This window comes from Bubalus kerabau, chromosome 13 (genome assembly GCF_029407905.1).
Source record: "Bubalus kerabau isolate K-KA32 ecotype Philippines breed swamp buffalo chromosome 13, PCC_UOA_SB_1v2, whole genome shotgun sequence".
Taxonomy (NCBI): Eukaryota; Metazoa; Chordata; class Mammalia; order Artiodactyla; family Bovidae; genus Bubalus; species Bubalus kerabau.
Window position 1 is genome coordinate 24,542,764 of NC_073636.1, and position 144,179 is coordinate 24,686,942.

The 144,179-nt window shown below is 41.9% G+C and overlaps 2 protein-coding genes across 2 annotated transcripts; one reads left to right on the forward strand and one right to left on the reverse strand.

Annotated features, from left to right (window-relative positions):
• The first annotated feature begins 424 nt into the window (after positions 1 to 424).
• Positions 425 to 2,171, forward strand: PTF1A (pancreas associated transcription factor 1a). Its single transcript, XM_055543793.1, has 2 exons — positions 425 to 1,202; positions 1,619 to 2,171. Exons 1-2 carry the CDS (start codon positions 425 to 427, stop codon positions 1,819 to 1,821), a joined length of 981 nt encoding a protein of 326 aa, XP_055399768.1. The 3' UTR covers positions 1,822 to 2,171.
• A 10,024-nt stretch (positions 2,172 to 12,195) lies between these two features.
• On the reverse strand, positions 12,196 to 113,527 carry C13H10orf67 (chromosome 13 C10orf67 homolog). Its single transcript, XM_055545370.1, has 16 exons — positions 113,361 to 113,527; positions 99,080 to 99,200; positions 95,750 to 95,893; positions 92,251 to 92,325; positions 76,931 to 77,086; positions 69,056 to 69,203; positions 67,884 to 67,942; positions 58,430 to 58,495; positions 49,875 to 49,934; positions 49,029 to 49,199; positions 39,700 to 39,782; positions 39,554 to 39,619; positions 36,236 to 36,323; positions 33,302 to 33,385; positions 33,155 to 33,215; positions 12,196 to 12,284 (listed from the first exon to the last, which is right to left on the reverse strand). Exons 1-16 carry the CDS (start codon positions 113,525 to 113,527, stop codon positions 12,196 to 12,198), a joined length of 1,638 nt encoding a protein of 545 aa, XP_055401345.1.
• Between the last annotated feature and the right edge of the window lie 30,652 nt (positions 113,528 to 144,179).

The following is a 144,179-nucleotide window of genomic DNA, read 5'->3' on the forward strand; positions in this document are numbered from 1 at the left end:
GTGAGGAGCCCCGGGCCGCGCGGCCCCGCCTCCCCTTCACCCCGGGAGCTCCCTTAGGGAGGAAAGCCTCCCCGGCCCCAGCCGGCCTCCCGGCCCCCTCCCCGCCGGCACCCCGCACTTGGTGATTGGCTGGCGCCGCGGGTCCCTGGCACGCGCCTGTGGATGTAGTTATAAGAATCCTCGCGTGCCGGCCCTCAGCTTCAGCCGGTCGCCACAGCCCTCCCCAACGCCGCGCGGGCGCCGTCCAGAGCGCAGCGGCCGCGGGCACTCCAGGGAGGCCGGGGCGGGGGGGCGGTCCTCGTTGCCTCCCGCGCCGGACCGGGAGGGCGGGGGCTGCCCGACGAGCACGAACTGCAGCCGCAAACTTTCAGAGAACACCCCTACCCTAGGCCAGCAGTCCCCCGGGCCCTCGGCGGCGCAGAGCATGGACGCAGTGCTGCTAGAGCACTTCCCCGGGGGCCTGGACGCCTTCCCGTCCTCTTACTTTGACGAGGAGGACTTCTTCACCGACCAGTCTTCTCGGGACCCTCTGGAGGACGGCGATGAGCTACTGGCCGACGAGCAGGCCGAGGTGGAGTTCCTCAGCCACCAGCTGCACGAGTACTGCTACCGCGACGAGGCGTGCCTGCTGCTGCAGTCCGCGCCTCCGGCGGCCCCCCACGCACTCGCCCCGCTGCCCCCGGGGGGCCCGGGAGAGCAGGAGGACAGCGGCGGCGGCGGCTACTGCTGCGAGGCGGGGGCGCCCCCCGGCGGTTTCCCCTACTCGCCCGGCTCTCCGCCCTCGTGCCTGGCCTACCGGTGCGCCGGGGCGGCCGCACTGTCCCCCAGGGCGCGGCTGCGTGGCTTGAGCGGCGCGGCGGCTGCGCGGCGGCGGCGGCGGGTGCGTTCCGAGGCGGAGCTGCAGCAGCTGCGGCAGGCTGCCAACGTGCGCGAGCGGCGGCGCATGCAGTCCATCAACGACGCCTTCGAGGGCCTGCGCTCGCACATCCCCACGCTGCCCTACGAAAAGCGCCTCTCCAAGGTGGACACGCTGCGCCTGGCCATCGGCTACATCAACTTCCTCAGCGAGCTGGTGCAGGCCGACCTGCCCCTGCGCGGCGGCGGCGCGGGCGGCGGCAGGGGGCCCGGCGGCGGAGGGCGCCTGGGCGCGGACAGCCCAAGCAGCCAGGCCCAGAAGGTCATCATCTGCCACCGGGGTACTCGTAAGTGCGTCCGCCTCTCAGCTCGTGGGGGGGGGGGGGGGGAGGGGACGGGAACGGGAAGGTCCCGGGGCGGGGGCTGGGTGAACGGACCGACCAGCTGACTGACGGACAGACAGACGGGCGGGCTGTGGGTACCCTCCACCTTGAACCGGAGTTGGCGTTTCTGAGGTTTTTCCGCCACCCTGACGGCGGCCCTGAGGGTGCGCGTCCCGGATAGATTTGCAACTTCTGGGACTGCGGGTTGAGGGCGCTGGGGGCTCGCGGGGTGGAGAAAAAGTGTTGTTCAGAGTAACCAAAGACGCCTGTCTGTCAAAGCGCCCAAAAGGGGATCTCAGAGGACCGGAGGGGCAGTGCTGGGAGCAGAGTTGGACATTCACAATCTGGCTTTTTTTTTTTCCTTCTTCTCACCTCCTCAGGGTCCCCCTCCCCCAGCGACCCGGATTATGGCCTCCCTCCCCTTGCGGGACACTCTCTCTCTTGGACTGATGAAAAACAACTCAAAGAACAAAATATTATCCGAACAGCCAAAGTGTGGACCCCAGAGGACCCCAGAAAACTCAACAGCAAGCCTTCCTTCAACAACATAGAAAACGAACCGCCCTTTGAGTTTGTGTCCTGAGAAAAAGACCTGCCTGAGGACGGGATTCCGTCTGTGTGCATATTGTACATGTAAATATCTATAATGTAAATGTAACTTAAGAATCACATTTTTCTAATGGCAATCAACTGTTTGTTATTTATCTATTTATTATCCTGTCGAGTTAATGAAATAGATGATCTCTTTTTAAATATATAACTTATATAATTTATCCTGATTTTCTTAAAATATGCAATAGTCTATGATCTTCCCCAGCACCTTTGGCAGAACTCTGCATTAGTGGAAGAACTCTGACCAGAAAACGTCATGCTAATTTATTGCCAGATACGATTTATTCCTAAGCAATGTTAATAAATGCTATTCATACCGTTTTCTAAAAGTTCTTTTATACTTGATGGGTGTAGCTGTATCTTTAAAGATCAATTAACCTACTTTGTAAAAAGAAAAAAAAAAAAAAAAAAACTGAACCAGAGACCCCAAACGGAGCTATACTGTAAGAGCCACCTTTTAGATTTAGCTTAAAGGGAGTGGGTTAGAGGATTAGGCCTCATTTCTCTGGGAGAGCCCTTCATCTTCATCCCAGTCCTAACACCCTAGGAAGCAAATGGGTCATGGAATATTTGTTGCTCTCATTCTTTCAGATGGGAAAGCTAAGGCTGGGAGACATTTGACTTAACCAAGGTCATGGGCACCCTGCGTAATCATAGTGTATAAAGTGGACACTGTGGGTCCGGTGGCGACAGTGGGCTAATTTCTGGGCTAGCAAAGGGAAGACACCTTTCTGCTTCCAAGGGCTGGGGAGAAGGGGTTGCTGTTAAGCTGCCCTGTGACCCATGCCTTCTGCAGTTACAGCATCAGGTACATGGAACTCAAATATACTCAAAGGAAATGAGAAAAGCCACCAGGTTGAGGCCGGAGACCCCTCTAGGATGTTTCCCAACAAAACCCAGGGTTTTGGGGATAAGACAAGAAAGGAGCACGCCCTCTCTGCCGCTTCTGCAACTGGGTAATTTCTGAAATTGACTCGGTTTTGCCTCCAGCAGAATCCAGTCCTTTGAGGCAAGCAGCCTGGGGTGAAGGCGAGGCTCCGGCGGAGAGCTGCCCCCTAGCGAAGGGGAGAGCCGCGAGGGCGCAGCGAGGAGCTCCCAGGAAGCTAGGGTTTGGACTAATCTCCGAGGCCGCTACGAGCACCTCCCTGGCCCTCAGGGAGCGCTCGGCTGCGAGCTGGAGTCGGGGCGCCCGGCTCAGAGTGCGGGACCCTGCGCGCGCTCGGAACGCCCGGGGGCGGAGCGGGAGGCGCGGAGCAAGGTCTCGCGCGTCCGGCGCGCTCTTCCTGGCTGATCCACAACGCCGGCGCCCCGCAGGCCCTGGGGAACCGAGATGCCACTCCCCGGCCCGCAGCCGCCTGGTCGGCCAAGGCACGATGGCGCATCTTCCTTGGTACCCAAGGCCCTGCCGAGGGACAATATGTCGGCAGCATGCTAATTGCTTTAACCTAGTTTCAGACCCACTGAGGGGTTCCCCGCGCGCCGCGGGTGCCATGGACGTCATCCAAGAGCAATTAAAGCGAGGCCGCGAGCCCGACCCGCAGCGCGGCCTGGCCAGACGCGCGGAGATTCTGGGTCGCCAAGCTCCCAGGAGGCCCTTGACCATGGACACTCTCACCCCTTCCAGCCCCACCCGTCCCTCCCCCTAAAAGATGGACATTTCACACTGGAGGAAGAATTTGGAAACGAGAGAAAATAATTCGATTTTGTCCTGTATTAGGGCCTCATTAAACACGAAAGTTGCTTTTGCACAAGTGCTTCTATCAGGCATGTAATCTCATTACACTCATTAGAAAGTCAAATGGTAGGCAGACTTCAACTTAATTATAAGTTATGTAAGTTCTGTACCGTTTACTTCTGCTGCGTAGACCTGCGTTTCAATTGGATTAGGGGATATGGCACTCTGCCCTTCAAACACTACCATCATTGTGATGTGGCACCTTTTATTTTGCGTGCCACTTTTTTTGTGATTCAATGCTTCAACGACACCCTTTAGTGCGGTGCAGATGAAGCGGAAGAGCCAGGCTGAGCATGTAAAACACCAGAGTCTCTATCTTGTCACTCTTCTGTCCTGACTTGGCAAGTCCCTTTAAACACAACCTTCAAAGAGACTGACAGCTTCTTTTTATTTACTCATAATCCATTCATCCTAGTGTAGCAATTCTTTAAAAAAAAAAAAAAAGCAGCAGTAGCAGCAGAACAAACATATCATTTCAGAGTCTCCTTTGGCGTCGGAGAGGCCGAGCTGCGCCCTGCTTGGTGCAGGAACAGCTCTCCCGGTGGCAGCGCCAGGCTGGAGAGCCTCTGGCCTGGGGCAGCTCTGGCCAGTAAATCCAGCCTGGCACTGGAAGGATTGTTGTGGGGGCAGCTTGAGTGGCAGGTATTCAGCGGTTCTTCTAAGTCCAGACTTTTCTTCCAACTTAAACAAAAATGCATATGAAAATAACCCAGTAAGCCAAGCTTCTGGATGGCTGTGGAGACCCTTTGCTTGGCCTTCCTATTCTGAATACTCACCAGCCCCTGCCCTGAAACCCAGCCTGGGACCACCAGGAGAAAGAGTTTAAAGTCCTTCCTGGCTGCCCTTGTCCATTTAGCATAATAAAGAAGCTGCAAACCTCGAAGGGAGGCCTTTTCTGATCTCCACTGGCAAGCTGGCTGAATCATTCCCTAGTGGCCCAGACTCCATTGCAAGCAGTCATGGGGTGGGGATGAGGGTGGGGGTGGCATACAAAAGAGGGTTTGGTAAAGCCAAAGACTGGAGTTTGAGTAGGGGCTCCTTTCTCCCCATATCTTAGCACCTCCCACCAGACACACATCCTTAATTCCAGTCCATTCATCCTCCTGGTCTCCAACCCAGGTTCTCAGCCATTCTGCCTTGGTGTCAGAGTGCCTAGGGTTCTAGTCCATAAAAGCCCTTCCTCCCATCCCTCTCTCCCCCCTACATTTCTGGTGAGTGTGGAGGTCAGGGTCTCCTTAGTGTGGGCCTTAAAAGATATTACATGTCACAAAAGGGCAGCTTTCCATTTTCAGAAGCTGGGAGCCAAGGCAGCAAACCTCTGCATTGTTTTTCCATCAGGAGGTTCTCGTGTTGGAGGTGAGGTGAAATAGGGTGGCTCCTGAGTGGGGGAGGAGGATGGGGACAAGAAGAGCGGAGCCCTCTTCCTCATCCTGAGCTGGCTGGCCTCTACGATGGAGACCCTTGTGAAGCCTCTCCCTTCCCAGAAAGGGCACACGATGGATTAATTAAAAGCCCTCATAAAGAAGTTGAATTCTGGAGCCCATCGGTCAAGTAAGGTAGAAAAAAAGTAGGTGGGAAAGAGGGTGAGCTCCCCGCCCCTCCCCAGGCTGGGAGCAGGGCGCACAAAGAGCCGTGTGGGAACTCCTGTGAAATCGGCTGAGGGTGATTCCCAGGACTGCTCATCTGCCAGGACCAGGATTAACGCCCCTCTGTGGAGAGGGTGTGAAGCCTCTTAAATCCATAAACTCATCCTATTTCCATTAATGGGCCTTTGCGGTGGCACCGAATACCAGCTGCGGGGTTGAACAAACACCAGTTGAGCACTCCCTGGCGAGAACCTCTCTGGGAAGCGCCCTTGCCCTCCCTCTCTCCCTCGCCCTCCCCTCCCATCGCCTCCCAAAGCCTTCTGCAGCCTGTGGGAATGGTCCTAAATAATTCCACAACCAATTGCGTTTTTTGAGATCTGGAACCACCGGGAGGAAGCGATTCCCACGACGGGGATGTGGGGTCTGGCCAACAGGTGTTCGGATTTGGCCCAGGGAGATGGGGAAACCCAGGGAGGGAGACTGGGGCTGCCAGAATGCAGGCCGCTCAGGGCCTCCCGGCTTTACAGGCCGTGGAAGCCGCAGACAATTGCAATGATATCTTTATTGCTAGGTTCATGTCCTGGGCTATAACATATCAATCCCTGTCGTGGTTCTCCAGGGTGCACCTGGTATTTCAAACTTGTTCTTTTTGTGCTTCTGGGTCCTGGGCTGCAGCTGCCTAAAACAAGCAAAGAGAGAGGCCCTTACAATGTCTCCAAGACGTGTTGGCATGGTTTGCCTGTCTTTAATGTACCATTAACTATTGTCTTTAGACAATATGGGAACTGTAAAGCATGACATGTGTTATAATAAAACACATTTTCAATGATACACTTGGACTTGAGGCTGGGGTGCAGAAAACAAACAGGCCCAAATCTTGTTTTGTCTCCCTTGCTAAGCCTATTGGCAATTAAACTTAAGACCACTGTTTCCCCCCCTCCTGATCAGCCAATTAAATTTTATGTCTCCTAATTTTTCACATAGAAAAAAAGTCTCCGTGCTGGCCCCTAAAGACATTGATTTTCTTGCTATCACCTGGCGCTCAGACCTTAGTTCCATTTATCAAGAAGGGAAACGTCAGGCGTTACATAAAGTGACTCTGTTACCATAAGGCTCTCACCATCCTGGCCTATTGTTTTCCCTTGTTAATAACTCATTACCAGGATTTAACAAATCAACCATTACATATGTTTTGTGTCTCCATATTTTGATCCGTACGATTAAGCAGATGTTACGATTGAAAATTGAAAAGTCCAAGGCTACTCTAGTCTGAAAGAAAGAGGGCAGCCTCAAACAACGAGCTAACAATGAGATTCAGAAGATCTTCAGAAAAACATTTACCACCAATAAACAGACTCCAACCTGCTCCATTTCAACCATTGTGTGCTTTGGGGGAATAATTAAGTTTAATAGGAATAGGTCTGGAGGGTTTTCAATGCCAAGACCACAGGTGCGGGGTGGCATGATGAATGATTTGCCTGATTTTTGCCAAGCTCAAGGGCTCTTCTCTTGGACTTTCAAGCAGATAGAAAATATTGTCATTTCTTTTAATTCACAGCATTACTTTCAAGCCGAACAAAGGCCGGGGCCGGGGGGAGGCGGGGGAAGGGCTCGGCTGTAATGAAGCGCCTCGGAGGCGGAGGTGCAGCGGCGGAGGCTGAGGCGGCGGCGGAGCGCGCTGCTGCGTTTGTGCGCAAGCGACTCTCCTGTGCCACACACAAAAGGCCTCCCTTTCCCCACCTTCTGCCGCCTTTCAGCCCTCAGGCCCCCGCCGAGCCGGCTCCCGGGACTCCGGGGGCCTCCTGGTCCCATCCTCAGGGCAACTCGGCCTTTGGGACATCCGCCGCTGCCAAGGAAAACCTCGCCAAACTTTCCCCAAACTCGGCGGGCTGGGGAGGGACCCTAGCCGGAGGCGCGCATGCGCCCCGCCCGCTGCTCTGCGTTCCCAGGGTTCCGGAGAGCTGGGGTGGAGTCGGACCAGAATCCCCCGAGGCCCGCCTAGCCCGTGCTCCCGGGGCAGTCGGGGCTCGGGGGCTGTCTGTCTTCCCTCGAGGCTGAAAGTGGCTGTCCGGCACCGGGCTCTCCGCAGCCCTGCAATCTTTGCGCATGGAAGTCTCCAAGAGGGGCTCCAGGAAGCGGCGAGCAGAGAGGGAGCCGAACGGCCTGAAGGAGGGCAGGAGATGGGACCCAAGGCTTCCTTTGGGGAAACCCGGGGTAACAACGCCCCCTGGCCGGGCGGGAAGCCCTCGGACGGCCGCCTGCAGAGGGTCCCGTGGCCCGGGGCGCAGGCTGCGGCGAGCTGGTTTTGCCTCTGGGCCGAGGCGCCAGCTCCAACAGCGGCAGCGGTCGGGGCGCGGGTTTCTAGCCCGCCCCTACTTTCGGAGACCTGGGAATCCCCTCTTGCTCCACTGGGGGGTCTTGGGTTTTGTCAGACCCCCGCCGCTTCACGTCAACGCTTTCCCTGTTGGGGGGGCGGGGGTCGGCACCTGTTCCAAACAAGCTGTTGCGCTGACGTCGCTTTGGAGAGGCGCCGGCGCGTTGCTCGTTGCTTGGTGGTGGCGGGCTGTGCAGAAGCCCCCAAGCACCAGGGAATAATTTAGGGTCCCTGCTAGTGAGAGGCACCCTTTCCCTGCCTCTCGTGGCACGCGATGTGCTTCACCCCTGCCTTTGTCCCGGGAAACCAAGGCGTCCCGGGCACTTCTGCATTTGGCCACTCTGGGGACTTCTGTATCTCTTTCTACTTTGAGTGGAAGGACTAGACAAAGGTCTGGATTAGGAACACACCACGGACTCATTGAACCCTCCCTTGTTTCCTTCTCGTCCCCCAGCCCATTGCCGCCAGAGAGGACTCTTTAGTCCCCCACCCCACTCCCAAGTGCTCCTAGAGAACGGTAGTTTCTTTCCCACTCCTATCATGGAGGAGCTGGCGCATGAAACATTCTCACCCTGAGAGTGAATTTTCCTGAATTATTTCTGGTTTTACCGATTTCTTTTCAGCAATTGCACAGGATCCCCTTTAGCTCCTCTCTTGTTTGGGCCACAGAATGTCCCCCAAATAGCTAGGTAGTCACCTATCTTTGGAGTGCCAGCCTATGGAATTGGCTTCCTGGGAGAAGGCTAGCTAGTGGATGTTTCTAGAAGGAGTTTTATTATGAAACCCAGTTGGGCAAGCGTTGTGAAATGGATAGCAACAGTGTGTTGGCATTTGGATTTTCAAAAAGTAATGTGGACTCGAATTGGGACAGTCCTGGGGGGTAAAAAATTATCTCCTGACCTTGGTCAGTGACATGCTAACTCTGAGTAAAATTTGTAAAAGAACCAGTTCTCAAGGAAGGACTCTGGGCTGCACCCCCCCTCCCCCCCCACCCCAACACACACCTAACACTGGTGCATAAATCTAAATATTGGGGTTCAACAGCATGTGTGGAAATAACAAATGTGAGATGCCTTTAAGCAATTATTTGGAAGTTTTTCCATACTTTTGAAAACATCCTTGATGCCTTGTTTCTTTGATGGCTGCTCAATAGACACCACGAGGGGCTGGCTGAGCTGTCTCCTCCCCAGCCTTCCTCTTGCGTGCAGTGCTTTCATCCAGCGCTTGAATTGTGTTGTCAAAATTTAGTAGAGGAAAGAGGAGGGGGGCATGAGAACTGGGGAGGGGTTCCTTGAAAAGTCTTGGAAATCGGTATTTTTGCAGGTGTAGAATGTGCCTAATAACCATAGCTAGTGCGTGCTCCCCAATGGCGAGGGTGTGACAGGGACAGCTGGCTCAGTCTTCAGCGTGAAAACACCCCCTCGGTGGACCAAACACAACGACACTGACCTTTCTGCAGGGGGAGCGGAGATGTGCCTTTGACTGAATTGGCCATAAAGACGTCTTGCTATGACTTTTGTTCCCCACGAAAGCAAAGAAATATTGCGTTTAATATGAGAAGTACTGTTCACAGCTTTTCTGTGCCGCTTAAGAAATATTACAGTGCTGATTTACTGGCCTTCTTCCTCTGAGTTGGCCTCAAGGCTGGAGGGTGGAGGGGTAGGGTTGGGGGTGGGGGTGAGGACCAAGGAGGAGGCTGCAGAGGGAGTGCGGTAAATTGCCTATTGCCTGTTTCCAAAGTTCTCCCTTCGCAGCAGCAAATTTATCAATCTTTTCATCTGACAATACTTTGAAATATATCATTGTCATCCACAGTTGTTTGATAGATTATCTGCAGGCACACAGCCTTTTTCAAGGTCAAGTTGAAGATTCTTGTTTGCTGTTTAACTGGGTTGTTTAAAAACTCAGAACAATGCCTGCCTGTTAAATTTTCACTTGTTCTCATGGGGCATTCCAAAGCAAGTTTTCCTATTGACCGGATGTCGGGATATTTCATCTCTTTGAGCTTCTAAATTCAGCAACCAGGGCTTGGCAATGAAATCAACAGGAGAAGAAATAGAATTTGCAGACACCAAGGAGATTGAACCATCTTTCACATCTCCTCAAAGTGTGTACTAATTTTGCTCTGCATGTTGCAGGCTGGTTATAGCCACACATCTATTCAACTTTCTGCCTTTATTCCAGTGGAAGCTGCACATACACTCCCCTAAAGTAGAAGCACAAAGAAATGGCGGCCACTCTGTCAGCACATAACCTGTTGCTCTAAGGACATTTTATAATAAAATCAGCCTCTAAATCATCATGTTTCATGGACATATTTATTTATGCTTTTAATGGAGACAGGCTTCACAGTTTCCACTATATCTGCGATGATTGATTTTTTTTATTCAGCCAACTTTTATTTACCTTGCAAAAATGTTCTGGACCAATGTGATAAATTACAGATATGCAAATTTCTTTGAATGGTGTTGTAAGTGTGTCTAGCTGGAGCTGAATAACGCCTTGCAAGTCAGTCTGTGCGCGCTCAGGACCCCAGGGAGCTGATCAAAGCACCCATTCTCTTTCATCCCCGGTATTCTCCTCCAAACTATTTCGATACAATATGTTTCCATGATGCACTTAATGTGCTAGGGACATAGAACTCATTACAACCTAGCTAGTTCTGCCGACCTCTTTGTTCTGAGGCAGAAAGTCAAAGAAAAAAGGAAAAGCGCTGCCAGTTGCCAGCTTTCTGAAATGCTAAAGCATGCGTCATTTTTCACCAGGTCTCGTCTTAATATCCTCAAAAGACAAACTATGAAACCGGCCTCAGCCCTTTCTGGCATTAATTACACTGCTGTCCAGCCGATCTGTTTTTCCTATTATATGCATTTCTCAGCAGGGATTTTTTTTTTTTTTTTTGCAAGAGTAATGCAGCTGCAAGTTAAACTATGAATGCATTTTTATCACTGTGGAAAAAATAAGTGAAAAGGCTGCAGAACACACAATTGAAGTTTGTAAAAAGTTTCTGGTAGATAAGATTTAGGGTGGAACTTGGGAGGTTTGCACAACTTCTGTAAAACCTGAAATTGACCAAGAGCCTCACAAGCATTTACAATGTGCCCTCAGTGTTCTGTAGAGTCACTCATTGTGCCATGTGAAATTCCTCTTTGGTATCCAGATAAATCTTGAAGGTGAAATCTTTCGAGGTTTCTCTGAAAATTCTAAAAGGAAATAGTCCATCCTACACCCAACTAGGAGGCTGCTTCCAAGGAATTTCCGTCCAGGAGAACAGCCCAGAGAATATAAATTCTATTTCACTTCCTCCGCTTCTTGTAGGGTTGATTGGTTGGTGGAAATGGCTGGCAGCCAGTTCTGGGAAAGCTTCCAGACCTGACTCCGATTAACCCTCTCTGGTGAAACTCTGCTGGAAACCAACTCACCAGCAATTGCCATTAATCTACTTACTAATTAAGCCAATTCATTTCTAAAGGAGAAAAATTCCTTTCTTTAGCCAAAGTGATGGGAGGAAATTTGAAAGAAGCGCCAAACTGTGTAACTGTAATTCAGCCAAGGACTGCTAAAACAAGGTGTTGATATATAGCAGCAGATTAAAACAAGTTTCTAGGGCAACACTCCTTTGGAGACGGTGGCATATAGTGCATAGTAGATGAAGCTCGAATAATGCTTCAGGGCGCTATGCCACCCTGTGTCCTCGCGTTGAAAATACCACGTCTCTCTCCAATTAAATCTGGTGCCTTTTACGCACAAACAAATCGCCTCTGTAGCTTTCTTTTGCACCAGAGTACATCAGCTTTATGTGATAGCCACCACAAATATATTTCTTGAGATTTAATAAACGTCTTTATAAATCTGTAAGCCAGAGCTTAGGATCTTAAAACTGGGCTGCAGACCGGGCCTGACTTGTAGACAAGGGAACCGAAAGGGCTGGTTTGACCATTACGCACGGATGAAAAGCAAACCAGTCTTTAAGAAAATGGTGCCTGACATTCGGAAAGAAGAGATGCGTGAATTTTCATCTTGATACTTACCAGGAAACACAACCCCAAAGAGTTTCCACAATTACTAAAGAATTGTTTACAGCGTTTAAGATATGTCTGGAAGCCCCGCGCCTATGTAAGAGTGGACCTCCTTGGAAGACATTTAAAATCTCCTTCGAGGTTTTCTGGTACGCCTTTATGGATCAGTTGGTGGATGAGTAGACAGCAAATCAGTTTGACTTAGCGTTACAGGGATTCCAGGTAGATTAGAGAGGGAATGACACAGGGTTAGTGCCTCAAGCTTTTAAGTTTTAATTGAAGTTCGTTCCTTCCCACCCTAAGGCGCTGGGGCGACCCGCTGAGCCCAGGGAGTGCCCGGATGGATGTGGCAGCGGCTCAGGGTCTGTGCGCCCCGCTCACCACGCACGAGCCAGCGGTTTCTTGAAGCGTTTGGAAAGGTGCGCACAAAGCGCGCACAGAGAGCGCACTTCGCGTTCTTTTCAAGTGCGATGCGCCAATGAGTATGCGGCATCTGAAGACGGTACAGTTAGGTTAGAAACGCCTTGAAGACAGTGTCCCTCGTCAGGGAGGCAGGCCTTACGCCAGGGTGGTAAGGGCCCTCTTTCTGCCCCACCAGATCCCTCTCTGAGCAGCGCAGTGTTCTTTGCCGCTACTTGGGAGCAGCCGTGTCACTCTCTGTGGTGTTCTGGGGCGTCGACTGCTTCTTCTGAGATTCTTCCTCCAGATTTTCTGACCTCACTAAACAGAAGGAGAGATGAAGAGAGGTGTAATTTGCTTTACTTACTGTATGTACGTAAACCACTCCCCACACACTTTCACTCTTTGCCTCACTTTTAGTGGGTTCTCCAAGGCCTGGCCCCGGCTGGGGGGCCTCCTCAGTAAATTGGAGGGGAGGGTGGGGCAGGTCAGTCTGGCGGTCAGCTCCTCCAAGGCCTTTAAAGGAGCGGGTGCCGGTGAAGTCTCCCCTGAGATAGTGTTCCTGCTGTCCCAGACTGAAGAAACGGTCTGAGGTGCCTGTGACCAGGGCCAGTAAATGATCTTCCCGGAGTTACCGCCCTAGAATTAGGAGCCGTTGTAAGAGAATAAAACAAGGCAGGAGTGGACTTGTGTTTGGGTTCAAGGACCTAGCTCAGGTTTACATTTCCATTTGTGTTTTCAATCTTTCCTCCTTATGAAATAGAAAATTTTGAGTAAGAAGGAAAGAAAATCAACTTTGGGGTGGGGGATGGTTCTAAAGTTGGGGATGGGGAGGTTTTGCCCTCCCCACCCCTCACCCCAGGCTGGGCTCTCTGCTCCCTAGGGAGGGACATTTACCTGGTGTGTAAATTGTGAGGAAAGCGTTGGGGGTCTGAGACAGGAAAGCCACAACATGGGATGTGATGTTCCAGCTTTGAAGGGGAACAAAGGCCCTGAGCTAATCCCAGTGAAAGCCAGGAGCGTGGAGAAGGCAACAAAGACTTGCAGCCTGCGGTCACCGGTAGGTGTCAATGTGGACACTTATGGCCGGCGGGGCAGTGGGAGAGGGGAACACAGAGCCGGGCTGTCATTCCAAGGCTTAACATGAACAAAGATAAAAACGTGACAAGCTCAGCTTTCAATGGTTGGGAGGTTCAAAGTGGAGTGCTAGGGAGTGTATCTGGGTCAAGTCTTTTCTGAAGCAGGGCTCCTCTTTCTCTCCTCCCATTATCAGCCAGGGAAGTTCTGAGGCCTTTTTCCTGATAACTTTTCTTACTGATAGAATTCTTCAAAATAATGTCCGATTCTACCCACTGCCTAAGGTGAAGAGATGGAGTTTTCAAGACTTCCAGACCTCAGAAACCCAAGTGGCTGTATTAAGACATATGAACTTGAACATCCTACCTTAACTTTCAGGATAAAGTTCATGGACTCTTGTATGCATTTCATGAAAAGAAATAACATTTTCTTTTGTGAAACTGTTCATACATGTAGATGAATCGACAGGTAACATAATTTAGAAAGTATTCATCCAACGAAGAAGTTTCATTAGTAAACCATTGAAGGGATAATGGAGACCTGGGAGAATTAAATATGCCTGCGGTTTCAGATTCCCTATTAGAAATCCAGCAGATAAGACATCAACCAGCAAATGAATCTCCTCTAGAATCTGGGAAAGATAATTGGGAATCCTCCACTAATGCAACTGATTAGCAAAGATCATCTTACAGAATGAATAAGTGGAAATGACAACAAATTATGTTTATCCTAAGAACATGGACACATTGTGTTCCTTAAATTCTGGTACTAGAACCAAAACGCAAGCTTAAAAAAATGATTATATAATAAAATTCTGATTTTCCTTAGTTGAAGTAAGCCTCCTAAATAATAATTTTAAAAAAGGATGTAAATATCCTTAAAAGACTAATGACATTTCACAGGTAATGCAATTTAGAAAGAAACACTTCCATGTTTTCTTTTCCAACAATGTGCATTTTTGTAAACTGCTATAAATTGCAATTCAAAAGCACTGCTCTCACCATCCCCAATCATTTTTTATACTGATCAAATGAATGCAGATACTCCCATTTGGGAGGGGCGACATGACATTTCACTTGGCAGTTCTAAACAGGTCACAGACCTTTCACAGACCCTAAGGCAGTGGGAGGGAGTGCTTTACTAAACCGTGTAACCAAATCAAACCAATGGTTACCCCTTTTCAAAACCATTGGAATGGTCTGCACAATGCTATTCACATAGCAGCACAGAAACTGAAAGGATGGTCATCCAATGGAAATTTCTTTCCTTTTGTTTACACTTACAGAGCTCAAAAAAGTATACTAGGAGGAAAACAATTACATTTGCTATGATAAAAGTCATAAACACTTAACATGCGTTCTGGCTGGTGTAACCGACATAGATACGGCCATCCATTGGTATGTATATATATGCACATGTATGTATGTATATGCATGTGTATTTATTGGAGATGTCCCTTTGTTTGAAACCTTAGGCACAAAGACACAACATGGCTGCCCTCAAGATGACCTATTGCTTTCAAGTTGCTTGAACACATCAGAATTTCCATTGTTAAGGTTGATTAATTGAAACTGATAAGTTACCATGAATAAAGATTGTTTTTCTGTTTAATGTGGTGGGCCTGATTTGGTAAATGCCTCATTCATGTAGCTTTGCAGTGCAGCATATGGGCAAGAGTCATTCAGTATCACAAACATATACAATTTATTATGCTTGTATGGGCACAACCAAAAGGCCTTCCTATTTTAATGACAAAGTTTCAATGAAAAATTCCATTTAAAGAGTCACTAGGAACATGATGTGGGATTTTGTCATTTATTCTTAAGAGTTTACATCTCTGAGTTTCTCTGAGTAGTTTTAAAACTATAGTATTTAAATACAGTTTTTAAAAAGGATGCAAATGTCCAAATTATACCTTAGCACTGGTCATTGGGAATACAGCAGAATTTATGTTAAATGTTAACAGACATACGAAGAGAAAGCACCTTTTCATCTGACACTGGCTTGTGTGCTATGTAATTGATAAAGTGATCTTAAATGTTTCATTGAGGTGCCATCAACAGAAGTTTCCAAGTTTACAAAGAAAATGTGAAGGGTGTTAGCTTCCTAAAGTCTTTTTTCCCTTTAATAAATCAGAAGACAACATTTAAAAATAATTAGGGACTATCACATGAAAATACAGTGGATTTATTAATTTGTCCACAATTTCATTACTGTTAGCATCCTTTCCTTGAAAGTTGATGTCACTTTTCAGACTACATTAAAAACTGTCATGAGTATTTACCAATAAAGGTAAGTTTTAAAATTTTTTCTAGTGATGTTGTACAGAAACATTCATTTTTCATTTCAGCTGCTCACATAATCACCTGAAGAATAATAACAACAAAAATCTACGAGAGACTTGCTAATGAAATAAAGAAATGACTGTATCAAACCATCAAAGAGAGAGTTACCATATTCAGCCTTTAATGTCTTATCAAATAAATTCTCTGGTCATTCATGTCCATGAAACAGTTCAAGTTCACCCAACATTTCTCAATTAAATTAGATGGGTAATCTCAGTTCAGCTCTTCGGGAGAGTAATAAACCACATTGGTCACAGTTGACCACAGCTAGTATGCGATTCATAAAGGACTGGATGTCCATTGGAAAGCTAATCAGTGCACCGTCACTTGTAAAATTCCCTCCTGCATTTTGAAGCGATAATCTGTATCTAATTTTTAAAGAAAAATTTACTCTCCTTTCACTCTTCTGAGGCCAATTTCTTTTCTGGACCTGAATAGAGATTATTGGTGAACAGTACCAAATAGCTTTGGTATGTGTACAACAAAAACCCACCTCTTTGTAGAACATAACAAATTATGCAATGTTCACAGATGTGCTTTGCATTGTGCCTTTTGTGAGAAAATGAAGGCCCAAGTCAATTCCCACCCTCCTCTTTATGAAAGCCTGGGCTCCCCATGCAATCTGTCCTAATCCTGGGGAAAAAAATCATTATACCTAATATGGAAGCTTCAGATAGTTATCTGAAAAGGGATTTTTTTTTTCATTTGCACTTTTGGTCTCTGTAATTTGCAGAAGTATGAGTTTGAAGTTGCAAGCAAATTTGTTTCTAGAAACAAGCAGGGAAGATTAAAATGTTAACTGCTCCTCTAACCCACATCTGATATGTTTAGAGGAAATGCTGTATTCACATGCTCTCATGCTTGAATTTATAGGCCACCAAAGAAATAGTGTCATTTTTCAATTACAGTTTGAAAAAATGTACACACTGAAAATATTTTAAATCTTGTTTCTGTATTTTTGCTTTTATGATTTTTATCAAGGAAGAGGTTAATCCTATTATCATGAGGTAGCCATTGCTGCAGGAATGGTGACAAATGCAGAGGGGCATTCTCAAGTCCACCCTGCTTCATGGGACCTCTGTAAATACAGGTGTTACTTTTACTGAATGTGCTGGTCTTTGGGAGTCAGTCTTTCAAGCACTGAGGAGATTTTCTGCATCCTCAGTACCTAGCCCAAGGCTTTGTTTATAGTACATGCTCACAGTTACTCTATGATCCAGCAATTCCACTCCCTGGCATATATCTGGACAAAATAACAATTCAAAAAGATACATGCACCCCAATGTTCATAGTAGCACTATTCACAATTAGCCAAGACATGGAAGTAACCTCAGTGTCCATCAGTAGATGAGTGGATACAGAAGATGTGGCATATATATACAATGGAATATTATTCAGCTATAAAAAAAGAATGAAATAATGCCATTTGCAGCAACATAGAAGGACCTAGAGACTATCATACTAAGTCAGTCAGACAAAGAAAGACAAATACCTATGATATCACTCATATGTGGAATCCAAAATACGAATTTACTTAAAAGACAGAAACAGACTCACAGGCATAGAGTGGTTACCAGAGGGGAAAGGGGGTGGAGGAGGGATAAATAGGAGTTTGGGATTAGCAGATACAAACTACTATATATTGGGTTGGCCAAAAATTCAAACTCAAACAAACCTTTTGGCCAACATAATATAAAACAGATAAACAATAAGGTCCTACTGTATAGCGCAGGGAACTATATTCAATTTCCTGTAATAAACCATAATGGAAAAGAATATACATATATATGTATACACACATATACCTATATATATCTGAATTACTTTGCTATACACGAGAAACTAACACAACACTGTAAATCAACAATACTTCAATTAAAAAAATATAGTAGGTGCTCATAAAGTCTAGGGAAGGAATGAATAAATGAATGTATTAACAAAAAGAAGGTGAAACCTAGAAGGTTAAGTAGTGTGGGCGGCCCTTGGCATCCACGGCCTTTCCCGTTGCCTCCCACGTTGACTGGTCTTGGTCACAAGACTTGCTCTAATGGAGCAAATGTGCCATCAGATTCAACAGACCTGTGTGTGCATTGGCACTTGCTCTTTTTTGCTGCTCCTGAGAACCCTGACACCACCATGAAAGCAAGACTAGGTTTGTCTAATCAATATGAGAAATATAAGGTATGATTGCCTCTGTCATCTCAGCAGACACCCAGCCTGATGGCCAGCTAACTGTGGGATATGAGCGAGCCCCAGCTAGAGCAGGCAGAAGACCTATGACCTAGATGCAGGCATGTATAAAGTCACAGAAGCGTAGAAGAGCATGGAATAGCAGGGAACAGCTATTCCAAACAAACAGTTGGTGGTTTGTTATGACTAGATTAGGCAGCTCATGTAGGAGAAAGGCAGGGATTATGCATGGTTTTATAAGCTAAACTGAAGAATTTAGTTCTATCCTAAAAACCACAGACATCTATTGACAGATTAAGCAGAGGAATAACAAAAGTGAATCAAAGAATGAAATCCTCAGTGACTCCAACACTCACTACTCAGAGCTGGTGGCAGAACTGAGTAATCAGGAGAGACTAGAAGGATGCTCTGATAAGTAGGGGAGAACAAGAACAGGTTGGTGTCTTGGAGTAATGAGGAGAGCATTTCACGAGTTAAGTGAGGCTCGGGGACTTCCCCGGTGGTCCAAGTGGCTAAGACTCCATACTCCCAATGCAGGGGGCCTGGATTCAATCGAATAACAACAAATGGTGGATAAATTGACAACAGACTTCAATGACCCTGAGCAGAGGCTCAAAGGCAAAGGCATAGTAACAACATGTGGAGGAAAAAATAACTGCTAACCCTGAACATCATAGCTTGCTAAACTACCCTCAAAAGGGAGATAAAATTAAGACAAACAGAATTTACCAAATTACTGAAGTAATGATACTTTTTAGCATGCACATACCCTAAAATGTACACATGCTGCTGCTAAGTCATTTCAGTCATGTCCAACTCTGTGCGACCCCATAGACAGCAGCCCACCAGACTCCCCCGTCCCTGGGATTCTCCAGGCAAGAACACTGGAGTGGGTTGCCATTTCCTTCTCCAATGCAGGAAAGTGAAAAGTGAAAGTGAAGTCACTCAGTCGTATCCGATTCGTATCCGATTCTTAGCGATCCCATGGACTGCAGTACACCAGGCTCCTCCGTCCATGGGATTTTCCAGGCAAGACTACTGGAGTGGGGTGCCATTGCCTTCTCCGAAATGTACACATACACAGGGGGTATTCAGCTTGTAATTCTCTGTTGTCTGAATATTATAAATATTTCATAGAAAAAAAGTTTCTAAATTAAATAAGCCTATAAGCCTTCCCTCAATGCATTCTTACTAATACGAGAACACAAGTAATAAGATTACTTTATAATTTTTTTGTCACTCTAGTTTACATTTGTGTAGAATGCAATAGTACAAAACTTACTTCTTCCTATGACCTATTTTTTTTTTCATTTGATTTTTTCATTCAAGATGAAGAACATGCATTAAAGATGCTGAACCAGCCAGGAATGGGACAGGCTGAGGACTAGAATCCTGTGATACTTCTTTACACTGACTTACAAATATCTGCTTTTGGTTCTCAGTTTATTCCCTCAAACTCCAAACCTGGAGTTCCTCCTGCTGAAAAGAATATTCATATGGTATCTTTCACATGGTATGGACCTAACAGAAGCAGAAGATATTAAGAAGACATGGCAAGAATACACAGAAGAACTGTACAAAAAAGAGCTTCACGACCCAGATAATCATGATGGTGTGATCACTGACCTAGAGCCAGACATCCTGGAATGTGAAGTCAAGTGGGCCTTAGAAAGCATCACTACGAACAAAGCTAGTGGAGGTGATAGAATTTCAGTAGAGCTATTCCAAATCCTGAAAGATGATGCTGTGAAAGTGCTGCACTCAATATGCCAGCAAATTTGGAAAACTCAGCAGTGGCCACAGGACTGGAAAAGGTCAGTTTTCATTCCAATCCCAAAGAAAAGCAATGCCAAAGAATGCTCAAACTACCGCACAAATGCACTCATCTCACACGCTAGTAAAGTAATGCTCAAAATTCTCCAAGCCAGGCTTCAGCAATATGTGAACCGTGAACTTCCAGATGTTCAAGCTGGTTTTAGAAAAGGCAGAGGAACCAGAAACCAAATTGCCAACATCTGCTGGATCCTGGAAAAAGCAAGAGAGTTCCAGAAAAACATCTATTTCTGCTTTATTGACTATGCCAAAGCCTTTGACTGTGTGGATCACAATAAACTGTGGAAAATTCTGAAAGAGATGGGAATACCAGACCACCTGACCTGCCTCTTGAGAAATTTGTATGCAGGTCAGGAAGCAACAGTTAGAACTGGACATGGAACAACAGACTGGTTCCAAATAGGAAAAGGAGTACATCAAGGCTGTATATTGTCACCCTGCTTATTTAACTTATATGCAGAGTACATCATGAGAAACGCTGGACTGGAAGAAACACAAGCTGCAATCAAGATTACCGGGAGAAATATCAATAACCTCAGATATGCAGATGACACCACCCTTATGGCAGAAAGTGAAGAGGAACTCAAAAGCCTCTTGATGAAAGTGAAAGAGGAGAGTGAAAAAGTTGGCTTAAAGCTCAACATTCAGAAAACGAAGATCATGGCATCCGGTCCCATCACGTCATGGGAAATAGATGGGGAAACAGTGGAAACAGTGTCAGACTTTATTTTTGGGGGCTCCAAAATCACTGCAGATGGGTATTGCAGCCATGAAATTAAAAGACGCTTCCTCCTTGGAAGGAAAGTTATGACCAACCTAGATAGCATATTCAAAAGCAGAGACATTACTTTGCCAACAAAGGTTCGTCTAGTCAAGGCTATGGTTTTTCCTGTGGTCATGTATGGATGTGAGAGTTGGACTGTGAAGAAGGCTGAGCACCAAAGAATTGATGCTTTTGAACTGTGGTGTTGGAGAAGACTCTTGAGAGTCCCTTGGACTGCAAGGAGATCCAGCCAGTCCATTCTGAAGGAGATCAGGCCTGGGATTTCTTTGGAAGGAATGATGCTAAAGCTGAAACTCCAGTACTTTGGCCACCTCATGCGAAGAGTTGACTCATTGGAAAAGACTCTGATGCTGGGAGGGATTGGGGGCAAGAGGAGAAGGGGACGACAGAGGATGAGATGGCTGGATGGCATCACCGACTCGATGGACATGAGTTTGAATGAACTCCAGGAGTTGGTGATAGACAGGGAGGCCTGGCGTGCTGCAATTCATGGGGTCGCAAAGAGTCGGACACGACTGAGCGACTGATCTGATCTGATCTGATCTTTCACATACAAATGAGAGAGTCATTTCCTAGGCAGGTTGATAAAAAGTCTAGGGGTCCCCAAGGACAGAGGGCTCTGGAATTCTCAAGGAGGAAGAAAGGACAAACTTTTTCCTCTACATTCCTTAGGATTATATAACAATAATGTATCCTGCCTGAGGACAGTCTCTGGATTAAACCTTCTGGCTAATCCTGTTATCTTCAGTTCAGTTCAGTTCAGTGGCTCAGTCATGTCCAACTCTTGCGATCCCATGAATCACAGCACACCAGGCCTCCCTGTCCATCACCAACTCCTGGAGTTCAACCAAACTCATGTCCATTGAGTCGGTGATGCCATCCAGCCATCTCATCCTCTGTCATCCCCTTCTCCTCCTGCCCCCAATCCCTCCCAGCATCAGAGTCTTTTCCAATGAGTCAACTCTTCACATGAGGTGGCCAAAGTATTGGAGTTTCAGCTTCAGCATCAGTCCTTCCAATGAACACCCAGGACTGATATCCTTTAATATGGACTGGTTGGATCTCCTTGCAGTCCAAGGGACTCTCAAGAGTCTTCTCCAACACCACAGTTCAAAAGCATCAATTCTTTGGTGCTCAGCTTTCTTCACAGTCCAACTCTCACATCCATACATGACCACTGGAAAAACCATAGCCTTGAGTAGACAGACCTTTGTTGGCAAAGTAATGTCTCTGCTTTTCAATATACTATCTAGGTTGGTCATAACTTTCCTTCCAAGGAGGAAGCGTCTTTTAATTTCATGGCTGCAATACCCATCTGCACTGATTTTGGAGCCCCCAAAAATAAAGTCTGACACTGTTTCCACTGTTTCCCCATCTATTTCCCATGAAGTGACGGGACCAGAAGCCCTGATCTTCGTTTTCTGAATGTTGAGCTTTAAGCCAACTTTTTCACTCTCCTCTTTCACTTTCATCAAGAGGCTCTTTAGTTCCTCTTCACTTTCTGCCATAAGGGTGGTGTCATCTGCATATCTGAGGTTATTGATATTTCTCCCATCAATCTTGATTTCAGCTTGTGTTTCTTCCAGCCCAGCGTTTCTCATGATGCACTCTGCATATAAGTTAAATCTTAAAATGCAAATTATGGTAGTAGGTCTGCTGAGGTCTTTACAAACTCCAGACATTCTTTTGATTCATTGTAATGACTAATTGGAGTATATAACTCCATTGCTAACAGTAGCAAGGGGGTACTCTTTCTGCCCCCTTCTGATGCCTAAGTCAGAAGCTTTCTATATCTCCTTTATACTTTAATCAAACTTTATTACACAAAAGCTCTGAGCGATCAAGCCTTGTCTCTGGCCTCGGATTGAATTCTTCTCCTCCGGAGGCCAAGAATCCTGGCGTCTTTTCGTGGTTCAGCAACAACCTTTCACAAAGATGGCACTCCCAGTTCACTTAAGAGTGTACTTGATGTGTCCATGAATTTGTGTGAATCCATACATAATATCTTGCAAAATTTTGCCATTTCTCTAACAGAAACATTACTAAATTTAAAAATTAATACCCACTCTATACTACCTAAAACCTTTCTCAATATTTTTTAACCACCATAAAAGGCTTATATGGTTTATAATGACTTTTAAGTAGCTGGGCAGCAATGAGTCTCTTGGGTTTGGGATGAACTCAGTAGCCACAGGATCCAGAAAGGCAGCTGGAATCCAATTCGTGGCCCAATAAATGAATAACACACCAGAAAGTATTCTTGCCTTATGCTTTATGTTTTGGAGACCTCTGAGTACCAGTTTGGGGCATAATTAGGTATATGCTTTGTGGCATTTATTCAATGAAATTCTGCCTGTGCTTACGCACTCAGTCGTGTCTGACTCTGTGACCCCTTGGACTGTAGCCCACCAGGCACCTCTGTCCATGGGGATTCTCCAGGCAAGAATACTGAAGTGGGTTGCCATGCCATCCTTCAGGGGATCTTCCCAACCCAGGGATCGAGCCCAGTCTCCTGCATTGCAGGCAGATTCTTTACTGTCTGAGGAAATTCTATTTATATATACTTAAAAGCAGGCTTCCCAGGTGATGCAGTGGTAAAGAATTAGCCTGCCAATACAGGTACACACCAGAGACTTGGGTTTGATCCTTGGGTTGGGAAGATACCCTGGAGGAGGAAATGGCGATCCACTCTAGTATTCTTGCCTGGACAGTTCCATGGACAGGGGAGCCTGGTGGGCTATAGTCCATACTGTTGCAGAGTTGCATACAACTGAGTGAGCACACATGTTCCCTTGATATCTCCAATTTTCTTGAAGAGATATCTAGACTTTCCCATTCTATAGTTTTCCTCTATTTCTTTGCATTTTTCATGTAAGAAGGCTTATCTGTCCTTGCTATTCTTTGAAACTCTGCATTCAGATGGATATATCTTTCCCTTTCTTCTTTGCCTTTTGCTTTCAAAGCATGGATTATCCATTTTAATTTTTCACATGTTGCAATCCCCTATTTGATCAATCGACAAAGCTTCAGTTAGAAAGAAAACTTTGGATTTTTGTGATTAATTCTCAAATCCAATTAGTCATCTTGACTTTTCCCTATGCCATTGAAAATTCCCTGTATTTGGAAAGGTTTGTTAAAAGACACACTGTTGGTCTTCCAGACTTTAATTTGTCATTCAACATCTTAAATCTCATGCCTCAAATAGAAAGTATCAAAAAGAACAAAGGCATAAAGAGCAAGGAAAATTCCCAGGAAAAGGTAGTGAAGAGTCAGCCCAAATCTGAAAGACAAGGATGACATATATAACCTAGAAATAGAACATCTGAATTATAAGTAATTGGTGACAATAAGGGAAGTAGTAGAAAAGTTGGTGGCAGTGACATCATAAACATTAATAGATACCTTAATACATTATATTTAGTAAATCAGGTTAGTCCCTTTTTAACATTTTTAATAGCCATCAGTTACATGTGAAGTGATGTTACATACCATCAGCTATGTATATTGCTTGTGTACAAATATACACATGTAGCAATGTTATAAAATATGCATTTGAATATGAATACCTTACTAAATTATATTAATTATAGCTGAAGTCTAGAAAGAATATGTAAAACAATGCTAACACTTATGCCTAAAATGCTTTCCTTTTTATCTTTTAAGTTACTTCTCTTGTGTGATTTTTAAAATTATTTTTGTGTTTAAAACAAAAACGGGGGAACTGAACTCCACTTTTGGTGCATACTACAATTACTTAAGAATGAAACACTTTTCAGGTCTAAAGTTTCAAAGGGTGAAAAGAAAGATTTAAAAAACCTATCCAATGTACTACAATTGTTCTACCATTCTTTAAAAACCTTTAAGATCATCTCTTCCATGTTTCTTCGCTAAAAGTCTCAGAGAATTAACAATACAATGTAATCTAGGTTTAAATTTGGGTTTCTCCTGCGTTTCAGATATTTATGTTTGAGGTTTCTCTTACCGACAAGCCACTTAAAGGGTCACTGTTACTTTGAGGTTTTATCAATGAGATTCGTGTCTTTGGGGCCCATTAGGAACATTTTCGAAGATTACAATGTCAATAGCACCTAATTACTGGACTGTGAGAAAGGTCTTCTTAAGTACATAAAATCTGTGGCAGTACACAGTACACAATGGGCTGCTCAGATCCCAAAATTTATCACAGCTAAGTAGCAAACAAATTAATAATGTTACCTGGGATCTCCTGGCTGGGATAATTACTACTGTGTAAAAAAGACTGCTTTGAAATTCTGCCAATAGTATCATACCTCATTTTTAAAATTTTCTTTATATTCATGAGGATTTCTTTATCTCTTAAATTTTCTTTCTTGCAAGAGCAACTCTCTGCTTCACACTAGAATTTTTTGGAGTAAAGCTTGCAACGTAACAAAGAGTAAATTTCAATTTGCTTGGGAAGCATATATGCTCTGATGCGATTTTAAGTTATGTTTTATGTTTTATTTTGCCCTTTTCAAAATATCTACAGTATGATCTGATACTAATGACAAACTTTATTCTTTCTTATGCATGGTGGACATAAGAATTAAAGGAGACACCAGTTCTTTTAAATCACTAGCCTACTTCTGAGAACACTGTAATTCTCATGTAATGGGTTAAAAAGCAGGTTTGCCAGACTTTATTTTCAGAACCCAGGGATTATATTATCCATAGGTCAGGAGGAAAGGTAGGGATGGGGTTAGCTAGGCACGTCACCTCATTTAATCTTCATAACAAAGCTAGGAGTTAAGAGTCACCATCTCCATTTTACATAGCAGAAGGAGCTGAGATGAAGTCACCCAGGTAGTAAGTGGCTGGAATGAGATGGGAACCAAAGCCTGTCCACCTGCAAAGCCTTTCTGCTACATCACATGTTTTCCCATTGTGTGTTGTTGAAAATGGGACCACACATTGTCACGCATGTGTCTTGGAGTAAATCAGTATAATTGACTGGTGACAAACCTGGCCCCTGGGGCCACATTGTCTGAGTCTGAACCCAGCCTTTTTTGTAGAAATAATAATCTATTTATTTGCAGTCATAACCTTGGCAGCCTACCAGGCCCCTCTGTATTCAACTGTCTCCTTTATAGACTTGAGAAGGCAAGAGTGCTGACCTTATAGGGTTTTTGTGAGGGTTAGAGCTAAAACCTGAAAAGCATTAGAATAGTTGGTTGTTGTTTAGTCGCTAAGTCATGTTGAACTCTTCCCTACCCCACTGACTATAGCCCACCAGGCTCCTCTGTCCATGGGATTTCCCAGGCAAGAATGCTAGAGTGGGTCGCCATTTCCTTCTCCAGGGGATCTTTCTAATCCAGAAATCAAACCTGTGTCTCCTGCATTGGCAGGTGGATTCTTTACCACTGAGCCACAGGGGAAGCTCATTAGAATAGTACCTACACCCATTAAATGTTAGTTATCCATAATTTTCAGAAGTATCTCATTGTGTAAATATACAATATAAAAACCTCTATCTTTAAAGCAACACTGAGGATTCTGGTAACAGGGAGGATAAATATTCCGTAGGGTATTTAAAATATTAATATTCCATTTACATAATTTAAAATACAGACCTCAATAACACAGTGACTTTAAAGGGTTCAGTTTGGCTTCTGTCACCAGATAGGTTACAGTCACCCTCATGTTATAGAAAGTAATGATTTGTCTATTGGTTCACATGAGTCATGTAGCTAAACACCTCCTTGAAAATGAATTTGTGAATTAGTGCTTGAAAACACTGATAATGTACTGAACTATTTCCTAGGAGCCTGGAGGGGTTTTTCCACCTTCTGAAGCACCTGAGAAGCTTGGAGTGACTTGTTTTGTGAAGACTCTTTGGCCTTTTGACAACTAGTGTGCATATTGTTCCATCCCCATAACCATGAAAGACAACTTTCCAATGAAAAAAAATTCATTTACTTTTAGAATTAGTAAATTTGTAATTCAATTTACTCCTGGCATTTATGTGTTGGCTTTTTGGAGCACTCAATATCACAGTAGTCCAAGCCTATGCCCCAAACAGTAACGCTTAAGAAGCTGAAGTTAAACGGTTCTATGAAGACCTACAAGACCTTTTAGAACTAACACCCAAAGAAGATGTCCTTTTCATTATAGGGGACTGGAATGCAAAAGTAGGAAGTCAAGAAACACCTGGAGTAACAGGCAAATTTGGCCTTGGAATATGGAATGAAGCAGGGCAAAGACTAATAGAGTTTTGCCAAGAGAATGCACTGGTCATAGCAAACACCCTCTTCCAACAACACAAGAGAAGACTCTACACATGGACATCACCAGATGGTCAACACCGAAATCAGATTGATTATGTTCTTTGCAGCCAAAGATGGAGAAGCTCTAGACAGTCAACAAAAACAAGACCGGGAGCTGACTGTTGTTGAGATCATGAACTCCTTATTACCAAATTCAGACTTAAATTGAAGAAAGTAGGGAAAACCACTAGACCATTCAGATATGACCTAAATCAAATCCCTTATGATTATACAGTGGAAGTGAGAAATAGATTTAAGGGCCTAGATCTGATAGATAGAGTGCCTGATGAACTATGGAATGAGGTTCGTGACATTGTACAGGAGACAGGGATCAAGACTATCCCCATGGAAAAGAAATGCAAAAAAGCAAAATGGCTGTCTGGGGAGGCCTTAAAAATAGCTGTGAAAAGAAGAGAAGCCAAAAGCAAAGGAGAAAAGGAAAGAGATAAGCATCTGAATGCAGAGTTCCAAATAATAGCAAGAAGAGATAAGAAAGCCTTCCTCAGTGATCAATGCAAAGAAATAGAGAAAAACAACAGAATGGGAAAGACTAGGGATCTCTTCAAGAAGATTAGAGATACCAAGGGAACATTTCATGCAAAGATAGGCTCGATAAAGGACAGAAATGGTATGGACCTAACAGAAGCAGAAGATATTAAGAAGAGGTCGCAAGAATATACAGAAGAACTGTACAAAAAAGATCTTCATGACCAAGATAATCACGATGATGTGATCACTGACCTAGAGCCAGACATCCTGGAATGTGAAGTCAAGTGGGCCTTAGGAAGCATCACTAAGAACAAAGCTAGTGGAAGTGATGGAATTCCACCTGAGCTATTTCAAATCCTAAAAGATGATGCTGTGAAAGTGCTCCACTCAATATGCCAGCAAAGTTGGAAAACTCAGCAATGGCCACAGGACTGGAAAAGGTCAGTTTGCATTCCAATCCCAAAGAAAGGCAATGCCAAAGAATGCTCAAACTACTGCACAATTGCACTTATCTCACATGCTAGTAAAGTAATGCTCAAAATTCTCCAAGCCAGGCTTCAGCAATACGTGAACCATGAACTTCCTGATGTTCAACCTGGTTTGAACCAGGCCAAACCAGACAGTTTGGCCTTTTGAACATCTACTGTGCATACTGTTCCATCCCCATAACCATGAAAGACAGCTTTCCAATGAAAAAAAATTCATTTACTTTTAGAATTAGTAAATTTGTAATTCAATTTCCTCCTGGCATTTATGTACTGGCTTTTTGGGGCACTCAATATCACAGCAGTCCAAGTCTATGCCCCAACCAGTAATGCTGAAGAAGCTGAAGTTGAACGGTTCTATGAAGACCTACAAGACCTTTTAGAACTAACACCCAAAAAAGATGTCCTTTTCATTATAGGGGACTGGAATGCAAAAGTAGGAAGTCAAGAAACACCTGGAGTAACAGGCAAATTTGGCCTTGGAATACGGGATGAAGCAGGGCAAAGACTAATAGAGTTTTGCCAAGAGAATGCACTGGTCATAGCAAACACCCTCTTCCAACAACACAAGAGAAGACTCCACATATGGACATCACCAGGTGGTCAACACTGAAATCAGATTGATTATGTTCTTTGCAGCCAAAGATGGAGAAGCTCTATACAGTCAGCAAAAACAAGACCAAAATGCATGGCCTGGTTCAACCAGTCCATTCTGAAGGAGATCAGGCCTGGGATTTCTTTGGAAGGAATGATGCTAAAGCTGAAACTCCAGTACTTTGGCCACCTCATGCGAAGAGTTGACTCATTGGAAAAGACTCTGATGCTGGGAGGGATTGGGGGCAGGAGGAGAAGGGGACGACAGAGGATGAGATGGCTGGATGGCATCACTGACTCGATGGACGTGAGTCTGAGTGAACTCCGGGAGTTGGTGATGGACAGGGAGGCCTGGCGTGCTGTGATTCATAGGGTCGCAAAGAGTCGGACATGACTGAGCCACTGAACTGAACTGAACTGAACAAGTAGAAAATTTATTTCTAGTTGATGTGGGGTTAACTGGAACCTAATAAACCAGAAACTTTTGTTAACTGAATGATTTCACCACACTGTCTTCAGAGGGGAGAATGTGATACGGTAAAGTTAAATCAGAGATTTTGTAGAAAGAAATGTCAGGGTTATCCCCGAGACTTTCTGTGTGACACTCTCACCCACTCCTTCTCTGCAGCTCAGAGTCATATTCAGTATGATGTGCTTGTGGCATCCTGCAAAATTATGGATCATAATATAGCATTTACTTTCAATTTTATTAGTAAGCCTGAAAAAGGGGGCTAATGAATTTTAGGAGGGTTTTCAGTAGACAGGGTGGAAATAACTCTACACTTTGCATTTTCAGAATAGAAGAAAGGGAATGCCAGTGTTTGTTTTGGCTGAGGCTCCCTCATGGCCCAGGTAGCCATCAAAGTTGGTTTGTATGACTACAAATGTACCTTCAGAAAATGGTTTGCTTGGCTCAGAAAAATAATTTTTGGATGTAAAATTCTCAACTGGATTTTTTGCTGTTAATTAAGGCTCTAATATCAATAACCTCAGATATGCAGATGACACCACCCTTATGGCAGAAAGTGAAGAGGAACTCAAAAGCCTCTTGATGAAAGTGAAAGAGGAGAGTGAAAAAGTTGGCTTAAAACTCAACATTCAGAAAACGAAGATCAGGGCTTCTGGTCCCATCACTTCATGGGAAATAGATGGGGAAACAGTGGAAACAGTGTCAGACTTTATTTTTGGGGGCTCCAAAATCACTGCAGATGGTGATTGCAGCCATGAAATTAAAAGACGCTTACTCCTTGGAAGAAAAGTTATGACCAACCTAGATAGCATATTCAAAAGCAGAGACATTACTTTGCCAACAAAGGTCCGTCAAGTCAAGGCTATGGTTTTTCCAGTGGTCATGTATAGATGTGAGAGTTGGACTGTGAAGAGAGCTCAGTGCCAAAGAATTGATGCTTTTGAACTGTGGTGTTGGAGAAGACTCTTGAGAGTCCCTTGGACTGCAAGGAGATCCAACCAGTCCATCCTAAAGGAGATCAGCCCTGGGTGTTCATTGGAAGGAATGATGCTAAAGCTGAAACTCCAGTACTCTGGCTACCTCATATGAAGAGTTTACTCATTGGAAAAGACCCTGATGCTGGGAGGGATTGGGGGCAGGAGGAGAAGGGGATGACAGAGGATGAGATGGCTGGATGGCATCACCGACTCGATGGACATGAGTTTGAGTGAACTCCGGGAGTTGGTGATGGACAGGGAGGCCTGGCGTGCTGCGATTCATGGGGTCGCAAAGAGTCGGACACGACTGAGCGACTGAACTGAACTGAACTGAAGGCTCTAATTAAAATGTCAGGTAGAACAAAGATTGCAAACGTAACAATTTACATTTTAATGATAAATCATGAAAGTCTCTCTTCCCCAGGCTTCCCTGTCCTTCACCATCTCTTGGAGCTTGCTCAAACTCATGTCCATTGAGTCGGTAATGCCATCCAACCATCTCATCCTCTGTTGTTCCCTTCTCCTCCTGCGTTGAATCTTTCCCAGCATCAGGGTCTTTTCCAATGAGTCAGCTCTTTGCATCAGGTGGCCAAAGTATGGGAGCTTCCGCTTCAGATCAGTCTTTCCAGTGAATATTCAGGGCTGATTTCCTTCAAGATTGACTGGTTTGATCTCTTTGCAGTCCAAGGGACTCTCAAGAGTCTTCTCCAGCCCCACAGTTTGAAAGTATCAGTTCTTCCATGCTCAGCCTTTGGTGCTCAGTCCATATGATCACATGGACCCAAACCTTGCCTAACTCAATGAAACTATGAACCATGCTGTGTAGGGCCACCCAAGATGGATGGGTCATGGTGGAGAGTTCTGACAAATCGTGGTCCACTGGAGAAGGAAATGGCAAACCACTTCAGCATTCTTGCCTTGAGAACCCCATGAACAGTATGAACAGGCAAAAAGATATGACACTGAAAGATGACCTCCCCCCCAGGTTGGTAGGTGCCCAATATGCTACTGGAGAAGAGTGGAGAAATAGCTCCAGAAGGAATGAAGAGGCTGAGCAAAAGCAGAAACAATGCCCACTTGTGGATGTGACTGGTGATGGAAGTAAAGTCTGATTCTGTAAAGAACAATAGTGCATAGGAACCTGGAAAGTTAGGTCCATGAATCAAGGTAAATCAGAAGTGGTCAAGCAGGAGATGGCAAGAGTGAACATCAACATTTTAGAAGGCAGTGAATTAAAATGGACAGGAATGGGTGAATTTAACTCAGATGACCATTATATCTACTACTGTGGGCAAGAATCCTTTAGAAGAAATGGAGTAGTCCCATAGTCAACAAAAGAGCCTGAATTGCAGTACTTGGGTGTAGTCTCAAAAACAATAGAATGATCTCGGTTCGTTTCCAAGGAAAACCATTCAATATCACAGTAATTCAAGTCTGCCCCAACCACTAATGCTGAAAAAGCTGAAGTTGAACAGTTCTGTGAAGATCTACAAGACCTTCTAGAACTAACATAAAAAAAAGATGTCCTTTTCATCATAGGGGACTGGAATGCAAAAGTAGGAAATCAAGAGATACCTGGAGTAACAGGCAAGTTTGGCCTTAAAGTACAAAATGAAGCAGGGCAAAGGCTAACAGAATTTTGCCAAGAGACTGCCCTGGTCATAGAAAACACCCTCTTCCAACAACACAAGAGATGACCTTACACATGGACATCACCAGATGGTCAATACCAAAATCAGATTGAGTATATTCTTTCTTCCCCTAATACATTATGATATTTTAGAAATAACTTACTGTAGGGATTGGAATTTTCAACAGTCTACAGATCTAGCCCTTTACTTAAATGCTGACATCTTTAGTGACTTCTCCGGTGGTCCAGTGGTTAGGACTCTGTGTTTCCACAGCAGGGACCTGGGTCTGATCCCTGGTGAGGGAACTAAGATCCCCAAGCTCTATGGTGTGGCCAAAAAAAAAAAAAAAAAAAAAATGCTGATATCTTTAAAAGGTTGCCATGCTTTAGGCTAGCAGCCACTATAGAATCCAGTCTGGGTGTTATTGTTCAGTCAGTCATGTCCAACTCTGCAACCCCATGGACTGCAGTATGCCAGGCTTCCCTGTCCTTCACCATTTCCCAGAGTTTGCTCAAACTTATGTGCATTGAGTCAATGATGCCATCCGACCATTTTACCCTCTGTCGCCCCCTTCTCCTCCTTCCCTCAATCTTTTCCAGCATCTTTTCCAGTGAGTTGGTTCTTTACATCTGGTGGCCAAAGTATTGGAACTTCAGCTTTAGCATCAGTCCTTCCAATGAATATTTAGGGCTGATTTCCTTTAGGATTGACTGGTTGGATCTCCTTGCAGTCCAAGGGACTCTCCATAGTCTTCTCCAGCACCACAGTTCGAAAGCATCAATTCTTTAGCGCTCAGCCTTATTTATGGTCCAACTCTCACATCCATACATGACTACTGGAAAACCCATAGCTTTCACTATATGGACTTTTGTCAGCAAAGTGATGTCTCTGCTTTTGAATAAACTGTCTAGGTCTGTCATAACTTTTCTTCTAAGGAGCAAGTGCCTTTTAATTTCATAGTTGCAGTTACTGTCTGTAGTGATTTTGGAGCTCAAGAAAATAGAAACTGTCACTGTTTTCATTTTTTCCCCCCTATCTATTTGCCATGAAGTGATGGGACTGGATACCATGATCTTAGTTTTTTGAATGTTGAGTTTTAAGCCAGCTTTTTCACTCTCCTCTTTTACCTGCATCAAGATGCTCTTTAGGTTCTCTTTACCTTCTGCTATTAGGGTGGTGTCATATGCATATCTGGGTGTTACTATGATCAAAAATGTCAGTCCAGGAAGCAGAGAGGACTGTGGCTGCCAAAAGATTCCCAGCAACCAGGCAGGCACCTCTGGAAAAGATACTACCTACACCTGTAAACACTACAGAAAAAGTCTCTCCATTGCGTGGAGCCCAGGAGAGGGGTTCCTTTCTCAATCTCGTTTTCCAAAAGTAGATGATTTTAAAATTAGGGTCTAGGATTTAAACTCATTTCACACACTTCCTCCCTGTATAAATATTCATGATAAAACTTTACTTTTAAAGATTCCAAGAAATGAAATTCAGAAATTACTGACACCCCTTGATTACTATCTATAATTTAAATGAAGAACATTGCATTTTGTTAATACATGTTCATTAGAGAAAAGCAAGCCTCCTAAAGACGTATAGAAACTTGTGAACAAAATGTACCTCCACCTCCCAAACGGTCCAATTTGAGGCCCTGCAAGGACTGATGGGAGATAAAAGAATGCTAGAAATGGTCAGATTTTTCTTCTATTATTAAACTGGAAACTAAGAATTTAACAGGAGCCTCAGGTTTGTTGGCAGTTTAAAAAAAAAAAGAAACAGGATTCCAACCGAGCCAGTTTCTAGTTTTGATGTATGACTCTCATTTTCAATGAACAGAGATCAATATTCAGAAATACATATTAACATTCTTTTATTCATCATATCAATGCATTAGTCTTATAAAGTGGCTGGGGGAAAAAGCCATGCATTCACCCAGAAACCAAACATCTCAGTACAACAAAGAAAAGTGCTACTAATCTGGATTCATTACCCATCCTGTGTGTGTGCCCTGTTTCTCCAACAATGAGGATTCTTACCTTGTGGTGAAAGTGGGAGGGAAATCTGATTGCTGCCTACATCTTCATACTTGATGTCTACCTGTAGGTAAAATGAGATGTTTAATTACTGACGCTGAATAATACTGACTGATTAAATGTTAAATAGGAAAAAAGTAATCTACCTACCGAAGGTGAATGATCACCACTTGTAGCAGATGTCATCACTGTTGCCAAGTTCGTTCTGGATTGCACAAATAAAGGTTTAACTTTCTGAAAGACACAAAGGGTACGTAGCATTGTTATACAGGGGGAATAAAGATCAACTCAAATGGAGATAGAATGCTCTTCAGTCCTTAGTTAACTGAGATATGAAAATTATGCTTCTAACTTAATTTCTCAAATATCACTGGGGAAATAATTTCCTTTAAACCCAAGGAATGTCAGACTCTTTGTGACCCTATGGACTGATGCCTTCCAGGCTCCTCTGTCCATGGGATTTCCCAGGCAAGAATACTGGAGAGGGTTGCCATTTCCTCCTCCAGGAGATCTTCCCAATCCAGGGATCGAACCTGAGTCTCCTGCAACTCCTGCATTGCAGGTGGATTATTTCCCCACTGAACCACAAGGAATGGATCCCTTCCTAATTCAGGCTACTTTGTGAGAAAATTCAAGCAAAAATGTTTTCCTCAATGTCTCTTCTGACTCTACTTTCTTTTGATTCTCCCTAAGCCATTTGGGATTCACTCCTTGTAACTGGCCAGCTATCACAAGGTCATCCCCAGCACCACTCAGTTCCTGGAAGCTACACAGTAGTGGCCCTGGTTCCCAGGAACTAAAGAATGAAAACACAAAAGCATCTCTTCTAGGAGTTCAGAAGCAGCAGCACAGAGGCACAACGGCCACCAACATCATATACTGCACAGTAAATCACGACACTAAAAATATGCTGGTGAAAATGACCAAAAGCACACCAGGCATTATTATAAAAAAGAGGTCTGAGGTCTGTGGGTGCACCTGGGAATTTAAGTGACGTTTTCCCTATTCAAGGCTTCTCTCTTGTTGGTTTGTATGGATGCATACACATTTGCATGCATTTTTCTATCCCCCTACAGCCTGCTCCCACTCCCTTTTTGTTCCCCTCGACAAATAAACCATTTAAACATTTATGTGAGGACTCCCTTGGTGGCCCAGTGGTTAAGACTCTGAGCTCTCAATGCAGGAGGCCTGGGTTCGATCCCTGGTCAGGGAACTGGATCCCATATGTTGCAACTAAAGATCCTGCATGCTGCAACTAAGACCCAGCACAGCCAAATAAATAAATAAAAAGAAATATCTTTAAAATTGTAATCTTTGGTTGAGAAGAGAAAAAAACAGGAGAAGAGACTACCGTATATATAGACCAGTTTTGGAACACTTTGGGGGAGTCAATTATTAAAAATCCTTAGCAAGTTTCTCACATGTGTGCATGCTAAGTCGCTTCAGTCATGTATGACTCTTTGTGACCCCATGGACTATAGCCCATTAGGCTCCTCTGTCCATGGGATTCTTGAGGCAAGAATACTGGACTGGGTTGCCATGCCCTCCTCCAGGAGATTTTCCCAACCCAGGCATCAAACCCATGTCTCTTATGTCTCCTGTACTGGCAGGCAGTTTTGTTTTTTTGTTTTTTTTTTACTACTAGCGCTACTTGTGAAGCACAGCAAGGTTCGTTTTGCTAAAAATTAGAAATAATATCATCTTGCCAATGTTCTTAAGTTCTTTGATGTCTTGCAGCAACTTGGATTTTAAAAATCATCCTAAAGTGAAAATTGTGGAAAAAAATTTAAAAAGAAAGTGATTTTGGATTGTAAGCCTTTTGAAGCAAGAAACCAAAATTTATATTTCTTGTGAAATATCTTTAAATATCTTTCTCACAAACCTTATTTGTCCCCAAAACACTTAGCATCACAGCAGTTTCTAAATGACATTTATATTATGTTGTTTATTTTGTCTATGATATCACTTATACATAGAATCTTAAAAAATGATACAAATGAACTTATTTACAAAACAGATATAGACTCAGACATAGAAAACAAACATGATTACTAAAGAGGAGAGGCGGGGAGAGATAAATTAGAAGTTTGGGATTAAACAGATACTCACTAGCACATGTAAAATAAACTATAAAGACCTACTTATATTACAGGGAACAACTATACTTAATATCTTGTAATAACTTATAATGGAAAAGAACCTGAAAAAGAACAATACATATACACTGTGTATATGTTCAGTTATATATATGTGTGTGTATATACATATATATATATACACACGTGTATATACATATACATGTGTGTGTGTGTGCTCAGTCGCAAGTCATGTCCATCTCTTTGCAACCCCATGGACTGTAGCCTGCCAGGCTCCTTTGTCCATGGGATTTGCCAGGCAAGAATACTGAAGTGGGTTGTCATGCCCTCCTCCAGGGCATCTTCCCCACCCAGGGACAGAACTTGAGTCTCCTATGTCTCCTGCATTGACAGGTGGATTCTTTACCACTGAGTCACCTGGGAAGCCGCCCCCGCCACCAACACATATGTATATAAATAATAACTGAATCACTTTGCTGTACACCAGAAATTAACACAACATTGTAAATCAACTATACTTCAATTTTAAAAAAAGTCTATTTTAGAATTGGACTTTGTCTATAGGTTACTTCTAGTGTGAAAATGAATGACCTGGTACTAGGAACAGATTCTTTAACCTCCTTTTTCCATTTGGAAGTGACTAGATACTTGGATCTTCAGCTGTGATTGTTCCTATGTTCCATCCATGCCCACAGTGGTCAGGTTAATAGATTCCTCCCAGGAGGAATGAGTCACCCTCCTCTAAAGTTTTCACTTGCCTCCACTGTAGCTCAACCATGTCGCATGGGAGCCATCTGTTTACACATCTATTTCTCATACTACATTGAGCTCTTTGGGTTCAAACACTGTCTTAAGCTATCAGCATCTAGCAGAGTGCCTCCTGTACTATCTCCCGGGCTAAGAGCAGGGATTCTAAAAAAGCTAAGTTCAAAAAGGCATGTTACAGCTGCATCAGAGACAAAGTGCATCTACCCCAATATGTACTTACAACATAATTGAAGGATGTATCAGCCAGCACTGCAAACTGTCGAAATAATGTGTGCCTAGTAAACATTTCATTCTTAAGGGCATGAAAGCTGAAATAAAACATACAATGGAATTAATGAGCAGAAATCATAGGAAAGAGCAAATTGGTATTATGTTCCTGTGATGAGAAACTAGAATTTTCAATATAAGAGCAAAGAAATGCAAGTAAAAAATTTTAAATATTAATATAAACTTATCACTCTTTGGTTTCTAAAATTATATATTTTCCAGCTGTGAAAAGCAAATAAGGAGGAATAGCCTTATTAATACTAGATATTAACATATATCACAAAATAATAGTATAATAATATCCTGGAAAGGAAAAATAAATGGAATAGAATAGGAACACTGAAACAGATTCAGGAATATACTAGAACATAGTATGTGACCAAAGTGGCATCACAACCCACTCCAGAAAGAACTGGAATAAAGACCTAAATATGAGAGGTAAGTCAAGAAGGCTTGTTTATAAAAGTGGGAGAATATTTTAGTGAAGATGGAGAAAGATTTTCTAAATACATCTAAGGAAAAAATATTGATGGATAAAGATTAAGAATTTCTGTACAATAAAGGGCAACATACACAAAGTTCATAGACTGGGAAAAGGTATTTGTAACATTTAAAATTTATAAGGAATTTAAAATAAGAATACACAAACAAATGTCACAAGCTGAGAAGAAAGCAAAAAGATGAAAAGAGTTCACAAAAGAGGGACATCCTTTAAAGGGAAAACATCAGATCAATACAAGCTTTTGAAAGTCAGATACCACCAGATATTAGAACTCAATCCTTGTATCTCTCCATTTTTCTCCAACACTTATTCTTAGCTAATCTCATTTAATCCCATGACTTTAAATACCATCTATACTAATGCACCCCAAATGCATGTCCCCAGCCTCAACTTTCTTCTGAGTTCCAGACTCATATATTCATCTGCACCTAGACATTTACCCTTAGGTTACTAAGAGGCATCTTGAATTTTGCATATCAAAACTGATTTCCTGACAAAATGCACTTGCTTGTTTGAAGTTGAAGGCAACTTCATCTTTCCTGTTGTAAAACATCTTTGCAATCAAACGACTTCTTTCTTCCCCCCCTTACTGCCAATCTTTCAATATCTCCTACTTTCAAAACATGCTGCTGCTGCTGCTAAGTCACTTCAGTCGTGTCCAACTGTGTGCGACCCCATAGATGACTTTCAAAACATATCCCACATTTAATCATTTCTCAACACCTCCATGTCTCCCATCCCAGTCAAATCACCATCATGTTTTGCCTAAAAGAGGCTTATTCTTTCTGGAGCTCCTAACTTTTCTCCCTGCCTTTCCTTTGGTTTCCCTATGGCCTTGTATCAATACAGAAGTCAGAATTATCCTTTCAAGACATCAGATCATTTGGGTCTTTCCTTAGTTCAAGACTCTCCAATGAGGTTTCAGGGTACCAACTCATTATTCTGAATATTGATAAATAAAGAGGATCAAGCATTTATCTTGCCTCATCTCATCTGAAACTATATTTCAGGGTAACCAGTTGAGGGGAATGTTTTTCTTTGATAGCACTTAGCTAAGAAATGCAGAAGGAAAGATAAAATGGAAGTATTAACAATTTGCCATCCTAATGAAATCTTGACTCATGGTTTGTGATTATTAATGGATGTTAAGATTATTTGGAGAAAGGTCAATTGGTAAACCTTGAAATTCATGAATCAGGCTGATTAACATGATAAATAACAAAGTCAGACACTAAAGTGCCCTATGATGGGATGTGTACGAATTACCTAGTAGTTCGTGTGAAGAAGTCTTGCCAAAATATTGAATCGGAATCTAATCAACTCCCTGGATTTAAGATCAGTTTGTAGGATGTACAGACTGAAGAACATGCTAAAAGGCACCACACACGCATACACACATGCATGTAAACAATTAGCCAAATCCAGAATGGGGGACATTCTACATAAGAAATGAACACATTTCTCTAGCAAATCAATGGATTGGAAAGAAAGGGGCTTATGTAGGATCATTATAGAAAAAGAAAGATTTAAAGGATGTAACACCCAAATGCAGTGGTCTACTTATTCTGGATCCTGATTTAAACAAACAACTATAAAAGATTCCCTTGAGATAATCAAGAAATTTGAATATGACTTGGTTAATAAGAAATACTAAAGGATTTATACTGCTAGGTTTTAAGTGTGGTAATGACCTAGTAGGCATGTAAAAGAGACTTTCTTATCAGTTAAAACCAAGAGCTCCTGGGTCGGGGAGGTATGAGGAGAGCAGCATTGCCCAGGAGCAGGAGTTGTGAGAGCCCTCCCACAAACTTTGCCCTGTGTATCTCTTCCATGTGGCTGTTCCTGAGTTATATCCTTTTAAAATAAACTGGTAATATGAAGTCCAGAGTGGACTTCCCTCAAGGCCGGAATGTTGGAGAAATTTATTCCGGGGATGTGGGTTCGATCCTTGGTCCGGGAAGATTCCACATGCCATGGGGCAACTAACCCTGTGTGCCACAACTACTGAGCCCGTGTGCTGCAACTGCTGAAGCCCGGGTATCTAGAACCCATGTTCTGCAACAAGAGCAGCTCACGGCACACCGCAACTAAGGAGTGGCCCTTGCTTGCCTCAACTAGAGAAAGCCGGTGCACAGCAACGAAGACCCAGCACGGGGGAAAAAACACAAACGAAAAACGAAGCCTCTAGTGATTTCCCATTGAGCAAAACCTCAAATGTTCTTCTCTGAGCTCTTCTACCACTTGCCCCTGCTCACATCATTCCAGCCATCTAGTGTCCTCACTGTTCTTGAACACATGAGCCAACGCTCATCCCAGCACTTCTGCATGTGAGGCTTCTTTGGGGGGAGGCGGGGAGTCTCTTCTAAGCAACCAGACAGCACACCCCCCTCACTCACTCAGATCTCTATATCTGAAGATAACTATTATTGTGTGCAAATAAGCAAGAAAACGTTTTAATAGGCCTATGGGGGAAGATAACTGTGTGGGTCTGATTAAACCAGTTATCAAGAGAGTCTGTCCATCCTGTCGATTATTTACATTTAAACACTGAGATCAGGAATAAAACAGAGTTTGGAATTTAGTTTTTATTTGAAGTGACTTTGACTATTCTTCTACTTTAGGTCAGTTATTTTGCATTTCTTATTTGAAGCATGTGATGGCATTTTATATTACTTAATACACAAGAAAAATGCTAGGCTCCCAATTTCCTTAAAAGATGATTAGTCACCTTTTTTACAAATAGACATTGTATATATCACCACACTATACCTGTTTCTGAGAATTAAGAATTTCTTTTCCCAGTTTTTGCTGATATGTTCTGATTCCTTTTTAATCCTGTAATAAATTTATAGATGGTTATATATATAGTATGTATTAGCTGCAAATGAACAATTATGAATTATTATTACCAGTACCTTTCTGACTTCTTTTTCTCTTTCTCTAACTTAGACTTTAATACTTGTATTTGCTCTTCCAAAACACGTTTCTCTTCTTCAATCTTTCAATAGAAAATACATCACAAAGTTAATGATATGAATCCTGTTTGTACTGTTTTATCCATAAATCTGAAATGTTATTTCTATTGAATAGCATACCATCAAAAATAATTTGAGAGAACAATGAGTTACATTTACTTGCAAATTCCCATAAATTGGAAGAATGTAAGATCCCATGCCTCCATTTCCCGTAAATGATTCACTTCAAAGCAGCCACTGTGAGACAACATTACGAAGCAACCAAAATTCTTCCTCATCACCCCTCCCCTGCTAGGTATCGCGTTTTCTAATCTCTTCATTATAGCGGCAGCTGCCCCAGTTACTGCATTTCCTCTATCGAAACTATCCTCAGGAAAGGATCTGACCAACTCCATCACATTAGAGCTATATGTTATTTCTCAGTATTGTCTATATTTTACAAGGGGATGAAATTTTGGCAAAGGAATGAATCTATCACGGTGGAGTTATAGGCATGGCATGAAGATTTCTTTGGATGTGGCAGGGAGATACCCCAGAATTATACTATAGAGGCAATCAGGTGCTCTGTCTCTTCATTCCATTGATTCTTGGTGTAGCTTTCGAAGTCACTGCTACTTTCTCAGAAGAGTCAGCATCCATATGACCAACATTTAGGTTAATAAGAATGGCCACATTGGCCATTACTATACCTTAGCCACTGATAGTTGCATCTTTTCCCCATGCATCACAGCAGGTCCTGCATGTGTAGCCTGGAGAGAAAATAAACTAAGGTAAATTTAACATTTCAAATCAAGGCATAAAGATGTGGTTTTTCTGTAGTGTAGAGAAAGGCAAATGAGAAGCATTATGCCAACACTAGTTCCACAGGGGTCTTGACTGCCGCAATTCATTTACAGGACTCAGGGTTTACACGCTGCATTTGCAATTGGACAGTTATAACTGATTAAAACCAATGTTCCCACTATTGCTTTTCCAAATTTGTTTTTTTAATGCATTACTCTGAAATTGCATATGGGTCAAATTGTACCACTATGTATATATTTTTAAATAAGCAGGCAGTTATCACCCAGTGAAGTCACAAGCTTTAAAAAAAATTATATTCCTCAACTATCTTTTGGATTACATCAAACGAATCCCAGTTATAGATATAAAAATGCTGCATTTCAAAATACTTAAGTAAATCACTTGTACTTTTTTGGTTTTTTTAGACTGTAATGCATTATTTGCTCATTTATTTACTACTAAATAAACTTTATTTTTAAATTTATTTACTTATTTGGCTATGCCAGATCTTTTGATCTATTGCCTGTCTTGAGGGGGTCAGTTCAGCCAAGCAGGGTCTGAAGCCAGGTCTGCTGAATAAAGTGAAAGGAATCCAGCACTCCCCTGAGCAATGAGAAGAGCTAGAAAAGGAAAGGATGGCCAGGCAGGACTCTGAGGCAAGAGGCGCTAGTGCGTGGGGAAGGCACAAGGTGACCTGTGCCCAGGGGTGATGCCCAACATTCAATGTGAAACGGTATCTGGGTGATGCAAACTGTCCCTGTCACTCACCTTCGGCAACCTTGTCCATCTAAAAGGTGTCCTGTGAGTGGGTGGTTTTAGTAGCAATTGAAGAATTGGGTTGAGTTCAGAATCTGATTCAACAAAATGTGAACTGGGATGACACAGAGTGCCATGAAACTCAGGAACTGACTTGTTTCAGTAGGAGAAGGAGCCTAAACACAGCAGTAGCCATGAGAAGATGCCATGGGCGTCAGTGGAAACCAGTGGACACCCTTCTGTCTCCCATAAAGCGAAGAATGTAGGCTTGAGCCAACTTTACTTACATTTGAAGGGACAGTGAGAATGCAGCTGACATTAGTTGCCACATATAAAAAATGACAAAATTTGTAATTAACAGTCATAAAAGTTATAATTTTTTGACTGTCTACTATGTGCCAGGTATGTCACACATATTGCCATTTATTCTACATACTAACATTAATTTCATCATCCCTGTTACTTTAGATATTTAACGATGGAGAAAGCATGCACATTTAAAAAATATAAACAGCAGATAGTATATATGAACATAAACTCTCACTTCCCAGAAGCCAAAGGTTTTGTTTTCAGTTTTTCTCATTGTTATAATGATAAATAAATAGTGGCCTTTATTGCTTTGGGCTCTCCATAAATAAAGATTAAGATTTAGAGCATTTATTTACTATATAGCACAGGGAACTATATTCACTATCTTGAAATAACCTGCAATGGAAGAATAATCTGAAAAAATACAGCTGAATCATTTTGCCATACACCTGAAACTAACACAATACTGTAGTGTTATACTTTAATTTTATCAATTTTACTTTACAAATATTATTTTATTTTACAATTTTACTTTTAATCAATCATACTTTAATTTTAAAAAGTAAATAAAAATAAAACCAATAGAAAAAAATTTTAATTAAAAAAAAATTTAGAGCATTCGAATCACCTGCTGGCTTCTCTCTTTCCTCACACGCTCTATTTTTTATTTGCAAATGTTTAGCTCTTACTGTGGTTGCCTTTATTATGATTTCAATATATGAACGTCTATATCATGATCTATGAACCCTCTGCTAATTTCTGATTATCCCCTGGCTGACAGGTGAATTCTCAGCAGGACTTAATCCTGAACTTGACCCTAACCCTCTGCTCTTACCTTAGTTCACTAAACTCTAACTCCTATTCCATCAGTCCCCAAAGTCCTGCAGAGCTTTCTGGTGGCCCTAGAACTACCCAAATTATTGTTCCCTTGGTTGTCTCCACACCTTCCTGGAGAAAACTACCACCTATCATCACCAGCATAGTGACTCAGTCTCCCCAAGGCCCATGTGGCAGGAAAGGAACCAAAAACAAAACCGGAGGCACAGCAACACTAATTAACCAAACAGTGAAAGTCTTCATTCTCATCAGCTTTCCTTGGCTTCCAATATGTGGGAATCACTCAAGTTATGGGAGGCATGCACTTTGGGGGCTCCCTCCACCTATCTGTTCTCAAAGAGCACAATCCACTTGAAACGCCTCTCTGACCACGGCATAAGGAGTACACACTGCGTTCACTGCCATCGGTTAACAGGGGACTGAAGAAACCGTAGGAATAAGAGCCCCAAGCTTTGGAGGGGCTGTATGCAAATGGATCTGCCTGCCACTGCAGGAGACACAGGTTGGATCTCTGGTCCAGGAAGATTCCACATGCCACAGGGCAATTAAGCCCTTGTGCCACAACTACTGAGCCCATGAGCTTTAGAACCTGCGCTCACCAACAAGAGAAGCCACCGCAATGAGAAGCCCAAAACTATCAGGTAGCCCCCACTTGCCGCAACTAGCGACAGCCCACGCACAGTAGCAAAGACCCAGTGTGGCCAATAGTAAAAATAACTGAATAAATAATTAAGTGAAATAAAAAGAATCCACAGAAAGTTAGGAAAACAAACTGGCAAAGCAAAATAAGTTTCCACTGAGAAGGACATTTCTATTTATTTCACTCTATCTGAAGTCGTATCAGTAGTTGAAAGTTTATTTTAAAAATTGATTCTGTGTTTAAATTCGTGTACAGTAAAAATTAGTTCCAATTTTCAAGGCTCCCTTTTCCTGACTCTCATATAATGATCAACTCTGTAATAACTAGAGATAAAACCCTGCTAAAGCATATCTTATGTAAAGCAAATAATTATTCACTCTCTCCCAAAGACAATACTCTTAGCATCACAAAGATAGCTTCTCTTTTCATTAAAAAAAAAAAAAAATACTGCATGTAGACTAGCGTGTTTGCTCTCCAGTTTGAGCTGAACTTTCAGCTCTGCTGTAGCACGTTATACTGAATCCTGACTCTGTCCACATTAAACTGTCATTTTGTTTTGCCAGCTGCTGGCATTCCACTTTCACTGGAATACATGTGCTGGTCTTTATGTGGTTACTTCATTGACAGGTGCAAACACCGGACTGCTAAACAATAGATAGAGGTGAAAATGAGTGGTAATAGAAAGTAGATAACTTCCTAAGTAGGAAAATGTATATTAAATTATTACAAGGAAAACCAAACACTGTGACTAGAAATAACTTATTAAAAATATTTCTCATATTCTCTTGAATTTACTTCAGGAGATTCTTTACCATCTGAGTCACCAGGGCTCTCTCTCTCTCTCTCTATATATATATATATAAAAATATATATCTCTCTCTCTCCAGGGGATCATCCCAACCCAGGGATCAAACCTGGGTCTCCCACATTGGAGGCAGACACTTTAACCTCTGAGCCACAGGGAAGCCCCTGATATATATATAAAACTAAAATCCATAAAATTAAGAAATAAGTTTTATTCATAACAGAAATCATGATTCTTAAATGTTTCCCACATTTAAGCATTTACAACAGGTTAAAAACCAACATTCAATAAATATAATCTAAATCTGGAATCAGTAGCCAAGGTTTCTATTAATAAGAACAGAAACACAATTATGTTTATGAGCTGTCATAAGATCAACCACATTCCTTATCATACCCCCTTTCTCTTTTTGTTCTCAAAGAGTCATTACATTCTTTAATTTCTCCCAATTTCCACAAACATCCCTCCTCTTAAACTTGGGCCATTCATTCTGGATTTAATACCGCCTTGAATCTTGCCTTTAAACCATCAAATATATTATCATCAAAACGATGTTTCTAACTCAGGAAGAAAGATGATCTTCTGTCTCTAAAATTTCATTAATCTTGACTTTCATATTATCATTTCTTTCTAGTTATCTTCTAAGCAAGCTACTATTTTTGAACACTAGGAATGTGCCTGTGTGTGGTGGGTAGCGCAGTGGGGGCGGAGGGGCATGGAAGGGAGAATGACACAAGCATAGGAAGAGAAGAGGAACAGCCTCTGAATAGAAACAGCACGTCAAATGTTCAGGGGGTGAGACCCAAGTCTGGACAGCGTCAGGACTCTGACCAAATGACCTAGTGTTCGAGACTGGCCCCGACTTCCAGGGAGAACTGAGGAGAAACCCACAGCTAAAACCCAGGAAAGTGGAATAAAGCAACAAGATGTAGTGAGGAGTCAGAAGACTGCCCAGGGAGCTCCTGAGTGACATTTCCTGTTATTACCAGGTGATATTATTAATTAATATTATTAATAGTTAATATTATTAATACATGTCAGGACCTAGTGTCTGCCCCATGGTTCAGAGTGTCTACAGAAGAATAAAAATTGATACAAATCTCTTTTTCCCCTGGTTTCCATAGCAATATCTTAGGGCTTTAAATTAAATTACACTAAGATATCATAAATTTTACAAGTAAAATGTTATCATTGTTCCCTAACGAAAATAAACAAGAAGCAAAGCGTAAAACATTTCAAGTGATTTTTTAACAAAAAATTTTTTCATTTGTGCAAGAGACGTTGGAGATTATTTTCACCAAAATATTTTCAGTTCCAAATATACTATAAGTACTTAATTATCATCAAGCTACTTAGAATAATATAACACAAAAGTCAAAGCCACCTTTCGGCTGAACTTTAAATATGATATTTCTCCAATTTTTCCATTTTGGTCTCTGACAGCTGAATCTAAAGATGCATTCACTTTAGTGGCAAATGACAAATTTGATTTTAAAATAAAAATAATTGTAGTGTATGATTTCAGTTATCTCTGCATTTTAAAGTTATTTCTATTTGGGACTTCCCTGGTGGTCCAGTGGTCAGGACTTGGCACTTTCACTGCCATGACCCCCAGGTTCAGTCCCTGGTGGGGGAATTAAGATCCTGCAAGCCTCTTGGCATGGCCAGAAAAAAAAGTTATTCCTATTAGGAAACAAAGATTCAGTATGATTAGGAAAAATTTTGTTGTGTCAACATAATCAATGGGCTTCCCAGGTGGCTCCAGTGGTAAAGAACCTGCCTGACAAGGCAGGAGACATAAGAGACACTGGCTCGATCCCTGGGTTGGGAAGATTCTCTGGAGGAGGGCATGGCAACCCACTGCATTCTTGCCTGGAGAATCCCATGGACAGAGGAGTCTTGTGGGCTACAGTCTATAGGTTTGCAAAGAGTCAGACACGACTAAAGCGACTTAACATGTAATCTATCAAAATACAGTATGTTCCCTCTGACAGCCTCTGAAGACTGTATACATGTTCAGGACAGTCCCAGCTCTGTATTACTCCACCACCTTGCGGAGGGGTGGGGGTACAGATCAACAAGGAGCAAAAATGCCGGCTTTTTCACATAGCTCTGCAGAACTATGAACTGCCTGCTTTATCAAGCCAAGCCCAGAGGAAAAAAAAAACAAAATAATGAAACAATGAACAGATTGTGTGATTTTCTTCTCTGATGGAGTTTATTTTCCACTTCACATTCAATTCAATCCAGAAAAAGGAATGTATAGGAGAAGAATAGGGAAAGATCTTCCTCTTATCCACCTTACCTAGAATACCCTATACCCATAATAATTCCATATCCCATAATCATAATAATTTTTAAAAATTACTAGCTTGCAGGATGACTATGCTCATACTTATAAAACTATTGCAAAGTACTTCACCGTGCAGTTCTTGAATTGTTTAAAGAATAGTGTTCCAGAGTTTTTATGGAAGTTTTTTTATGCTGTCCAAATTGCTTTGTATCTAGTGAAGTTTACGGATGGCAACACGACTGACGGTCCCCTGTCCCACTTCCCACACAGAAAGGTCCTGATGCTTTCTGCAGATCCAAGCACACGCCATATGTTCCATCAGCACAGACAGGTGACCCCGTGGAAGCTCAGAAGTCTTCCAAAGAAGCATTTACTGGGCGCAGCCTTAACTCACTAATTACCCTGGAGCAGGGCTGAGGGGGGGAAGCGAGGAACCCAGTTTTAACCTTGTTCTGTGAAACCTCAGTATTTGAAATGTTTTACAGCTATCAAAAAATAAACTTTACACAAAAACGCTGTCCAAACACAAATTTCACGTTGTGAAATCTTTCATAAATGGAAATCAGACAGCAATGTTCCTATCACACTTTTCAGACTGGCTAAATACTCCGTTTATCACCGTGTGCGCCGCGGGCTGAAGCACGTGTGCTGTTCCCACAGAATGACACAGATTTCAAAAAATAAGTATGATTAATTAGATAAGGTAAATGACTGATGTAAAATGTTCCTGCAGCAAGCCCTCCGTTCGGTCATCTACACATGGTCAAGACGATAAAACCCTTTAGAGGCAATTTTTAAGAAGTCCAACTACTTCGGTATTGACAAAATATTCAAGAGTTCTGAGAAACAGGAAAATGATAACCAGAGTACATATATGGAGAATTCATCTACAATGAAGAATATACTGCATGGGGAGGTGATGGAAGGGAACGCTCACTATAATAGGATTATCATTAACAAAAGTGTATATGAAAGTAATAACAGTGTGCTAGAAAAATATATTTCACATTAAAAATCAAGTCAATTCCTAGGAAAATGTTAAGTCCAGCTTACGTCATCTCTCCCCTCCCCCAGTCCAATTTTTACTTACTGTTACACATTAACTTCTGAGTCTCTGCAGCTGACAAAATGTACTGTTAAGCTTCAGAAACATCTAGATAACAATCATTACGGTCAGAAGGGAAGCCTGGGACACTTAAGAGAAAATCCTCATGACACTTTCTCAGATATCCTTTCTCCTTATCGTGGTGTATTTTTTTTTTTTTGTCTCCCCTTCATGATACATTCTCCCTGGGGAAGAACGGGCAGTATTTTTGCCCCTTGTAGCTGGGACTTTGGAAGCTCAGTTTTGATCTGTAAACTGGGGACACTGGAGTGTCTAGTCTAGTGTCTAATGCTAGGATTGAGTTAGAGCCCTGGGCTTGCTGCAGGGACCAGGCTGCTCTGTCTGGGTTTCTGACCCTGCTCTGCAATTCTCCCACCATCATCTCAGAGCCTCAGACCACAGAGCCCTGGCATGCATCCCTATTTCATGGCAGCTCAGAGGTTTCTGGAACAGGCTCCCTACATCTCAGGCTTGAACTAGAGCCCCTCACCCAGTAAGGCTGGGCCCCCACCCAGGTTAGCAGGCAGCACCGCAAACTCAAGCCCAGCACTTGCTTTTTGCCTTTCTGTTTTTTTTTGTTTTTCTTGTGTGTGTGGGCTTCCCCCTATCCTGCTTCCCTCAACCCCCACTGCCCAAAAATACGTCCCAGACCTGGATTCCAAAAAATCTTACTTCTGGAACCTAGTCGCTGGTCAGGCATGCGCCATATTCTCTAAGTGTCATTCTCCTCATTGGGAAATTACATTGGTTTCCGGTTGTTGATACTTCCTCTCTGCAGAGTGGAAGTGCTTGTAGAGGAGAGTGTTTTTTCTCAGCTCCTGGGCTTTCCTTCCAAGCGGAGCGACTCCCCACTAAGCATCACACCTGCCTCCCTCCACCTCTGCTCCACTGCCCTCGTTCCCCTCCGCTGGGTTCAAGGGGTGAGCCTCCTGCCTGTGAGTGATGGAGAGAGGTTGATGCCTTTTCCTGCCCTGTCTGGAGCCAGAATGACACAGTGAGCAAGATTCTACTCTGTCCTCCTGCCCTGAGTGTTGGAGCAGTAGACTCTGCCTTCTGTGAGAGAAGGAGGAAGAATGTGGGGACACAGAGCAACAAGAGTCTGGGAAACCAAAATGTGCTAGTGGACAGACTATCTCCAGGAAATGCTGTACCTTGCAAGTACGTGTCACCAGTCAGCATCTAAGCTTCCAAATGGTGTGGAAAAGGAGTTATGACCGGGTGCACGATTCACAGTGCCCACAGGATAGATCAGTTGCTCAGAGAAATGCAACTATTCCCATAACTAGGGGAGTACCCTGGCAATCCAGTGGTTAGGATTCTGCACTTTCACTGCTGAGGATGTGGGTTCAATCCCTGGTTGGGAAACTAAGATCCTGCAAGCCTCTGATAGATACTGGGCAGTCATGAGTCAGAGATTTTACACCTTGAAAGTGCTTGTAAGGTGGCTTCTCTTACTAATTTAACAGAGATCCACGAAGGCTTGGTGACTAAGCCAAATAAACCACCAAGCTAAGCACAGAGGTGGCGTCCTCCTGGGTAAGGTAGGGGGCCTGATGAGGACACGCTGGTGTGGAAAGAGCAGCCAGAGCCTCCTGTCCAGACGCCCACAGAGGAGACAAGGAGAATCAAGTGTTGGAGACACTGGCCTTGCTGCTGGACCAGAGGAGCAACGCTGAGGTTGCAGCGGTGCTAACAGCGCCCTCTGCAGGTGAGGGTGTCACGGGTTGTGAACCAGTCTCACCGTGGGTGGCTCCTCCTTTAAAGTCTTCTTTGAACTCTTGACCCTCTTGATCTTAGAAGGCGATGAACCGACGGAGGAAGAACGTGGCCTCAGAGTACTTACACCTGCACTCTTAATCTGTGAGGGCCACTGGGATGAAGGGATTTCTTTCCCCTTGGTGCTTCTGGGGCTCTGGCACAGAAGAAGAACCATTCTGTTATTAACCATAATGTCATTCTCATTATTCGTGTTTCAGATTCACCTCCCTCTCTTTTGCTCCCTTGCCCTCGTCTCTTGAGCTAGAACCAAAGGGTGGAAGTCTTCAGTCCCAAGGGGCCTAGATCTATTTTTGTTCCCAGTGCCACCATCCCTTATCCCCCAAGCCCAAACCCTGCCTGATTTAGTCTGCGGGTGGGGCCTGTTTTTCCATCCCTCCCACTGATGCTCAAGTACTGAGACAAACATACCAATAGACCATTGATTTCTGAAAGTTCCTGGGGAGGTGGGATCTTTGTGGGGTGGGATGAGACGGTAGCTTGAGGAGTGTTTCATATTCCTAAGAAGGCAGTGGGGGCAGGGCTGGCAGGTGGAAGACATGGGACAGGCGTCGGAAGGGCCAGGGCACCAAGCCTGGGGGTCGGGACGCCAGTGATGCCTCCCGCTCTCACTCTGCCCTTACTGCTCTAACCCCACAGGTCCTCATCTCCCACTCACATGCCTTGCCTCACTTTTAAGCATTTTCTCCTTCAAACTCAGATGCGAGAAAGTGAAAAGCCTCTGGATGGTGTGTATAGGTTCTTCAACTCAGATGCCCAAATATGAGATGAACAGAATAAAAGGAAAGAAATAAAGAACTTAAATGCCAACCTTGGCAACTATGGCATCATACTTTCTTCTCATTTCAAGTTCCTCTTTCTGCTTATTAACCTGTGAAATTAAAGACCCGTGTCATTTGTTATCACTGGCAAAGATGAAAAAAGAGAATTTGCGGTAAACCTTCCTTAAGCAATGAAAGAGTAGCATTTTAAACCATTTCGCTGCCCAAACTATTATGGGAATATAAGTCACCATATTGAATATAAATAAATTAGGAGAGAAAATAAATTCACTCCCAGAAGAAAAAGTACTTTGTAATAGAGCTTATAGGAAAACATGTAATTGTTTGCTTATGTGTTTTTATTAACATTACTGTGTACCAGGCACTGCACTGTGTTGCTACTCAGCCACACTGTATTAGGCTCTTAGAACAAATAATACAGAGGAGGCTTGCTGGCTACAGTCCAGGTGATTCTCAAAGAGTCAGACACAAATGAAGTGACTTAGCATACACACAAACCTTGCCTTCAAGCATTTAGGTTCTAGCAGGAAATGAGTTTCTAAAATGCTTCAATTAAAAAAATTATATATACCAAAAATGTATGCAGTGCAGATAGAAGTAAAATTAATATGACCATCTGACTTGAGAAAGAGAACAACAGCCATAGTCTTAAAGCTCCCTGTATAACTGTCACGATCCTATAACCAACTCCAAACCAGGAAACCATTTTTCTGAATTTTGTGCTTAGAATTCCCTTTTATTTTCTTGATTAATTTTTTGTCAGGTTTATAGACTTACCACTTCATCCCATTGGTATCCTTAAACAATATACACATTTAGTTTTGCTTACTTTTCAACTTTTTTTAAAAAATCATAATTTATGTGTTCTCCCTTAATGTGTTCACTTCATAGTTTCTGAGATTAATCCATGTTGATACTGGAAGCAGTTCATTCATATTCACTGCTGTATACTATTCAAGAATATGAGGACAGCATAATGTATTTATCCATTCCCTGTCAATGAACATTTGGGAAATCTCAGGTTTCTTCTTTTCTATATAATATGGCTTTAAATATTCTTGAGCCTGTTCCCCCAGGCACGTGTGCTAGGATCTCCTTGGTGATGTTATATGCCTAGGAACAGAACTTTCAGGCATATTTTAAGAGAATGATCAGCTTTAGCAGATAACTCAAATTTGTTTTCCAAAGTTTCTGTAACAACATACATATTCCGCAGCAGTTTATGAGAATTCTTTACTCTACATACTTAACAACACTTGGTACTGTTATATCATTCATGAAGCCAAGCACATTTTCAGTCAATGTTCATTGGTCACTGGGTTTCTTCTTTGGTGAAGGGCCTGTTAAAAACTTCAGCCCAGATTTCTATTGGGTGGTCTTTTCCTTATTGATTTAAAGCAGTTATTCACATGTCTGTTGAAGGAGATTGTCCGTTTTTCTTGAAAACAGCTTTGTGAATACATAAATGGTGTGAATATTTTTGCAAATTTGTGGCTAGATCTTTAAATTTTCTTTGAGACGTCTTCTGATGAAAAGGGGCCCTTAATTTTCATGGGGTTGATTTTTTTAAATCAATTTATTTGGCTGCACCAGGTCTTAATAGGGGCACATGAGATCTTTAGTTGTGGCATGTAGGGTCTAGTTCCCTGATTAGGGGTTGAACTCGGGTCCCTGCATTGGAAGTGTGGAGTCCTAGCCACTGGACCACCAGGGAAGTCCCTGAAACTTTAAATTTTCCATTTACACCTTATTTATTTTGTGCCTTGTTTAGGCAATAATTTCTACTTTGAGCTTACACAATTTTCCTCTAAAATTAAAAGAAAATTTCCCTTTATATTTGAATCCTTAATTCATACAAAATGGATATGCATGGTATGAGGTAGGGAGCCAATTTTATTTTAGGCAACTGTTTAATCAATTGTCAAGCATCTTTAGTGAAAATTCAACCCTATTTGCATTGATCTGTGGTACTGACAGATACTGAGTATTTACGTATGTCTGGTTCTGCTACTGGTTTCTCAATTTCCTCCTAAAGCTCTGTCCATGTCCCAGGACCATGATGTCTTAATTACCTTAAATTTATATTAATAACTCACAGAAGTCTCTCCCTACTCCATCATGTCATTATTTCACCTTGTTTCTTAGCTATTCTTGACCCTTGTTCTTCCATATTAATTTCATTTTTTAAAATTGTATTTATTATTTATTTTTGGCTATGCTAGGTCTTCATTGCTTCTTGAGGGCTTTCTCTAGTTGCGGCAAGCAGGAGCTAGCTGCAGTGCGTGGGTTTCTCCTGTGGTGGCTTCTCTCGTTGCAGAGTTCCGGCTCAAGGTGTGCAGGCTTCAGCAGTTGCAGCTCCTGGGCTCTCGAGTTGTGGTGCATGGGCTTGGTTGCTACATGGCATGTGGGATCTTCCTGGACCAGAGATTGAACCTATGTCCCCTGCATTGGCAGGTCAGGGAAGTCCCTTCCATACTAATTTTAAAATAGGCCTGTCAATTCCATGAAAAGCCTTATAGTAATTTTGGCTGGAATTTTATTGCATATAGAGATCAGTTTGGCGAAAACTATTGCTAAGATAATCCAACTCTGTAGCTCATCTTTTCTGTTTTCTTTCAATATTTGGAAGAGCAAAAATTTTTAATTTTGATAAAATGCAGCTTACAGTATTTAAAGAAATCTCTGCCAAATTTGATATCACTAAGATCCCTACTTGGCCTTGTTCTATTAATTTGTGGCTTTAACTATTACATTTATGCTCATGAATCATCTCAAGTAAATTTTTATATGAGATGTGAAGTAAGCATTAAGATTCATTTTTTGCCTAGAACTATCCAATTATACTGGCATCACTTGTTGAAAAGACTATCCTTTCCTGCTTGAGTTGTCTTGGTACTTTTGTTAGATATCAGTTCATCATATAGGACCCAAAGAGTCTATTTCTTGGCTTTCTATTCTATTCCATCAATCTATATGTTTATCCATATACTAGTAGTATGTTATCTTGACTAGTGTGTCTTTACAGTAAGTCTTAAAATCAGGTTATGGGAGTTCTTTCTCTAGCTGTGCTCTTTTTCAAAATCATTTTAGCTAACCAAGGTCCATGAATTTCCACATACATTTTTCGGGAGACTGTTGATTTAAAAAAAAAAAAGGCCAACTGAGATTTTGATTAGGCTTGTATATACAAACCAATTCAGAGATAACAGTTAAACAACATGGATCTTCTGAATCATGAACATGGTATGTTTCTCCATCTATTTAAGTCTTTAACTTCAGTATTTCATATGATTTTGTACATAATCAATCAAATTTATCCATAACTATTTCATATTTTTATGCTGTTGTAAATCAAGTTTTTTAAAGTTTCAGTTTTTGATTGTTCATTGCTAGTGTATAGAAACACATTATTTTGATCTTTGCATTCTTGCTAAATTTACTTTATAATTTTAGTAGGTTTTTGTAGATTCCTTAGGACTTCCTATATAAATTATTGTGGTTATCTGGGAATAAAAACAGTTATACTTTTTCCTTTCCAATCTGTATGCCATTTATTTATTTTTCTTGAATATTGTACTAGCTAGGACCTAAATAACAATGTCTAATGGAAGTTATAAGAACAGTCTTGTCTCATTTCTCACCTTAGACTTAAAACATTGCCTTTCATGAAATATACTAACAGTTATGTTTCATAGGTATTCATGATCAACTTTAGAAGGTTTCCTTCTATTCCCAGTTTGCTGAGAGCTTTTATCATAAATGTATATTGGACTTTCTCAAATGCTTTATATATATAAATTTGCCCTCTGGCTCCAACATTTTCCATTTTTACCATATGCAAAATACATTCATCCTCATTCAAGGCCTCAAAAAATCTCATCCTCTGAGAGCATCTGCTTGAGGTCAAGATCTCATTAAATAAATTAGGTTCAAGTGCAGATGAAGCTCCTTGAGTAACTTTATCTTGATCGGGAGACCCAGCAATTAAAGAGACAAGTTATCTGACCCCACAATCAACATACCATGGTGGGACATAAGATAACCACTAAAGATCCTCCCCTTGGGTCAAGGACTCATCTATTTCCATTGGAAATCTGTGATGGCTCCTAGGCACAGAAAATCAAACATGTATTTTATGAGTAAATGATTGGGTTACCAAAATATGACTTTTCCAGCTAAATGGCCAAACACTGGCATGTTACATGTAACAGACAGATTTGAAGCGTGTCTCAGAGGGAACCTGGGCAACAAGGAACCGAGTATGAGATCAAGGCCACTGCAGAGATAAGTCAGTGCTGTGCCCTAACATCATAATTCCTTTCTATCTGAAGTCTGGATTGTTTCCTAGAAATAAGGTGCACTGAGATGAAACAGATGGAAAATTAGTTAAGGGTAAGAGTTCAATTATGGTAGTTTTCTGATAGGGACCTTCTTTTTGTTAGCTTCAGGATAAATGACAGTTCAATATACAAAATCTACATATAAAAATCAGTAGCATTTCTATTCATGAACAACGAATTATCTGTGAGAGTAAAAAGAAAGGCATCTCATTTATAATATCACCAAAGGCAGTAAAATATTTAGGAATAAATGTAACCAAGAGAGTGAAAGCTACAAGACATTGATGAAAGAAATCAAAGAGCATACAAGTAAAGGGAAAAAAACTTCATGTTCATGGACTGTAAGAATTGATGTTGTTAAAATGCCCATACTACTCAAAGCCATCTACATATTCAATATAATCTCTATTAAGATTTCAATGGCACTTTTTACATAAATGTAAAGAACAATCATAAAATTTATATGGAGCCACAAAGTACCCCCCAAATCAAAGCAATCCTAAGAAAGAAGAGCAAATCTAGAGGAATCATACCTCCTGATTTCAAACTATATTATAAAGCTATAGAGTCAAAACAGTATGGTAGTAGGATTAAAAACAGAGACAGAATGGAACAGAATCAAGAATATGGTCAACTAATACTTGATGAGGCAGCCAAGAAATTCCATGGAGAAAAGGCAATCTCTTCAATAAATGGTGCTGGGAAAACTGAATAGTCACATATAAAAGGAGAGAACTAGAAGTCTATCTTATACCACTCACAAAATTAACCCAGAATGGATGAAGACTTAAATGTAAGACAGGAAAACATAAAACTAGAAGAAAATATAGGGGAAAAGCTTCTTGCCATAGCTCTTGGCAATGGTGTTTTTTAAAATATGACTTCTAAAGTACAAGTGAAAAAATAAGCAATTTGGGACTACATTAAACTAAAAAACTTTGGCGCAGCAAAAGAAACAACCAACAAAATGAAAAGGCAAACTACAGAATGGGAGAAAATATATCAAATCATATATGTGACAAGAGGTTAATATTCACCATACAAAATGATCTCATACAACTCAATAGCAAAACCCCAAATAATCTAATTTAAAAATGGGCAGATGATCTGGGTAGATATTTTTCCAAAGAAGATATTCAAATAGTCAACAGATACATGAAAAGGTGCTCAGCATCACTAATCATCAAGAAAATACGAATTGAAACCACAATGAGAGATCATCTCCCTCTTGTTAGAATGGTTGTCACCAAAAAGACAAGAGATAACAAGTGTTGGCAAGGATGTGGAGAAAAGGGAACTCTTGTGCACTTGTTGGTGGAATGTAAATTACTGCAGCTGCTATGTGAAACAATACAGAGGTGTTTCTCAAAAAAATTAAAAATAGAACTACCATATGATCCAGCATTTCCACTTCTGTATATTTATCCAGAGGAATCAAAACACTATCTTAAAAAGATATATGCAGTCCACGTTCACTGTTATTTACAGTAGCCAAGACACAGAAGCAACCTAAGAGTCTGTCAATGGATGAACAGATAAAGAAGATATGGTATATTTACATAACAGAATATTATGCTGCCATAAAAAGAAAGCAATCTTGCCATTTGAGACACTATGGCTGGACCTGGAGGGGATTTTGCTGAGTGAAATAAATCAGAGAGAGAAAGACAAATACTGCATGATCTCACTTATATGTAGAACCTTAAAAAACATAGATAATAACAACAAAAAAAAGCCAAACTCATAGAGAGAACAGATTGGTGGTTGCCTGAGGTGGAGGAAAAAATGAGTGAGGGAGTTCAAAAGGTACAAACTTCCAGTTATAAGATAAATAAATCCTGGGGATGTAATGTACAGCATGGTGATTCTAGTTAATAATACTATGTTGTATATTTGAAAGTTGCTAAGAGAATAAATTAAGTTCTCACCACAAGAAAAAAACTGGTATAAGTTTATGTGATGATGGATATTAACTAAATAGACTTCTGGTGCTGATGATTTTACAATATATGCATATATCAAATCATTATGCTGTATTCCTGAAACCAATATTATGTTAAATGGCAATTATATCTCTATTGGAACAAAACAAGGATAAATAAAAACCACAGAGCACAGGAATCATAGAAAGATTCAAAACTATTTCATATTCTTCTTCTAAAGCTAATACAAGGGTATATCATCCATACTTTATTGCTTACCTATACTTACCGATCCTGCCTTTTTACTGCAAGCTCCTTGACTTTTAAACTAGGCTCTTAAAAGGTCAGAACATAAACTGTATTGAAAACAGTAACAGACCAGGGAGGGTGAAAGTCTTTTAATTTTTGCAAAGCGACTCTGGTCAACTCTACCTTCTCCCACTCCTCCATCTGGCCCCCATTGCAAATCTCCATTTCTGGGGGAGGTGGGCAGGGGAAGCATGGTAGCAACAAAGTTCAGATAGCCACAAAGCCGGTCTCCCTCCAAGCGAATAACAGAATCCCTTGGTGCGGGGGAGGGAGTATCAAATAGTGACCTTGTTGGGCCCAAAGGTACGCCATGGAAACCCGATCATGAGAAGTGCACTCACTCTACTGAAAAAAATGACCCTCCAGACCAGTTCTGAACATACTGGAGGTTCTTGTGCTGTCATGAGGTTTGCAATGCAAAATCTTGCTGCTTGGCAACAAGCATGGTGCTCAATTTCTAAACTTCTAAACAACAAAATAAAACAGTTGGTTCCCCCGAGGGCAATATAATGGCACTGGTTAACCACTTACAGTTCAAATAAAGAGGCCAAGTAATTCACAAACTGTTGGGTCTGTTCCTAGCATAGGCCCGAACTCACTGATGAAGTAGTTCAGTTTCTTCTCTACTTCTGCTAACAGACTGACAGTTTAACATTTGCTTCCCATTTTCCATTTTAATGACAATGTACACATTCAGTTGGTTGTTTTCAGAAGCAACTCTGGGACTTGGGGTGGGGCGAATGACAGAAGAAGAAGAGGGTGAGGCAGAAATTGACCAAGTATATTCAATTCATGGAGATGATTTTTATATACCAGGTATTTAAAAGCAAAGAGTTCACACATCTATATTTAAAATGGATAAGCAACAAGGACCTACTGTAGAGCACATGGAATGCTCAATGTTATGTGGCAGCCTGGATGGAAGGAGGTTTCGGGGGAGAAAGGATACAGGTATATGTAGGGCTGAGCCCCTTTGCTGTTCTCCTGAAACTATCACAGCATTATTTGTTAATCGGCTATACCCCAAAACAAAATAAAAATTTTAGAAAAACAGTAAAGAGTTCAAACCAACACACTTGTTAACACATGGTTTCTGTAGATTACTAGCCATAATTATTTTTTTCCTTGCCTGCATTCCCAAGTTGGTTTCATAGAAGGCTTTATTGTAATCCCAGAGCATTGTTTCGCATTAATTTCTATGACAAGGCACCCAAAACACATGGTGCTGAGAGCAACAAAACCGAGTTAGGGAAACAGTCATGACTTGGCACAAAGTGTGACAAGCTGTAGAAAAGGGAATGTTTCAATATCTGAAGTGGCGCTGATTTCCTAGGAACAACCTTTTCTCTTCTAAACAGTATCATATTCTTTTCAAGCACATTTAGAACGCAAGTCAAGCTGTGTTTTATTTCTGATTATAATAAACACAGGCAGTGTACTGTAACAAAGACATAGTAGTGGTGATCAGTTTGAAAGCCAAAGTTAAGACACCATAGGCTGGGTGGGGGGTGAGGTGGGGGAGCCTGGGGGTGGGGGTGGGTAGTCAACGGATAAAATAAAAGACCAGCCGTCTGGAAAGTTCTCTTAAAAGAACATAAAAAGGCAGTGTTTTCTTATGAGACAAACACAGAATGCCAAAATATCTGGCTAGGCTGTTTTCTGTTGTCGCTTATGGCAATTTGTAACTAAAAATAGCAAATCCTTCAAAATATTGGGCTCTCATATTTGTTTAATCCCTAAAATAAAATACAAAAATTCTGTACACTGCTTTAAATTGTAATACTGTTTCTTGTATAAGACTCTTCTACATAGTAAGCATATTTATTATAATACTATTCCAATTGTTTTCTACAAAACAATCATTAAAAATGTTTATAACTATGCATGCATTTAGACTGTTGATAAAAGCGAAATAAAAAGTTCACAGCAAACAGTTAAAAATAAAGTTTATAAAACTTTCATGATCAAATTCCTGGATTCAAATTTATTAAGAAATAATGTAAATCCCCTTACCATATCTTGAACTAATGATTTTTCAAGCTCAAGCTCACTTATTAATCTGTCTCTGCCATCAATTAGCTGAAAGAGAAGAATATTACATTCTAATTAAAGATAACAAAACATCTGAGATTCCCCTTTCAAATTTAGTGAAAGATCTTGATTCCAAATGTGAGAAAAATGGATCCCAATATGATCAAAGCAAAAATTAAATGGCCACAGATTACCATGTAATAATAACATACTATTATATAATTATTTCTTAACTATATAAGCAGGCAAAACACAGACAGAGAATGCCAGTTTATTTATTTACAACCTTTCTCACCCTACTCCCCCCCCAAAATGTGACATTAATATATAATAAAGTAAGTCTGTCTATCAAAAAGAACAATTTTGCTTTACCCTTTATATGAACCATTTCTCTTATTTTAGGTTTTGGTGTTGTATTTATATACATATCAAGCCATATTCATATCAATTGAAAACAACTGTCAAAGTATATACTGTAGGGCCTTTGGACCAACTTGACTTGCCTCAGTATTTTAAATGATAGTGTGTGTGCGCTATATAACACTGACAAAATTCAACCCTTCATTCTGACATCCATTCAATTCAATTAATTCATATATTCACTAATCTAATAAACATGTATGGAACACCTTTGAGATGCCAGACATTTTGTTAGGCTGTGGAGGTACAGAGTGAAGTAGAACAATTCCCTTCCCTAAAGTACCTACAGTATGCTAGGAGAATGATGTGAAAAAATGACTGTAATATGTAAGAAAAAAGTTAATACATAAACTCTTCAGAATCAAAAAGCCTAAACATCCACATAACTTGGTAATCCTGTAATTATAAACAGATAAGTTCTCCCTGGTGTTAATGGCACAGAAGGGCTATTTGACAAAGGTCTTGAAGGATCTGTAGAAGTTCAACAAGTTGGAGAAAGAAAAAGGCCAAGAAAATGGTAATAAAGACAGCAAAGTAACCACAGCGAAGCCTGAAGTAATGTAGGAACCAGAGAAGGTTTGGTGTTTGTGGACCCAGGGTGCATATAGACAAGAATGGCAGGAAATGAAGGGAGACAGAAATTCAGGGTGATATTACGAGGGGCCTTGCTCACCTCGACTGGGAGGGGCGGGCAGACTGGTGTAACGTACAGAATGAGAGTTGGTTCAAAAGAGAGCTCTGCTGCTTACACGGTGTGGGTAAAGTAATTCTATGCTTCAGGTCTGTTTTCTTGCTTTTATGTAATTTTATGCTTCAAGTCTGTTTTCTCATCTAAAAATTAGGATAATAACACCTACTTAGAAGAGCTCTTCTGGAAAGAATTTGAGACAGCAAATGTGAAAGGGCCTAGTGGCTTCCAGCACATCAAAATCATGTAGAACATTTTGAGACAGTCTGATGTTATGTTGAAGACAATAGGAAAGCAAGCACTGAAGGTTGTAGCAGGTGAGACTGGGGTGTTAGACAACCATGGCGGCAGTGGGGTGTTAGACAACCATGGCGGCAGTGTGGAAGCTAGACTTGAAGGAGAAGAGAGTGGAGATAGGAAAATGAAGTAGGAGTCTATACAGATGGGCAAACGATGGGGTTGCAACCAACCCTGTGACAACGCTGTTGTGGAGAAAAGGGACAAGAGGCAAATTTTGGGAAGAAAGTCTCTAGACCTAGTGACCAACCAGATTTAAGGTACAAAGGACAGAGTGGATGGAAATTACCTGGCAGTCCAATGGTTAAGACTTGGCCCTCGGGTTCAAACCCTGGTCAGGAAAGTAGGATCCCTCCCACAAGTCGCACAGAGCAGCAAAAAAAAAAAAAAAAAAAAAAGAAGAAGAAAGCAGAAAAGGACCCTTGATCTGTCAGTGGGTCCTCTGGGACAGATGTCAATGTCATTCATTTAAGTGGGAAGCACAGCTGAGTCCAGATTTGAGGAGTAAGGAGATCAAGTTTTGACACTGACTTAGAGGAACATGTAAGGATTATTTTTTTCCAGCAGACATTTTTGAGGGCTCATATAAAAGTAATAAAGGATAAGACATAGTTCTTGACCTCACGGATTGAGGGCAAGATGAATCTCACTGTGAACTTATCAACAGCAGCAGTGTGAAGAAGAGGCCAGTTGATACCTAGACAAGTTTACTTTAGTTGACATTTGAAGAGTGAATGGTAATGGCTTCAGGGGTGAACAGAGTCAAGGAATACCACCCAGAATGATGGCTTGGCTGTGTATATAGGCTAGTGGGGGATGCTTAAAGGCATGAGAGAGGGAGAAAGAGAGAGAGTTTGACCGACGAAGAAAGGTCTCAGAAGAGAAGGAAGGAGAAGATGGAGTCAGGCAAGTAAGTGGAAGGATGGGTCAGGGCAAAGAGGAAGGTCCCCTCTTCCGATGAGAAGGAAAAGAGGTTAGGCTAAGTGACAGGGTGAGCAAGAGAGTGCAGAGGTGAAAAAGTCCACATGTCTACTGTTTCTCTGTGAATTAGAGAATAGCACAGACGAATGGAACTGGGGAAAGTAGCAATGATGGGAAGAGAGGCACTGGGTGGTTAGAAAGGGCGCTGGTTACAGATATGAATGACTATATATAAAATGGATAGATAACTAGGTCCTACTGAATAGCATGGGAAACTATATTCCATATCCTGCAATAAACCACAATGGAAAAGAATATGAAAAAGAATACATATATGTATAGATGAATCACTTTGCTGTAGAGCAGAAACTAACATAACATTGCAATCCAACTGTACTTGAATAAATTAAGAAAATGTGTTTTTGTCAAAGAGTGCTAATTAGATCCAAGTAAAAGGAAGAGTAGAAGGAGGGAGCAGTGAGTTAAAAATCTGAGTTAAAAATCCCATAACCATCGTGCAATGTCACCTAAAAGCAAGGATCTGTTTGTCTCCAATGGCAGGGTTGGGGAAAGTTGGGTCTGGGTACATGAGAGCCTCAGAAGGGGAGGTGGTGCTGGTGTTGAAGATGTGAAAGGCTGAACAGCAGGTTTAGAGAAAGTAAAGGAATGAGAAATGGAAGGAAAGGAAAAGATTTTTTGTTGAGTCATTATACCTTGGTCTGAAAAGAAGTGTCATTAAGTTTCCAACAGGCGTCAATTACTGGCAAACACCAAAGCCACTGGCCCCAAGCCTTCCTGCCTCCTTGGGTCTCTTATCAGTGATCTCTTCTCTCTATTGTATTTTTACCCACTCATTCTTCTTTCCACTGATGTCATTTAAAAATGCTCTAGCTTCATCTTTAAAAAAATTCCTTCCTTAACCCTACATCCCCCTCCAACCACTCTCTGACCTCTCTTTGGCCATCCACAATCAAACTTCTAGAAAGGTGCCCATGCACACTGTCTCCACGTCTGCATTCACTCCATTCCTCAGTTACTACCATGTTCCAGTAAAATGACCTCATTAATTACCAGGGTAACTGGAAAGGACACTGATGCTGGGAAAGATTTAAGGCAGGAGAAGGGGACGACAGAGAATGAGATGGTTGGATGGCATCACTGACTCAATGGACGTGAGTTTGAGCAAACTCTGGGAGTTGATGATGGACACGGAGGCCTGGCGTGCTGTAGTCCGTGGAGTTGTAAAGAGTTGGACACAACTGAGTGACTGAACGGAACTGAATTACCAGGGTCGTTTTAATTGCCAAAGCTAATTGTCCAATCCTTCATTTCTAGTCTTTTGCACACCTGGCCTCTGGGAAGTGCTGGAATGGATCCTCTCTTCTTGAGCCTTTTGCTTTGTTGTTGTTGTTCAGTCGCTAAGTTGTGTCCGGCTCTTTGCAACCCCCATGGACTGCAGCAGGCCAGGCTTCCCTGTCCTTCACTATCTTCCAGAGTTTACTTCGTTTGCTCAAATTCATGTCCACCAACTCCAACCATCTCATCCTCTGCCACTCTCTTCTCCTCCTGCCCTCAATCTTTCCCATCATCAGAATCTTTTCCAATGAGTTGGCTCTTCGCATCAGGTGGCCAAAGTATTGGCACTTTAACTTCAGCATCAGTCCTTGCAATGAATATTCAGAGTTGATTTCCTTTAGGATTGACTGGTTGGATCTCCTTGCAGCCCAAGGGACTCTCAAGCCTCTTGCTTGGTTTCTGTGAAATCCACTCTCTGCTGCTCTACCACTGTACTGATTTTCGTCTGAGTGTCAGCCGTCCACTTCTCTTCCTTTATCTCTCCCACTTTCAATCTTATCAAAGACCATGGCTTTTATTACCTAATCATCTCTTGAATTCATCTACCCCCTTCTTCATCCCCGTGTCACTGTCTTCTTCCTGTTTCAGGACTTTCTATTAAGTTATCCCGGTTTATATAAGAAATCTTTTAATTGGTGTCTCTCTGGCCCTGGGTTTTCCTTTCTTCCATTTGTCCTTTCTCTGAAACACGAATCCCATCCTGCCCGAGTGTCCAAGATGGCCCTTTCACTCAGGAGGCAACTCACACTCCCCACGAAATGCATAACAATCCTCAGCCACGTGCCCTGCTTCTAGCCACCCCTGTTCCCACACATCCTCCCGCCGTAATCAGTCATGTACCCTTCCCATATACATGTTCTGGCTCTTCCCACTTCTCTCCTTTTCATCCTTTCCTGGCAAACTCTAACCTTTCTTCCGAGGGCCAGTTCGATGCCCTTCCTCTGAACTTCCCTGATCTCTTATGATCCAGGCTGGCTGTGCCCCCAACTATCCCCATAGCAACCAACACTGCCCTGTATCCTGACACTGCCACACCTGGGATATAATCTCTGACTGCTGGTCTGTCCCCCCTCAGAAGGAAATTCATCTTGTAGCCACAGCTGAAACAGATCCAGCTGTCATTCAACTACTAAAATTTAAACATAAAAGCTGCTGAATCTTAACAGTGTTTCAGTCCCATTTTCAACTCATTTTAAATTGTATCCAGGGATGAAAGGCTTCCCGGGTAGCTCAGTGGTAAAAGAATCTGCCTGCCAAGCAGGAGGCACAGGAGATGCCAGTTTGATCCTTGGGTTGGGAAGATTTCCTGGAGGAGGAAATGGCAATCCACTCTAGTATTCTTGCCTGGAAAACCCCATGGACATAGGAGCTTGGTGGGCTACAGTCCATGGAGTCACAAAGAGTCAGACACGCCTGTAAGCAGAGAGAGGGCTGCATAGGCGAACATCTAGCTTATCCAAAGCCTTCCGAGCTGCTCCTTTACACTCTTCTGGTTTCTGTTTACTCCTTCCTCACACCCCAGACACCCCCCTCTTCCTGTACTTACACAAATCTCACCACATGGTCTCACTAGATCCCACCTCCTGCTCCAGCCACACCAGAGTTCCACGGGGGTAACTTACACTTTACACATTCATAATCTGTATGCAGCCTTCCACCCTCCTACATGTATGCATGCTAAATTACTTCAGTCGTGTCCAACTCTTTGCAACCCCATGGACTGTAGCCTGTCAGGCTCCTCTGTCCATGGGATTCTCCAGGCAAGATTACTGGAGTGAGTAGCCATTCTCTTCTCCAGGGGATCTTCCTGACTCAGGGATCAAACCCAGGTCTCCTGCATTGCGGGCAGATTCTTTACCGTGTGAACCACCAGGGAAACCCTAAACACCTGGAATCAGTTCGAGAGAAAGAGTAGGAGATAGGTCTGGAAAAATTTGTAAAGTATTTCTAGAACCTTCCAGGTCAATTTTCAGTTCAGTCACTCAGGCATGTCCAACTCTTAGGGATCTCATGGACTGCAGCATGCCAGGCTTCCCTGTCCATTACCAACTCCCAGAGCATGCTCAAACTCATGTCCATTGAGTCGGTGATGCCATCCAACCATCTCATCCTCTCATCCCCTTCTCCTCCCGCCTTCAATCTTTCCCAGCATCAGGGTCTTTTCCAATGAGTCAGTTCTTTGCATCATGTGGCCAAAGTATTGGAGTTTTAGCTTCAGCTTCAGTCCTTCCAATGAATATTCAGGACTGATTTCCTTTAGGATTGACTGGTTGGATCTCCTTGCAGTCCAAGGGACTCTCAAGAGTCTTCTCCAACACCACAGTTCAAAAGCATCAATTCTTTGATGCTCACCTATCTTTATTGTCCAACTCTCACATTCATACAAGACTCTTCCCTGGTGGCTCAGACAGTAAAGCATCTGCCTACAATGCGGGAAACCCAGGTTCGATCCCGGGGTCAGGAAGATCCTCTGGAGAAGGAAATGGCAACCCGCTCCAATACTCTTGCCTGGAAAATCCCATGGCCGGAGAGCGTGGTAGGCTACAGTCCATGGGGTCACAAAGAGTCGGACACAACTGAGTGACCGCACTTTCTTTCTTTCTTTCACATTCATACATGACTACTGGAAAAACCACAGCTTTGACTAGATGGACCTTTGTCGGCAAAATAATGTCTCTGCTTTTTAATATGCTGTCTAGGTTGGTCATAGCTTTTCTTTCAAGGAGCAAGCTTCTTTCAATTTCATGGTTGCAGTCACCATCTGCAGTGATTTTGGAGCCCAAGAAAATACAGCTTCTCAGTTTTCATTGTTTCCCTATGTACATATGTCTATTACAGCACCATCACACTCCCTATGGTTATCGTCTCTCTCTAGACTTGATCTCTTTCACAACAAGCCCGTGTGTGTGTGTTTGTGTGTGTGTGTATATGTGTGTGTATGTGTGTATGTGTATGTGTGTATAAAATTTCTGCATCTCAGCAGTGCCTGGCACTAAAAGGCATCTAATGAACACTGCTGAATCAATTGATTTGATGAAGGATATTGGAAACAAACCAGTAAATATTAGCTCTCATTTCGGTCAACAACTCCTGGTCTGCTTTCCAATTGACAAAGCCTTTTGATGTACATTATCTCATTCTATCCACACAGTAAGTCTGTGAGACTCAGGAAGAAGGAGAATGAGAAACTGGCCCAAGTAACTACAGTGTCAGAAATGGAACAGAGACCCAAGGGTCTAGATTTTTCCTGCTCAAAACCAAATCATATAATATCATATATGAAATGAATCGCCAGTCCAGGTTCGATGCATAATACAGGATGCTTGGGGCTGGTACACTGGGATGACCCAGAGAGATGATACGGGGAGGGAGGTGGGAAGGGGGTTCAAGATGGGGAACACGTGTATACCCGTGGCGGATTCATGTTGATGTATGGCAAAACCAATACGATATTGTAAAGTAATTACCCTCCGATTAAAATAAATAAATTTATAATAAAAAAAAACAAATCATGTCTACATTCAACATCTGTGTGGAGGCCTAGTGTATGTAAAGAAAAAAAAGAAGAGAGACAGGAAAAAAAATATGATCAAACACACTACAGATTTGCTATATTTGTTTAGAACAAAATTGTCAAATAAAAATATGTGTCATATATATAACTGAATTTTAAACAGCTTTCTTAAAAAGGTAAAAAAAGGTGATATTAACTTTAATAATATATTTTATTTATACCAATAGCTATGCAAAATAGCTTAAATATATAATAATCAATATTAAAAATCATTAGCAAAATATTTCACATTCCTTACAGCACCTAAGTCTTTGAAATCCAGTGTGTATTTTTCACTTAGAGCACATCTCAATTTGAAGGCTAAAATTTTATGGCAGATACTTGATCTGCATTTAGATTTCATAAAATTTACAAATAGAAATGTACATTCACATGCTCAGATTATTCAAAATATACATAAAAGTTTTTCACTAACTGAAACAAATATCAGTATTTTATATTGAAATTTAAAAATTAAAAGTAAACCTAATTTAAAATTCATTTTCTCAGTTGCACTAGACATAGGCTTTCAATAGCCACACGTGGCTAACGCTGGGCAGTGCAGCTCTAGAGAATGAAGGCAGCGTTTAATATGACCAGCCACTCAGTGAAGGTGTTTCTTTCTAATTGATGCCTCAACAGTGAGACTTTTTTTTAATTTCCTTGAACTTTTCCCAGAGAAGAGTAGGCTTGTCTGACTCATCTTTACCAGTGACAGCACAGACTGAGAAACTGGAGAAATGTTTACATAAACTGAGATGATGCCCTTGGAGGTTATTAAGTAAAACTAGAAAGCTGAGATTTCATTTTTAGCCTTAAAAGTTGATGCCAAGAAGGCTGAACTGGTCTCTTATACTCTCATTATCTCTGTAAGAATGGCACTTGTACCCTCACCATTGAAAACAGGCTCAAGCACCAGAAAATGACTTTATGTTGTGAAAACCTGTGATGGATTCAGTGATCATAGGAAACATCTCCCAACTCTGACCCATCACGGTGTGCATTTCTTTAGAAAATAGTTCTTGGGACTTCCCTGGCAGCCCAGTGATTAAGACTCCACACTGCCAATCCAGGGAGCTCAAATTCGAACCCTGGTAGGGGAACTAAGATATCTCATGCCGTGCGGCCAAAAAATAAAAATCAGTTCTTGGAAGCAATTTTATCTGAAACCAAAGAATAGGACTTCCCTAGTGGTTGAGTGGTTAAGACTCCACCCTTACCCTGCAGGGGTGTGAGTTTAATCCTTGGTCTGAGGACTATGATCCTGTATGTGCACAGCACCACCGAAAGTAAAAAAGTTTTTTTAATGAAAAATAAAACCTAAGAATACCAGAAGTGCAAAATCTAGGTTGAAATCTGAATCTTAAGTTTTATGAGCTCTGGATATGAGGCCATCATGACTGAGGAACTCAATTTTTAATTTTATCTAACTTTAATTTTCATTTAAAAATTGATACTCGATTCAGTTTGTGGAAAACTTTATTTGGAATAATTTGAGGATGTAAATTCACATTTTTATCTGTAAATTTTATGAACTCTATCTAGAGATACATTCTTATTCTATGAAATCACTCAAAGAATATTTTTAAGTGTACCAGTGCTCAGCACTGGGAAAAGATCAGACACCAGCGCTGTCTTTGGGTTATAGGGCCTTTGGCAGTGCAAACTGACCATCACAGAAGAGGGTTTTGAGAGCTGAGAAAGCTGAAAGCAGGAGCCCCTGACCTGGGTGTGGAGGGCAGGAATTGCCGTGGTTCTGTGACATCGGATGCCCCAGGAAATCTTGATCTTTATGATATCAAAAGCATTCCCTGCTCTAAATACAGATTTTCTGCAAAATACAAACCCAGTTCATTCACATACAGAGAAATGGAGATAAAACAACATCTGATATGAAAATAGGCTGCCCATTCCTAATATCATTTTTCCACAAGCATATCTTTGGACTCCCTGTGTCATATGATTTCTCAATTCCTTACAGTCAACAAGGTAGACACTCGGTTACGCCAAATAAAAGAAAACATGAGTTCATTTTCAAGATGGAATCCTTTCTCATTACTAGAGAAATCATCCCAAACAACACTAAATACAGGAATCGACTTTTCTCGACATCACAAGGCGGGGGCATAGTGTTATTTCATTAATTATGCTGATATTTCCATTGAAAAGAGTCATTCATCAATGTAAAAAAGTTACAGTACCTTTTGAATAGTTTTATGATCCTTTTCTGCCATCTCTTTCAGACTTATAATTTCATCTTCTGTAAACAAAAGGAGAGAGAGGCCAACCATGAAATTACAAGCTTATGGCCCTGTATTCAATCTGCCTGCTTCAGGGCAGGCTATACACTGCTGGCAGGCATGGTGGACGCAAGTCCTAGCAGGACTATGACCTTCACAACTGCCCTTGACATTCACAGCCTTCTTCCTGCTGTTCAGACGGCTGGTCAGATAGGGATTAGAACTAAGTTCAAGATCCAAGTGTGGTTGAAGGCTGAAAGCTTTTCATCGAGTCTAGCAAGGGACATTTTTGCTGTTAGTCGCAGCCAATACAAACTGCTTTAGCAGGTGGCACTTTATGGACTGGGTAAGAACTACCAAAACCTGAAGACGCATTATTACACCACATCAGGAGAGAAATGAAGCTACGCTGGCATGGTATAACTTATATCCAAGAAACACTGCCCCATATCTGATTTTATTAATGTTTCGCTACAAACTTTATATTGTCTACTCAAAGGGCAAAACTTATCAATGTTTCGCTACAAACTTTATATTGCCTACTCAAGGGCAACCATAAATACAATAATAGCAGTGCCTGTAAATGCTTTAAAGCAATCCAACTTCAATGATTTAAATGCAATGTTTACCAATGTTTATGGTATGTAAGAAGGGGGTATAGGGTCAACAAATGGAAATTTATACTTAAAATTTGTGCCAAAAATTGAAGATAAAGTAGTAAGTAGGAGCATATTTTCCTGAAGGGCCAATTCTGTTTCTTCACAAAGCACACTTCAGTATATATGCTCAAATATGAAAATGTTATAAATTTTAGGTTTTAGATCAAGCACATGAAATTTGTTTAATATTTATAATATTTCTAAGTGATATTGAGCACTGATGAGCACATTTTTCAAAGGCCAATGCTTGGATTTAAAAACAGCCACCCTGAGTTAAAAAGGCATGGCTAGGGGAGTATGACCAATTTCTGTCCCAAGAAAAGAATGAAAATTAGAAGTGGCTAACAAGCTGATATTTTAAATGTAAATATGGTTTGGTAACAAACACATGTTTGAAAAAGACAAGCGTGGCCATGAATTTTATAAACGTGCCCAATGTATAGAGTTTTCTCAAAAACGACTCTAAAATGTTACCTAATACTGAATTTTCTTTTACATTGAGCTGGATTTCTTCTTCGAGTTCTGAAATGACTTGAAGCAGTCTCTCATTTTCCGTTTTGAACTCCAAATTTTCCTTTTCTAGAGTTGTTCTCAGAGGGCTGCTCTCTTTGGTAAAAGAATCCTAAAAGAGGGAGAATTCCATATTTCTAAGCAGGGAGCCAAGGATTTAAATATGCAAGACGAGACAATACAGATACAGAAGAGCTATCATATAATTTTCTGAATTCTATTACACACTTATAATATGAATAGTAAAAAGGGAAGGAGAGTAAAATAGAGCTTGCTGGAAGAAAGGCTGCAGTACCTTCTGTACAAAGACCACAGCACATGGGGACAGTTTATTGACAGGAATAATGCATATCATACTGTTTGTGTGCCCTCATCATTCAGGTCAATTCATCATGGAGGCTGCGTCCGGGGAGGCAGCTGGGGCCCCTCCACCCACACTTCCCTCTGTGTGCGTCTGAAGTGCGGCCGTAACCAGGCAGGCTGGGGAGCCCGCGGACCGGCAGCAGCGCCGGGGAGAGGGGGTGCGGGCGGGGGCGGGGGGCAGAGTGCACGGCTAAGGAGGGGGGCTTGTTGCCTTTGTGGCATTTCCCAGTGTCAGCGCTGCCAGTGTCAAGAGGAGCACACCGCATGTCAAAGTGGTGACGTTTCCAGGCTGGGAGCCGCATGGAGCCCATCAGGCACACGGATATCCACACAGTTGGGTTTTCTGCTTGGTGGAGGAGCCACCCAGAGGCAATTCATATTCTGAACATTAACGTGGCTTTGCATGCCTGTCACACTGGGACTGTGCAGGCGTTGAATGCTATTGAAGACTTCGGTTTAAATCTCTATGCAAACAGTGATTACCTTGTAAGAAGGTTTCAGGATAACTTACAACAAAAGACTTTAAAGTTATAGTTTTGGTAAAGCAAACTCATTTACATTTTTATTATGTGCGTCTTTTGTTTAAATCTTGCCATGTCCATTACGGAGACGCTTTTTCTTACGCAATAGAAGCTTATTGGGACAGCGACTCTTCTTTTCTTCTTCTCGTCTGTTTTCAAAGCTATTGAAAACATCTGACTATACTTGCTTATGGCTGTCTAGATTTTACTTGCCTCACTTCTTTTTAAAATTAAGATGTAATGAGTTGGAGAAGCTGATGCAGAACTTTATATTTCATGATGGTAAAATATTAAACTGATTATGTAATCTCAAACTAGTAAAGAACATGCTTGAAAGTCATTGTATTATTACATTAAAAGAGACAGAAGTATTTATATGCCTTTGTTCAAAATCAATATGGACACTAGAAATACTTTTAAACTTTAACTTTCAGATGAATTATAAGCTACTCTTTTAGTAGCAATCCCATGATTGCAAATACATAAGAATAAAATCTTCTCTTAAAAACAAAATCATTCCTCCCCAAAAGTCATTCCTCCCAATATAACTAGTGTCCTTTTGAAAGTACACTTTTATTTAACTTTAGAGATAACTGAAAGTAAATTATTAAAAAAAAAAGTTTTCCTCTGTGGCCATTATAATGGTTCAAAAGAAAAATATGTAGCTATTATGTTTTATAGTACATGAATAAACTCTTGAAAAACAACAAGGGACTTTTTAATGAAGTCAGTTATACCAGACTTAATATTTATAATGATGATGTTAAATTTTTCACTAAGCCCATTTGTGAATCTTCATGATTTTGATTCACCATTCCACTTAAATTATTTAAGCCCAATTCATTCTTAACTCATGAGCACTAACAAATTTAATAACTAATAACAGTATTTTCTTAATAAGAAAGAATCCCAGTCATTATTTTCTTGTCCCACATGGTTCAACTTGAGAACATCAACCAATGAATTTCTAGACTGAAAAAGCTTTTTAAAAAGCAAACAGCGTTTGCCTTAATTGGCTTAAATGTACATTTCCTAACAGTGGCAGAAAATGAACATCCATTGTGGATTACATGAGCATCCATTATAATAAACTAAACAAAATCTATTTGAATAATCAGATGAAGTGTAAAATTTACAAGAGGTGGCAGCTAGCACCTAAATGGGTTTTCTAAAAATCTCCTAGAAAAGCAGGAAACAAGGCAACACTTCCAGCTCAAGGGTTTCCCCCCTCCCACAAATCCATGGACAGCCCCAGTTCCTGAGAGGTCAACCTTTAGCTCTGTCCCCACCATCTGTCAGCTGCAGGAACTGCAAGTAATTAACTATTCAGATTCCCACAGCAACGAGGACACTCATTAGCAAAATGAACAAAGGGATAGTTCTGGGCGGCTGCGGTCATCTGTTACACTCTGAGTGGCAGGTTTTGTGGTGGTGTTTCTCCTACCATCTGCCCACACCACTGGCTTGGGCTCACTGAAACCACGAGACTTCTTTAAAACAAGCTGTGTTAATAAACCGAAGTTAAGAAGGATGGAGATCATTAAAAGGTGGTTAACTAGTTAAAGCTATTTAAAGCTACATTATTGCCCAAGACAGCCTGCAGTGCGATCCACGGTTACTCTGGGATTTAAAATTTATAAAGGAACTTGTCAAATTAGAGTTCTTCTATCATGCAGTGGACGCTAGGACTTCCAAGTGCCGGCTTACATGCTATTTCTCTTGTGAACAGCCACAGGATGTGCAGTATTCCTGTCCGAGGCCTCAGAATCCCAAACAGTAGTGCAAGAACCATTTCTGGAAATGGGTGTTCTCCAGAGCCTCACTACTCCAAACGTGGTCCAAGGACCAGGAGCCTCGGCATCACCTGGGAGCTTTTTGAAAACGCAGAATCTCCGGCCCCAACTCAGACCTGTCTGAATCTATATCTTAACAGGAGCTGCAGGTGACCCATACACACACAAAGTCAATAAAGGCTGAGAAGCACTGTTTGGGGCACTGCAGGTGCCTTCCCAGCAGTCTCCCTTTTGCCACACTGGCGTCTCAATCCTGCAGGCTCCGCGTACAGTGCTTGGACATCTCAATTTGATGCTGGGGGTGGGGGGTCGGGGTTTCTGCTGCATGCCCATGCTGTGTGACAGTCACAGAGACGAGCAGGTGCTTTCCCAGTGAGTGACAGCCAAGAAAGTGGCCCACTGGGGCAGTGCAGCCCTGCAGAGCTGCCGCTCTTGAATGACGGCTCTGTTTCAAAACCGTCAGCAGCAAACAGTCACGTTTACGTGTTGGTGGTGGCGGGGGTGGGTGGGCATGATGGTTGCATAGCTCATGCATGTTGGGGTAAGAAAGAAAATGAAGTCTTTTCGAAACAACTCTAACTGCAGTTGAAGCACACAGGCGTGTGCATGGGTACACAGACACACTACCCTGGCCAGCTAGCTCCTTCAGCAATTCTTGAGTGGATTTATCAGCATATAGCACGGCAAGCTGAAAACTATAGCAGAGTACCATTAACTCATTGAGGGGGTTCACAGAGCCTGAAAAGACACTCAGCCCTTGAATGTGTTTGTGTGTGCTAGTCACTCAGGCATGTCCGACTCTTTTCGGCCCCGTGGACTGTGGCCTGCCAGGCTCCTCCATCCATGGTATTTTCCAGGCAAGAATACTGGAGTGGATTGCGATTTCCTTCTCCAGGGGATCTTCCCAACCCAGAGACTGAATGTGGGTTTCCCGCATTGCAGGCAGACTCTTTATCATCTGAGACACCAAGTGAATCCCTCTTGGGGAAAACTCAACATTAAGGATGTTCTGACCTGGAGAGATGAGGCTTCTGTAACTTGACGAGATTCCTTTTTCTGATTTCCATCTTGTCATAAATATAAGCTAAGCTAGATGTTTACTAAACCTTCCTTTCCCTGTCATTCTTAGATTTTACTCTAAAACAATCTGGAGAGAGATTATGAGACTAGTAACGATGAAGTAATTTATGTGATCAGACTATGAGGAAGAACAAACTAGAGTGTTCCCTTATTGTCTATTCAATTTTCTTATTTCAAGTTGTTTTTGTGAGTTATTTCAACTGCTGCTTTGAGAATTTCTAACTGTTTCTCCAAATTTGGTTTTCCAAATATAATTTCAGCTACTTGCTGTATTGAGCTTTTTATACCGCTAGAGGGAGCAGTCGTATTAGATGAAATTTCAAATTTAGGGCTTCTCTGGTAGCTCAGCAGAGAAGGCAATGGCACCCCACTCCAGTACTCTTGCCTGGAAAATCCCATGGACTGGAGCCTACCAGGCTCCTCCGTCCATGGGGTCGCTAAGAGTCGGGCACGACTGAGCGACTTCACTTTCACTTTTCACTTTCATGCATTGGAGAAGGAAATGGCAACCCACTCCAGTGTTCTTGCCTGGAGAATCCCAGGGACAGAGGAGCCTAGTGGGCTGCCGTCTATGGGGTCGCACAGAGTCGGACACGATTGAAGCGACTTAGCAGCAGCAGTAGCAACTGGTGGCTCAGACGGTAAAGAATCCACCTGCAGTGCAGGAGACCCAGTCAGATCCCTGGGTCAGGAAGATCCCTTGGAGAAGGAAATGGCAACCCACTCTAGTATTCTTGCCTGAAAAATCCCATGGATGGAGGATCCTGGCAGGCTACAGTCTGTGGGGTCACAAAGAGTTGGCCATGACTGAATGACTTCACTTCACCTAGAACTTGAGTGGCATGGAGTTCTAGGAAAGCTAGCTCTTAGAAGATTTTTTAAGAGAAATTTCAGATTTTTTTTTTATAACCTGCTTTTGCAGTGTTCATTTCCATCCTATCGAAAGGTACACTAGCCCTGCTCTGCGTTGCCCTAGCATGGGTACTGCTGCTGCATGCCCTAGAATGGTGCCCTAGGATTGCACTAGGGTCCTCTGGTGCTGGGGAAAATGTATACATTTAGTTAATCAGGAGTCTCACCTTCCTCAGTTCTTAAGTTGTTTACAGCAATACTGATGTGGTGTCCATGGAGACAAATTACAGTGAAACAACCAAGGTCTTCTGCTGGAGAAGACTCTTGAGAGTCCCTTGGACGGCAGAGAGATCAAACCAGTCAATCTTAAAGGAAATCAACCCTGAATATTCAATGGAAGGACTGATGCTGAAGGTGAAGCCCCAATACTTTGGCCATGTGATACAAAATGCTGACTTACTGGAAAAGACCCTGATGCTGGTAAAGACTGAGGGCAGAGGAGAAGGGGGTGATGGAGGATGAGATAGTTGGATGGCATCACTGACTCAATGAACATGAGTCTGAGTAAACTCTGGGAGACAGTGAAGGATAGGCGTGCTGCAGTCCATGGGGTCACAAAGAGTTGGACACGACTGAGCGACTGAACAACCACCACCACCAAGGTCTTCAGAATGTTACCAGATGCAGAGAATACCTGCTTATACAACAGCAGGGGTGGACCCTCCCACTTCTTGTGGTCCTCACCAAGCCCCGCCCACCTCATCTTTTCTTTACCCAGGATGTCCAGGCAGACCAGTTAACAGGCTGAGGACAATCGGAAGTGTAAACACACCAAGAAAGACCTTGTGTTAGAAGCTCAATTACAAAACTGGGATATTTTCCAACAGTGCATTTCTTGGAATGTAAACCAGATGGTAGTAAGGACTTGTGTATTTCCCCATCATGATAACTAGAATTTATATGCATGCCTTTCTTCAAAGAACTCACAGTGATTCACATTCACAACAAATCCCCCTCATAACACTGTTGGCTAGGCAGAGATCACTTTTCATTTCACAAGTGGGAAATAATTGGATCAAAATTATCTTGCTAATCAATGCTGGATATCGTTAGTCAAGGGCAGGAAAAAAAGCCAAAACTATTACAACTTTTCTATTAAATTTTCTACTAATAATTCTATTAAATTATTTTCTCCAAAAAACTAAGAGTAAATGTAGACACAAGATAAGAAAAGTAAATGCAAAAATTGGATGTGTCTCTTCCTCCAAGGCGATCAGAATATGTAAAAAGAAATAATATTCAATTATATTAGATCTATGATAAGAACACTTAATACTAAATTGCTTAGAAGATGCTCTTTTTTTAAAAACATAGAGAATTCTATTTTTTTTTTTTTTGTAGAACATAGAGAATTCTAATAGATTAAACAAAGTATTCTTTCCCCAGTTAGTAAACAAAGTCCTTAGAATGGTGCAAGTTCAATTCCTTATCTTTTCTAACTTTGGGGGTTTTAAGTAAGAATACTAGTGTGGAACTTAGATAAACCAAAGACTGCACTTAAATAGCCCAGCAACCTGGAACCTGGAAGTGTTTCTTCCTAGCATTCACATTTTGATGTGTTACTTCTCAGAGTTTTCCCGTATATATATATACATACACACACACACACACACACACACGAGTCAATATTTATGTGTATCTACACAGGGATCACTATACACTTAGTGATGTACACTTAGTGACCAGGGCATCCCTGATAGCTCAGGTAAAGAATTTGCCTGTAATGCAGGAGAACCTGGTTCGATTCCTGGGTCAGGAAGATCCTCTGGAGAAGGGATGGGCTACCCACTCCAGTATTCTTGGGCTTCCTTCGTGGCTCAGCTGGTAAAGAATCTGCCTGTAATGCGGGAGACCTAGGTTCGACCCCTGGGTTGGGAAGATCCCCTGGAGAAGGGCAAAGCTACCCATTCCAGTATTCTGGCCTAGAGAATTCCATGGACTATATAGTCCAAGGGGTTGCAAAGAGTCACACACGACTGAGCAACTTTCACTTTCATACACAGGGATCACTATACACTTAATTATAATTATAATAATTATGTATGTTATATTTATATATATACACTATAATACCATAATCCATATAATAATATAATGTACATATAAGAAATATATGTTATATAAGAATGTATATATTGGGTTGGCCAAAATGTTAATTTGGGTTTTCCATAACATTCTATGGAAAAACCCCAACTTTTTTTGACCAACCCTATATATATATATATATGTGTGTGTGTGTGTGTGTATACGTATATATATATGTATATTGCAACCTTTAATTCTTACTCTATACAGAGGAGAAAGCTACACCTCCTCATGTGGGACTCTGGATTCAGATGGACCTTGGTTTTCATGCCTTGTCAGCATTTACCAGCTGTGTGTTATGGGTAAGTCTCTGCTTCCTCATTGGTAAACTGAGCTCTGAGGTAAGGAAGTACCCCTGCCAACTGACACTCAGCAGGTTGTGATTCTCTGGCTTCTCTGGTCACCTCTCCTACTCAAACAATCTACTTCTTGCTCTTAGAACCTAATATGAAAACCCCTCTATGGCTATTTGAGTTGATTTGAGATTAAAACAAACTTGTGTTCAGGGTCCACAATTTCAAGATCCTTCTCATTTATCTCCTCAACAGGTAGCTAAGCTCTCCTTTCTGCTTTCTCTCTCTCCCCACTTTTGTTCTCTTCAGTCCTTGGAGCAGTAAAGCAGCTCCTGGCTCCCACTACAACAGGGAGAACAGGGCGAAACTCCTCTGAGAACTTTCCTTCTTGACATTTCTATGGAAGGTCATCCTATTACAAGCTGGATTCTTGAAAGCCTCTGACTTGAGATTGTTTTGTGTCTTTCAGATTAACTGGACTGAAAAAAAAAGGGTGGGACTTTTCTGTATTAAAACAAAAATGTATTTACATGCTTTTCTAGGGTGGGAGATAGGTTATTTTATTTCCCTTACAAATAAAAATTGAGAACAATTATACTGCTCCTATTTATAATTATTATGGGTTTTCTAGACTATGTTATTGAGCAAAAAAAGGGTTGAACTGTCTTATTTGGTGAAGAAGACACCCAAGATACATCCACTGTAGTCCCTTTATTCCAAACCCAAGCTTTCAGACAGCTGTAACTTCATTTACATATATTAACATAAATTATTCTTTGCTGTGAAACTTACAACTCTTTGAAATCCATATTCTTCATATTGGTCTAGTTCTTCTCTTAATTCCTTAATGACTTCTTCTTTCTCCCTCAGTCTTTTTAACAAAATGTTCATTTTGACAGTCATTGCGTCATGCAGGGATGTCTTCTCTTCTTCTACCTCAAAGTATTGCTGGGGGGAGAAAGATACTAGTCAGATACTATGCTAGCGCCAGCAGAAAGCATTTCATGTTTTATTTAAGCTCCTGTCTTGTAAAGTTGTTGTAGTTTTGCAACTTGCATGCAAGCTTTAGTAAATTATGATATTTATATTGACCAATACACTAAAAGTGTCAATGGCGTTACAGCACACTATTATCCTGTAAGAGACGAAGCACAGTGTCTTACCCTGACTGTATCTGTCTGCCAATAATAAAAATAGTAAGCCTTAGCAGTAAATCTACATCATGACTGTGAATGTCCTACTTTGATCTTCCTCTAGAAAGGAAGAAATAGAATAGAAAGAAAGAAAAAGAATAGAAAGAAAGAATTGTGTCACAAAATCAAAGCAAGGAAAATGCTATAAAATGGATGCTGCTATTTACTTCCAACATATAAAAATCTCATTTTCAACACAGACATGCAAAAGCATTTTGTCCATTTTGGACTCTTTTGGGAATTATAGAAGAATTTTTTATTTTCATTATCTGTTACTAATATATTTGGACACATGGACTTACAATAAACATAGTAAAACTTAATCATATCTGCTAATATACATAATATTGTATTTAAAAGAGTTAAATTTAAAAACTAAAATTGTTTTAATATTATATGATGAATACTGGCAGACTGAGAAGAATAATATTATGTCCGGGTAGCATTTAAGAGTCAAGCTAGGGCATCCCTAGTGGCTCAGTGATAAAGAATCTGCCTGTCAATGCAGGAGACACGGTTCCATCTCTGGTCTGGGACAATCCCACATGCTGCGGAGCAACTGAGCTGGGTTCTAGAGTCCAGGAGTCACAACAACTGAGCCCATGTGCCACAACTAATGAAGCCCACACACCCAAGAGCCCATGTTGCACAACAGGAGAAGGCATTGCTGTGAGAAGCCCGCACAGCACTAGAGTAGCCCCTGCTTGCCAAACCGGAGAAAAGCCTACACAGCACACCCCAAAATAACTGACAGTCTATACCATACTAATGAAAAAATCAGTAAATGAACATGCGGTAGAGTTTGAAAGAGTGAAAATAGAACAACCATATGACAATATTCGGTTTTTAATTGGGTGATTCTAGAGAACAGTATCAGAGAAGGCAATGGCAACCCACTCCAGTACTCTAAATCCCATGGACAGAGGAGCCTGGTAGGCTGCAGTCTGTGGGGTCGCGAAGGTCGGACACGACTGAGCGACTTCACTTTCACTTTTCACTTTCATGCATTGGAGAAGGAAATGGCAACCCACTCCAGGGTTCTTGCCTGGAGAATCCCAGGGACGGTGGAGCCTGGTGGGCTGCCATCTATGGAGTCACACAGAGTCGGACATGACTGAAGCGACTTAGCAGCAGCAGCAGCAGAGAACAGTATTGAGTATGTAGGTCTGTTCTACTCTGTTTTATGTCTCCAGCTTAAATGCTCTGCAGAGGTTAAGACACTTACCCCACTGGTGCCCTGAGTGTAAGTTCCTGGGCGTCTCAAATTCAACAGGTCCAAACAGAGGTTCCCATCTTCACTCTCCTCCTCTTTGCCTCTCCCATTAACATCAGCCCAAGCCAGAAACCCATTTTCTGTCATTTTAAGCACCTTCTATTCCCTCACTAACTCACCAAATCTGTTCAATGCACTTCTAAATCACTCCTGAACCTACCCTCTCCTTCTCTGATCCACCACCTTGATGTTACCACCAAAATTTGGGCCTGCCAATCTACTGACATCAGGCTTCCCTGGTGGCTCAAATGGTAAAGAATCTGCCTGCAATTCTTTAGGAGACCTGGGTCTGATCACTGGTCAGGAAGATCCCCTGGAGGAGGGCATGGCAACCCACTCCAGTATTCTTGCCTGGAGAATCCCATGGACAGAGGAGCCTGGAGGGCTACACTCCAGGGGGTTGCAAAGAGTCGGACATGACTGAGCGACTTAGCACACCCAATCTGCTGACACCAGGTTGCGGTAAAGGAAGATTCAGTGTTTATTACTAAGTGCCAAGCAAGGAGTCCAGCACAGTTAATGCTCAAAAGCCTGAACTCCCCCAATGGGTTTTGACAGTTTTTTTAAAAATGTATTTATTTGTTTGACAATGCTGTGTACAGTTTGTGGGCTCTTACTTCCCCAACCTGGGACTGAACCCTGACCCCTAGCAGTGAAAGCAGACAGCCCTAACCACTGGACTGCCAGGGAATTCCCCAGCAAAGTATTTTTAAAGGCCAGGTGAGGGAGGGGAGCCCCAGGGTGTGCGATCAGCTTGTGCAAAATTCTCAGATTGGTTGATGGTGAGGCAACTGGGAGGTGTCACAGGGGTAAATATTATTATTCCTTAGGATCCAGGAGGCCGGCAGGCTGTGTGCTCATGGTCATTAAGTAGTTAACAGGTCCCATTTGGTGAAGGTTTCAGCATCTGTTTAACAGCTCAGGAAGTGTGCATCAGATACTGTTATCTGGGTGCTTCAGAGATGAGGCGCAGCAGAGGACATGGGGGAGGGGTCTGTTCCAGAAAGGCCCCAGAGGGTCCCGTTCGGTTACAGTTGGGCTCTGTCTTGTTCACTTGCACTGTTGCACTAGCTCTTAACTCACTTCCTTCTTCTTTTTTTTTTTAAATACCTCATTTTTAAAAATTAATTTTTATTGGAGAGTAGTTGCTTTACAATGTTGTGTTAGTTTCTGCTGTACAGCAAAGTGAATTAGCTATACAAATACATATATCCCCTCTTTTTTTGGATTTCCTTCTCACTTAGGTCACCATGGGCTTCCCTTGTGGCTCAGCGGGTAAAAATCCGCCTGCAATGTGGGAGACTTGGGTTCAATCCCTGGGTTGCGAAGAGCCCCTGGAGAAGGGAAAGGCTACCCACTCCAGTATTCTGGCCTGGAGAATCCCACTCACTGTATAGTCCATGGGGTTGCAAAGAGTCAGACATGACTGAGTGACTTTCACTTAGGTTACCACAGAGCACTGAGATGAATTGGGAGATTGGGATTAGACATATATACACTAGTGATATATGCACAAAATAGGTAACTAATGAGAATCTGACTCTTCTTTTGTCCTCTCCAACCAATCTGCACCCTGTGGCTGAACTGATCTTTCTAAAATGCAGTCCTCCTTGTCCTCACAGGCTTAAGTCTAACTCCCTTAGCACGATGGACAAAATAGCATCCCTGACTTTTGCTGGCCTTCTCTCCCCTTCCCTCACCAGACTGGGAATTTTATCAGTGCTGATACTCAGCACGCAATTTCTCAGAAGTACTGTGGGACCACAGGTCTCCATGTATTTGGAATTTCTAGGCCGCCTATTAAGCTCTTACTTATCAATCTCCTGAGTGCCATTAGAATAGGTTGGCTTGATCTGCAGATGAATCTGACACTTAGTAGTAGCTCTGTTGCCTTGAACAAGTTTCTTAAGTTCCCTGTGTTTGTTTTATCATCTGTAAAATGGGAAATGTTGAATTTGATTTACTAGTAATTTGTTGAGGATTTTTGCATCTCAATCAGGCAACAATATGCCTGTTCATCAGGCATATTCACCTCTGTGTGTGTGTGTGTGTGTGTGTGGGTGTGTGTGAGTGCACATGTGCTCAGTTGCTTCAGATGTGTCCCACTCTTTGTCACCCATGGACTATAGCTCCTCTGTCCATGGGATTCTCCAGACAAGAATACTGGAATGGGTTGCCAAGCCCTCCTCCAGGGAATCTCTCAAACCCACGGATCAAACCCAACCGCATTGAAGGCAGATTCTTTACCATCTGAGCCACCAGGGCGTGTGATGTGACTGTGAATTATAGTGCTTCCTAGAGCATGTGTGCATGCATGCTCAGCCGTGTCCGACTCTTTGAGACCCCATGTACTATGGCCCACCAGGCTCCGCCTCTGTCCATGGAATTTTCCAGGCAAGAATACTGGAATGGGTTGCTATTTCCCTCTCCAGGGTATCTTCCCGACTCAGGGATCAAACCCACATCTCTTGGGTCTCTTGCACTGGCAGGCGAGTTCTTTACCACTGTGCCACCTGGGAAGCCCTAACAAAGATGCTTTTGATAAACTGGCTGAGTCATCTCCTTGATAACATGACAAGAACCACTGGGAGCTCATTTAAAATCCCACCATGGTACTTCCCTGGTGGTCCAGTGGTGATGAATCTGCCTTGCAATGTAGGAGATATGGGTTCAATCCCTGGTTGGGGAATGAAGGTTCCATATGCCTTGGGGCAACTGAGCCTGCGTGCTACAACTACCAAAGCCCACGTGCTCTGCAGCCCAGGAGCAGCAAATGGAGCCCATGTGCACCAAAACTAAAGATTCCAATGTGCTGCAAAGAAAGATTCTGCAAGCCAGAACAAAAACCAGACACAGCCAAATAAATAAAGATTAAAAAAAAAATTCCCACCAGGGGGCTTCCCTATGGCTGGGCTTTCCCAGTGGTTCAGTGGTAGGGAGTCCACCTGCCAATGCAGAACACATGGGTTCAATCTCTGATCCAGGAATATCCCACGTGTCGAGGGGCAACTAAGCCCATGCACCACAACTACTGAAGCCTGCGCTCCACACAAGAAACCACCTCAACGAGAGGCCTGTGTATCACAACTAGAGAGTAGCTCCTGCTTGCCCAAACTAAAGTCTGAGCAGCAACAAAGACCCAGTACAACCAAAAATAAAAATAAATAAGAACATTTAAAAAATCCCACCAGAAACTGTGCTGTGATGCTGTACACACTTGGCATCACTGGGGCCAGCCTGCCTTTAGGATGTGCTCAGCCCCTCCAGACTTTAGGGTGGGGGTGGGGGTGGGGTGAAGGGAGGGAGGGCACAGTTCTTTAAAAGAACAGAAAGTTTCACTTTTTGACATTTCATAAAGTAATTGTAAGGCCCAAACACACTGGATTCATTTCTCTTCATCTCCAGGAATGTTTCTGATGTATTATGAGTACTGAGTGAGCTGGGCTCAAGAGGAGGTAAGCAGAAAGCAGTTTTTTTTTTTTCATCACCCCTTCAAATCTGATATCCTGTCTCATGTTTCAGCCTCTTAGAAGAACTCTCAGGAAAGTGCCATGGCTTTTTTTTTTTTTTCTTAAACTCTTAGATAGCAATAACCATGTTGAATAAAAGAAAGAAAGGAATGAAGAAAGGAAAGAAGGGCAAGCCAAAAAAACACCCTCAAAGTCCCAAATCCCTATCCAGCCTACTCTTACACATCAAATCTGAACTTTCCCAGCTCTGGCCTCCCTTAGACTTGCAGCCCAAAAGGGAGGAGAGGGGTTGAGCCTGGGTCCCTTTTCTAGTATCCACAGATTTAGTCAAACATCAGCCTAGATATTGCTGTGAGGGTATTTTTCCTATGAGATTAATATTTACATCATTAGACTTTGAGTAAAGCAGATTACCCTCCATATGGTGGGTGGGCCTCATCCAATCAGTTGAAGACCCTGGGAGAAAGATGAGATTCCCAGGGAAGACGGAATTCTCAGAGTGTCTTCAGACTCGAGCTGTAACATCAGTTCTTCTCCAGCCTGTCAGTCTACTTTTCAGATTTCAGATTTGCCAGCCTCTACAACCACAGGAGTCAATTTCTTAAATCTCCATCTCTTTCTCTTCATACATCCTATTGGTTCTCTATCTCTTAATACAATTTCTCCTAATTAATTTCTCCTAATACAATATCTACATCTAAACAACATTCATTCACACCAATACCTTCCTCTCCAGTCCAACACCACAGCACTGATGATGGCTTGTCGCCTTCCCATAGTACAGCCCTTCCTCTGGCAGTAAGAAAGCCTGCGGTGCTCGATGCGCTGACATCCGCTCCACCCTCCCCTCATGTCACCCACTTCCTGACCACAATGCGCCCTGAGAACTTGGCTCTGATGCAGGGAACAGCGAAGGGGAAGGATGCAGGGGTGTGTCTTTGGTATTTTAATTCACAGTGGCAAGAAAATTCTATTTTGGACTTTCATTCTTTTGGTCTTACAAGAAAATTTAATATTTTTCCTTTGGCAGTTGAAAGTAAGGAGTTCATATTCAAATTTGGGACATAACTGTTGGCTGTTTTATTATTAGAATAATTTTATGATGTTATTTGACCTCACAGGCACAACCTCTTGACAGATAATATTGGTCAACACAGCTGGATATAATCTGGGGTGAGAAACAGACCAGGAGGTAATTCTCAGTATGGGGAGCAAAGCGACCTTGGAGTTTAATGTAAATGAGGCACTCTTCTAACCCAATGCTGAGTCTTCCAGGGCACCAGTGGTCTCAGGATGCCCAGAGGAGCGGGGGATGGTACTGAGGGGTCTGCATCATGAAGGTGGGAGCAGGGCTTTCCTCCCCCATCCCCCAAGGCTCAGACACATGCCTAGTTGATCACAGGCTAAGTGGTTAAGTTCAATGTGTTAAGAGAAGAAAAAAAACCTAAGGAATGATGTTTCCTTCCACGTGGAGTGACGCCTCCATTTATCTGATTAAAACCTGAGCAGAAGGAACATGGTCACATCTTGGCAGTCTCCTGCCCCCTGCCTTTCTCTTTGAGGAGCCGATGCTCTGCCCTGGCAGACAGAGACCGCCCCAGCCCAATTCTGCCTGTGAGGGGAGTTAATCTGCCAGACTCTGGGTTTTGGTACCATGTAGTCTGTTTTATCAGTGAAGCAGATGACCTCCGTCTGCTGGCTCCCTGACTTTATTTCACCACGTCCAGAACCTGAGGGGGGAGGACAAGTATTATTTATCAAGTCCCACAGATACTCCAGAAACAGTTATCTTTCAGGTTTGCAAATCTAAAGCAGGTCATGAAAGCTGCTTGTGGAGCAGAGAGGAGGAATAAACAAGGAGATTGGGGTTGACATATACACACACACATAAAATACATAGTATATATAAAATAGATAACTAGTAAGAATCTACTGTATAGCACAGGGAACTCTACTCAATACTCTGTAATGGCCTGTATGAGTAAAGAATCCAAAAAGGAGTGGATATATGTATATGTACAATATAACAGATTCACTTTGCTGTACAGCAGAAAGTAACACAACACTCTAAATCATCTATACTCCAGTAAAAATTAATTCACAAAAAAAAGCTGCTTAGAATTCTATGATGATTATTTGATGTCTTTGAGATAAAATATAAGTTCCATGGACTTCCCTGGATGTCCAGTGGCTAAAACTTTGCCTTCCAATGCAGGGGCTGTGGGTTTGATCCCTGGTTGGGGAGCTGAGATCCCACATGCCTCACAGCCAAAAAACCAAAACACAAAACAAAAGCAATATTGTGTCACAAATTCAATAAAGACTTAAAAAAAAATTCCATGGGTTCCCTTTCCTATATCCGCTCTCACCACTTCCTCAGCCCTCTTATACCAAAGGACTGGGAGTTCCCTGGCTGTGCCCTGAAGCTTAATTGCCTCTGTGATGTCAAGTGGGCCACTTCCTTGTCTTTTCCCAATTTTCCCTACGCTTGTCAAAATTTCATCATCCTTTGTTGGGGGCCCAGTGTAACCCGCCCTAAAATGTGCCTCCATGGCATATTGATTATTTCGAATTAAAGTTACTTAAGAAATGTTCAATGCAAGAGGGATACTCTGACCCTCCTTTCTGTCTCCCTGAAAGCAGAAAATCAACCTCGCATAAGAAAGGTGCTCTCCCAGCATCTGGAGGTAGAAGGACACCCTAATCACAAGGGTGCCCACATCCTGCTGCTCGCACTCAGGGACGCAAGGGGGTGATCACTCAGGAGAAAGGGCAGAGTTAAGGGGGAGGATGCTTTGTACAGCTTGTGTCATAGTGAGTATGGGATGACCTATTTTGCAACTCTTTTCTTTATAGTCTTTATTTTCTTGTCATTTCATCTAAGCAGTTTTCTCTCTCGCTGTCTTTTCAACAAAAGCCTCACTCAGGCCATTGCATTACTGGCGATCCAAGAGGATGCGCCCTGCCCTTAGCAGAAGCCCATCTTGGTTTCATAAATCAAAGTCTGGAAAATTTCATCCCCTCCAAACACTAAAATATTGGTATCTTATTGCATTACGAATTTTTTAAAAAAAATCTGAAATAAAAATTATTTAACACCTGGATAGTATTTGCTGCATCAAAATTTGGAATCTAAAGTTAGTGCTCTCATTAGAATGGGATCTTCTATACCTCTGCGATCCTCCAAAAATGGAAGACAATGACAACACAGCAAGGCTTCTATTGTAAGAATACATACTATCTCCCTTCAGACACTTTTAATTATAATTTTACTATTTCACCATTTTAACAGACTCATGTTTAACATAATAGCCTTGAAATGGATTTGGGTAATTCTTCCTTGAACCTTCATCCATATTTCAGGAAGTATGGAAGAAGACAAACCTGAAACGCTGTCCCTGAAATAAGCACTGCTACTTGCTATCCATAGGAGCATTGTAGTCCTGAAAAGTGAACTAAGAGTTGTTTGCAACGATCTCTTCAAAGGTACCAAAACAGATGTGATTATTTGATAAGGAAGATATCATGGGAGAATATTTGAAGTCAACTTATAATGATTTTCATTCCAGGAGATGGCAGCTTAGCCAGAGGGGAGAAGACACGAGATATTAGGGTCTTATCCAAATATTCGAGTGAGGACACGTGGAAGAGGAGGGTTAGTTCATCCACCTTTCCTTCTGAACGCTGATCACAGTCACACCAAAAAGGAAGGCACTGCGATAAAAACTTAGGTATTAAAATTTACATTTTCCTGCAATCCATTTGAGCCTAACGAGTCTTTTTTGTCTTTCAGCAGAAATATAAAAGCACATGAAGCACTTTGTATAGTGCCTGGGCCATAGTAAATAAGTCACTGAGTGATAGCTGCTTTCACTGTTATTAATTATCTGCCCTGGGAAAAGGAGGAAGTTTCCCCAAGCATTGCCACTCACAGTTCAGCTCCATCACCAGTGCCGCCTATGACAAAGAACTGCAGCCCCAACCATGTCAGATTCAAAGAGATCAGGTCTGTGCAGAACAACACATGTAGGTTACGCAGGGCTCCCTCTGCTCCTCTGTGTCCTTCTCCAAAGTCCCCTCAATACTCAGTTCCCTAAGGCTCTCTATCTAGCCCGAATTTTCCTCCAGAAGAAAAAATTCCCAATAAGGAAGTAGTGACTTCATCCCTTAGCCCTTTGTATACAACCCCATAACTTATTTATTTTTGCTCAAACTCTTAAAAATTTAATATGCCTCAGTTTATCATTTTACATGAGGAAAACATCAAAAACCAATAGAAAAGGCAGAGATATTCAATAAATGATGTTGGAAAAATTGCTTATTGATTTGAAAGCTAGTGGCAGTCTCCCAAGCTTTTATTCCTCCAGTCTCTCTAAAGGGTTTTATTTGCTTCTAAATCCCTCAGTGTCTGAGGGACCTAAAGTAATTTGTTTTCCTATTTGATTCAGAGCTGATACATTTCCAGGACCAAAAGAAGCTAAATAAAGTGCAAGTTTTAACAAAACATTTTCTTTTATCTGAAAATAAGGTACTATAATAGCACACAAGAACTTGTTTTTTTTTTGTTTTTTAAATTTTATTTTATTTTTAAACTTTACATAACTGTATTAGTTTTAATAGTTAAATAGATTTAAAACCTTATTCCACAGCTGAAAAAGCACTTGGACCTGTATCCTGAACTGGTCTCCAGAGGGCAGCAGAGAGTCATTCACATTAGCAAAAGTTCCCTCTTAACCACAAGTGAGTGTATCCAGGCTGTTTTTTCAACTCTTCTTTCTTATGACTAAGCCTTAACAAACTGGGTGGCCAGGATTTGGAAAGCTGTCTGAGGTCATGGATCAAAGTGATGCCAACAAGCCAAAGCAAAGATTCAAAGAATCACTTTCGTATCTTTAAAATAATTCTTTAATTAGATAAACCAACGAACCACAATTAATACACTGTTGACTAAGCATATTTAACCAGCACATGTTTATTAAACACTGATGCCTATAAAGCATCTAATCCTTTCAGGGCTTTCTACTCCTAGACATACAAAAGGTATATAGAAAAGAGTAATAGTCACTTATTTTGCCATATATTTTTTGAGCATTGATGCACACTAAAAATTTATTCAGTTCAGTTCAGTCCCTCAGTTGTGTCCGACTCTTTGTGAACCCATGAATCGCAGCACGCCAGGCCTCCCTGTCCATCACAACTCCTGGAGTTCACTCAGACTCACATCCATCGAGTCAGTGATGCCATCCAGCAATCTCATCCTCTGTCATCCCCTTCTCCTCCTGCCCCCAATCCCTCCCAGCGTCAGAGTCTTTTCCAATGAGTCAACTCTTCGCATGAGGTGGCCAAAGTACTGGAGTTTCAGCTTTAGCATCATTCCTTCCAAAGAAATCCCAGGGCTGATCTCCTTTAGAATGGACTGGTTGGATCTCCTTGCAGTCCAAGGGACTCTCAAGAGTCTTCTCCAACACCACAGTTCAAAAGCATCAATTCTTCGGCACTCAGCTTTCTTCACAGTCCAACTCTCACATCCATACATGACCACTGGAAAAACCATAGCTTTGACTAGATGGAACTTTGTTGGCAAAGTAATGTCTCTGCTTTTGAATATGCTATCTAGGTTGGTCAAAAGTTTTCTTCCAAGGAGTAAGCATCTTTTAATTTCATGGCTGCAGTCACCATCTGCAGTGATTTTGGAGCCCCCAAAAAATAAAGTCTGACACTGTTTCCACTGTTTCCCCATCTATTTCCCATGAAGTGATGGGACCAGATGCCATGATCTTTGTTTTCTGAATGTTGAGCTTTAAGCCAACTTTTTCACTCTCCACTTTCACTTTCATCAAGAGGCTTTTTAGTTCCTCTTCACTTTCTGCCATAAGGGTGGTGTCATCTGCATATCTGAGGTTATTGATATTTCTTCCAGCAATCTTGATTCCAGCTTGTGCTTCTTCCAGCCCAGCATTTCTCATGATGTACTCTGCATATAAGTTAAATAAGCAGGGTGACAATATACAGCCTTGACGGACTCCTTTTCCTATCTGGAACCAGTCTGTTGTTCCATGTCCAGTTCTAACTGTTGCTTCCTGACCTGCATATAGGTTTCTCAAGAGGCAGGTCAGGTGGTCTGGTATTCCCATCTCTTTCAGAATTTTCCACAGTTTATTGTGATCCACACAGTCAAAGGCTTTGGCGTAGTCAATAAAGCAGAAATAGATGTTTTTCTGGAACTAAAAGTTTATTAGTGACCCAGAAATTGTTAAAGACACAAAGACTTATAAAAGCACGTTTCTGGAGAAGGAAATGGCAACCCACTCCAGTATTCTTGCCTGGGAATTCCCATGGACAGAGGACCCTGGTGGGCTATAGTCCATGGGATCACAAAGAGTCCTACACGACTTAGTGACTGAGCATGCACGCATATATACATGTATATATAACTGAATCACTTTTTTGTATACCAGACCGTAACACAACACTGTATAGCAGCTATACTTTAATAAATATAAACAAGTAAATAATCTGGAAAAAAATAAAAGCATGTTTCAAAAAAATCAGGACTTCATTGGTGGTGCTGTGAATAGGAATCCACCTGCCAATGTAGGGGACATGGATTCCATTTCTCGTCTGGGAAGATTCCACATGTAGAGGGGCAACTAAGCATGCGTGCCAAAACTACTAAGCTTGCAGACCACAGCTACTGACCCTGAGCACCCGAGAGCCCATGCTCTGGAACAAGAGAAGCCACCACAATGAGAAGCCTGCATACTGAAAGTAGAAAGCAGTCCCCTGCAACTAGAGAAAGCCCAAGTGTATACGGAAGACGCAGCACAGCCAAAAATAAATAACTAAAATTAAAAAGAAAAAAAAAACTTAAAAAAAATTATGTTTAAAAAAACATGTTATTCTGACTTTTACTTTGTAAACAACAAAAAATCTGGATATGATAGGTAAAATGCTTCTGTGAACTGAGAAAGTAAGGAATAGTTAGGCCAAAATTAAGTGAATGCAGGCATCCAGAGAAGTATGTGGAACGCTGAAGGTAGCCTGGACTCCACGGCATTGCTAAACCAGGTAAAAATTTAAACTTTGGTTTACATGTCTTTAGAGGACACAGAGAAAAGGCATCCCAAAGGCCCCCTCCAAATGGGGATTCCCAATAATAGGAGACCACCTCATGAAGGCTGAGACGCCAAAGGGCGATCGCTTCAGTGTGAGAACGACTTAGAAGCAACCACCTTGGACCCTCTACCGCCTCCCACCTGAGGGAAAGTGAAATTGCCTCCTATCTGGAAACTTGGCTCAAAGTATGGAGGAGGGAAGAAAATCTCTTCTGAGTTTTATAAGTTGAGGTGGCCCACATTCGTACATCTGGGTGGTCTAAAAATAATGCCTCAAGTTGAAAATTAGGTTAAGGTGGTCACAGACACAGGAGTCTCACAGAAGCAAACAGAAATCTTCTCTGTAGAGACTCACCTCTATTCCAGGCCTAAAAGAGTTTCCATAGAAATATGAGTTTGCAATCAAACACCATGAAACCCGAAAGTAAAGGACATATCATGAGTGACAGCCAGTACTTATCAGACCCTCAAAGATGGAAGACGTGGAATATAGATCACATACATTCAAATATATGCATAGAAATAGAAGGATGAGCTAAGGTATAGAGCAAGAACCATTAAAAAGTAACCAAACAAGCCAAACATAGGACCTCGTTTCATAAAAAACACAGTAAGTGATATTTTAAAACTTAATCAAGGAACTTCCCTGGCGATCCAGTGGTAAAGAATCCGCCTTCCAGAGCAGCAGACCAGGCTTCAGTGCTTGGCTGGCGAACTAAGATTCCATCTGCCACAGGGCAACTAGAGTCCCTGCAGGTCACAAGGGAAGAGCCTGAGCACCACAGTGGAGACCAGACCACTGCCCTCCCCACTCCAAAAAAAAAAAACAAAACTCAAGGAAAGCAGACAATAAGGTGATACTAATAAAAACATGCAGAAGGGTTAGTGGGATTAAAATATTTGAGAGCAGTAAGATACATATTAAGACTTTATTCCAACAAAGTTTTAAGTTTAAAGGAAAGACAAATGCCCTAGACAAATAATACTTCACTGTATCTGACTCAAAAAGAATACAGAACCCAAATTGTCTCATAAACAGTTAAGGAAATTGAATGGGGATTTCAAAATATGTCAATATATCCATCAAACAACGCCTCTAGGCCCAGGTGGCTTTCCTGGCAGTTTAAAATATTTAAGGAAGAAATAGTTCTAATTTTACACAGGTGCTGCCAGGGATGCAGATAATATCCTGCAACTCATTCTGTGAAGCTACCATAATCCTGATACCCAAACCCAATAAGAACAGCATAAAAAAAGAAAAGTATAGCTCACCACACTGATGAACACAGATTTAAAATATCATAAGCAAAATATAAACACATTAAGTTCAGAAACAAATTTGAGAGACAAACAAAAGGACATTATGATCAAGGTGGGCTTATACAAAGAAAGAAAGAAAGGTTGACTTAACATTCAAATAAAAATTCAGTAATTAATTTTACCACACCAAGAGATTAAGGAAAAAAATCATATGGCCCTTCAATAGATTCATAAAACCCCACATTTTACAAAATTAAAATGCATTTGTGATTTTTTCAAGTCATATAGTAAAATAAATAGCCTGAAAGTTCCTATAGCAAGTGTTATGTGTAGTGCGGAAATGCTATATTCATTCCCTGTAAGATTAGATAGAAAATAAGGATCTAAATATAGAAAAGAAGGATGCTTGCTGTCATCCCTTTTATTTAACATTTTACTAAGTGCTCCAACAGTGCAGTTGGCAAAGATGAATGAATAAATGAAGAAATGGTAGGAGAAAATTGTAGCAGACCAAAATTTGCCATCCCCAAAATGTGTCCCTTTGACATGAGGATTACTTGGGCTAATTATTTTTAAGAAACAGAAAAGTCAGAAAGTTTCTCTTGTTACTTTCCCCTTAGCTGCCTAAGGAATTTAGATAAAGGGCCTGTTTCCATATTTTGTAAAAAAAAAAATATAGACAAAGTGTGGTGGGGGAAACTTGGCAGGGCCTAGAGTTCAGGGTCCTCTCTGTGTCTCATTGTCTCGGTAGGCCCAGCAAACATTTGTTTACCAAACATTTGCTTTTCCATCTTCATTTCCTTCCTCCCCAACCCCCTTTATAAAAAATTATTTATTTTTGCTTGCACTGGGTCTTCAGCGCTGTTCTCGGGCTTTCTCTAGTTGCGGCAAGCGGGACTACTCTTGGTTGCAACGCTCAGGTTTCTTATTGTAGTGGCTTATGTTGTTGCAGAGCACAGGCTCCAGGGCACTCAGGCTTCAGTACGTCAGCACGCAGGCTTAGCAGCTGCAGTGTGCGGCTACCGAGCACGTGGGCTTCAGTAGTTGCGGCTCAGGGGCTTACTTGCTCCATGGCGTGTGGGATCTTCCCGATCCAGGGAACCTGTGTTCCCTGCACTGGCAGGCAGATTCCTATCAACTGTGTCACCTGGGAAGTTCCCACTTCCTCCCCTTTGAAGTCCCAGACTAGAGAATCTGTGTGCCACAACAAAAGATCCTGCATGTTGCAATAAGACCCAATGCAGCCAAATACATAAATAACAATGTTTCTTTATGGAAATATACGGCAATGAAAGACAAGATGATAGTTATAAAGACTAAAAGAATCTCAAGGTCCTCACTAAGATGAAAATATAATAATGGGAAATGATGAATTTCCCCATCATGTAGGAGAGGGACGCTCAGTTTCTGACAGAAGTGTCCCCGTCATTAGAGAAGTTATTCCACTGAGGATCTGAAACTCCTCCCTGGGATTTACTACAGACCTGATGAACTTTCTCTTGAGACTCCCTGACCTCCTTCTGCCGAACTGCACGCTCACCAAGCAAACTGGATCACTTGCCCAGGTGTGCTAGATACCCGACTGGAAGTTTCCAGTCTCTGGAGTGTTCTGTCACCATCAAGTGGTCGATTTAAAGTGAGCATGGACAGTCAAGGACCTGATCCCTTTTTGGTGACCTGAAGATCAAGGACTCAGATCTTGAAAGCTAAAAAATGCTGACTGGCAATCCATGATGAGCCCCATACTGGGCACTCCCAGGATACCAAGTTGCTCTCGCCCCTGACAGCCCTCAAAACTCACCTGGTACATTCCTTTGATAGTACCTATGGCATCGGCCAGCTGCTGATTGTAGCATTTTCGTAAGCTCTCTCCATTCTGCAAATGAAAAATAAATACAAAGAGTACCACAATGTATTTCCAAATATAATTATCAGACCTACAAGGGGAGGAGGGTGGGGGGGACTAAGTATCCACCATTCAAATCATCACGTTCTCTTGAAATTTCACTATAAAATCATCTCCCTTAGGCTTCCACCTAAAACAACACATTCCATTTTCACTTACACTTAACCAAAGCAATAGAGAGTGTGTATGGATAAAATAAACAGTGAATGTGACCATGTTTTCTCATCTTCATATCACAGATTTTTAGTGTCTTAGTTGTTGTAGTTGTTTAATTGCTAAGTCCTTTCTGACTCCTTTGCGACCCCATGGACTGTAGCCTGCCAGGCTCCTCTGTCCATGGGATTCTCCAGGCAAGAAGACAGGAGTAGGCTACCATTTCCTACTCCAGGAGGATCTTTCTGACCCAGGCATGCAACCCACATCTTCCTGCATCTCCTGAATTGGCAGGCAGATTCTTTACTACTGAGCCACCTGAGAAGCCACCATATATACACTGCTAAGTCACTTCAGTCGTGTCCGACTCTGTGCGACCCCAGAGACGGCAGCCCACCAGGCTCCCCTGTCTCTGGGATTCTCCAGGCAAGAACACTGGAGTGGGTTGCCATTTCCTTCTCCGCATATATACACTACTCTGTATAAAATAAATCACTAATGAGAACCTACTGTATAGCACAGGCAACTCTACTTAAAGTTTTGTGTTGACCTAAATGGGAAGGAAATCTGAAAATGGGGATATGTGTGTGTGTGTGTGTGTGTGTATGTCTGTATACACACATAACTGACTCACTTTGCTGCACAGCAGAAACTAACACAGCATTGTTAAGCAACTATACTCCAATAAAAATTTAATTAGAAAATAATTAAATAAAATAGTGAAGTATATTTGGAATCCATATCCTCTTTTGGTCCTGGTCCTTTTTCGATGAACCATGCTCATGAAAAGAAATCTAGGGCCACTAATCCTCAAACTAGGGTTATTTTCTGAATCAGTTCAGTTCAGTTCAGTTCAGTCACTCAGTCATGTCCGACTCTTTACAACCCCATGAATCATAGCACACCAAGCCTCCCTGTCCATCACTCAAACTCATGTGCATCAAGTCGGTGATGCCATCCAGCCATCTCATCCTCTGTCGTCCCCTTCTCCTCCTGCCCCCAATCCCTCCCAGCATCAGGGTCTTTTCCAATGAGTCAACTCTTCCCATGAGGTGGCCAAAGTATTGGAGTTTCAGCCTCAGCATCAGTCCCTCCAATGAACACCCAGGACTGGTCTCCTTTAGGAGGGACTGGTTGAATCTCCTTGCAGCCCAAGAGACTCTCAAGAGTCTTCTCCAACACCACAGTTCAAAAGCACCAATTCTTTGGTGCTCAGCTTTCTTCACAGTCCAACTCTCACATCCATACATGACCACTGGAAAAACCATAGCCTTGACTAGACGGACCTTTGTTGGCAGTAACATCTCTGCTTTTGAATATGCTATCTAGGTTGGTCATAAGTTTTCTTCCAAGGAGTAAGCGTCTTTTAATTTCATGGCTGCAGTCACCATCTGCAGTGATTTTGGAGCCTAAGAAAATAAAGTCTGACGCTGTTTCCACTGTTTCCCCATCTATTTCCCATGAAGTGATGGGACCAGATGCCATGATCTTTGTTTTCTGAATGTTGAGCTTTAAGCCAACTTTTTCACTCTCCACTTTCACTTTCGTCAAGAGGCTTCTGAGTTCCTCTTCACTTTCTGCCATGAGGGTGGTATCATCTCCACATCTGAGGTTATTGATATTTCTTCCAGCAATCTTGATTCCAGCTTGTGCTTCTTCCAGCCCAATGTTTCTCATGATGTGCTCTGCATATAAGTTAAATAAGCAGGGTGACAATATACAGCCTTGACGGACTCCTTTTCCTATTTGGAACCAGTCTGTTGTTCCATGTCCAGTTCTAACTGTTGCTTCCTGACCTGCATATAGTTTTCTCAAGAGGCAGGTCAGGTGGTCTGGTATTCCCATCTCTTTCAGAATTTTCCACAGTTTATTGTGATCCACACAGTCAAAGGCTTTGGCATAGTCAATAAAGCAGAAATAGATTTTCTGATTAATCAAATTATCTAATCCTATCTGTTATGCATAAAAAATACTCTTGATTCTGTTATCAATTTTGCTTCCAACATGGAGTGTAAACAATCAGTGGGCTTCAGAATCAGACAGAACTGGATTTCATTGTCACTGTGCAACTTACCATCTTTCTGATTTTAAGCAAGGACTTAACCTGCCTGACTTTAAGCAAGCTTAAATTTTAAGCAAGTTTCCTTATCTGTAAGATAGGGATGACAGGATTTCCACTTGAGGATTGTTGGGAGACTTAAAGAGGAAATGCATTAAAAGTTACTCTGGAGACTTCCCTGGTGGTCCAGTGGTTAAGACTTCACCTTAAATGTAAGGGGTGTGGGTTCGATCCCTGGTCAGAGAGCTAAGATCCCATATGCCTTGGGGCCAACCCCCTCCCCCTCAAGAAACAAAAGCAATATTGCAACAAATTCAATAGAGACTTTTAAAACTGGTCCATATTAAAAAAATACTTTAAAAAAATAGTGAGGCCAACAACACGTGGGTATTTTGTTTCATAGCAGAAAAGCAACACTAATGCCCATTTTTAATCACAGATAAATATGCTAACATGATCAAAGATTTTGGGGAATTCCTCAGAATAGCAGAGTTTTCACGTCTTTGGCTTCTACAGATCCATTAAAGCACAAATAAGTTCATATAAAATCACAGTTAAAGGCTGGAACTCAAGCATGAAACTGTCTGACCTAGAACCTAAACCCCAGTGGTTTCTTAACCAGTGACACTGAGCAGGTGAATTAACCTTTCTGTGCCTTGGTTTCCTCATCTGTATCTGTATAATACAGATCTCATCTGTATAATAATTGTATGTACTTCATCAGGTTAGTTGTGAGGTTTAAATGAGAGTGTACACAGACTACACACGAACGTTCCTGCATGTGGTAAAGTTATAGGTGCCACACAGCTTTATGTAACTATCACGTGCTGTGCTTAGTCACTCAGTCATGTCCGACTCTTTGTGACCCCACAGCTTGTAGCCCGCCAGGCTCCTCTGTCCATGGGGATTCTCCAGGCAAGAATACTGGAGTGGGTTGCCATTTCCCTCTCCAGGGGATCTTCCCAACTCAGGGATTAAACCCAGGTCTCCCACATTGCAGGCAGATTCTCAACCATCTGAGCCACTTGGGAAGCCCTGTAAGTATCATTAGAGACAACATATGCAAATTAAATTACCCTCATAAGTTGCCACACTAAAAACTGTAGTGCCTACACGACTAAACACAAAATTAATCCACAAAATTAATTACTTTTAAAACAGAGGAAATGAGAGCACTTCTACCTGTTGGTAATGTTTTTCAATGGCCATGATCCTGTCATGTAGAGAAGTGAAGAGTCTGTAAGATTCCTCTTTAAGACGGTCCTCAAACTTCAGTTGCATCAATTGCTTGAGGAACCCAAAATCCACCTGTAGGGATTTAGTAATCTAAAAGTGGAAAAACATAGGTCATTATAGAGCTTAAGGGCACTCTGTGTAAAGATTCCAACACCTGGCCTGGTTCTGGGCGGGTAACTTGGGCACCTGGTCAGGGCCTGTCCTGAATCTAAGATTACATCTCCAGAGTCATGTACATTGGGAACTCCAGTTAATCTGCAGAACTAACAGATGCTGATGGAGGAAGGGAAAGGAGGCTTCCAGCAGTTTCCTCCCATAGTAGTATTAGTTGCTCAGTCACATCTGACTCTTTGCAACCCTATGGACTGTAACCCGCCAGGCTCCTCTGTCCATGGAATTCTCCAGGCAAGAATACTGGAGTGGGTTGCCATTCCCTCCTCCAGGGGAATCTTCCCGACCCAGGGATCGAAAAACCCAGGTCTCCTATGTTGTAGGCAGATTCTTTACCATCTGAGCCACCAGGGAGAATAAGTTATGCCTTGGGACTTCCCTGGCGGTCCAGTGGTTAAGACTTCGCACTCCCACTGCAGGGGCCACTGGTTCTATCCCTGGTCTGGGAAATAAGAACCCCCATGCCACAGAACGCAGTAAAAAAAAAAAAAAAGAAGAAGACAATACATTGGGAAGTGTGTGGGAAAAGAGACACCCTCCAAAGTGGGAGTGTAATTGGTATAATTTCTATGCAGGGCAATTTGGCAACATCCTCCAAAATGACTAATGCATGCATCCTCTGACTCAGACGTTTCACTTTTAAAAATTTACACCCCAGATTTACTGGCATGTGAGTATGTACAGAATTATTCATCGTGATAAGAGATCTGAAAGGACCAAAATGTCCATCAGGAGGGGATAGCTAAATAAATGATGCCAGTTTGTGGTATGATGTACTTGTAAAATCGATGAAGAAGCTCTTTATGCACCAATGTATATAACTGATTTCCAAGTTATGTTACTAAATGAGAAAACAGAAATGAAATACTATTTACAGTAGTATACCACCCTATGTCACTGTTTTATTGGTTAGGACTTTTAATAATAACTCTTAATATCTGATGTCTACGAAATGTTCTGTTACTTTACAATCAAAAAAAGCACCAAGGCTTTGCTGTATAGAAGAAAGAAACAACATTGTAAATCAACTATACTTCAATAAAATTTTATTTTTTTTACTTATTTTATTTTTTAAAAAACTTATTTGGCTGCACTGGGTCTTTAGTTGTGGCACGTGGGATCTAGTTCCCTGATCAGGGATTGAACTTGGACCTTCTGCATTGGGAGCTTGGAGTCCCAGCCAGTGGACCACCACAGAAATACCACTTGAATAAAATTTTTAAAAATTAAAAAAAGCTTTTTTTAAGTCCCAAAGGAAATATGATAGAATATTGAGATTTGGGGCTTCCCAGGTGGCACTATTGGTAAAGAACTGGCCTGCCAATGCAGGAGATGTTAAGAAATGAGGGTTTGATCCCTGGGTCAGCAAGTTCCCTTGGAGGAGGGCATGGCAACCCACTCTTGTATTCTTGTCTGGAGAAACCCATAAACAGAGGAGTCTGGCAAGCTACAGAGTTGCTCACACATGGGATTACACAGAGTGAGACATGACTGAAGTGACTTAGCATGGACATATGCATCAAGATTTGACAAAGGTGTATGGTGGTATAGGGGAGCAAAATTTGCCATCACAAACTGTTTCTTTGGCAAGAGTATTTATTTAGGCTGATTATTTTTAAGGACCCAAAGACTCAGGAAGAACCCATAAACTTTCCCTTAACTTCCTAAAAGATGGAGGACCTGCTTCAGGAAGGGAGTTAGCATCATAGATACCTATATTATAACATGAACTAGGTATGCAGACAGAGGATGAGATGGTTGGATGGTATCACTGATTCAGTGGACATGAACTTGGGCAAACTGTGGGAGACAGTGAAGGACAGGGAAGCCTGGCGTGCTGCAGTCCATGGGGTCAAGAACAGCTGGACACAACTTGACAACCGACAAACAACAGGTGTGTAGACAGATGGGAACCCAGCAAAGTGAGCTAAAGTTTCTGTGTCCCACTGTCTCTGCAGGCCCGGCAAACGTGAGTTTACAGACATTTGCTTTCCCATCTTCATGTGAATTGCTTTCCTCTCCCTGAAGTCCCATACCATTACCCTCAACACCCTCTTCTGTCTTTACCTGAAGGTGAGACCTTTGGCTATTTAGACAACTTACTCAATTTTCCTGGGTCTCCCCCATGTATATGGTATTTAAGTTTTTGTTGGATTTTCTGTTAATCTGTCTCATGTCAACTCAATTTTTAGCTTAGCCAGAAGAATTTAGAGGGATAGAGGAAAATTTCTTCCTCCCTGACAATGGGTGACATAGTTATTCATTGTATTATTCTCGACATCTTTCTATATGCCAAAAACATTTTATAAAATTTTTCCAGTATCCTAAACAGAAAATGTTCACAGATGGCAAAAGAATTACAGAGAGAGTAAGAAAACATTTCACTAAACAAGTTAACATAAGGACTTCCCTGGTGGCCCTATGGTTAGGACTCTAGCTTCCACTGTCAGAACCCAGGCTTAATCTCTCTCTGGTCGGGGAACTAAGATCCTGCAAGCTATGCAGTGCAGGAAGGAAAAAAAAGTTAACATACATGAAATAAATAGGATGCAAATAGAAGTAGTGTGTGTGTGCTAAGTTGCTTCAGTTGTGTCCAACTCTTTGCACCCCTATGGACTGTAGCCCGCCAGGCTCCTTTGTCCATGGGATTCTCCAGGGAAAAGTACTGGAGTGGGTTACCATTTCCTCCTCCAGGGGATCTTCTCAACCCAGGGATCGATCACACATATATGTCTCCTGCATAGGCAGGCAGGTTCTTTATCACTAGGGCCACCTGGGAAGCCCCAAATAGAAGTAGTGTGTATGCTGTATGCTCAGTCACTTCAGTTGTCTCTGACTCTTTGTAACCTGATGGACTGTAGCCTGCTAAGCTCCTCTGTCCATGGGATTCTCCAGACAAGAACACTGGAGTGGGTAGGTAGCCATGCCCTGAAGTAGTTGTTTATACCAATAATTAAAAAACACACACACAACTGTTATCCACCTCAGTTTATAGAAGATGCTAATATTTTAAAAATGTTAATCATTTCACTTTTGTCAAGGAAAGAAACATGAAGGCAAATAATACAAATTATCTCAGGAGTTTCTAAATAAATTCAGATTTACCTGCACTAGATTTTGTGTAGCTAAGCTCAACTCTTTCAATGGCAGAATCTCACTGGAATCTGTTTGAGTGGCATGGTCTGTGCTGAAAAAGCCAACCTTCAAATCATCTGAAATGGTAAATCTGAAAAATAAAAGAGGGGGGGAGATTAAATGTGCTTTATATAATAGATATTACCTTAAAGATATATTTAGTGATATATATTCGGAGAAGGCAATGGCAACCCACTCCAGTACTCTTGCCTGGAAAATCCCAAGGGTGGAGGAACCTGGTAGGCTGCAGTCCATGGGGTCGCTCAGAGTCAGACACGACTGAGCAATTTCACTTTCATTTTTCACTTTCATGCATTGGGGAAGGAAATAGCAACCCACTCCAGTGTTCTTGCCTGGAGAATCCCAGGGACGGGGGAGCCTGGTGGGCTGCCGTCTCTGGGGTCGCACAGAGTCAGACATGACTGAAGCAACTTAGCAGCAGCAGCAGTGATATATATTTATACGTATTTTGTGTAAATCATATTTTTTTTAAATTTTATTTTATTTTTAAACTTTACAAAATTGTATTAGTTTTGCCAAATATCTAAATGAATCATATTTTAAAGATTCAAAGGATTGGTGAAATGAGAAAACCACTTAATTATCTGCTCATGATTTTGGGTTTTCCCTAGGTCTCTGTTGGATTATCAGATTCTCTGAACTATTTCACATTGCTACACTGATCTGACTTCCATTTTCTGAGTCATGAACAATTTATGAGCCTCCTTTTAAAATCTCATCCACTGTTTTATGTATGCTGCTGCTTGAGGCCACTGTAAATCATGTGTGGGCATAGCAAGCAAAATTCCTTTTAGGTAGAGGTTCTGAAAATGTGGTCTGAGAACTCCTGGAGTTTCCAGAACACTCAGGTAATCCACAGGTCAAAATTATTTTCATAATATTATTAAGATTGGATTTATCTTTTCTCCTATCATTCTCTCACAAGTGTTCAGTGGAGTTCCAGAGGCTATAGATTATGTGCCTGGATGACAGATGAATGCAGAAGCAGAGAGGAGAATTCAGCTATTTTCCATTAAGCCAGGCATTGAAAAGATTTGCAAAAATGTAAATGATACTATTCTCATTACAGATTGTGTCTTGAAAAGAGTTCAATTTTCTTTAAAATACATTACTTACACTAATACAGAATAGGTTTATCATTATTTTAAATGTTTCTCCTTTAAAATTTCTAATATGGTAACTATGAATAAATAAAACATAAACTAAAGATCTTTGAGGGCCTCAATAATTTTTAAGACTGTAAAGGGATCTTGAAACCAAAAAAAGAAAAATTGAGAACTACTTCTCTAAGATAATCACACCACTCTATTGTATTTGGCTTTAAACTCAGTTCCCCCCGAAAAAATCAAAGTGGGAAGAAGTATTTTGTAAAATCCTCCTACAGACTTTTAATGACGGACATCTCAAACCGTAACAAGAAGGCCAAGTTTCTGGATCTCCTTTGTTTGTCAATTTGACCAAACTTACCACAAGCATTGGTTTCTAAAATGTCAGCTAAAAAAAGAGAGCCATGAAGGCCTAAGGAACATTCCCAGGCTTTTCAATGCAACCTCTGTAGAGAGAGTATCCATGTATCTACCCTCCCTTCTCTGCTGACCAGGTGGAGCAGACCGTGATGAGGGGTACCCCATGGCAATCTCCCTCTTTTTACTGCTGGCAGAGCCTCAGACTTATCTCCTACAGAACTCAGGGAAGGGTGAGAAAATTCCCAGTATCAAGGGCAACACTTGTGTGGTCTCAGCCCACCGCAGTGATCCTAATCTTCTGGGCAGGTATTTTAGGAGTGGGAGTGGGACTCAGTTCTGAGGAGTATGATAGGAGAAAAGGCCTGTCAGGGGCATGTTAAGCTTTTTACACAGGAGCACCTGGGGAGAGGTCCCTCTGTGACTCTGGACACTGCCACGTGTGGAAATGAGGCCAGGAACTGGCACAGTTGTCTGGTGACCACAAGGGGGTCAGCCAGAGGGCAAAGCCAGTGCATAGATGATGCACTTTTAAAAAGATGGACACAGGCACTTCCCTGGCGGTCCAGTGGTTAAAACCCTGGGCTTCCAATGCAAGGGGAGTAGCCTCCATCTCTGGTTGGGAAACTAAGATCCTGCATGCCTAGTGGTGGGACCAAAAACAAAACAAAGCAACATGCTGGGAGACTGGATAAATTGAACAAATATGTAAATGTACTGAAGATGACAGAAGTCAAATTCTCCAGTCCCAGAAATGAAATTTACAAACATAAAAAAGAAGTAGAATAGGATATACCCTGAGACAGTGTAATGGAACTGGAATTTTGGGTATGAAGGCATGGTTTTATAATTATGTACATAGATAGATAGTGATAGGTACAAATATGTGCATACGTATGTGTGTACATACTTATGGACATTTGTTTCTAGTTCTGTCCAGTGTGAGAACCTAGAAGCGATGACACCCCAGTAGCAATGAACACACCAAAAACACAGATGTTGATTTTTTAAATACCATTCTGCATTAAAAGGAACCAGGGCTTCTTGGGAAAATGGCTGGTTTCAAAGCTGGGAGAACAAAAACATAAAATGAGCCTGGAACATCTTGTTTTTCCAAAAAGTTGGGAAAGCGTGAAAAAAAAAATGATAGAGACAGAAACTAGACTGAAGAGATTCCCACTGGCCATATCTGGGACAATTTGAGCATCAAAATAAATGATGAAAGTATCAGATTACAGCCTATTGAATAAAACAGGAATCTAGCAGTCCAGATGAAAATGAGACGCTCTAGTAAACGTAGAAGAGAATGGTGAAAATAGAGAATTACCACTGGGCAGACACTACAGAGGTGATGGATTAGGGTGGGAGTTATCAATGGCAGCTAGGGTTAAGCTTAGCTAAAAGGCTATAGCTCGTCAGTGGAAGTTTGATTAGGAAAAGGAAATTTTGTTGAAAAATTGAACCACACTACTATATAATCCAGCAGTCTCACTTCTGAGTATATATCCAGAGGAAACAAAATCACTATCCCAAGGAGCTACCTGCACTCTCACGCTCACTGCGACGTTATTCACAATAGCCAGGGGTCCACTGACAGATGAATGAATAAGGAAAACGTAGTGGGCTTCCCTGGTAGTCCAGTGGATAAGACTCCATGCTCCCAATGCAGGGGGCCAGGGTCCAGTCCCTGATCAGGGAACTAGATCCCACATGCCACAACTGAAAGATCTCATATGCCTCAACTATAGATCCCTCAGGCCTCAATGAAGATCGAAGATCCCTCGAGCCTCAGCTAAGTCCTGGTGCAACCAAATAGACAGACAAATAATAAACATCAAAAAATAGAAAATGTAGTGTGTGCATATGTGTGTACAATGAAAAGTCATGAAAAAAGAAAATGAGTTCCTGTTATTTTCAATAACACAGATGAACCTTGAGGCCATTACATAAGTGAAATAAGGCAGACTGAGAAAGACAACTGTTCAATTGCACTTATATGTGGAATCTAAAAAAGTCAAACTCATAGAAACAGAGAGTACAGAGACAGTTGCCACAGGCTGAGGGTAAAGGAAATGGGGGGATACTAGTCAAAGGGTAAAAACTTTCAGTTATAAGATGAATAAGTACTGGGATATAATGTACAACATGATGATTACAGTTAATAATACTGTATTGTACACTTGAAAGTTGCTAAGAGAGTCAATTTGAAATGTTTTCATACACACAAATGTAACTATGAGAGATGATGAATGTGTCAACTAACCTTATTGTGATAATTATTTACAATATAAAAATGTGCCAAATCATCACATTGTACACCTCAAACTTACAGTGTTCTGCGTCAGTTATATCTCAATAAAGTTGGAGGCAGAGGAGGAAGAGGAAATTTTGTAATACTTAGGCCCTACAGGTGGTGCTAATGGTAAAGAACCTGCCTGCCAATGTTGGAGATGTAAGAGACATGGGTTCGATCTCTGGGTCTGGAAGATCCCCTGGAAGAGGGCACAGCAGCCCACTCCAGTACTCTTGCCTGGAGAATGCCATGGACAGAGGAGTGTGGTGGGCTACAGTCCACAGGGTCGCTAAGGGTCTGACACAACTGAAGCAACTTACTATACACGCTCACACTCCCTACACACAAAATAGTAATTTATTACAAAGGGAAGAATGGTGGATTTATGGCAGATCTGGGAGACACCAACCCAGCAAGGTCAAGGTTAAAGCACCAATGAGGGAATAGACTGAATGACACGCACTGGCTCAACTGATGCCCTGAGAATACGCAGCTTCATTTCTGTGGCATTCCTGCCAAGAACACATGGCCTGAGTCTGGTTACAAGGAAACAGAAGACGGACCCAGGTGGCGTTGGTCATGCTACAGAAGGTCTGTACTTTTTAAAAAAAGTGTCAAGGACATGAACAGTGGGGAGAGGCTGAGGAACTCTTCCTGCTGGACGCATCTGAGGCGACTGGATAGCTAAAGACAACGCACACTGCTAGATAGGATCCTGGACCAGAAAGGAAAAAAAAAGTCATTGCTGGTACTCTTGGCCCAGCTTGAAAGGAGGCTGCGATAGGGCTGTGCAGTGTGGATCTGCTGATTTGAGAGTGTGTGCTGGTCATGCAGGAAAAAGTATCCATTTTAGGAAAAACACACTTGAATGCTTAGGAAATTCACACTTAATGGGAAACATGCCTGTAACACGCTCTCAGAAGGTTCTAAAAAGACTGATGATACTGAATGTCTGGGTGAGTGTGAGAGAGAGTGTGTGTGTGTGTGTGTGTGTGTGTGCAGAGGCAGGGGGTGAGGAGGAAAAAGAGAGAAAACAAACATGGGAAAATGTTGGGAACTGAATTTAGGTGAGGAGTTCTTAGTTCTGTTCTGACAACTTTTCTGTATATTTGAAATTATTTCAAAGTAAACTATTTTTTAAAAGTCAGATGCAACCTTCAAGCAAGCTCAGATTCTGCCAGTTTCACTCAGTAAGAACTGTCAGTATTTTAGGCGTAAATCTCTATAAACTCTTGTCAATGGAGCAGGCATGAGCTTAAATCTGCATTACAACCATCCCCCTGTTTACTGTGCTTTTTCTGGAACTTTCCATAACTAGCTCCCAACATCTGTTTTTGTCTTTAGGTAGAGATTCTATTTAAGGTAGTGGTTTAAACCATTTCAAGGAGTTACTCCGTTTTCCTGGGTATCTCCCTTGTATATAGGAGGAATAGATGTTATTAGACTTCTTTTGTTTTTTTCTCCAGTTAATCTGTCTTTTATTATGGGGGGAGGGGGGTTCAACCAAGAATGCAGAAATGGTAGGAGAGATATTCTTCTTTTCCTTCACTCAGCACATGGGACCATCTTTCCCACAGCCGTAGGTCCAAGAAGCTTGGTAAAAATGCAAGAGGCGCCTCTCACTATTACACCTAATAACCCATCCCTGAAATCATTGCTTCCTTTCCCAGAAACTTTATGACCTACTGGCTTGGAGGTCTTAGTTCCCAAAGGGAGATTGCTTCTACTGGGAAGCACAAACAATGGTTCTACTGAATTAGACGAGAGTGAATTGAACTGGCGCCTGGCCACTGTGTAATCCCTACACCACTAAACCAAAGACAGAGAAAGCGGGCACAGTACTGGTTGAAGTGATTAATCCTGATCATCAAGAAAGCAGGTTGTTGGTACACAGTGGAGTCTAGGACTACGTCTGGAACTCAGGAGATTCTCTGGAGTGACTCTGAGCATTTCCACATTCAATAGTAAAGATTAATGTAAAAATACAACCAACTCCCCCGAAAAGGCAGGGCTTTTGAGGGCTCAGAACCTTCAGGAATGACTATTTGAATTTCCCAGCTACATAAAGAACCTTGGCCTGCCTGTATCTTTCACCAAGTTCACCATGGCCACTCAACAAGTCATGCCCACGGACCAGCTCTGGCCGGCACCCTCTGGCAAGTGTCTCTACCACCAGCCACATCCTCTCCCAAGAGGTCTTAATCTCAGCGTTTGGTGGGAGTGGGGGACCTTTTAAATTCTTAGTTCTGTCCACATTTACTCTTCTTCTGCCCTCGGGGTCACAGCTACATTTGCTATTGTAATGCTGCTTAGAGGTTTTTTTAAACTGAACTAAAAATCCTTGTTAATATTTAATAAGAAACAAGAAATAGGACTTCCCTGGTGGCACAGTGGATATCTGTCTGCCAATGCAGGGGACATGAGTTCGATCCCTGGTCCGAGAAGATTCCACATGTGGCAGAGCAACTAAGCTCCTGTGCCACGACTGCTGAGCCTGTGCTTTAGAGTCCAGGAGCCACAGCTACTGGGCCTGTGTGCCTAGACCCCGCGCTCCACAAGAGAAGCCACTGCGATGAAAAGCCGATGGACCTCAACAAAGAATAGCCCCCGCCGACCACAACTAGAGAAAGCAGCGCAAAGCGCCCAAGGCCCAGCACAGCCAAAAACAAATAACAACATTAAAGAAACAAGAAATATTTGTTCCTTGTTCAAACACTGGCGAGGTTTCTATCTCCTGTTTGAACCTGGAGTGCTGCATCAATAAGATAAATACAAACACGACCTAAACTTAAAACTGTTTCTTTCTGCAATGCCTTCCACTTAACAGACCTCCATGATTCATCGTTACAGCTGAGAAATGCAATTCCTCCCCCTCCCTAGCACCAAGCAGCTCCTATTTATTATTCAGCTTCATCTTTCAATAAGCTTGACCATGTATGTTCTTTCCTTCCTTCCCATTTTAAGCTAAAGATCTAGGGTGGGTGGTAAGTTATGAATGTGAACAGGCTTTATGATAAATATACAATGTTACATGTCAGTTATATCTCAAAGCTGGAAAAAGAATAGAAGTGCAAAAAAAAAAAAAAAATCACCCCCAATACATGTATCTTTAGGATATGATTTAGAAACTTAGAATAATGTTTTCAGTTATTCCCTCTGGTGCCATAATATTACAGTAACACAGTCTAATATTTTAAAACCCGTTTGAAGAATTTTATAGATACCTCCTCCACGTGGTAAAAATAAAATTAGTGCCTATTTATTGCGTGAAACAGAAAACCATAGGCTCAAAATGGCATTACTTATTCTAAAGCGCATGATACTGAATCCAGAATTAATACTTGACTTGATTTGGGTTTCAACCTTCCCCAGAAATGTTAACCTTAATTAGCCAGCACCAAGAAGATAATCTGGAAAAGGCAATGGCAACCCACTCCAGTACTCTTGCCGGGAAAATCCCATGGACGGAGGAGCCTGGTAGGCTGCAGTCCATGGGGTCGCAAGGAGTCGACACAACTGAGCGACTTCACTTTCACTTTTCACTTTCATGTATTGGAGAAGGAAATGGCAACCCACTCCAGTGTTCTTGCCTGGAGAATCCCAGGGACAGGGGAGCCTGTTGGGCTGCCGTCTATGGGGTCGCACAGAGTTGGACAGGACTGAAGCGACTTAGCAGCAGCAGCAGCAGCAAGAAGATAATCTGTCGTGCAGGCCCTCTCCACTCTGCACCCAGAGGAAGAAGAGGCAATCTGCATGATAAAACCCCTGCCTTGCCCTTTCCCCTGCAAGGATAAGTCCTGGCCTAAATACAATGCTTTTTTTTCTTCCTGCTTTTTTTCCTTTATGCTAACATCTCCTTTGTCCCACCCTTTCCCTTATAAAAACCTCCCATTTTGTACAGCCCCCTTGGAGCACCCTTATAATTGCTGGACAGGATGCTGTCCAATTGATGAATCACCTAACAAAGCCAATCAGATCTTCAAATCTACTCAGTTGAATTTTGTTTTTTAACAACTGAATGCTTAACTTATCCCCTGTGCTTAGTCAAGGCATCTGTCTTAATACACACAATCTTTTCTCAGGTTATCTACCTTTCTTTGTTTTGAGGATATGGAAGCTGAGGCTCAAAGATTGTAAGTAATTCATCTAAAAATCACAAGCCTGTAAATTCCCTGGCGGTTCAGGGGTTAGGACTCTACATTCTCATGGCCAAGGGCACTGGTTCGATCCCTGGTTGGGCAACTAAGATATCACAAGCTACACAGTGCAGCCAAAATGAAAAAATCATAAGCCTGAAGTGAGAGTCTTATCCTCCATCCCTTGTGAGAACAGGTCTATGGTCTACTATCCCTAACTGGTCCTAACCTTCTGAATGACTGATTCAGAAAATCCAAGTGAAATATGAAAATTCATTCTTCAGCTTCCCCTTAAATTCCAAATGTCTCTAATTTTAGATGACAACCCCTCTGCCTAGAATGGAAACCCACATCACAACAAATTAGCTAAGTGGTTCCTACACAGTCCTTATTTATAGCCTCAGCAATTTGATTTCTGAATAATAGCTTGGTTGTTATGCATAAAATACAGTCTCACAAAAATAGCAATTACAGGTTCTTTTTTTAAATAAATGAGATACAAAATTAACATATTAACTTATTACAGAAAACAGATCCATGAATATTTATTAACAGAAGGCAGTGACATTTCTCACTAAATTCTAGAATAGTCTATCTTAACAAATGCTCATTAATGAATTAGTCAAAGACAGTGGCATTAAGTGCACTAAATTTTCACAATGGTGTATTGCTCAGTTTAAATTTTTTATTTATTTTCAGCCATACTATTAGGTATGTAGGATCTTGGCTCCTCCATCTGGGATCGAACCTGCACCCACTGCACTGGAAGCTCAGTCTTAACCACAGGACCACTAGGGACATCCCTGCTTAATTTCAAATAAGGAAAAAAAAAAACAAAAACAAACCAAAGCACTCTTGCTTCCACTTTTTTCCTCTTGAAAGAAGGAAAGTTTGAGGTGTCCCAAGGTTCACAAGTTTGAGGTGTCCCAAGGTTCACACAATTCTTTTCAGTCATTTCCTGGGTGATCTCACCAAGTCTCCCATTTGTAGGTGCATCTGTGTGCCAATTACTCCCACACTGGTATATCCAACCTGGCTGGACCTCTCTTCCCTAAATATGATGCTTTAGCATAAGGATGGTTTTGAGTCAACTGTTTTGAGAAACTGCAGACATAGGAGAAACCCTGGAAGCAGAGTAGCCAAGTTATCTGTTTGTAAGAGAAATTTACATTTATAAAGGAAATCTCCACTTATAAGTGTCTTCCTCTCCTACCAGGAAGATGACTCTAATTCACAAGAGAATCTTACTAATGGAGAAGGCACCCATTCAAATCTGCATAACAAACCTCACCCTTGTCTACTGCTCTTCTTGGTAACCCCCCATAACTGTCTTCCCTCCACTCAACATCTTTTGTCTTTAGCTGAAGGTGGTATTCAAGGTGGTGGTTTGGGCCATCTTAGAATTTTAGTCATTTTTCCTAGGTAACTCCTATGTACACGTGAGATATGCATGTTAATAAACTTTTTAGGTGTCTTAGCCAAGAATTGAGAAGAATACAGGGTAAATTATTGTTCTTGCCCTAAGGACTCATACAACCAAAGAGCCTAGACGGATGACTAAGAGTTACTTCCAAGATATTATGTCCAAAAGTGAGCTTCTGAGAGACTTCCCTTGTGGTCCAATGGTTAAGATTCTGAGCTCCCAATGCAGGGGGCACAGGTTTGAGCCCTGGTCAGGGAAATAGATCCTGCATGCCACAACTAAGCCCTGGTGCAGCCAAATTAGGGGGAAAAAAAAAAGTAAGCTTATGATATTCCCCACAAAGCTATTCGTCTCAATCTTCTTCATCCCAGCTCACGGCATTTCCATCCTTCCGGTTAGTCAGTTCAAAAAATCAGAATCTTACGCGCTCTGTGTCTATCAGTTCTACTTTCAACATAAATCTAGAATCTGACTAGTCTCACGACCTCCAACCACTGCTACCATCACAGTCATTTTCCACGAGGCTTATTGTCGTAGTCCCCTAACTGGTTTCCCTCTTTCTGCCCGTCCTCACTCAGTTGTGTCTGACTCGGCCACCCCATGGGCTGCAGCACACCCATCCCAGAGCTTGCTCAAACTCATGTCCATCGAGTCGGTGATGCCATCTAACCATCTCATTTTCTGTGTCCCCTTCTCCTCCCACCTTCAATCTTTCCCAGCATCAGGGTCTTTTCCAATGAGTCAGTTCTTTGCATCAGGTGGCCAAAGTACTGGAGTTTCAGCTTCAGCATCAGTCCTTCCAATGAATATTCAGGACTGATTGCCTTTAGGATTAACTGGTTGGATCTCCTTGCAGTCCAAGGGACTCTCAAGAGTCTTCTCCAACACCACAGTTCAAAAGCATCAATTTGATGCTCAGCTTTCTTTATAATCCAACTCTCACATCCATACATGACTACTGGAAAAACCATAGCTTTGACTAGATGGACCTTTGTTGGCAAAGTAATGTCTCTGCTTTTTAATATGCTATCTAGGTTGGTCATAGCTTTTCTTCCAAGGAGCAAGCACCTTTAAATTTCATGGCTGCAGTCACCATCTGCAGTGATTTTGGAACCCAAGAAAATAAAGTCTCTCACTATTTCCATTGTTTCCCCTCATTAGAGTCTAATATCAAAACAATAGCCAGAATAATTTGGTTGAAAGATAAACCAGATAATGTGATTCCTCTGCTCCATTCCCCTCATATCTTCCCATCTCTGCAGTGTGTTTTATAATTTTATAGATATAGATATGTGCATGCTCAGTTGCTCAGTTGTGTCTAACTCTTTGCGACCCCATGGACTGTAGCCTACCAGGCTCCTCTGTCCATGGAATTTTCCAGGCAAGAATACTGGAGTGGGTTGGCATTTCTTACTCCAGGGAATCTTCCTGACTCAGTGGATTCTTTACCAACTGCACCTCCTGGGAAGCCCTATATGTATATATATACAATATACATATATTGGTCTTCATCCATGCTTCTTGCCTCACAGCAGCCCAAACCCTTGGAATTTCCTAAGCGACAAGCACAATGAGAGAATCTTTTATTGTAATATTTGGTCTGCTGTCCTCATTTTCTGAAATAGGGGAAAAGGTGAACTGGGTGTCTTTGGCTATTCATGAGAAGCCCCTTTCAACTACACCCGATTTTGTTAATGAAGTGACTTTTGAAAAGCCCCTGAGGATGGAGGTGGTTGCCAGGGGAACCAACCAGAAGGAGAGGGTTAGAACTTCCAATCCCACCTCCCCCAACCTCACTGCCAGAGAGGGCTGGAGGTTGAATCAATCACAAAAAGTCAATGATTCGGTCAATTTTGCCTGTGTAATGAAGAGTTTATAAAAATCCCTGAATTATAGGGTTTAGAGAACTTCCAGGTTGGTAAACAAGAATGAATTCATGGGGTGTACCCCAAATTCCACAGGGACAGAATCCCCCCTGCCCCAGACCCTTCTAGACCTCACCCTATGTATCTCTTCCTCTGGCTGTTCATTCATGTCCTTTAATAGTCTTTGTAATAAACCAGTAGGCAAGGAAGTAAACTGGTTTATTGAGTTCTATGAGCCACTCTAGCAAATTAACTGAACTTGAGGAACCTCTGAGCTAGCCCTGTTGTCAAAAGCACAGGTGACAACCTGGACTTGCAATTAGCCTCTCAAGAAGGAAGACAGGGACAGTCCTGTGGGGCTAAGCCCTTAACCTGTGACTCTGACACTCTATCCAGGTAAACTGCAGGACACAAGAACAGACTAGGGTTACCAGTGGGGAGAGGGAAAGGGGGGGCAAGATAGGGGTAGGGGATTAAGCAGTGTAATACAAACTATCCGGTCCCATCACTTAATGGCAAATAGACAGGGAAACAATGGAAACAGTGAGAGATTTTCTTTTTGGGGGGCTCCAAAATCACTGCAGATGGTGACCGCAGCCATGAAACTAAAAGACACTTGCTCCTTGGAAGAAAAGCTCTGACCAACCTAGACAGCATATTAAAAAGCAAAGACATTACTTTACCACCAAAGATCCCTCTAGTCAAAGCTATGGTTTTTCCAGTAGTCATGTATGGATGTGAGAGTTAGATTATAAAGAAAGCTGAGAATTGAAGAATTCATGCTTTTGAACTGTGGTGTTGGAGAAGACTCTTGAGAGTCCCTTGGACTGCAAGGAGATCCAACCAGTCCATCCTAAAGGAGATCAGTCCTGGGTGTTCATTGGAAGGACTGATGTTGAAGCTGAAACTCCAATACTTTGGCCACCTGATGCAAAGAACCGACTCATTGGAAAAGACCCTGATACTGGAAAAGACTGACGGTGGGAAGAGAAAGGGACGACAGAGGATAAAATGGTTGGATGGCATCACTGACTCGATGGACATGAATTTGAGCAAGCTTTGGGAGTTAGTGATGGACAGGGAAGCCTGGTGTGCTGCAATCCGTGGGGTCACAAAGAGTTGGATACAACTGAACGACTGGACTGAACTGATGTAAGCTACAAGGATATACTGTACAACATGGGGAATATAGCCAACATTTTATAATAACTATAAACGGAGTATAACCTTTAAAAATTAGGAGTAACTATTGTTCACCTGTAACTTATAATACATAATATTGTACAGCAACCATATTTTAAGTAAAATACATAAATAAGCAAACTACAAGACACACCCAATCACTGTCCGCTGAGAATTAGAGAATTGCTTGGGGGTGTTGGAACAACCACATCTGACCACCTCATTCAAGGTCAGTGCTGCAGTCCTTACAGTGATCTAGGTTCCACACCATGAGCACCATCCGCCTCTGAGCTCTCCTCCATCACTCTTCTCCAGCCACACCAGCCTCATTGCTGGTCCCGTGACACCTATGTCCACTCTCCTTCACTTCTTGTTTTCTGCCTGGAACACTTGCTCCCTGATAGAGCAGAAAGGTCCCCCCCTCAAGTCTGCAGTTCTTCTTCCCAAAGTCATTTCCAAGAAGTCTTCCTTGAACACAGAATCTAAAATTATAGCCCTGTAAGAGTTACCTGGTGGTCCAGAGGTTAAGACTCAGCACTTCCAATGCAGGAGGCTGGGTTCCATCCTTGGTAGATCCCCACACTCCACATGGTATGACCAAAAAAATAAAATTACAACCCTCTTCTCCACTCCACACGTTATTTCTTCTGCTCTGTTTCCTCCTTCGCACTCACCACCACTTAACTGACTATTACTGCATCGGCTTATTTATCGCTGGTTTCCTGCCTAGGATGTAAACTTCAGAAAGGACAGGCTTCTGCAGGTTTGTTGTCTGGTGCCTCCCCAGTGCCTGATTCTCTCCTCACCCCAAGACTGCAGCTTCTCTCACGCACACCAGATACCAGAGCACCAACAACCGGCCTGGGTCCTGCCTATGAAGAGAAACTCACAGGGGCATCCACAGTTCCTTTATTCAGACAACAAGCACTGACTGAGCCCCAGGCACTGTCAGTTTGGCTGCTGAGCACAGCCAGTGCATTTTGCTGGAGAAGCTCCCCACCAGGAACACCAAGGAATCCAGGGTAGGAAGTCATCTCTCTTAGTCAACAACTAGAGCAGTTCAACACCGTGCCCACCATCCGCTACCGCCAATATGTGCTTTCACACCACCAATCAACCGGGTTCTGAGTGCATCCCCATCTCTTTTCACAAAGGCACTCACTTAGCACAGTTCAGCGGGGGCAGCTGGGCTGGCAGCGCCATCTCACAGCGTCAGTCCCCACCACGGGGCTCTGGGCCCTTCACCCGACCCTAGAGAGATGCCAGTTGCAGGGCTAGTGTCTCAGCCAGCCCACCTGGCACCACGAGGGTCCCGGTCTTAGGGCACCTAGAGCAGTTAACCTAGTGAGGACCATTTACGGGATTTCAAAAGGTTTTTAGAAAGAAAAATACCTCCCTCCCCATTCCCCCACCCCAAGCATCAGGTCTACATTATCCAAATAAAACTGGGACAGAGGAGGGCAAAGGATTATAAGATGAAAAAACTGTCCAAAAGGGTCAAGAACAAGATAATTATATTGGCAAACACTTGCACGATACTATGTACCCTATTTGTATGTCGATCTTCCAGATTGACTCATTGAATGTTCGCTATGAACTATGAAGCAGGCGCTGTGCATCACCATCTTGGCTGTTTTCCTGAAAAGATAAGGCGGCACAGAGAAGTTGACTAACTCGCCCAAGTCTTGGGCCCTTGGAGTGTCAGGAGGATTTGAACCCAGGCAATCTGGCCCCAGAGTCCGTGCTTGGTACACGGTAGTATATTTAGATATCAAAACAGCTGCCTTGGGGCTTAGAGCTAGAGAACCCGGGAGCGGTGGAGCGCCGGCAGGGGCGCGCGCCCGGGCGCCGCAGGTCGCGCCGGTCACCTGGGACTGAGCCGAAATTGTTCAAGAGTGGACTCGAGATTCCTGATAATCCTCCAGCATTCCTCGGTCTCGGGCGCCGAGTCGCCACAGACCTCCATGGGAGTTGCGGAGGTGGCCGCTAGGCCATGCGCCGCCCGCGGGGTCCAGAACCCGGCGTCCGTTGCCATGGCGACTCCCGGGCAACCGGCCTTGCGCCAGAATCCCGAGGCGCTGGCGTGGCTGGAGGCCTGGGGTCTGCCGGGCCGGGAGTCGCCCGACTGCCGCTTCCACTGCCCACCTGGTTCAGGACTTCCTGTCCTGGACGTGTATGGACCAGGCCGCCGCTAACGTGTCCCCAGGAAAGCTGGACTCCTGAAGATAACACGGCGGCAGCCCACTACGCTCCGAACCCTCTGTGCCTTCTCCTGTGCGAAAGCTCTGAGCTCAGCCTCCTGCAAGGCCCATGCACTAAGGGGCGTGGATTCCTGAGCTGTGTTTCTGCGTCAACAACCCTCTGCAGGCTACGTTCAACGACGCTCCACAATCTTCGTTTTAGTGACCTTCCACCCAATGCTAAAGGTCAACCTCCAGGAGGATGGAAAATAGTGCACCTGGCTAATAAGGATGCCCTTTACATAATGAGCCCTGGGTTCTCAGAGCAATCCCATAATAAGAGGAAACAGGCAGCTGATGAATTGCCTATACCTACCACTTGCCCATAAACGTAGGCGTTTGTGGACAAAAATTTATTTACAGAAACTAAAAAGGTTAAAATTCATATTTAACGTAGTGTCAGAACCAATGCATTGTTTTAAACTATACCGTATTTATTATTTCCTTGGTCTCGTCTTGGGGAATGTGGGATCCATCTTGGTTCCCAACCAAGGATCCAGAGGTGTCCCTTGCACTGGCAATGGGGAAGTTTAACCAGGTAAGGCCCACCAGGTAAGTCACTAAGTTATAAGGTGTTGTGTGGAATTCATTATTACTGTTTCTATAATAATAAGAGAAGTTCCTTAGAGTGAAATTGTTGCTAATCCTTTATTTTAAATTATGTACCGCCCTGATATGATAGCAAACATATTTCTGATATCATCCACATGTCATTGCCTGGTCTTCAGTTCAGTTCAGTGGCTCGGTTGTGTCTGACTCTTCGCGACCCCATGGACCACAGCACACCAGGCCTCCCTGGCCATCACCAACTCCCAAGTCTGCTCAAACTCATCTCCACTGAGTCGGTGATGCCATCCAACCATCTCATCCACTGTCATCCCCTTCTCCTCCTGCTTTCAATCTTTCCCAGCATCAGGGTCTTTTCTAATGAGTCAGCTCTTTGCATCAGGTGGCCAAAGTATTGGCGTTTCAGCTTCAGCATCAGTCCTTCCAATGAATATTCAGGACTGATTTCCTTTAGGATGGACTTGTTGGAAATCCTTGCATTCCAAGAGACCCTCAAGAGTCTTCTCCAACACCACAGTTCAAAAGCATCAATTCTTTGGTGCTCAGCTTTCTTTATAGTCCAACTCTCACATCCATACATGACTACTGGAAAAACCATAGCCTTGACTAGATGGACCTTTGTTGGCAAAGTAATGTCTCTGCTTTTTATTTTTTATTTTTTTTTAGTTCTACCAGTTTATTGCTACCAACCCGTCACCCTCCACCTTCATGCACACATGCTCAGTCATGTAACCCCAGGGACTGCAGCCAGCCAGGCTCCTCTGTCCATGGATTTTCCCAGGCAAGAATACTGGAGTGGGTTGCTATTTCCTTCTCCATGTCTCTGCTTTTTAATATGCTGTCTAGGTTGGTCATAACTTTCCTTCCAAGGAGTAAGCGACTTTTAATTTCATGACTGCAGTCACCATATGCAGTGATTTTGTAACCCAGAAATATAAAGTCAGCCATTCTTTCCACTGTTTCCGCATCTATTTGTCATGAAGTGATGGGACTCAATGCCATGATCTTAGTTTTCTGAATGTTGAGCTTTAAGCCAACTTTTTCACTCTCCTTTCACTTTTCATCAAGAGTCTCTTTAGTGCTTCTCCACTTTCTGCCATAAGGGTGGTGTCATCTGCATATCTGAGGTTATTGATATTTCTCCAGGCAATCTTGATTCCAGCTTGTGCTTCATCCAGCCCAGTGTTTCTCATGATGTACTCTGCACATAAGTTAAATAAGCAGAGTGACAGTATATAGCCTTGATGTACTCCTTTCCCGATTTGGAACCAGTCTGTTGTTCCATGTCCAGTTCTAACTGTTGCTTCCTGACCTGCATACAGATTTCTCAGGAGGCAGGTCAGGTGGTCTGGTATTCCCATCTCTTTCAGAATTTTCCACAGTTCATTGTGATCCACATAGTCAAAGGCTTTGGCGTAGTCAATAAAGCAGAAATAGATGTTTTTCTGGAACTCCCTTCTTTTTCGATGATAAATACATTGGCAATTTGATCTCTGGTTCCTCTGCATTTTCTAAATCCAGCTTGAACATCTGGAAGTCCATGGTTCATGTATTCTTGAAGTCTGGCTTGGAGAATTTTGAGCATTACTTTGCTAGTGTGTGAGAGGAGTGCAATTGTGCAGTAGTTTGACATTCTTTGGCATTGCCTTTCTTTGGGATTGGAATGAAAACTGACCTTTTCCAGTCCTGTGATCACTGCTGAGTTTTCCAAATTTGTTGGCATATTGAGTGCAGCACTTTCACAGCATCATCTTTTAGGATTTGAAATAGCCCAATTGGAATTCCATCACCTCCATTAGCTTTGTTCATAGTGATGCTTTCTAAGGCCCACTTGACTTCACATTCCAAGGTGTCTGGCTCTAGGTGAGCGATCATACCATCGTGATTATCTGGGTCATGAAGATCTTTTTTGTACAGTTCATCTGTGTATTCTTGCCCCCTCTTCTTAATATCTTCCGCTTCTGAGGTCCATACCATTTCTGTCCTTAAATGTTCCCTTGGTATATCTAATTTTTTTGAAGAGATCTCTAGTCTTTCCCATTCTATCGTTTTCCTCTATTTCTTTGCACTGATCACTGAGGAAGGCTTTCTTATCTCTCCTTGCTATTCTTTGGAACTCTGCATTCAAATGGGTATATCTTTCCTTTTCTCCTTTGCGTTTGGCTTCTCTTCTTTTCACAGCTATTTGTAAGGCCTCCTCAGACAGCCATTCTGCTTTTTTGCATTTCTTTTTCTTGGGGATGGTCTTGGTCCCTGTCTCCTGTACAATGTCACGAACCTCCGTCCATAGTTCATCAGGCACTTTGTCTATCAGATCTAGTCCCTTATATCTATTTCTTACTTCCACTGTATAATTGTAAGGGGTTTGATTTAGGTCATACCTGGATGGTATAGTGGTTTTCCCAAATTTCTTCAATTTAAGTCTGAATTTGGCAATAAGGAGTTCATGATCTGAGCCACAGTCAGCTTCCAGTCTTGTTTTTGCTAACTGTATAGAGCTTCTCCATCTTTGGCTGCAAAGAATATAATCAGTCTGATTTCGGTGTTGACCATCTGGTGATGTCCATGTGTAGAGTCTTCTCTTGTGTTGTTGGAAGAGGGTGTTTGCTATGACCAGTGCGTTCTCTTGGCAAAACTCTATTATCCTTTGCCCTACCTCATTCTGTACTCCAAGGCCAAATTTGCCTGTTACTCTAGGTATTTCTTGACTTCCTACTTTTGCATTCCAGTCCCCTATAATGAAAAGGACATCTTTTTGGGGTGTTAATTCTAAAAGAACTACAAGTAGTTCTTCAAAGAACCGTTCAACTTCAGTTTCTTCAGCATTACTGGTTGGGGCATAGACTTGAATTACCGTGATATTGAATGGTTTGCCTTAGAAATGAACAGAGATCATTCTGTCATTTTTGAGATTGCATCCAAGTACTGCATTTCGGACTGTTTTGTTGACTATGAAGGCTACTCCATTTCTTCTAAGGGATTCTTGCCCACAGTAGTAGATATAATGGTCATCTGAGTTGAATTCACCCATTCCAGTCTATTTTAGTTTGGTGATTCCTAAAATGTCGACATTCACTCTTGCCATCTCCTGTTTAACCACTTCCAATTTGTCTCGATTCATGGACCTAGCATTCCAGGTTCCTATGCAATATTGCTCTTTACAGCATCAGACTTTGCTTCTATCACCAGTCACATCCACACTGGGTGTTGTTTTTGCTTTGGCTCCATCTCTTCATTCTTTCTGGAGTTATTTCTCCACTGATCTCCAGTAACATATTGGGCACCTACCAACCTGGGGAGTTTCTCTTTCAGTATCCTATCATTTTGCCTTTTCATACTGTTCATGGGGTTCTCAAGGCAAGAATACTGAAGTGGTTTGCCATTCTCTTCTCCAGTGGACCACATTTTGTCAGAACTCTCCACCAAGACCTGTCCATCTTGGGTGGCCCTACACTGCATGGCTTAGTTTCATTGAGTTAGACAAGGCTGTGGTCCATGTGATCAGATTGCCTGGTCTTAGAACTAAATAATTTCAATTTAGAATGAAGCATAGCAAACTGTTGTTTACAGGAAAACAAAATATTTTCTTCTATCTCATAATAATTATGTAAAAATAAGTTAGTCTGATATTTGAAGCTCAAAATACAAATAATAAATCACTGTAACATTATCACTACTCTTAAAGACAAAGGTGAAAAGACCCAAATGCCTGACAAAGTTCATAAACAGTGCCAAGATAATCTTCCGTGAAGGTTCATTTTCCTTCTGGAAGTTGAAGGAAAGAGAAAAAGAGCTACTTTTACTGTATAGTGACTTTTTAAAATTTTATTAATTTTAATTTATTCCTTTGGCTGTGCGAGGTCTTAGTTGTGGCATGGGATCTTTAGTTGCAGTACTCAAAGTCTTAGTTGCACCATGTGAGATCTAGTTCCCAGACCAGGGAATGAACCTAGGCCCCCTGCATTGGAGCATGGAGTCTTAGCCACTGGACCACCAGGGAAATCCCTATGGTGGTTTTTCTTTTCAAAGTCTAACTTCTAAGTCTACTTAGGAGAATTTTACTATTAATCAAAAGAGTATTTAAAAAAATATGTAAGTATAATGTGTATGTAGATATATGTATATATATATATATATATATATATACACACATATATATATATAAAATAGATTGTCTTGTCTTAGGTGAATTCTTAGTTTACCTAAATGCAGGTGAATTTTTTAAAATGACTTAAATTCCAAGTTAAAGTAAAAAGCCTAATCTGTTCAGAACCCAGGTCAAGATAGGGAAAAGACTTACAAGCTGTTGGGTATTTTGCTAATGCAGTGCTAAATAAATGTTTTGAAACTGAGGGAGATCTTCTCAGGATAGATTTCATAGTCATTGGTCAGCTCTGTCCTGTGTTTGTTGACCTATAGGGGCTTCATAGTTACACTGTTCCCACAAAAACATGTACTGAACAAAACCTTTTTGTTTGAAGCCATGCTATATAGCATATCAAGGAGCTTCCGATTTCAGTGTCTAGGAGACCAAGTTATAATGATGTTGTTTTTGAAACTATTAATTACATAACACTTCTTAGCGGTTACTTACACTGATCTCTCAGGTGTTCTGACTTGTAAAATTGTTCATTTTGCATCACATTCCCGCCTTCAATACCTGGGGTTGGCACTGTCAGACGATTTGTCACACTAAATACAGACCTTTTGTATCACATGTTGAATTCATTGATAGTTGCTAGTAGAAAGCTCATGAGCTCTGGGTTAAACGTTAAGACAAAAAAATAGTAGTTCTGAAACTGGCTTTAGTATATGGGACAAATTTTCTGTTTTTGTTTTAACGTCTCTGAGCCTCTCTTTTTTCACCATTATAGACAAAAGAATCAACCTTTCCCAGGGTGATTGGGAATAATCCATAAAGCAAGAAAAGCAGGCAGCATAGAACACACTGCAAATCCAGTGCTAACCAGGCCCAGGCCTTCAGAGAGTGTATTCTTTCCTTCTAAACCACACTGAGGAATGTATTCTTTAAAGTTTTCCATTTTTTAAAAAGTTGAATATTTCATTAGCTACAATAATTTTTACTTGCTAAATTAATAGGACTTGGGCTCCAACTGTAAATTTTCAAGTGCTTCTCTGAACCATATATAAATATAATGTGTCCTTATATGAAAAGATCACCTACCAATTATTAAAAGTGTTAACATCTCAGATTAAATAGCATGAGGATTTGATTAAGAGTCAAGTGCTGGCTCTAAACATAGTAATTTATATATTGCAGTTGGATATTATCAGTTCTAGAGCCTAGTAAAAGCCCAGAGGGTTTCAGTGTAGGTTTGTAATTTAAATTCTTTCTAGAGCGTCATCCTATGTAAAGTGCTTATTTTTCTTTTATCATCAGCTGTAATCTATGATTATGTGGTGCAGGCTCTGTTATGTAAACTTGTTTTATGTCATGCTTCATCCAAAACCAGAGTTCCAGGACATGTGTTCGTGCTCAGTTGCTCAGTCGTGTTCAACTCTTTGTGACCCCATGGACTGCAACCTGCCAGGTTCCTCTGTCCATGAGATTTCCCAGGCAAGAATTCTGGCATGGGTTGCCAATTCCTACTCCAGGGGATGTTCCTGACCCAGGATTGAACCTGAGTCTTCTGCATCTCCTGCACTGGCAGATGGATTCTTTATCACTGAGCCACCTGAGAAGCAATGACAATATTATGGTATTAAATCCTTCATGGAAAAACTCCTGAGACTCGATCATTTTAATGTGTTAAATTTTGTTTCAATGAGATAACATGTCCACTCTTGTAAAAGTGCATCAATAAGTGTTTGTTGCCTGGCTAAAGCTGAAAACAAAGATAAGAACCTTGATAGGGAGTTTGGACAGGAGTAACTTTGATATATGGGCTTTAGATCTTACCGCCAAATGTTTTTGACCACTGTACTAAAGGTATCATCTATTTAAAGCTAAGTTTAGATCTTTAAGAGGGAGATCAATAAAAATGTGAAGAAAATGGTAGAGTTTAGCCATCTGCAGAAGTGAATCCATCTGAGGTGGGAATTCCCTGGTGGTCCAGTGGTTAGGACTCCAAGCTTCTACTGCAGGGGGCACAGGCTTGATCACTAGTCAGGGAACTAAGATTCACCCAACCTTAGGGCACAGGCCAAAAAAAAAAAAAAAGTCCATCTGAGAGAAGATTTATGTACCTGGGGATGAAGGGAATTTGGGAAATCTCCAGGTCTGATCATGTGACCAGAATGGATCTTCATGGTTGGGACACAAGATATCTGTAATGTTCATTACAATATAGTGAGGTGATTCAGGAAAGGTAGAAGTCTGAATGGAGAGTAATAAAAAGGCAGTTACCATATTTCATGCAATATATTGAAAGATGTTAAAAATGTGAATCTTAGAATCAGTGACATAAGGTATAATAAGAATTTATCAGACCAAAATTTGTTCAGGGGGCTCTGTTTCAGCAGATCATAGAGGGATCTGATCTCAGGAGACGTGGAACACTCATGAGATTATTTTTATCCAAGTTAAAGTATTTTATCCAAGTTATGTTTTTTCCATAACTTGAATAAAATACTCACATATTACCATCTATTTCTGTTCTTTTTCCGGTGTCACAAGGCAGCTTGCCAATAACTATTTCAGACTTACAGGTACATAGATTACCAAGAAAACCTGGTCTAGGCAGCAAAACTGTGATTTTGATTGGTGTGAGTATTCTCCTGTAGCCTGACCTAATGAACTGATAAAATAAGGATTTAGATTCAGCTTCTCATGGACTAGACTCAGAGGCAAGGCTTTTCCCACAACAAACCTGCAAGTCAGGCTTTGCCTGGGCAGTGAGCTCAGCTCATTGACGTCCTATAACTGCAACATGGCACTCGTCATTGTACTTCAACTTCAAACCCTATCTTGGAAAAGTGGTAGAAAAAAATGTCAAATTTAACAATTTTGAGAACGAGAGAAGAACGATGGACATAGGTGAATACGGTAGCATGAAACTCAGGCTGTTATTCTTCCAATGTATGTTTATTTACCTAGTGCACACTGAGAGGTATTATATTCATATAACATGGGTTATCCTATAGCATTGGAGAAGGCAATGGCACCCCACTCCAGTACTCTTGCCTGGAAAATTCCATGGACGGAGGAGCCTGGTAGGCTGCAGTCCATGAGGTCGCTGAGAGTCGGACAAGACTCAGCGACTTCACTTTCACTTTTCACTTTCATGCCTTGGAGAAGGAAACGGCAACCCACTCCAGTGTTCTTGCCTGGAGAATCCCAGGGACGGGGGAGCCTGGTGGGCTGCCGTCTATGGGGTCGCACAGAGTTGGACACGACTGAAGCGACTTAGCAGCAGCAGCAGCAGCATCCTATAGCATATAACCAAGGTGCTATCAGGACACATAGTCCAGGGATGCTCCACCCACCGTGGCTTAAATCAGGAAGCCCACGTGACAGGAGGGACTACTCCAGGCTCTGTTGTTAACAGTTCTAGACCAACAAGCCATGTTGTGCCAGTTAATACACTAAACGTCAGCAGTGGGTTTTTATTGAATGATATGGTTTATTGACTATCACAGTAGATGTTAGAAGCAGGCTTGAATTGGTGACTTTAAAGATCTTCAAGATATGTCAGCCAAAATCGTTCCGAAATCCTCCCATGCTTGCAGAAATAGTACACAAGAACCTCAGGAAGGTTGTAACTTAAACCCTGAGGAATCAGGCTTGATCCTCTGATAGCCTTCTGTCTAGCCCTTGCTGCATAGTTTCCTCATCCCCACCGGAAGGGCTTAGAATATTGCTTCTGGAAAGTTACCAAAGAAACCGTCCACACCTGACAGTAGTCAGAACACCTGAAAGAACAGGAAGGTGGGACTTTGTGAGCCTCTCTGAACCAGGTTGCATAAACTATTTGGGCTCTGCTTACTCATGAGTGCTTTTTATTTCTCTTTCTCTCTCTCTTTATAATTTGTTTTAGTTTTGTTTTTATTTTTTGAGTGTGTGTTTAAATCAGTGTCTGAGATGCTTTTGTTGTAAGCTGAAAGCAAGGTTGTGGGGAAACAGCTAACCTTGACTTTCATCAAACTTCTTTCAAGGATACCGCATCTATCCAAAGAAACCTAATAATTGAATGTAACCAAAGTTTTCTGGGAGGCCAGAGGAAATTATAAATTCTGCTTTAATATGACTGATTTTGATGTATAAAATCTGTATCTTATTCATCCTTGTATACCCAGGACAATGCATGCCATCCACATAGTAGGTGTTTACTTAAGTATTTATCAAGTAAATCAATGACTAACTCTGTTTAGTCTGTTTTTGGGACAGACTGGTTCTAAATAAGAAAAGGAGTACGTCAAGGCTGTATATTGTCACCCTGCTTATTTAACTTATATGCAGAGTACATCATAAGAAACGCTGGGCTGGATGAAGCACAAGCTGGAATCAAGATTGCTGGGAGAAATATCAATAACCTCAGATATGCAGATGACACCACCCTTATGGCAGAAAGCGAAGAAGAACTAAAGAGTCTCTTGATGAAAGTGAAAAAGGAGAGTGAAAAAATTGGCTTAAAGCTCAACATTCAGAAAACAAATATCATGGCATCTGGTCCCATCACTTCATGGCAAATAGATGTGGAAACAGTGGAAAGAGTGGCTGACTTTATTTTTGGGGGCTCCAAAATCAGTGCAGATGGTGACTGCAGTCATGAAATTAAAAGATGCTTACTACTTGGAAGGAAAGTTACGACCAACCTAGATAGCATATTAAAAAGCAGAGACATTACTTTGCCAACAAAGGTCCATCTAGTCAAAGCTATGGTTTTTCCAGTAGTCATGTATGGATATGAGAGTTGGACTATAAAGAAAGCTGAGCACTGAAGAATTGATGCTTTTGAACTGTGGTGTTGGAGAAGACTCTTGAGAGTCCCTTGGACTGCAAGGAGATCCAACCAGTCCATCCTAAAGGAAATCAATCTTGAATGTTCACTGGAAGGACTGATTTTAAAGCTGGAATTCCAATACTTTGGCCACCTGATGCGAAGAGCTGACTCATTTGAAAAGACCCTGATGCTGGGAAAGATTGAAAGTGAGAGGAGAAGGAGACAACAGAGGATGAGATGGTTGGATAGCATCACCAACTCAATGGTCGTGAGTTTGAGTAAACTCCGGGAGTTGGTGATGGACAGGGAGGCCTGGCAGGATGCAGTCCATGGGATCGCAAAGAGTTAGACACGACTGAGCGACTGAACTGACTGACTGAACTCTGAACTCTCTAAGTTCTTTTATTTTTAATCTTTATTTATTTGACTGCACTGGATCTCAGTTGTGATGTACAGGATCTTCAATCTTTGTAGTGGCATGAAGGATCTTTAGTATGTGGCCTGCAAACTTGTAGTTAGCATCTAGTTTCCTGACCAAGGATCAAACCTTGGCCCCCTGCATTGGGAGCATGGAGTCTTAGCCACTGGACCACCAGGGACATCTCTGTTATTCCTAGTTGTTGTATATCTATCTCTGTCCCACAGATTATAATCATCTCCAGGGAAGGGCCTTATTTATCTTTGGATAAGTGGAACAGGCATTGCATGTGACACATAAAAGATGCTCAAAATGCTTTCATACAGTGTTCCCTGGTGGCCTAAGGGTTAGAATTTCAGGCTTTCACTGCTGGGGGCCACTGTTCAATCCCTGATCAGGGAACTATTAATAAGATCCTACAAGCCTCACTACCCACCCCTCCCCAAAAAAGGCATTCCAAGAGTCGTAAATAGTATCACTTCAAAGACAGGGAACAGATGATGACACCTTCTCAGACACAGTTGTTAGGGACCTTTCTGCTGCATTGCTAATGAAATGTTGGTTTAATGGACTTTTATCTCTGAATCCAGTTTTCTGAGACATAATCTATATTTTAATGGCCTTTAGGCAGATCAATAGAGGAAAGACGGAACAGGAAATTTACCTCCTTAATCAGGAAATCTTTCTGACTAAATAGGCTTCTTAATAAAGCACAGCATCTTAGTCAGTCTTTACTTCCTCTCCTTTAGCACAAAGGAAATGTTCAGCTCTTTTATTTTCCAAAACCTCAAGGTGTCTCAGTTAACCAGCTTCCTGTATGTGGCTTTGCTGGTTTGTGGACTGCTACTGAATTATAAAAGGTAAAAAAAAAAAAAAAGGAAGAAAGAGAAATGATTAGATTATAGTATTAATAAAAAATCCAAACCACCGGTGGGTGAATTTCATCCTTGTTTAGAAACTCTAGTGATACTAGAGGCCACTCAACACCTACCTGATTTTTTTTTCTTAAAAGAGAACTCCTTTGCTTTAGGAATCAAAACATTAAATTGTTTTCACCAACACTTTGTTCTGTGGATCTCTCTCAATCCATTTTCTCACAAAGATTTAGTAACAAAAGTTCTGATTAGGTATCATGTTCTCAAGACTTTCCTCTTAGATAGCACTGAGTCAGGTGGTCCAAGTGCTCAACCTGCCACCTGGGCATCAACAAAACATCTGAGAGAAATGCGTGGATCCTTCAGTGGGTTGCCGCACCAGACACTTTAAAAAGCACATTTTCCATGCAAAGTCACAGGATAGCAAGCACCTGCGCTGATCTGGAGAGGCATAGATTATATTAGATTTCTATGTGGCTTGGGCTTCCCTGGTGGGTCAGACAGTAAAGCATCTGCCTACAATGTGGGAGACCCGGGTTCAGTCCCTGGGTAGGGAAGATCTCCTGGAGAAGGAAATGGCAACCCACTCCAGTATGCATGCCTGGAAAAGCCCATGGACAGAGGAGCCTGGTAGGCTATAGTCCATAGGGTTGCAAAGAGTCGGACATGACTGAATGACTTCACTTTGGGCTTCTGTGGTAGCTCAGCTGGTTAAAGAATCCACCTGCATTATAGGAGATCCTGGTTTGATTCGGGAAGTTCCCCTGGAGAAGCGATAGGCTGCTGCTGCTGCTGCTAAGTCGCTTCAGTTGTGTCCAACTCTGTGCGACCCCATGGACGGCAGCCCACCAGGCTCCCCAATCCCTGGGATTCTCCAGGCAAGAACACTGGAGTGGGTTGCCATTTCCTTCTCCAGTGCATTAAAGTGAAAAGTGAAAGTACTAAAAAAAAAAAAAAGAAAGAAAGAAAAGTGAAAGTGAAGTCGCTCAGTCATGTCCGACTCTTCGTGACCCCATGGACTGCAGCCCACCCGGCTCCTCCATCCATGGGATTTTCCAGGCAAGAGTACTGGAGTGGGGTGCCATTGCCTTCTCCGAAGTGATAGGCTACCCACTCCCATATTCTCAGGCTTCCCTGGTGGTTCAGACAGTAAAGAATGCACCTGCAATGTGGGAGACCTGGGTTTGATCCCTGGGTTGGTAAGATCCCCTGGAGGAGGGCATGGCAACCCACTCCAGTATTTTTGCCTGGAGAATCCCCATGGATAGAGGAGCCTGTTAGGCTGGGCTTGCAAAGAGTTGGACAAGACTGAGTGACTGAGCACTTGCTATTTGGTTTAATGAATCAGAGATGCACGTATCTATTTATATAGTATGGGGATCTCAGTTCCCTGACCAGGGATCAAACCCATGCTCTGTGCACTGAAAGCTCGGAGTCCTAACTGCTGGAACGCCAGGGAATTCCCCAGAGGTGAGTTTAACTGGTGACGTTGTGTTCTTTGGTTGGTGCTGCGTCCCACCTGGAGCCTGGCTGGACCATGCAGTAGAGGGCACCCCAGTAAACTAGCCAAAGACAGAGAAGGAGTACTTCTGGGCCAACTTTTTGCCAATACCCTGGAATTTAGAACAACCACAGCTATGTGTAAAATGACCTCCCAGGTTATTTTGCTGCTTTCTCCAGCCCTGGGCTTGTAAGAAGCTTTAATAAATGTTTGCTTTGAATTTTATCTTCTCAGATCCTTTTAATGGAGACATTTATTTTTCAGCCATCTCTATATCTTCTCTTTGACTTAAATCCTCAGCTATTAGACATAGCTCTCCTAATAAAGCCTTGCCTGACCACACTGGCAGAAACTTGCTTTTTTCTCTGTTTTCCTCTCCTGCTTTATTTTCTGACCAGCTGACATAGGATATCTTCATTTGTTGACCATTTATCTCATGTGCCAGCAACTCAGGGGCACACATACACACGAATATAAGCTATATGAGAAAAGCAAATTGTTTCATCTGTACCTTATTCCAAATGCCTAAAAAATGGATGGATAATTTTCCATAGGATAAATAATTCAAAGAATCTGCCTCTTTATTCACTGATTCATCTATTTAAATAGCTTAGCTTGCATATAGTTTAGGATCTTGGGCTCAGAACACAGATTGCTTGAATCCTGTATCCTCCACTTAGAAGCTGTGTGCTGCTGCTGCTGCTAAGTCGCTCCAGTAGTGTCCAACTCTGTGAGACCCCATAGACAGAAGCCCACCAGGCTCCCCCATCCCTGGGATTCTCCAGGCAAGAACACTGGAGTGGGTTGCCATTTCCTTCTCCAATGCATGAAAGTGAAAAGTGAAAGGGAAGTCGCTCAGTCGTGTCCGAATCTTAGCGACTCCATGGACTACAGCCTACCAGGCTCCTCCATCCATGGGATTTTCCAGGCAAGAGTACTGGAGTGGGGTGCCATTGCTTCTTGGGCAATTACATAACCTCTCTGTGCCTCAGTTGTTTTTTCTTTTTTGTCATTAATTTAACAGAAATAATAAAAATATTATCTTATTTATGAGTATTAAATGAGATGTTTGACCTAAAAAACTGAGAACAATGTCTGGACCATGCATAAGCACATGAGCGCAGTGAGTGCCTATGAAATCTCATGGACTTAACAATCACTACTCATTTACTCAGCAGACATGTATGGAATGTTTACCACAGGTCAGGTACTAAGCTAGGTGCTGGAAATACAATGATGAACAAAACCAAAAATAGACCATGCCCTTATAGAGCTTATAATACAGTGGGAGAGACAATTACTCATCCAAGTAACCACACACATGAATGCAGAATTAAAACTGCCTTATATGTTAAGAAGAGCTGGGGCAAGAGTATATTTATAGGGTCATTTCATCTGGTCAGAGATGCAGGACGAAAAATTTCTGAGGGAAGTTGTGTATAGTGGGGTGAAAATGGATATAATATGCAAATTTCAAGTAGTTTTGTGTTCTGTGCTGTTCTGTCACCCTTTCTTTCTCTTCAAAGAGTCAGCAAGATACGAATGAATTAATAGCCTTGAGTTAATGGTGATTCTGCCTTGACGAAGAGGCTGGTCTCTGCTCAGGGAGCTGTGCTGAGGATGGGCTTCAGCTCTAGGCAGGGCGGCAAATGGAAACGGACAGGAGAATGAAATCTTCTCTCCCCTTATCTAAGCTGGGGGTTTAAACATATCATAGGAAAATATTGGGATGTATAATTAAGCCATTTTATTTGGACATAAAAGGAAAGTTGGAGTGCTGAAGTCTAGAGGGGTTTTGAACATCTGTTCATGTATAAATAAACATTTGTTTATAAAACAGTGTTCAGAGAAATTTTAGAGGAAAGATTAAGCTCATTCATAATCCCACCTCTGTAAAAAAATAATTGCTTTTCCTTTTGTGTTTTCCCTTTCATTTTTGGGCTATTATAACTGCAGGCATCCTTAAATGGTTGTACTCATGGGGCACACATAATTTCATGTCTTACAATTATGTGGTGGTGCATAGTCTTCATAATTATTCATATTAATCATTATCCTCTTTTTATAAGTGGAGAAACTGAGCCTGAGAAAGCTGCTAATGGCCATCCTCAATAAATTAAAGGTTAACCACCCTTTGTACGACAGGCGTCTTTGGACCGAAGAATTCAGTTAGTTGTATATTATCCCCTCAACTAACCCAGAACTTCAGCTGGATGAGTACACAGGTGCATTAAAAAAAATTGGCCACACCTCAAGGCATGTGGGACCTTAGTTCTCCCACCAGGGATCAAATCCACATCCCCTATTTGGCAGGCAGAGTCTTAACCACTGATGTGCCAGAGAAAGAGACGGGGCTTAAGGAGGCTAAAGGAAAAACTTAAAAGCTCCTGTGTGTCTCCTCTATTCTCAATATTCTACTACAACACTACTTCACTCTGATACCGCATGTGTGGGTTTTCTGCTCATCAAGCCATTCTGCAACACCAGGTGGGTGTTGTTGAGATCTACAAGTTCATTCTGACACTATTTACCTGGAGACAGCACCAGATCCCACAGGCTAAGGGCTGAGTCTCAGAAGATTGTCCCTGTCCTCCCCACTTCAGAGGCCAAATGCAAGTCCAGGTTGTCGCTTGTGCTTCTGACTGACCAGCTATAAATCAGAAATTCCCACACTCCCCTCCTCAGCTCAGTTCGTTTGCTAGAGTGGCTCCCAGAGCTCAGGAAAACAGTGTACTTTACTCGATTATTATAAATGGAAGAGAGGCTATGGCAAAGGTCTGGGGAAAGGAGCAAAGATAGCTTCTCCTGAACCAGCTCCCAGTACCTCCACGTACTCCAACCGGAAAACTCTCCAAACCTTTCTTATTAGGTTCTCTCAGATATGCAGATGACACCACTCTTATGGCAGAAAGAGAAGAGAAAATAAAGAGCTTCTTGATGTAGGTGAAAGAGGAGAGTGAAAAAGCTGGCTTAAAACTCAACATGCAAAAAACTAAGATCATGGCATCCGGTCCCATCACTTCATGGCAAATAGGTGGGAAAATAATGAAAACAGTGACAGACTTTATTTTCTTGGGCTCCAAAATTACCCTCCATGGCTAGACACTGTACTAGCTCTAGGGATACTCAGAGGCCCTTGAATTCAAGGAGCTTGTGATTTAGTAAAGGACACAGCAAGGAGACAATGATAATATGTTAATATTATGATAATACATTATAATAGAATAAGAGCATATAAGGAGATCAAACCAGTCAATCCTAAGGGAGATCAACCCTGATTATTTGTTGGAATGACTGATGCTGAAGCTGAAGCTCCAATACTTGGGCCACCTGGTACGAAGAGCCAACTTATTGAAAAAGACCCTGATGGTGGGAAAGATTGAGGGCAGGAGGAGAAGGGAGTGACAGAGGATGAGATGGTTGGATAGTGTCCAATGGACATGAGTTTGAGCAAACTCCGGGAGATAGTGAAGGATAGAGAAGCCTGGCGTGCATGCTGCAGTCAGTGGGGTTGCAAAGAGTTGGTCACCACTGAGCAACTGAACAACACAGTGTGGAGCTTCACTGAAAGTGAAAGTGTTCATTGCTTACTGGTGTCTGACTCCTTGTGATCCTATGGACTGTAGCCCTCCAGGCTCCTCTGTCCATGGAATTCTCCAGGCAAGAATACTGGAGTGGGTAGCCATTCCCTTCTCCAGGGGAATCTTCCCAACCCAGGGATGGAACCTGGGTCTCCTGCATTTCAGGCAAACATCTGAGCTACCAGAGAAGTCCTGGAGCTTCATTGCACAGCAATAATAAATTAAATCTCTGACCACTGGTGACGAATTTAACCTCCGGCTCCTCTCCCCTTCCTGGAAGTTGGTGGTGGGATTGAAATTTTTAATCTACTAATTTGATTTAATCCTGATTGGCTCCCCTGGCAACCAGCGCCCATCCTTAGGGATTTCCAAAAGTCACTTCTTTTTTTTTCCCATGTGGAATCTTAGTTCCCCGACCAGAAAATGAACCCATGCCCCCTGCAGTGAATGAATGTCTTTACCATTGGACTGCTAGTGCCCCCAAAGTCACTTACTAACATAAATTCAGGTGTGTTGTAAAGGGACTTGTTATAAATAACAAAAGACATCTTTATCACTCTTTTCCTTCAGGAAGTTCCAAGAGTTTTAAAGAACCATTCCAGAAATGAAGACCAACATTTATTTCTCTTATTACAAAGAACAATACGGGGTGAGGTTGGGGGTGGTTAGGGGGACAGTCGGTGGCCAGAGAGTAGGCATCACTAGCCAAGCCCATGATTTTGGACACATTAGTTTCATTAGCTTATCCATTGAGCTAAGTAGTTTTAGAAGACAAAACAAAAAACGAAACTACAAATTGTTTCAAGCTTTGGAGTCTGAAGAATTATGAATAGTGATCAAAATATATTCATAAATAAGACAATGTTGACGTCAAGATAAGGAGGGGTACAATTAAAATTCATTACGACACAATAAGAAGCTCTGGTCTCTACTTGTTGCAGTAAAAAGGACTGTGCCAAAAGAATTATTCAAGGAGAAAGGAGCTGAATGAGGGAATCCTCCCTTGACTTGGCAATAGTTCAGACTTAGTTCACACTTTCTCCCCAGGTAATAATATAGCAAGCAGTAATGAATAAGTATGTGTCATCTGTTACTTGAGTACTTTGCACTGAGTGCAAAGCTTGGCATTAGTCCTCCTTTTATAGTCTGAACCTTTCATAGTAACTGAGGGAGAGGAGCATCATGAATGTAATCTTCCGTTTTAAAATTAATCAATAATAGATTCAAGAAAAGTATATGGAATCCATGTGAATCCTTTTCCTGCTATTCTAAGCAAAAAATTTAAGTAATTTTAATGAATGAGTGTTTGTATGTGAATTTGTTTTTGGCAGTGTGGTGCAGAGTCCTAACCACTGGACTGCCAGAGAATTTCCTGAAGGTTAGTTCTTAAACTCTATGGTTTGATTGGCAAAGAAGGTAACATTTAAGACTTCCCCTCTCTCAGGCTGGATTTGGTATCTGTACTGTTTAGGAGGACGCTTCCCAGGTGGCGCCAGTGGTAAAGAATCTGCCTGCCAATGCAGAAGACACAAGAGATGTGGGTTTGATCCCTGGGTTGGGAAGATGCCCTGGAGAAGAAATGGCAATGCACTCCAGTATCTTGTCTGGAAAATTCCATGGACAGAGGAACCTGGTGGGCTACAGTTCATGGGGGTCACAGAGAGCTGGACATGACTGAGAGACTGAGCACACACATTGTTTAGGAGACTTTCAGCTGGTAAATGAACACCACAATTAAACACTAAGTCAATGTACTGGCTCATGAACTGGGGAGCTGAGAGATAAGATAAAAGTTTCCCCCAAGCATTGTTTCAATCCAGTAGTTCCAACTCTATGTCTCTGCGATTTCTCAGCTCATTTTCTGGCTTCTAGCAGGCTGGCTACAACCAGTCAATTATGTCAACAAGCAGAGGGATGCCTTAAACTTACACAGCGCTGTATGTCAATGATATCTCAAGAAAACTGGAAGGAAAAAAATGCTGGAAGAAAGAAAAGCACAGACACCCATGGAGAGGAAAGAGGGTCACATGCAAGAGTTCTCTCAAAAAAGCACAAACAGATAACCCACAATACATGGGGTGGAAGATCTGCAAATCATATATCTGATCAAGGTCTGGTATCCAGAATATATAAAGAACTCTTACAACTCAACAGCCCAATTTAAAAATGGAAAAAGGATTTGAATAGACATTTTTCCAAAGAAGATGTTGTGTGTAACTCTTTGCGACCTCGTGGACTGCAGCACAGCATGCTTCCCTATCCTTCATTATCTCCAGGAGTTTGCTCAAACTCATGTCCATTGAGTTGGTGATACTATCCAACCATCTCATCTTCTGTCACCCACTTCTCCTGCACTCAAGCTTTCCCACCATAGGGTCTTTTTCATTAAGTCAGCTCTTTGCATCAGGTGGCCAAAGTATTGGAGCTTCAGCTTCAGCATCAGTCCTTCCAAGAAATATTCAGGGTTGATTTCCTATATGCTCTTATCCTATTATAATGTATTATCATAATATTAATGTATTATTGTCTCCTTGCTGTGTCCTTTACTAAATCACAAGCTCCTTGAATTCAAGGCCTCTGAGTATCCCTAACAGTTAGTACAGTGTCTAGCCATGGAGGGTAATTGCTAAGTGCTTATTGTTTGCTTTATCAGCTCCTCTCTGATCCAGGGACAAGAACTAAGCCCAGGCTTCCCAGAAGTAGAAAAATGTGGACAGGAACTTGTCCACCTGGTCTTTTAGTTTGGAACTGACTTATGTGGCAAGATCATGACCTGTTAGTGTGTGTTTAGAATATGAATTTCTGATTGTTTAAGAAATACCAATGCTGAAACTTCCCTGGTTGGTACAGGGTTAAGACTCTGAGCTTTTCCTGCATGGGTCTTGGGATCAGTCTCTGGTCAGGGAACCAAGATCCCATATGCAAAAAAAAAAAAAAAAAAGAAATACTAATACCTTATACAACTTGTTACATCTTTCAAACACACACACAGAGAGTCACATCCTCAGAGATAACTCAAATATCTGAACCAGAAAAAGAGATATTAGGCATCTTGAAGGAAAGATAAAGGACAAATCAGGCCTTAGTAATTTAAAATAGTTCTTTGAGATGGTAAATGAGTGTGGACAAAGTAGGAAAGATAGAGAAAATTTCTATTTTGTTTGAATTCCAGGGGCTTCTGATAAGCAGCTTTTGATTAGACTTATAAGGATCCCTTCAGCTCTAAAGCCTTCAAGTTGTGGGATTCCTCACAGAATAGCACCAGTAACGCTGAAGAAGCTGAAGTTGAACGGTTCTATGAAGACCTACAAGACCTTTTAGAACTAACACCCAAAAAAGATGTCCTTTTCATTATAGGGGACTGGAATGCAAAGTAGGAAGTCAAGAAACACCTGGAGTAACAGGCAAATTTGGCCTTGGAATATGGAATGAAGCAGGGCAAAGACTAATAGAGTTTTGCCAAGAAAATGCACTGGTCATAACAAACACCCTCTTCCAACAACACAAGAGAAGACGCTATACATGGACATTACCAGATGGTCAACACCGAAATCAGATTGATTATATTCTTTGCAGCCAAAGATGGAGAAGCTCTATACAGTCAGCAAAAACAAGACCAGGAGCTGACTGTGGCTCAGACCATGAACTCCTTATTGCCAAATTCAGACTTAAATTGAAGAAAGTAAGGAAAACCACTAGACCATTCAGATATGACCTAAATCAAATCCCTTATGATTATACAGTGGAAGTGAGAAATAGATTTAAGGGCCTAGATCTGATAGATAGAGTGCCTGATGAACTATGGAATGAGGTTTGTGACATTGTACAGGAGACAGGGATCAAGACCATTCCCATAGAAAAGAAATGCAAAAAAGCAAAATGGCTGTCTGGGGAGGCCTTACAAATAGCCGTGAAAAGAAGAGAAGCGAAAAGCAAAGGAGAAAAGGAAAGAGATAAGCATCTGAATGCAGAGTTCTGAAGAATAGCAAGAAGAGATAAGAAAGCCTTCTTCAGCAATCAATGCAAAGAAATAGAGGAAAACAACAGAATGGGAAAGACTAGGGATCTCTTCAAGAAAATCAGAGATACCAAAGGAACATTTCATGCAAAGATGGGCTCGATAAAGGACAGAAATGGTATGGACCTAACAGAAGCAGAAGATATTAAGAAGACATGGCAAGAATACACAGAAGAACTGTACAAAAAAGAGCTTCACGACCCAGATAATCATGATGGTGTGATCACTGACCTAGAGCCAGACATCCTGGAATGTGAAGTCAAGTGGGCCTTAGAAAGCATCACTACGAACAAAGCTAGTGGAGGTGATGGAATTCCAGTTGAGCTGTTCCAAATCCTGAAAGATTATGCTGTGAAAGTGATGCACTCAATATGCCAGCAAATTTGGAAAACTCAGCAGTGGCCACAGGACTGGAAAAGGTCAGTTTTCATTCCAATCCCAAAGAAAGGAAATGCCAAAGAATGCTCAAACTACCACACAATTACACTCATCTCACACGCTAGTAAAGTAATGCTCAAAATTCTCCAAGCCAGGCTTCAGCAATATGTGAACCATGAACTTCCTGATGGTCAAGCTGGTTTTAGAAAAGGAAGAGGAACCAGATATCAAATTGCCAACATCTGCTGGATCATGGAAAAAGCAAGAGAGTTCCAGAAAAACATCTATTTCTGCTTTATTGACTATGCCAAAGCCTTTGACTGTGTGGATCACAATCAACTGTGGAAAATTCTGAAAGACATGGGAATACCAGACCACCTGATCTGCCTCTTGAGAAATTTGTATGCAGGTCAGGAAGCAACAGTTAGAACTGGACATGGAACAACAGACTGGTTCCAAATAGGAAAAGGAGTCATCAAGGCTGTATATTGTCACCCTGCTTATTTAACTTATATGCAGAGTACATCATGAGAAATGCTGGACTGGAAGAAACACAAGCTGGAATCAAGATTGCCGGGAGAAATATCAATAACCTCAGATATGCAGATGACACCACCCTTATGGCAGAAAGTGAAGAGGAACTAAAAAGCCTCTTGATGAAAGTGAAAGTGGAGAGTGAAAAAGTTGGCTTAAAGCTCAACATTCAGAAAATGAAGATCATGGCATCCAGTCCCACCACTTCATGGGAAATAGATGGGGAAACAGTGTCAGACTTTATTTTTCTGGGCTCCAAAATCACTACAGATGGTGACTGCAGCCATGAAATTAAAAGACGCTTACTCCTTGGAAGAAAACTTTTGACCAACCTAGATAGCATATTCAAAAGCAGAGACATTACTTTGCCAACAAAGGTTCGTCTAGTCAAGGCTATGGTTTTTCCTGTGGTCATGTATGGATGTGAGAGTTGGACTGTGAAGAAGGCTGAGCGCTGAAGAATTGATGCTTTTGAACTGTGGTGTTGGAGAAGACTCTTAAGTCTTCTCCCTTGCACTGCAAGGAGATCCAACCAGTCCATTCTGAAGGAGATCAGCCCTGGGATTTCTTTGGAAGGAATGATGCTAAAGCTGAAACTCCAGTACTTTGGCCACCTCATGCGAAGAGTTGACTCATTGGAAAAGGCTCTGCTGCTGGGAGGGATTGGGGGCAGGAGGAGAAGGGGACGACAGAGGATGAGATGGCTGGATGGCATCACTGACTCAATGGATGTGAGTCTCAGTGAACTCTTGGAGTTGGTGATGGACAGGGAGGCCTGGCGTGCTGCGATTCATGGGGTCGCAAAGAGTCGGACATGACTGAGCGACTGATCTGATCTGATATATAGTATATCTTGCCTGGAAAATCCTATGGACGGAGGAGCCTGGTAGGCTGCAGTCCATGGGGTCGATAAGAGTCGGGCATGACTGAGCAACTTCACTTTCACTTTTCACTTTCATGCATTGAAGAAGGAAATGGCAACCCATTCCAGTGTTCTTGCCTGGAGAATCCCAGGGACGGCAGAGCCGTTGGACATGACTGAAGCAACTTAGCAGCAGCAGCAGCAGCAGCAGGGTAAGCAGTAATGTGGGGCTTCCCAGGTGGTGCTAGTGATAAAGAACCGGAGAATCCTAGGGACGACAGAGCCTGGTGGACTGCCGTCTATGGGGTCGCACAGAGTCGGACAGGACTGAAGCGACTTAGCAGCAGCAGCATATATAGTGTATAAGATCTTTTGATAAAGATGCTATTGAATAAAATGTAACAAGGGGAGGTACATTTCATTTGGGAGCATATGTTGACTGTGACTCCTGAGTTATTCTTTTCTTCCTTTTTCTTTCTTTCCTTTAATGATTTCCTGAGTTGTTGTTATCCACTAATGTCAAAATGACCCATGAAGGGAAATGGTGCCCAACTGATAAATCTGTTCCCTGCAATGTTTCCATTCTGTTCCCAAACCTTATGTACTGGAGTGGCCTTTTCTTGTGCAAAATTGTTATTGTTATCCCTGAAATCCGATCTATGCCATATTGCATAACAAATAATTGGCTACAGATGTATCCATGGCACAAATCTTGATTTCGCCAAGAAAGAAAGTACATCATACTATAATTATTAGGTTTCTCCTTGGTGATTAATCATAGGACTTTGAACTTGCCTGCCACAAAACATAGAGAAATACTCCCATGCCATTGTAAAATATTGTGTATCTCATTGCAAGAATGGGTTGCATGTTCCTGAAATATTTTAACAGCCTATGACTCTGCCAAATTGTTTCATACCTTATAGGAGAACACAAAAGAATTTTAATAGTGTATCAATTATAAATGCTTCAGAAGAAATCTGGTAATGTGAATATTATAAGAAACAAAATCCACGGACCATGTATTAAATCTGATGTGAAATAGGCACACTGCAAACAGTTGCTCTGATTCATGTCTCAAGCCTGTTCTACTTAAACAAGCTCTCAAGATCCAACAAGTCACCTAGTGATTCAGGCAACTGCAGAAAACAAGATCACTCTGTCCAACCTGTGTTTCTGAAGCATTTACTGGGTGTAGCCTTTCATGATCCAGTTGAATCCTTTTTCTGCAAGACTCCAAACAAAGAGTTGGAGCAACAAAGCAAGACAAGTCTGTAGCATCCAGAAGAATTCCCTAATCCAGATGTAAAATATGCAAGTTACAACTGATCTGCGCAAATGCACATAGGCAGAACTGTGATAGACCAAGATAATAAAAAGGCTAACGTTGGCAAAGTGCATTGAATTGGGTACAGTTTCTTCAATTATTTATACTTCACAAAGTCAGAACATAAAAATAAAAATTGTGGCAGTTTGGATTAATGGAATCAACTCAGTGGGCAATCTGCTTGAATAAATTTTATACACTACTAAAGTTATTAAGAAAATTACAGGCATTGGTCCATAGTCTGACATCTTACAGAACAGGAACTCAAAGCATTTTTATAATTACTCCCTAAAACTTTATTCATCTTTTCACTATTGGATATAATCACATAGGGAAACACAGATGAGATTTCTGAAAACTCAGGAATAAAAAGAATTGTGAGTTATGAGACAATGGCTCTACATTTTAATTTCTATGGTACTTCTTTTCCCCCAGTTTTATTGAGATATAATTGAAATAGAGCTCTGTATAAATTTAAGGCATCCCACATAATGACTTAACATATATAATGACTTTATATAAATATATGTTGCCAAATGACATTACTTTTTGTATTTGTATTTAATTTCTATAGCACTTAATTTCTTCAGTTCAGTCGCTCAGTCGTGTCCGACTCTTTGTGACCCCATGGGCTGCAGCACGCCAGGCCTCCCTGTCCATTACCAACTCCTGGAGTTTACTCAAACTCATGTCCATCGAGTTGGTGATGCCATCCAGCTATTTCATCCTCTGTCATCCCCTTCTCCTCCTGCCTTCAATCTTTTGCAGCATCAGGGTCTTTTCCAACGAGTCAGCTCTTCACATCAGGTGGCAAAATATTGGAGTTTCAGCTTCAACATCAGTCCTTCCAATGAACACCCAGGACTGATCTCATTTAGGATGGACTGGTTGGATCTCCTTGCAGTCCAAGGGACTCTCAAGAGTCTTCTCCAACACCACACTTCAAAAGCGTGAATTCTTCAATTCTCAGCTTTCTTTATAGTCTAACTCTCACATCCATACATGACTACTGGAAAAAACATAGCCTTGACTAGACGGACCTTTGTTGGCAAAGGAATGTCTTTGCTTTTTAACATCTTAGCTTTGGAAACTTTTGTACTGGAAGCAAATATTTCTTGAATGGCAATTATTAAATTGAGAATGAGAGAGTCTACAAGAAAATAATGACACAAAAATAAGCTCACTTCTCCTTTTATGTCAAATACTATACAGATTCTTAACTATATGTTGGGGTTTGTTAACTGCACTGTTTTGAAGCAATTCCATGCATTCCCCACATTTTTATTTTGAAAACAAAGCTACAGAAAAGTTGAAAGAATAGTACAATGAACACGTATCTTCTTTACCTAAATTCATCACTTTCTACTTTAAAAAATTTTTTATTCATCACTTTTTAAAGTTTTATCACATTTGCCTCATTTATTTATCTATCTATGTACACATTCATACACATATATATCTGAAATATTTTGACTTGTTGATTAAATTCTTTGTTACTCATATATATACACACACATACACACATGTGGAAGGAAAGAGAGATAGATGGAGAATTGTTTAAGAATAAAGATATATTTTCTATGACCAATCCCAGTATAATGATCATACTTTAAAAAATTTGGGACTTCCTGGGGTCCAGTGGTTAGGACTCTCTGTTTCCAAAAGAGGGGGCACAGATTTGATCCCTGGTCAGGGAACTGAGATTCCTGCATGATGTGTAGTGTGGTCAAATAAAATAAAATAATTTTTTAATGACAATTAACAGTAGTTATATACCATCATTTAACATACAGTCTCTATTAACAGTAGTTATATACCATCATTTAACATACAATCTCTATTTATGTTTTCTCAGTTGTTCCAAAAAATGTCTCCATTGTTCCAACAAATAGTTGTTGTTTTTCTCCAATCTTCACTTTTTACATTGCAGTCGTTTTTTTCTTCTTTGGGGCTTCCCTAGTGGCTCAGACAGTAAAGAATTTGCCTGCAATGCAGGAGACCTAGGTCCCATCCCTGGGTTGAAAAGGTTCCCTGGAGAAAGGAATGACAACCCGCTCCAATATTCTTGCCTAGAGAATTCCATGGACAGAGGAGCCTGGCAGGCTACAGTCCATGGGGTCAATCCCTGGGTCAAGAAGATCCCCTGGAGAAGGAATGGCAAACCACTCCAGTATTCTTGCCTGGAAAATCCATTGAACAGAGGAAACTGGCAGGCTACATATAGTTCATGGGGTCACAAAGAGTCAGACACGACTGAACGTGCATGCACATTCATTTACAGAAATAGAAATAATCCTAGAATACTGAAACTAAAAGAAATTTCAAAAGGACATTTTATACATTTCTTATCATTAGGTCAAAACTCTATCTGACAGTTGAAAATCTAGTATATTTGTAATAATAATTCTTTGAACATGGGTTTTCTATGGCCTTTTGGGTAAAGTACTCCATTGTCAGGATATTTCATGTTTACCTTGAATTCTTTCTATTCGGTGGCTTAGAACAGCAGCTATCCTTAAGCTGAAAAATTTTCTCAAGTTTAGATTCACACTTGTGGCTACAGACAGAATAAGCAACATCTTGTTAGCCTTTTCTCATGGGTCTTGCTTCTCCAACCGTTAATCATTTTTTATGACTCTCCTTTAAACTTTCTCCAAGTTTTTCTGTCTCCTTTTAGAGAAAAAGCCTAGAATTAAATATAGTATTTGCAAGGATATGATTAGTACCAAATTTAGAGGACAATAACTGCGTAGTTCTTACATTCTGTGCTCTAAGATTTGTTAATTGTTTTCAAAAATGATCAATCTTTCCATAAAAAAAACAACCAAGATTTCAAGGGGTAGTCTTGAATAGTATACTGTCATGTTTTAAAACTGGTTCACTTTAGTGGAATAAGACCTCAAAGCCCACCTAAGTATCACTTTTCATGAAAAAATTTTTCAAAACTGCAGAAACATCTTAGAAAAAAGTATAATGATAATTCTTTTGAGGCACTATGTGTTCATGTCTTAAAGTCTAGTTATTGCAAAATTACAGGTCCAGAACATCTGATGCAAACTTACATTATTGCTTGTGTATCTGTCCTCTCCAACTTTGTGGGACCCCATGGACTGCAGCCTGCCAGGCTCCTCTGTCCACGGGAATCTCCAGGCGGGAATACTGGAGTGGGTTGTCATGCCCTCCTCCCGGTGATCTTCCTGACCCAGGGATTGATCCAGTGTCTCTTACATCTAACCTGGATTAGCATGCAGGTTCTTTATCACTAGCACCACCTGGGAAGCCCGACATTACTGCTTACTCTGCTTCTGCTGCTGCTAAGTCGCTTCAGTCGTGTCCGACTCTGTGAGACCCCATAGACGGCAGCCCACCAGACTCCGCCGTCCCTGGGATTCTCCAGACAAGAATACTGGAGTGGGTTGTCATTTCCTTCTCCAATGCATGAAAGTGAAAAGTGAAAGTGAAGGCGCTCAGTCATGTCCGACTCTGTGCGACCCCATGGACTGCAGACTACCAGGCTCCTCCGTCCATGGGATTTTCCAGGCAAGAGTACTGGAGTGGGTTGCCATTGCTTTCTCCACTGCTTACTCTAGAGTTAACCAAACAACCCACAACAAACACACTCATTCTGAAGAAGCTATACCCAGAGTGTTTTATATTTAAAAGGAGGATGACCTGACATTAAAAATCACAATGAACTCAAAACTCCGTTGACCATGACCTGATAATAAGGTAACCTCCTGTAAAATTGTGGAAGTTTCAGTCATCTGCAAGTATGAATTTGCAGTGAGAGTCTTTGCATCATTACCATGCATTTTATATCAGGGGAAGTTCCTGATGGAAAACTGAGGACTGTCTTTGGGAATCTCTAGCAATATGTTGATTTTTTTCTTGCTAGTAATATTAGTTAAGCTATCATTTACTGAATGCTTACCATGTGCCAGATAGTTTATTACATCCTCTCTACACATTCTCTCCTTTGAATCATATCAACTTTGTGAAGAACATTTTATTAGCATAGCCTATTTATAGATGACCTGACTGAGGCCCAAATTCATGTGGTTAGTGAATGTCAGAATGAAGATTCACATCTAAGTATTTCCAACCCAGTATAATTACTATTCCCATGGACAGAGGAGCCTGGCAGGCTACAGTCCATAGGGTCACATGCCTGAAGTGACTTAGCACATACACATGCGTAACTACTGTTCCACTGCCCAGTATAACGGTAACCTAATAGTTTACTAAAAGCAGAACTCATTTTAAAGTGACGTTCTCTGAAAATGGATGGCATTCATGTGTAAAATCAGAAAGAAAGGACTAGCATTTTTAGATGGGTTCCTGGCCTCAGGAGAATGTTTTAAAACCAGTGCTCTATAGCACTTTATATTTTAAGTAGATAAACAAGGATTTACTGTATAGTACAGGGAAAATAGGTATATGTAGTAACTTATAATAAACTGTGGCTTCCCTGATGGCTCAGAGGTTAAAGCGTCTGCCTGCAATGCGGGAGACCTGGGTTCGATCCCTGGGTCGGGAAGATTCCCTGGAGAAGTAAATGGCAACCCACTCCAGTATTCTTGCCTGGAGAATCCCATGGACGGAGGAGCCTGATGGGCTACAGTCCATGGGGTCACAAAGAGTCGGACACAACTGAGCGACTTCACTTTATAATAAACTGTAATGGAAAGAATCTGAAAAAAATTTGTGTATATAACTGAATCACTTTGCTGAATACCTGAAAGCCATACAATATTTTAAGTCAACTATACTTCCATGTAAGTAAATAAATAAGAATTATTGCTGGGATTTCTGTACTGGATGACATTTAATGTTTTAGAACAGAAGCAAGTTTAAAAGACTGTATTTTTTTTTTTTCCACTGTGCTGGGTGGGTCTTCCCTGTGGTACGTAGGCTTAGTTGCCCCATAGCATGTGGGATCTTAGTTCCCCAACCAGGGTTAGAAACTGCATCCTTGGCATCGGAAGGCAGACTCTTTACCACTGGACCTCCAGGGAAGTCCCTGGAATTCATTTTAAAAGGCACTGTTGGCTGTTTGAAGGATGCTTCTTTGAAAGTGGCTCTGAGGACCACAGGCAGTACCTCCTGCACCTAAACCCCAGCAGGAGGGGTCCTACACATGGGGAGCCTTAGTCCAGTCTCCTCCAGCTATAGCCTGTAGGTGAGGAGATGGAGCCAAAGAGACCGGTCCACCCAACACCCATGCCTCCTTTTAGATTATGCTCCAAAGTACTCGGGACCCCATTTACTGATAGCTTCTCAGTGAGTCCTTGGGACTAACTGAGAAGAGCAGTGACCCTGAGTTCACTCAAAGGAACACAGAGAGACACAGAGCTTGGCTCAGCCCATAGGAATTCTGCAGACTCACAGAGTCCAAGAACCAGAGCTAGTCGGACTGACACTACATTTGGATTGTGACTAGTACAGTTTGGAGAGATAAAGCGCCAGGGGACTCAGATTCACTTTTCCTTTCCTCCTTCCTCTTCCAAAGAGATTACTTAATAGTCTGCTTACACATCTAGCACTTGCTTACTCTAATAATAGCCCCTGAGCCTGAATCATCCTGCGTCACTGCCTGTCATAGCATGTCCTCAGCTGTTGCCAGGACTTTTGTGGCCATCTCCCAGTGCTATCTGCAAACCTCTAAGAATGTGCAGGGTAATCGGTTATTTTAATTTTAGCTGTACATGATGTGAGAGATCTTCTGTTTATCTCCAGGGACCTGTCTCTGGCTTCCCAGGTGGTGCTAGTGGTAAAGAACCCTCCTGCCAATGCAGGAGATGTGAGAGATGTGGTTTGACCCCTGGGTTGGGAAGATCCCTTGGAGAAAGGAATGGCAACCTACTCCAGTATTCTTGCCTGGAGAATCCCATGGACAGGAGTGTGGCGGGCTACAGTCCATGGGATCGCAAAGAGTCAGACCTGTCTTAAAATACAGACTATAATGGTGAAAGAAAGGGAGGAGAAAACTTTGATATGAATCAAAGTTCATATGTACAATAGTACATGTGGTGCATACAAAGGTATTTTAAATATATTTATAAAAAGTGCATATACTCCTATTACTAAAATATGTAGTAGTATCAATTTGCTTACATAGTCGGGACAAACATTTGTATAGATTAAAACTGCTACGTGATGGGCTTTTGGGGTGCTAAGAGTGTTGTTTCTTGATCCTGTGCTACTTACATGAGTCATTTTATTTAAAAAAAAAATTTTGGCTACTCCCCACAGCATGTGGGAACTTAGTTCCCTGAACAGGTATTGAACCCACGCCTCCTTTGTTGGAAGGCAGAGTCTTAACCCCTGGACCTCCAGCGAAGTCCCCAAGAGTAATTTCAGTCTGTGAAAATCCACCAAACCAAAGACTTACAGTATTTGTGTTTTTCTGTATTACATTATATTTCAACAAACAGTTTTAAACATTTCCTATTTAACCTGCTTTTTGAGGAAAAATACAAAAAATTGCAACAGCATACCATATACACATGACAATATGTATTGAGATATATCGTAGATCAAATAATGTTTGAAAATTTTACAAAGTCCAATAGACCCAAATCTCTGATTTAAAGCAGACTCTACTTTTAGAAATTTCTCTCCCCTCAAACCAAAATAACATTTCTTATCTCTTCACAATTATAGAGATGTAATGAATTATATTTTAAAATAGCTCCTCTTTTTGGTGTTACATATTTTTGTCATAAAAAAATCATAAAAATTAAATTGGTACATATTCCTTGCAGGGCAATTTGGCAGCATCTATAAAAACACAAGATGTTCATAAATTTGATGAAGCAACTTTGCTTTAAGAATCATTCTAGAAATACACTGAGAAGTCTGTGGCAGTTTTGCTATTTAATCATTCAAAGACTCAACTTGCAACTAACATACATTTATTGAGTATCTACTCTGTAGTAGGTGTGAGTTCTGGGCATACATTAATGAACAAAACAGCTGTAGGCCAGCTTTTCCCCCAAAATTTTTTAGTAATTTATTATAGAGTAAATGCTCCAAATAAAAAGATTTTAAGGTTAGATAGCAAAAAACAAACAAAAAAAGTAAATGTAGTACAAGATTGATAAATTAAGGACAAGCAAGCTGATATATGGCACCCCACTCCAGTACTCTTGCCTGGAAAATCCCACGGACAGAGGAGCCTGGTAGGCTGCAGTCCATGGGATCACGAAGAGTCGGACACGACTGAGCGACTTCACTTTCACTTTTCACTTTCATGCATTGGAGAAGGAATGACAACCCACTCCAGTGTTCTTGCCTGGAGAATCCCAGGGACGGGGGAGCCTGGTGGGCTGCGGTCTATGGGGTCATACAGAGTCGGACACGACTGAAGCGATTTAGCAGCAGCAGCAACAAGCTGATATAACTACTGATACACTTACTGATAAGCCTCAGTAAGAACTGGATGGTAGGGATCCTTGTTCCTCTTTTTCTTGCCCTTAATATG

Coding starts and splice junctions, on each gene's coding strand:
- C13H10orf67 (XM_055545370.1), bottom strand. CDS start 113,527: ATGGCAACGGACGCCGGGTTCTGGACCCCGCGGGCGGCGCATGGCCTA. Junction 92,326..95,749: donor TTGAAAAACATTACCAACAG/GTAGAAGTGCTC, acceptor TTTCATTTGCAG/AATGGAGAGAGCTTACGAAA. Junction 39,783..49,028: donor TAAAGGAGGAGCCACCCACG/GTGAGACTGGTT, acceptor TTCTATTGAAAG/ATTGAAGAAGAGAAACGTGT.
- PTF1A (XM_055543793.1), top strand. CDS start 425: ATGGACGCAGTGCTGCTAGAGCACTTCCCCGGGGGCCTGGACGCCTTC. Junction 1,203..1,618: donor CATCTGCCACCGGGGTACTC/GTAAGTGCGTCC, acceptor TCACCTCCTCAG/GGTCCCCCTCCCCCAGCGAC.